The sequence below is a fragment of the Ixodes scapularis genome, unplaced genomic scaffold (assembly GCF_016920785.2).
Source record: "Ixodes scapularis isolate PalLabHiFi unplaced genomic scaffold, ASM1692078v2 ptg001708l_1___fragment_3__unscaffolded, whole genome shotgun sequence".
NCBI lineage: Eukaryota > Metazoa > Arthropoda > Arachnida > Ixodida > Ixodidae > Ixodes > Ixodes scapularis.
In genome coordinates this window covers 88,033-196,492 of record NW_024610188.1, presented here as the reverse complement: position 1 = coordinate 196,492, position 108,460 = coordinate 88,033, and the positions used below count along the sequence as shown (strand labels likewise).

Below are 108,460 nucleotides of genomic sequence, written 5' to 3'. Positions count from 1 at the left end.
CAGAAAGGGGCTGAAATGGGGTAGAGAAACAAGGATGCTGGAAGTTAATTTCAATATTCAAGCAATCCTAGCCTCCACATGGAACAGATCAACTTTGCAACAGGACAAGGTCAGTGTTGGATAAAGTACAATCGGCCTCAAATGAAATGCGAACAGCGGAGCGCGTGGCCGTCGGTACATGCTGCGCCTCCTGGATACCCCTTGAAACTAATAAAACTTTAGGTTGGAGACTAGAGCGCTGCGAGGGTGTGCCTCCTATTCCGACGTGTTTGACCCTCGCCCAGCATAACGCAAGCTTCGACGCTGCGCCGGTGGTCCGCTGGAAGTTCCGCCGCAGTCACTCTCGTTGGCTTGGCATGAGCCATGCGAAGAAGCTCGCCGTTCGCAGTAGGGCCAGGCTGCTTGCCCACGGACGCGCGTAACTTGCGCGCGCGTCCGGGGGGGCATTACCGCAGCGTCACGCTCACTTTTTTAGCTGTTGTCTTTTTTTTTTTTTTGTTGCTTAATACCCGTTGTAATGTTTTGTGAACAGTATAGCAAAAAATGTGCGAAATTCGAAACAAAATAACAAGGAGGGTCCAGGACGTCTGCTCACGCCTAAGTGAAGTCCATTCCCTAACAAACTTATGTATCGGCTCCCGGCGCTCGCCCTGTCTCCTCTAGTTATCGTGTCTCGTCTGCGGCGCTAGGATTGCCAAAATTCAGGTCTGCCAGCTTCCGCATTCACCAAACATTTTAAGGAAATGCAGTAACTTTATCATTGAAATTTTGCAGGCAGGCAGAATATCGTTCAGCGAGCTGAATAAATTGTCAGCTATGTGTCAGAAGTGAAATAGAAGTTAAAGCGGTTCATTAGTGCACGAAAGATTTGTGAAGCTTGATTGACGCCATTTATTAAAAACCACGCAGACGTCATGGTGAAGTACCTAGAGCGCATGACTCCTGCAAAATAGTGAAACAGCGTGGACGGGAAATAGCCTAGTCATTGCTAGGGAGAATTTGTCCAAACATAAAGAATGAAAAACAAGGGAACACGAATGCTACAACGAGCAAAGGCTGACGCGATAGGCAGCAGTAGCTGCCTGTCACAAGCCGGTAGTCTCGCTGACTTGCTGTTTCACGCCGCAATAAGGCGCTGATATACTGGCCGGTCGACGTTCGCGCGATATTGTTAAAAAATCCGGAAGCTGTACTTCAAGCAAAGTAGCAAGTACACGGGGTACATTGTACTTGAAGTAAAGTACTATATATACGATGCACAGCTGCAACGGAAAAGTAGTAGCACAACTGACCGACGACCGGAGCGGCGAAATCGCGAGACGCGGCGCTATTGTTCCCGAACGCGCCGATAACGAGAATGACAGTCACGTTCCATATCTCATCACAGGGGTGGCCGACAGAAAGCAGCCCATCCAAAAGCCCGCATTTTAAATGCGAACTTCTCCCTCAATTTTGTTCCGGCCACCCCCACGTTGAGACATGCAACGTGACTTGCACTCTCGCTATCGGCGCGCTCGGGAACAATAGCGCCGCGTGTCGCGATTTTGCCGCTTCGGTCATCAGTCCCATGTGCTCTTTTTTCATTGCAGCTGTACAGTCTCCTGCAATTTGAAAGACCTTTTGGGGAGCGCGTCGCCAAGCCAATGGCGCAGCCACGCGCGCGGGCGCGTAGCGCTATTTTACCCTGAGGGAAGAACTCACTCGAGGCTCAGCTAAAGCACAACGCGAACTTATCAGTTTTTTATTTCGTTTTCGCGGCGGAGAGCAGCTCGTCAGTCATATCACAGCCATGTCCTACTAAGGCCACACTGGGCCTGAGCGAAAAAGATTCTGCAATTAAAGCGCGAGATCTGTGCCAACCTTTTTACGAATGAATGCGCTCTTGAACGCATTTCATCTTATAAATAGGACTCGGGTATAACCTTAATATTTGTTTATTTGGCGGTGTCTGTTCTGACATTTTACACCAGATGAAACTGATAAAAACAAGTGATTATGCTTGTTTCGAGACTTCGTGACCATAGCTCTTCACATGACGCTGCTGAAGCGCGCTGTTCCGCTAAACCCCGGCATGACCGGTTGAGCCCCGAGTGAATGTCCTCCCCTCGAAACCGAATGGAACCGCCCGGAATGCACGCCGCGCCCCCGCTAGCCACATGCTCTGAGGGGGTTTTTCATATTGCAGGAAACTGAACTTTGAAAGTAAACGTAAGTGGAGAATATTAAAGTCAAGTGGCTTCAGAGTTGAAAGCACCCTGATAAGAGGTTTTCAGACGCTCGTTTTCGAGTGCATTTCGGCGCCGAAGTTTTTTTGAGGCCGCGTTTGCTCTTGGAAACTGCTTATGAAGTACCCAGCACACTTAGCTGCTGTGTTTCCGTGAAGTTGTTTGCAGCACAATTTTATAACAGACAAGCAGGTCTTTCTGTACGCAGACGGCAGCGACATGGTTACGGTGTTCGCAAACACGCACAGGCTCTGAAAACTATTCGAAGCTATAGGTAAGGAGCCTTCGTCATTACGTTTACTTGTTGGTACCAGAAGAAAGAGAAACTGCATCTTCCACACCGCAAACCAACAATTCACAGAACGTAGCTCAAGGGAAAAATGTCGACAAGGTTACGAAGCAAACTAAAGGGCAGCTATTAAGCGCAAGAAAAAAAAAAAAAGGAAATGGGAATTCACAGTACTTACTTTGCTCTGGGTGCTCGGAGTAAGTCTAGGCGGACCGCTTGAGCTGCCAGCTACAAGATGAAACATGTCTGCGTCAGTTACGCCCGAAACGCAAGCGCTCCCAGCCTTTTTGTAGCAGTTTTGAAACGATGTTTTGTTAGCTTGTCCCACTCGAACATGTGAGGCGTTTGACACAATGCTAAAAGCCGAATTCAGGGAAGCGGGGGGGCTTGCGTCTCGAAGAAAAATGGTGGCATATCTCGAGACATGTGAAGCCGCAATACTTACAGGCACTCATCCTGCTCAGCGCAGAATACGCAGATGAAAGTGTGTACGGTGCAGAACGGCGACCTGCAGGGCACGCGGCACAGCTGAGGCTAACCAGAGGTTGACCAGCACTGAAGAACGCCTTTGGGAATTTGGGAATGCGAAATCGTTTGAATACGCGGACAAGCGCCTTATGAGAGTTTTGATTGGCTGAATGTTTTGAGCGGTTTCGAGAGTATGTCTGAACCTATCTTTTTTTTTAACATTTTTTTATCTATTAATGCGATAGCGTTCTTTATCTACTTCACCCGGTTTTCGCGACACGGTATCTGGCTTCGAATGCGCCGGGCGTATGCGCGGCGTATGCATATGCGGACGTCGTGCATGCTCGACGTCGCCATAGAGGTCGTCCTTGAGGTCGCCCTAGACGTCGCCATAGAGGTCGTCCTTGAGGTCGCCCTAGTCGTCGCCATAGAGGTCGTCCTTGAGGTCGCCCTAGACGTCGCCATAGAGGTCGTCCTTGAGGTCGCCCTAGACGTCGCCATAAAGGTCATCCTTGAGGTCGCCCTAGACGTCGCCATAGAGGTCGTCCTTAAGGTCGCCCTAGACGTCGCCATAGAGGTCGTCCTTGAGGTCGCTCTAGACGTCGCCGTAGAGGTCGTCCTTGAGGTCGCCCGTCTTCGCCATAGAGGTCGTCCTTGAGGTCGCCCTAGTCGTCGCCATAGAGGTCGTCCTTGAGGTCGCCCTAGACGTCGCCATAGAGGTCGTCCTTGAGGTCGCCCTAGACGTCGCCATAGAGGTCGTCCTTGAGGTCGCCCTAGTCGTCGCCATAGAGGTCGTCCTTGAGGTCGCCCTAGACGTCGCCATAGAGGTCGTCCTTGAGGTCGCCCTAGACGTCGCCATAAAGGTCGTCCTTGAGGTCGCCCTAGACGTCGCCATAGAGGTCGTCCTTAAGGTCGCCCTAGACGTCGCCATAGAGGTCGTCCTTGAGGTCGCCCTAGACGTCGCCGTAAAGGTCGTCCTTGAGGTCGCCCTAGTCGTCGCCATAAAGGTCGTCCTTGAGGTCGCCCTATACGTCGCCATAGAGGTCGTCTTTGAGGTCGCCCTAGACGTCGCCATAGAGGTCGTCCTTGAGGTCGCCCTAGTCGTCGCCATAGAGGTCGTCCTTGAGGTCGCCCTAGACGTCGCCATAGAGGTCGTCCTTGAGGTCGCCCTAGACGTCGCCATAAAGGTCGTCCTTGAGGTCGCCCTAGACGTCGCCATAGAGGTCGTCCTTGAGGTCGCCCTAGACGTCGCCATAGAGGTCGTCCTTGAGGTCGCCCTAGACGTCACCGTAGAGGTCGTCCTTGAGGTCGCCCTAGAGGTCGTCCTTGAGGTCGCCCTAGACCTCGTCTTTGTCGTCGTTCTTGAAGTCGTCCTAGAGGTCGTCCTAGATATCGGCCTGGACGTCGTCTTTGACGTTGTCCTCAAGAACGTCGTCCTCGGCGTCGCCCTAGGAACAGATAAGCCCGCACCACGCATGCGCGGAGCGGCAGTACGCACAGATTTACATTTACGCCTAGAGCCACTAAATGAGCTACGCTTAGAGTATCGGAACTCTGTTTCCCGATATTGTTGTGGGCGCCGTCATCCTGGTGTTTGTGCAAAGCAGACGCAACTGCCGATTCTCATGATTCAAAAGTGCGACTTCCTCAGTGTTATGTTCGGTGTTAGAAAGCTCATGTAATATTGCTCTGCTCTGTCGCGAACTGTTTAAACATTTGTGGAGGACGGACAAGCGTATTCTGTGATTGTAGATAAAGCTTCAGATAACTGGCAACCATGATTTTAACCCACAAAATGAGTAAGGGTTGTTATTTTGAAGCTTAGCTGGTTTAGCCCAAGCTATGAAGCAATTATCAGTTTGAGTTGAGCTTATTGGTACAGGTCAAATTATTATGGAGAAACAACTCGAACATCAAACGATTACACAGAGATAGGACAAAACACACACACAAAGCTGCAATGATGGTGGGGAAACAACTTGAACATTAAACGATTACAGAGACGAAGCAATCACTCACTTTCAAAGTGGCACGCTGTAGTCGCGCTGACGTCAATGATTGCGTCGTAAATCATTAATAAAATACAGTGTTTACTCAAAAAGGGCATCGTCCTATTCACAGTGAGCTGCGTAGTGAGTCTCATGACGAATGCTCTCGCAATAATAGTGGTTTGTGCAGCCAATCTTCTGTACGAAAATTATGTTTATAATACCCTAAACAAATTAAAAATTGTTTCATGCAATTTTTTTTTACGTTATGATTAAATGCTTAGCTTCAATCTTTGTATTAATTTAAGTTACATAAAATCAAACGGCTGAGAGGCTAGTGCGCAGGTCACTTATCGACCGGCAGCGGCGTGGGGGTCGTTTTCGGTTGGCGGCTGCGGCGGCGGTGGCGGGCCGGATATTTATCGGCGGCGTCCAATTAAGGGGGAAACTATTAGTTGTTTAGATAGCACCAGGACGACCTCAAGGACGACGCCTAGGACGACCTCAGGGACGACGTCTAGGACAACCTCAAGAACGACTTCTGGGAAGACCTCGAGGCTGACGTCTAGGACGACCTCAAGAATGACTTCTAGGACAACCTCTAGGACGACGTCTAGGTCGATCTCAAGGACAGCTTCTAGGACAGCTTCTAAGACGACCTCAAGGACGACGTTTAGGACCACCTTGAGGACGACATCTAGGACGACACCTAGAGAAATTCAGCCTTTCCACTCTGCTGAAAACCACAGTGGAAAGGCTGGAAAGGTTGTCGCCATCTATGAGCAAGGCAGGCAAACCGATTGTCTGGTTGCCGCCGTCGTTCATAGATGGCGGTAGCTGTCTAGAGTTTTGTGTCGACATTTCTTTGCGGGAAACACTATCCTGGAGAAATTAGCCCTTAACGGCTCTGCTGTAAAAACTCAAGTTTCATTTCGTCGGTGTTAAGAGTGTAGATTTAGGAGAGGGAGCAACTGCTCGGTCAGGGTCACATGGCTTGTGGGCCGCGTTTGCATAGCGAGCCGCAGCCTGCAAAGAGTCAAAAGCTTTCACAGTCCGCAAATGCCGATGTCACCAAGCGAACTGCGCAGGCGCGCGCATTCCGGAAGTGGTGCCGCCGCCATGCTACTTGTAGTCATCCCTTCCCGGCTTCCCGACTACATACGGCTGCGCGTACGTACATGATCATAGATTATCATTTGGCACGCCCCGGTATCACCTTGATTCTCTTGCATGTTTTTACTTCATAAGATTGTGTTGTTTGTGATGCCTTACTTTCCTCACCAAGTGCAGAAAAGCAGTTTCAGTCGTCTTATCGCTTTATAATCGCTTTGTCGTCTGCTTCGTCGTCGTCTGCTTGTTCGTATTCGTGAACGCGTAAGCCCACTGCCGTTCACGGGGTAATCCCACTGCGGCCGCGGAAAAAACAAAACAAAAAAACAACGGCGCCACTACTCGAGCATTCCGACTTCTCGGACGTCTCAATTACCTTGCAAACAAGTGAACATCTAGTGCAATAGCATAGAACAAGAAAATTTGAGGGACCATCGGCTCGCTGTAGCACCACGGAACAGCCTCAAATGAGATGACAAACTGAGCTTGGTGGTGCTCAGTCTTGTGCATAACGTTTAATCAGCCGTCAAGTAAGAGGAGCTAAATAGACTTTCTCGGTCAGCGATAGTTTTCTAAAAGTTGTTTCATTCTGGTTGACAGCCTGTGCGACAGAGTACAGATGAGCAGCGGGAGAAGCCTGCACACAAAGAACTGATCTACAGAAAGGTCATGCCTGACGCGCCGTAATAATTGGCATCTATCAAAAAGAAGCAACCACGCCAGATACCTGAAAGCTTGGGGAGGAGATGATTTTTCGTGCACAGTGTCTATTCAGTTTTATTTTGTTTGCGCAAGATCCGAACGCTAACAGTCGCCCGACGGGGGAAGCTTTTTTCTACGGCCTCGACTGGTGCTAGTGCAGAATGTATCAGAAACACCAGCCTAATAGACCACCACAAAATGGATGAGGTTCGTTTGTTACATTTTTGGCGGTAATTACTGTAATTACGTGTTGCACTTCTAAATTGCATTATGTAATCTTTTCGCGTTGGTTTGGAAAAAAAATGAAGGCTGCTTCCGAAAAAAAAGTTGTTTTATATCAAGTGGTGCATATCGGAAATCGCTGCTCTTTTTTAGTGATTGTCATGATCTTTTGAAGCACATGTAGTTGTGCTTGAAACATGTCGTCGCAATACCAGTTGTAACCACCAAAATACACCAAGTTAGAAGTGTATTAAAAACGGCCTCCGCAAAGCAGTGCGGAGGTCCTATTTGAGATAGACCAACGAACAGGCCGCTACGGAGCAAATGGTCAGAGAGATGCTGCAGCTTACGGAACACTTCGGCACGCTGTATGTCTTGTGCCCTGCGATCTTACATATTTAGCTTACGTGCAATAGTTGGATATAAACTATGAAGAAAATCGCGAAACAAATCGTAAAACGCTATTTTTCCTGCCGCTCTGTCCGGCTCTGTCGACCTTTCTTTGCCATGCTTCTTTCTTGCGGGAAGACATAATATCTGAGGCCTTTTTGCCTGGTGCTGTTATTATAGCTCCGTGGCATACGACATGTGAAGCCACCGATTGAAAACCACGAGTCAACACCTGGCTAAAAGTCTCGTGCTAACCCGAAAATTTCCAAACACCGGGCGTACGATGCGCGCCGATGCGGCCGGAAAACTGGGGAGAACTACAGGTACCAGAATGCACTGCGGCAGCGGTGGCGTCGCGCAACTCCTCGTGAGATCGGTCTATTTCCTTGCCACGCTGGCCACGCGACAACCCAACGCAGGCGCACTTGTGCCAATCTGCCCAGGAGGAGTCTGCCATTAAATTGCAAATGCTCCCCATGATTGGAGTAGCTCCCTCTCTTAAATCTAGGCTTTTTTCGTCGGTACATTCTCGTTAGCACTCTGAGCAGACGGCGATGCCCTAGTAGCACGAGATGTTGCAGGAACGTTACTGCAACGTGGCTAATGTTGTGCAACGTTATGCAACGTGTAACAATGTAACGACAATATTACTAAAACCATATTGCAAAAACATTATTTCAAAACATCAACACAATGTTACACAAGTGAGATGCAACGTTACACTACTTTTACGTATGTTACTGAAATGTTGCTGCAGAAATGTTACGGCAATATAATCCAGAAACAAAGAGCCTATGTTTCAAAGGTAACATTAAGGAGATGCATCTGTGATAACTTATAAAATGTTACAAAAACATCCCGCCACTTGAGAGGACAACACGCCTTTCTGCCTGCAGAAACATATCTCGCCTGTATTTATTTCATAAGATCCACCACCACAATGACATCCCCCTTTGTCACACCTCCACCTATTGTCAGTCATTCCCGCCTATGTCATCACTAGGCAAGAATCATCCCCCCTACTTATCGCTGGCATAGCTGATTGCACCGAATTTAAAGATGCAGTGTGATAATGAATTCGGGGTCTTGTTAACAATGTTTTGATTTAGTTTTTAATGTGTTTGTTTGCAATTAGATATTTCTGTCCACTCCACTCTGTAATGTCTCAATGCCCTAAGGAAATAAACCGCTACAATATTTCTTCGTCCGCACCCGGCGTGAAGCCCACAAGGGTTAATTTTGGCTCGAAAAAAGTGTTTTTCTTATACAGTCCCCACTCGGTGTATAGTCCACAGGGGCAAATTCAAACTGAATATCTGTTTCCTTAGACGGTCCACATTATAGGGAGAGGTCCTTTTGAGCCCGCTTGTCGTGGTGAATCACAGAGCTCATGAGGATTAAGCTTGACAAACAAAGATTGCCTGGAGGGACTTAAGCTAACAGCCTGTCAACCCCAAGACATCAAAGGCCTGGACGACACACTGACAGTATGACTTGTTTCTCACTTCAGCAAAGCAAAACATATTGTAAATATTGTATTGTAAAATATCTAGAACGAAAGACACAAAATGTATTGTATCCTCTGCACCTGCAGATAGTCTGCAGAGTGAAATATTAACTTTTAGGCATGTATAGTCTGCAGACTATGGTCTGGGAACTATTGTACTTTTTGTGTGTAAAGGGCTCCATTTAATGGATGTAGCAGTTTGGTTTTACTGAAGTAATTTCTGAATTAACTAATGAATATTTAATTAAAATGGACGGAGCATGGCCTCCCAGTAATCAGAAATAGTAAACGGAATGCACAGTCTCCCCAATTGCCACTTCAGTTTTGGTGGAGCTACACCTGCATGCAGCATGAGCAAGCTCAAAAGCTTTCGAATGGCCCCAGTGAGCAAGCGCCCACGAAGCAGGATGCATGCACCAAGTGCCCTTTCGCTCACTCATGTCCAAAGGGCCGTCTCACGCTGCAAAGCTGCGGTCTAGTGGCTGTAGCCTTCGCTGCGCCTTATTTAAGGGTCAATGCAGTGTATAGTGCTGCAGGAATATTTGTCACCATTGTTTTTGTTTCTGTAATTGTAACTGCGATTGTAATTTATTTGCACACGGATTTGACGTGTATGCGACGACGTGCAAAGCTAGACAAGAAGGTGATAACCCTTATGCATATGCGCCTACTAGCAGGCCGCCCCCTACAGTGCAGGAGACAGGAGAAAGGGGACTCAGTAGGGTAAAACAAAACAAGCACACACAGCAACAAGAAAAATAATGGTGCAAGTCACTGGTCGTCACGAGCTCAAAGCCAGTTGGCGAGAGAAGAGGTAGCAGTGGCGGGTGGTCCTCCCACGGAGAGGCTCAGGCTGCCCAGTTCTTTTGCTTGTCCGCACTGCGGAGTACAACGAGATCCCGGAAAGCGGTCCATCGAGCATCCGGCACAGTGCGCGCATCCGTGAGGCCCGTCGCCTCTCGTGGGGGGTCGCCGACCAAGGGCACCCACACCAGGCGTGCATCGTACGAGCCGTCCGCTGTGCCACAGATGATCCGTGTCGCACGGCGCTGCACACTTTCGAGCCGTTCCCAGAGGTGCTGCTGGGGCGGGGACCAGGTCGCCGAGCAATACTCCAGTCCAAAATGGGAAGTACGAGGGCCGTGTAGAGCGCTCGTAGAGCTTCCGTTCAACAGTTTCGTCACCCGCGATATGAACTCACACATCTGAAGCGCCTATCAAAGAGTATGCACAGATGTAGCACTCGTAAACCATAGTTTTTAAACTTCTGATGATGAAAAGCTTGTACGCGGATCACTTCGTCTGCTCTCAATCGGTGTCATCGGAAAAACGCTTGGAAAAACGCTTAGGAAGAACGGGAAAACACGGCTGCCATTTTGAGTACGCTGCCTGGATGGATAGATAAATACCCTTTGTAACGAGTAGTAACGAGCGGTAGCTTGCGTCACCTAGCGACGTCGACCAATGTTCACCAACACAACCAAACTTTATTATCGACTAAAGTGCTAAAGTGATTAAAAACAATTTTATAATTAAAAAAATTATACGTGTTATTTGGTACTATATACAATAAAATTATTTATTTTTTTCATTCATAAAATGATCGAAAGCGGGGCCATTCTGGACTCTATCGGGCTCATAGAGATCATATACTAAATATCGGGCTCTAGGCCTTTCGTCTCTAGCCATAGCCAGAAGTAGCACTTCTCTTTCGTTTGCGCAGCCGTTAGTGTTCCCGCGCAAGGCCGAGGCTTTTGAAAGCGCTATCGTTCAATCGCCGTTCTCCCTGCAAATAACACAAAACAAGGTACGTGGTATTTTGTTACTTGTTATTGTGTAGAATGGAGCGCGTTAAGCGTTCGCTGTCGGAGTTGTCCGATCGCCAGAAAAGAAGAATCGCGCAAAACGCTCAGAAGGAACTAGAAAGGTACCGCAAAGAAGATCCCGTGGACTCCAGCACCGATGAAGACGTTTGCGCTCCTCCGGTGACGACAGAAGGTGAGGCAACCGAAAGCTTGATTGAGGTCAGAAGTCAACAAGGCTCCGAAGTTACTTCAAACGAAGACGATGACGTTTCCCTGATAGATCCTGTGGACTCTAGCACAGATGAAGATGTTTGCGCTCTTCCGGTGGCGGCAGAAGCCGAGGCAACAGAAAGTTTGATTGAAGTCCAAAGTCAACGAGGCTCCGAATTTACTTCCGAAGGAGACGATGATATTTCCTTGAATGACCCAGACTACCAGTTGTACTGCACTGGCTAAATATCTCATCCATAGCGTAGACGTATGCGCATCATTTGAATTGCTGATCAACATCACGCTGTCTAAATATCCACAACCCATTTTTTTTTTTTTTTTGCAAGCTTTTAAGATTTGAGCATACAGAATGTTTTTTCTTATTTTTTTACAAAATCTTTTAAAAATAAGAGCTGATAGCTACGTGAATGCCGCTTCACTGTATGTTTCTGGGGCTCGGCGTACATTAGGTGAGGAGATAAATGTCAAAGTATGTTCACTAATTAACAAAAACTGATAATTAACTTTTTATTTGATGGCTTAATTGGCCATGTTGCAATTGCAGTTTTAAAGGAAGCAATCAATAAAGCCCATCCCAATGGAGGTAATTTGCGAAAAGACAATGAGCTTTGTGATGCTCGTCGTTAAAATTATGCCGTTCTTCGCTTGATTCAAAACGCGCACCTGATTATGCTTGGTAGAAGAGTGACATAGCCACTTCTGCCCATCTGTCACAATCTCAGAAGAGTGACGCCGGCGCGTCTATGAAAGGCACGTTGTAGAGATAGTGACGATGAACCAGAAACAAATCCCCCACTATTCTACGAATCCTAACCAGGCGCGGTTTTCAGCACGCGGTTTTTAATCAAGCGAAGAAAGGCAAAATTTCAACAATAAATATCTTAATGTTTTTTTTTTTTTTTTTTGCCAATTGTATAAATTGGGTTAGCCTTTACTAATGGCTCCCTTTAAAACTGCAATTGCAACGTGGCCCATTAAACCGTTTATGAAAAAGTTAATTAACAGAATTTTGTTAGCCAACATACTGTGACATTTATCCCTTCATAGAATGCCCTCCAAGCCCCACAAACATACACTGAAGGCGAATCCACGTAGCTATCAGCTTTTTTTTTTTTTTTTTTTTTTCAATTTTGTAAAGAATTAAAGAAACGCCCTGTATAGCTTTACTCTTTAATATGCTTTTTGCAGGAGGGCACTGCTTTTGCCTAGAGGTGACTTTGTAGAAAGAGGCAAGCACTTTTTTTACTCTTATTATGTTTATAGTCAGCTTCTTTCACTCTAAATTTCCCTTTTATAACTACTTTCCAAACATTGAGTAACCTTTGATGTGGAAATTATGTTCCTTAATATGTCAGTTTGTTTCGCTGACTTTGACTGCACTTTAGAAACAGTACTGAGAAAAGTGAGTGTTTATCTCGTTAATGTCATTACCAAGCAACATGAAGCCTGCCATGTGCACAGCTTTTTTTAGGTTAGGGGGTGGGGACCCATGTAATTTATTGATCACAATAATTATGACGTTTATGTTATTGACAGAGGACAAGCAGGACATTTGCCTGTCTCATTGAGGTTTCCGAAAATAAGTTTTTGACTTCTGGGAGTAATCTACAGCTAATAATGACACTTGGTGTAGAGAAAGGGTGACACTGCGCTCAAGATGGCGATAAGGGACTGTGTGCCCTCTAGTTTTATGTAACTGTTCCTCCTCCTTCTCTGTTCATTAATATGACATATGTTTGTTTTATGATAACTTTGAGCAGCAACAGATATGGTAACATCAGTGGCAGGTTACTCTAGTGGTTTTTTTTATTGAACTTATTTACCACTATTTTCACAATCTAATATCTGTGTATATAGAACTAAGCGAGTAGCTGTCACACCTATTCCTGGTAAACGTCGATACTGCCTATGAATAGGATGTAAACATTTTTGTTATAATTTTCGTCTGTGTAATTACTTTTTTTTTTCCTCTTGCAGTTGCCCTACGGATGCAAGAATGATCCGTTTGTAACACACCTTTGCTTATATATCTAGTCAATTTTATTTAACTCAAAGTTACTTTCAAACTACATGTTTCTTCTGCTAACTTAAGCTTGGTTGTTACCACTCATTATACTTTTTGAGAAGTTGAGTATGTTTCTTAGTGAATCTGCAAATGTTTCCGCAGTATATGTCTGGTCCTGTTGCTGCAACCTTTTTCGTGATGTTTTCTCACAGTTTATTTTAATCAAGTTGGCTGAGCTTACAGCTTCTACTGAGTGCAATGTAAAACTTGGAAGATTTATGAAAATAAACCCTATCTCAACAAATCTTTTGGATTCCTCTAAGCGTCCTACTTTATGGTCAGTGACAGGTGCCTCTTAGAGGGCCACTAAAAAAGTTAGAACAAGGTAGAATGACATGGATAGGACACCCATGTCATAAAATGCATTTTCCTTGAAAAAAAAAAATAAAGTATAACTATTTAGGGTGCAAGACTCATTTTGGCAAGACTGATTTTACATGGTTGCCTGAAAAGTGGTTGCTATTTCAAGGAGATAGCTTTCTTTTTGTAACTTCCTATTGGCTGGAAGGAAGTGATGGAGACGGATGTGCATACTTTTCCCAGCAACCCCTGCTTCCTTCTCTGCTTGCCACGAGCAGATGCGAGAGAGAAAAGTAGAGTGGAGGACTGCTTTAAATTGTGTTACAAAGTGAAAATATTGCTGAAATTATACTGTCTGGGGGGGGGGGGGGGGGGGATGCATCTTGTGATATGCATGTTCTATTAGTCAGTCTTCTGCTGTAGAGAGTACATAATCCACTCCAAAATAATTCAAAATCTTGCAGTTGGAGAAAAAATTGTAGAAGTTATCATGCAAATCAATTGCCCAATGGTTGGGGATACTGGTAATCCATGAAACCTTTTACTTTTGTGGGTTGTGAAAGTTTAAAAGAAATGAAAATCAACACTAATTAATTTCGAAATATTGAGTCTGAATAGTTACAGTGCTGTCTCCACTATGCTCCGTTTCACTTTAAGTTAAAGCATAGTGAACGGTATGGGCCATCCCAGCTGATCCAGCGCCGGAAGAGTATCACATGACTTTCCAGTTGTGTGGAACGGGAGGCAGAGTTCAAAGTCGCATCAGACTTGACGCTAAATTGACTGGGATGGCTCGTAGTGTATGCTGCGCTTCAACTGAAGGTGAAACGGAGTATAGCTGCTAAATTTGGCTTTGGAGTTCCGTGAGGCATATATATTACAGGCTACATTTCTGGTAACCGACATGTTGTCAACAAGTGCTGTGCTCAACAGTTACTAAGGTGTCAACTTGGGTATTAAGGCAACTTGGGACAAACATTTTATCTTCAATATACCCATTCATTAGCTAAATGTGTCTAGCCTTTGTTGGTTATAAGTGCTAATTATTTTGGGAATTAAAATCAATGTTTGTCCTTTAAGATCATCAGAAGTTCTTTATTTCTCTGCCACGTAAGAAAGATTTTTTCTTTCCCTCACAAAGTTTACTTCACAATTAGGCTAAATGTCTTTTTTAGTGACTTCTCTGCTCAGAAAATTCTTGTGCAAAAACATTGGAGTGACAAACATCTGAAAGTTAAACATTTTGATTGGCTAAAAAAAGTTTTAAAAAAGTGGAGCTTTTTATAAAAGCTATTACCTCGAAATAAAACTGGGATAGATCGACATGATTGAAAGCAGATTACAGAAAAGAGTATTCACGTTTTCTCAAGTGAAGTGAATAACTTCTTAGAGCGGTTCAGCAGCAGTGCTATTTGATGAACGACTTTCACACAGGCGAAGGTGGGGTGAAATCGCCGAGAGAGCTAGTCTGCGACTAATTTGCCCGAGACGAGGAAAGATAGAAACGAAGCTAGCACACTGCGGCTATGTATATGTGCTTGTCCGTTTTTAGCTGTCCTTGTTGTGGGTAAATTGATTTTTTTATAATGTAGCTCATGTAGAAAAGTAGTGGTCAATTGGCAATATATTGGGTGTCTCAAATAGTGGCCAGTCTCTTTAAATCGACCACAAAATTCGGTTTCTTAACCTGTCGCGCTAGGATTTCGTGCACCGTTGCCCACAGGTGGTGTATTTTTTTCTATAAAAATTGCAAAGAGCGAACTAACTGAGGAAAAAACAAAGAAAGAAAAAGGCTTAACTGCTATGGAAATGCAGCGAAGCCAACGGTCTTCAAAAATAGGGCGCCCTATTGTTTGAAGACTGGTGCCTTCGCTGAATTTCCAAAGGAGTTAACCCTTTTTCTTTCTTTACTTTTTCCTCAGGTAAGTTCGCTCTTTGCAATTTTTATAATAAAAAAAAATGCACCGCCTGTGGGCAACGCTGCAAAAACTCCTAGCGCAATAGGTTAAGAAACCAAATTTCGCGGTTGATTTAAAGAGCCTGGCTGCTACTTGAGACACCAAGTTAATGTTACACGAATGTTGAGGACAAAACATACCACAAATGTTTGCTGTGTGGTCATTGGAAATATATAAACAATGTTAATAAATTATGTTCCACTAATGTTGAGGGCATAACATAGCACAAATGTTGAGGGCATAACATAGCACAAATGTTGAGGGCAAAACATAGCACAAATGTTGAGGGCATAACATAGCACAAATGTTGAGGGCATAACATAGCACAAATGTTTACTGTGATGTTACGGGAATGTTTTCAGATAACGTTCCAGCGACATGACATTTTGCGGACATTAGCCACGTATACACAACGTTGGCGGACCACATTCCAGTAACATTGTGGCAACATTCGGTGCTACTAGGGTGCAGAGGCCGCTGCCAGCGGCCTTTGCAGCATTGTCTGCTGCATGTGCTGGGTGGCTTCTCGGCCGCAGCAGCGGCGCGCAGTGGTCTGTAACTTGGTGAACCTTCCGAATTTGTTTATTGTATTTGCACGAATATAACGCGACCCCGAATATAACGCAAAAACAGGTTTGGATATGCTTAAAAAAAAATATTACTATTATAATGCGAGTTGAGGCCACATAAATCTTTCACACTTGGGGCATAGCAGAAGTGAAAAGACAATGGAAATAGAAGTAACATCAGTTCATGTTTTGACTGCACTCATCCTCACTGCTCAGGTCCTTCTGTTTGCAATCCACTTGGCTGCTTTGCAAATATGCAGCAGCACTGCGCCGCTTCTCTGGTAGTTCCTTTTTCTTTCACAGGAGCTCCTCGGCAGCCCAGAAGCAAAGCAAGGCACGAAGCAGAAGCACCAACACACAAACACCAAACCACTCTGGAGCAGAAACTAAAAAATGCGCAAATGCCCTCTCACACCTCCACTTCTTTTCCCACCCAATCCCCTGCATTGAGCCGGAGGGATGGTATTCTCCAGACTTGCGCACCTTGTGGCTGAACTCAATTCCGAATATAACACGAGGTGCGTTTTAAAACACGTAATCTTTAAAAAAATATATATATATTTCCTTTATATTTTTGCAAGTACAATAATTTTGAAATTATCACAAAATATTTTTTTCACTATATCCTCTCGAGCCGCTCAATTTCCTTCGCTAAAAACAGACACAAATACATTAAAAAAGTGCAAACAGGCTGGGGAAATCGTGATCACTTTATCTTGTCATAGCTAGGGCTCCGTGTTTTCGTATAAATCTGAAAAACTTTGAGAAACATCCACCGGTAAAATTTTTGTAAATTCAAATTTATCCGATAAACTCCAAATTGTTATGTGCCCATGCCTCCAATTTTCCAAAAAAAAAAGAAAAGGTTTTTTTTTTCTTTGAGCAGTGCAAGATCAGTGGTCCTGGGAAAAAGACACCATAATTAGCAGTTCTGACGAATGGTACTTACCTGAAGTTAGAGCGGGAATTATACGAAGCCTATGGAAGCACTTACTATCAAGTTCACAACTGCTTTCCCTTCTATACCGGAACTGACGTCAACGTTTCAAAGCTATTTTGAAAATAAAAAATAGGTGGCGCCCTAGGTGCTCCCCCTTAGGGAAGTATTCTCCCCTTCCGTCTTCATCTTTCCGAGTTAATGGTTACAGCACAGCTTGCGGCTGCATTGAGATGGTGGGGCCCCCACAAGAAAGATAGAGTATAGGCACTTGTGCACTCAGAACACTTTTATTTCCTGTTCTGGTGATGGCACCTGGTTGGAGCTCTCGCTATGCGTTACCTCTGGTGCCATGTTGAACCACCTCGACCTGCGACAGGGAAGAGAATGTGATAATTTACCCCGAAAATGGGCAGGGATGTGGTGGGAGTGTGAACTTGATAGTAAGTGCTTCCATAGGCTTCGTATAATTCCCGCTCTAACTTCAGGTAAGTACCATTCGTCAGAACTGGTAATTATACTTCAGCCTCTGTCGCACTTACTATCAAGTTCACAACTGCTTGTTCAAAGCTTTCGCATGTGTTCTCAGCACCTGGGTTCCAAAGTGAGCCCGGGTATATGATTGCCGTCGGTAAAAGCGGTTAAACGTCGCCTCGGAGGACCAGTCGGCTGCTGCTAAGATGTCGGCAAGTGGTAATCCGACCTCCACAGCTTTGGAGGTGGCCGCTCCTCGCGTTGAGTGCGCTTTGAAAACCGACGTGTCAATGCCCGCAAGCGTTAGTGTGTGTTTTATCCAGTGAGCTACTGTGTCCCGTGCTGCTGGGCGGAAAGGCTTCTGCGTAGTGAGCAGAAGCTGCGTGTGGGCGCCTCGGAGTCCTGCAGTTCGTTCGAGGTACACCTGCAAGCATTCCACTGGACACAATTCCCAAACCTCTTCGAATGCTGGGAAGAAGAGGGTGGGAAGGGGTTTAGATGCCCCAGAAGTCTTTCTGAGGCCACTGAGCCCAAGCTCCCAACCCGCGGATTGTTTACGGATGTGGCATGTTGAAAGCAGGCACAAGTCTGACGTCCTGCCTGCTGAGGCAAGGGCTAATAGCATAGCTAGCTTGCTAGTGAGCATCTTGAGGCTAAGATCCTTGTTAGGACCCCACGACTGCAGGAGGTTTGTCACCGTTTCAACCCTCCAAGTTGTGGGGTATCGGGGTTTGGGGGGGTTAGAATTAAACACTCCCTTCATAAGGCGCACAACTGATGGGTGTTCCCCTAGAGGGCAACCGTCAAAGTTATGCAAGATCTGCGACAAGGCAGAACGGTAACACCCTATAGTGCGATACGCCAGGCCCTCCTTAAAGAGGCTAGCGAGGAAGTTGAGCACCTGTGTTAGAGTGGGAGAAAAGGGATCAACAGTCCTTGAATGGCACCAGCGTTCCCACCTGCGCCAGCAAGAGGTGTAGGTGAGCTGTGTTCCCCGCCTCCATGATGCCTCAATGAGGTGTGCAGCCTGCTCCGAAAGTTGGCTATGAGTTTGCTGGAGTTGGTCAGTCTCCATGCTGCTAGTGTCAGGCTCCCCGTGCTGAGCATTGGATGTACCTGCCCGTCGTGGCTGCGCAGTAGGTCGTGTGATTGGGGAAGAAGACGCGGTTCCTCGTATGAGTGGTGCAGCAGCGAGGCATACCATGGCTGAGATGGCCAAACTGGAGCTACTAGAATGAGCGGACTGTTGGAGCTCTGCAACTTGGCAATGCATCTGCTCACAAGGCTGAACGGTGGGAAGGCATAGAGGCCCTGACCCGTCCAGTCCTGGCTGAGAGCATCCACTGCTGCCGCCTGAGGATCCGGCTTCCAGCTGTAGTAGTGCCTCACCTGGTGGTTGGAGAAGTCTGCAAAAAGGTCCGTGTGCACAGGGCCCCACAGACAGTTGATCCTGCTGAATGTGAACGGGCACAGCTTCCAACTGCTGGCATCCATCACTCTCCTGGATGCTTGGTCTGCATCCGTGTTCATGTGCCCCGGAATATGTTGCGCCCTGACTGATATTCCCCTCGCCCAACACCACGACCATAGCTCGTGGGCTATCCTGGTGAGTTGTGGAGAGCAGGTGCTGCCCCTCCTGTTGATGGCCGCTACAGCTGCTGTGTTGTCTAGCTTGAGGAGGATGGAGCCCCGAGACACATTCTTTGCCAGCGCCTGAAGGGCCAGGAAGGCTGCCATCAGCTCCAGGGCATTGATGTGCCAAGTGGATTGGAGTGGTGTCCAGTGATGCCCGATCGTCCACCCCTCCGAGCATGCTCCCCACCCCTTCAACGAGCTGTCCGACTGTATCGTCTGTACTACTGGGGGTGTCTTGATCTGGCCCCTTGGGGTCTTCCTCAGTGCTCGGATCCACCACGCTAAGTCCTGTTGCGTGTCCCTGGATAGTGTAAGAGTGGTCGTGTATGTACCTCTCTGTAGGGCCCGTCTCAAATCTGTTTGAAGGTTCCTGATATAAAAGGAACCCTCCGGCAGTACCATTAGGCATGCATTCAGTTGTCCCGCCAAGCTTGCGACTTGGCGGGCCGAGATTACCGGTTGCTCTAGCCTCTGCTGTAGGTGGTCTAACAGGTTGGCGAGTTTCTCTCCAGGGAGCTCGAGCGTCAATCGTCTCGAGTCTATCGATAGTCCCAGAAACAACAAGTCCTGGGCTGGTGTCAGTACCGACTTCTCCAAGTTTACGGCAAAACCCAGGTTTTGTAGGAGGTTCACGATTAGATGTCCCTGGTTTGCGAGTAGGGAGGGGGATTGGTCCATGACAAGGATATCGTCCAAGAACATGACAATGCGAAGTCCCTTGGACCGGAGATAGGCCGCGACTGGTTTCAGTAGTTTTGTGAAAACTCTCGGTGCCGATCTGAGGCCAAATGGCAGCACGTTCCAACGGTAGACCCTGTCCCCCTCTCGGAAGCCGAGCCAGGGGCGGTCCTGGTGGCAGATTGGGACAGACAGGTATGCGTCCTTCAGGTCGATATGTATCATGGAGTCGCCCTGCTGGATAAGATCCCTCACAGAGTGCCACCCCTCCATCTTGAAGTGGTTGTGTTGCATCGACTCGTTTAGTTGTCGGAGATCTAGAATTGGGCGCACCTTGTTGTCCTTCTTTGGTACTATGAAGAAGGGGGAGAGGAACTTCACTTCGGAGGGATGTACCCGAGAGACCGCTCCCTTTCTGACCAGCTCGGACACTGCCTCCCGGACCTGATTTGACTGCCCTCGGGTCGGCACGTTGTGCAACCCTTGAATCGCTGGTACCTGTGCAAACTCCAGCTTGTACCCCTGTGTTGTCTGAAGGACCCAAGCATCGTGGGTGAGTAACCTCCACGCTTCGCGGCAATATGCCAGTCGGCCCGCGGGCGGCAGTGCTAAGAGGTGCGGGCTTACCGTTGCCTCGATGTCCCTGGCGGAGGTAGGCCCCCCTCGTGTAGCCTCGGGAAGGGGGCCCCCCGTGAAAGGGCTGCCGGCCCACACTCCGGCTCTGGGCACTGGTCCCTGGGGCAGCCGAGCTGCGGGACCTCTTGGCTGCTGGCTCCGCGGCGGGAGGGGGCGGTTGGCGGGCTTTCCGGAGGACCTTGATGGTCTCGTTCCGCGTTCGCAGCTGCCCCAGGAAGCCCTCTCCAAACAGCAGTGGGGATCCCTCGTCCCCACTGTCATGGGCCACCATCTGGCGGAGGTCTGGGGCCACTCGTGCAATCACCCCCTCCCGGCGCTCGCGGGAGAGCGACGCGAAGAGCCGCCCGAGATGGGCGGTAGCTGCCCCCACGTGGTCAGCCACCGTCTTTCTGTCAATGGCCTCCTCCGTGAGGCCGATCTCTAATAGGCCAACCAGTGGCCCCATAGCAGCAGCCACTCCGTCTTGGCTTTCTCGGAGTGCCTGGTCCCGGGCAGCGACGTTGGCGGGCCCTTCCGAGCCACCCTCTGGACGGCGGCTCCTCTCCTTCGCCAGGGCCTTCATTTCCGGAACTCCGGCACTGTGGCGAAGGGGAGCCGCGGTCGCGGGAAGCTCGTCAGGGCCGCCCTGCACCGCTCCGCGCGCCCTTCGGGGCCCCAGTGCTCTTTGAGGAAGTCGAGGAGAGCAGGGTCCACCTCCCGGGGACGGCCCTCCGTCGGTCTCCCCAACCAGGCATGGGGCTCGTCAGCGGGACCCAAAGGGTCCAGGTCTGGCGAGTTGCTCCGCTCACTATGTCGGAGTTCGACATCCTCCGTGGCTAACGGAGGGAGGCGGTTGGTGAGCACCGCTACCGAAGTAGCGATGTTCGCCACCGTTCGTTGGAGCTCCACGATCTCGGCGGTTGACATCTGAGAAGCCCGAGAAAGTCACATATCGGTTAGAAACGATTACCGCCGCACTGATCTCCGTTGTCGAACGAAAGGGATAAAGGTGCTAAGTGTGGCCCTTGAGGCTGTTCAAGAACGCGCCACGTCGTCCGGAGCCGGAGCTCCCAAGACGCGAGTGGGGGCACCGGATGTAGCTTGAGATCGCCGCCTCTGCTCGGGGCCGGGGCCCATAGAACATCAAGGGGGATCGGACAGTTTGGCTTATTGAATAGCCCTTGTGGCTGTCTAAGACCGCGCCGCGTCGTTTGGAGTCGCAGCTCCCAAGACGCGAGCGGGGACGCCGGAAGTAGCTTAAGATCGCCGCCTCTGCTCAGGGCCGGAGCCCATAGAACAACAAGGGGGATCGGGCCCTATTGCAAACCGAAAATAGTCCTGCTCTGTCCGGGGCCGGAGCCCATAGGACGTGAGCGCGGACGCCTGAAGTAGCTTAAGATCGCCGCCTCTGCTCGGGGCCGGGGCCCACAGAACAACAAGGGGAATCGGGCCCTATTGTAAACCGAAAATAGTCCTGTTCTGTCCGGAGCCGGAGCCCATAGGACGCGAGCGAGGACGCCGGAAGTACAGGGTGTCACAAAAGAAAATTTACACGGTCTTTTTTACCGCAAAAATAAACTAGGCATCGCCGAACGCTCATTCTCCGCCCAAAGGTAGAGCTAGAGGTCACAACCAGATGCCAAAGTTTCAGCCCGATCCGATAACTTAATCAAAAGTTATAAGTGATTTTCTGAAAAGTTCAAGGGGAAAATGGAGCCCATTTTTGCCCGTTTTCGGTTTCTGGTGCCATAGAGCCCCATCTGTTTGAAAACTTCGTCGGCCGCCATTTTCCCATTGAAATTTTCAGACAATCACTTATAACTTAAGTTATCGGATCGGGCTGAAACTTTGGCATCTGGTTGTGACCTCTAGCTCTACCTTTGGGCGGAGAATGAGCGTTCGGCGATGCCTAGTTTATTTTTGCGGTAAAAAAGACCGTGTAAATTTTCTTTTGTGACACCCTGTAGTTTAAGATCGCCGCCTCTGTTCGGGGCCGGGGCCCATAGAACAACAAGGGGGATCGGACCCTATTGTAAACCGAAAATAGTCCTGCTTTGTCCGGAGCCGGAGCCCATAGGACGTGAGCGGGAACGGGTCCTTCAAGCCACTAAAACTCCGCTGCTTGAAACTCCACTGCCTTTGTTCGAGGCCGGGCCCGAGAACTTAGGCCTAGCACCGATAGCGGACGTGCGACAAATAGGTTCAAAATTGTTTACTCAGCGGTCGGATAAAGTTTCTTCTAAAACCTCGCAGAAGGCGAAGTCAATCTCTTGACGAGAGTGAGCCTCTCCGAGTTCTATCGGTTGAAATCTCCGGAGAACAAAGAAAAGGCTCGAAGAGCGATGAAACTTACGACTCGTCGCTCCGATCAACGAAGGAAAGATGAAGACGGAAGGGGAGAATACTTCCCTAAGGGGGAGCACGGGGAGCACCTAGGGCGCCACCTATTTTTTATTTTCAAAATAGCTTTGAAACGTTGACGTCAGTTCCGGTATAGAAGGGAAAGCAGTTGTGAACTTGATAGTAAGTGCGACAGAGGCTGAAGTATAATTATCCTCAAGCCTCGGACCGTTGTCAAAAGGGGGTCTTACGGCTTGTCTTGCAAAATTGGTTCAGGGAAACAGGTCATCGCACCATTCGTGTCACGACAAAAGCCACTCTTTTGGCTTCCAGTTTGGGCCATTGGATTTGGGATTTAGAGAAAGGAGAGGGTATGTTTCTGGGGATAGCAGTGAAAACTATGGACCATAGAGATTGTATAAAATAAGGAAGAGGGGCAGTTGAAACTTCTCTATTACATCCTTAACCACTCCACCTCGCTCGGCCGCGGGACAGATTGATGGGATGACTACGAGCTTCTTTGTGGCTACCTCCGGCAGTTTATTGATTTTAAGGTATCGACGTTCATCGAAGCCACACTTGTGTGCGACTTTTGTCGTGGGATAAATTAATATTGCCAATGACACCAACGCCAAATTCAACTGAAGAAATCTTAATTGATACAAGCGCGTTTTATTTTTTATCTGGCATACGTTTACATCCGGTTATTATTTAATTTTTTTAATAAGAAACACTGCGAAATTAATGTCAGAATTTCAGAGAATTGGGGATTTACAAAAAATAAACTCCGATAAACACCAACTTTTTGCTAAAAAAAATAAACTTCGAAAAACACCCTCCGAATTTCACGAAAAATAAGCTCCGAAAACACGAAGCCCTAGTTATAGCCGATTTTGTTATAAGTGGGTGCAACAGTACCGCATTAAATCAATGTCTACTGTGTCTATGCCTCCATCATAGAAATATTGTAGTTTTGCTTTGCTTTTGTTTTGAGGCTGACAGGTGCATTCCACCCTGTTAATTTTGTGCCACCAAATTTGTTGTCACTCTTGGCAGTCAATAAGTCACTCTAGCTTGTAAAGTGCAGTTTGGGTTTTGTAATAATTTGTTTTATGTTCTTTCATTTGTGAAAATATTTAAAACTTCAAACATGGTTCTAATATGCAACATACCATTCAGTAGTGCCATAGAAGAGACTTGGTTTTGAACCAAATCAGATATGGGATAGCCAGTTTTGAAATTAAGTTTTCCAAGCCTGTCTATTCAATTCTTGTTTGGTTCTATCCCACCCAGAAGTCAGTCCTCGCTCCTGTCTATAAGTTACCGATTGTCCTTCCCGTCCGCAGGCAGCTGCTGTGTGAGGAAGGCCTCATTGGAGAGCTCGTGGAGCACAACCTCCGCCAGGGCTGGGTCCAGGTGGGCCACCTAGTGTGCCTGCTCACCAGGGACAACCTGGTTGCCACAAACCACCTGAACGCCCTGCTGATGGAGCGCATCTCTCTGGCGCTGCTGAGGGGTTCCTCCTCTCGACGCTCACCACGGCAGCAACAGCTTCCCTCCATCGCATCCACGTCAGCGTCCACCTCTTCCACAACCGCCCCGCCAAAGAGGCCCGAGCCACTAGCCATTGTGGGTAGCCCGGACCTACCTTCTGCAGTGCGCCACGAGGTGGCTCTTTTGGCACTCTCCCTTCAGAAAGAGGACTCCTGCTGGGAGCAGCGACTACGGTCAGTACCTGCTACGGGGTTCAAATTGCTTTAGAGCTGATTGCTATGTTGAAGGGTCTAGCTGACAGGTCTGGTAAAGAGGTCCGGTCAACTTGATGGGTCTGGTTGACAGGTCTGGTTGAGTGTGGCTGGGGGTTCACTTGATGGGTCGATTGATGGATCTAGTTGGAGGGGGTTCACTTGATGGGTCGGGTGGACGAGTCCTATTGACGGGTCTGCTTGGCGGGTACAGTTTATGGTCCAGTTCAGGGGTACAGTTGGCGGGTTCAGTTGATGGGTTCAGTAGATGGGTTCAGTTGACGAGTTCAGTTGGGGGGTTTAGTTGACAGGTATGATTGACACCAGTAGGTCAAGATGAGATGATGGATTCAGTTGACTGGTCTGGTTGACAGGTCCACTTGGCAGGATAGATGGTGGGTCTAGTGTGGTAAACAACATCTGTATGAAGGAATTTCAGGAATTGATTGAATGTTACGTTTGGGGACAGCTCCGGAGGAAAAAATTTAATGAGAGGGTAATTTGGGGATGAGGGCAAAGAACAGCATGAGGAAATGTTTGGTGTCTATCGGTCCCTCAAGATGAATTTTCAGAAAGGATTCAGTCTAATATACACTTAATATTTTCACTTCGTATAGGTCATATTTTTTTTATTGTCTAAAACGATGCATGGTTGTAGTCATAGACACGCAAAAAAAATTGCATCGCAAAAAAAAAATATTTTTCTGCGTGCAAGCGCCTTTTTATTCTTGTCGCTTTTCTCTCCCGCTTTTCGCCTCCTCGCTTCTTTTGATTGGTGACGTCAAAAATCATGAAATTTAGAAGCTTTGTAGGCAACATTTCTATAACTTTTAATAACGGCAATCGTAAAACATGTTTTTTACGCAATTGCAAACACACTACAGCCCCTCTTTTTGAAATACCAAAAATCAGCCCGGTGTGATGTTGCTTCCTGGATTTGCATCCTCTCTCGGAAAACTTTGCGGCGCTCAAGCAGAGGATGATCGGTGAGTCGGGGAATCGGATGAAGAAACCAGTTTTTTCCCAGTCCGCCGGCGCTTCAGGTCGCGGTGTCAACGGCGCTTTGCTTTGTAGCATGGAGCGGAGGTCCGAGAGAAAGTCGACTCACAGGAGACCGCAATATTTGACGTCGCTGCACTGGCGCGGATCGTGCGAGAACTTCGAATTCGGCATTCGGACATTGTTTTTTTTACTTCACAAATACGGAATTCCCAAGTTTCAAGTTTTGAGGGTAATGTCCCGGCATCGTTTTCAATCGTTTTGTATAATAAAACAAAATATGATTTTGATATGTCAGTGCCTCTTTAACTCACGAAAGTGAAAAAACTGGCAAACTAACTTATCCATTTTTTTTATCTGTTTTTGTCTATTTCTTAATGCAAAAGTATTACTGTCCCATGGAGCGAGCTGACGTCATCGGTTTGAAGCTCGAAAACGGCAGGTGGTTTCCGCGATTTCGCCTTCGATTCCATTGGCCGCTGCGCTTGTCAGTTTCCACGACCGCTCGCCCCATGGCGCTGCGTTTCCATCAGCGCTCGCATCCAAGGTCACCAGGGGAGCACGCGCACTGACTGGCGACGAAAAGTATGCAGCAGACGACAAAGGGAGCGGAAGAGTGGCTTGCATGCTTTCACATTCACGACTCGTAAGAAGTGCTTAGGTGTACCTTGAGCTTTTTAGAGCGCAGCTCTTAGGCACCCGTTTCCGACTTGAGCGGCGTTGGCGTCGCCGTCGGCGTAACCGCACGTAACCCTCGTGAGGGTTACAGGAATTATGAGGGTTACTCTTACGAGGGTTGCCCTCACGAGGATCACGAGGGTTGCCCTCGTAACCCTCGTGAGAGTAACCCTGGTAACTTTCGTAACCCTCACGAGGGCTACGAGGGTTAATTACCCTCAAAAGGGTTACTCTCACAAGGGTTTTGAGAGTTACCCTCACGAGGGTTATGAGAGTTGCCCTCATGAGGATGAGAGTTACCCTCACAAGGGTTACTAAGGTTATCCTCACGGGGGTTACCCTCATGAAGGTCATGAGGGTTACCCTCACAAGGGCCATGAGGGTTACCTCCTGATGTCACGCGACCACTGGTGTCACCTGACCCCCCTCAGGTCACGGGACCCCCTCAGGTCACGTGACTCCCTCAGGTCACGTGTAGATATAAAAGTAAACTAAATGTGCATGTGATTTCAGAATGCTGCCTTGAAAGCTAGGGAAAGTTATGAGGTTCTGTTCTTATTATGTTTTTCAAAATTTTATGTTTAACATCTGTTGGACAGTAATGTCGGCAAGTAACAGATCGATGATTTGGATCGACATGAGGACACTTGGGTATTGGGATCTAGACAGGAGAAAAAGGTATGGAGTATAAACATTAGTTTAACATGACTGCTAATGTGGTAAGAGATTTTCTACATTCATCAAGGTAATGGAACCCACCCAAAACTTCCACACATCTGTTGCAGATGCGTGATGCGGCTCTTCCTGATGGGCGTCACTTCTCAGAGCCCCGTGGTGTTGGAGAGCATCACGCTGCCCTGCCTCAAGATCCTGCAGGCTGTGATCAAACCAGAGTCCCCGGTCACCAAACGTAACAAGGACAAATCCATCGAAGAACTCGCAAGCGTCCGCCCTTCAGGTAATCTCGGATAGCGGAGGCATTGTGTGCCAGTTCCATTCTCGACTTCCCTCGGGAAAACATAGTTCTCCTCAAAGGAAGTGCAAAATTCTTTGAACTGCCACCAGGAATGTATGAACCTTTTAAAAATATATGAAGCTTGGGTTCCAGAATATGTCATGGATGTTATCAGTAGGCTCCCAGTAGATCTACCATTCACCAAATTACCCAAGCACCAAGGAGCATGCTGGGAATGTAGGTATTTGCGCTGCACAGGCTTGCCTTCTTTGCTTAAAAGATTCAAAGTAAGTAACCTAAATAAAGCATTACATTCAAAGTGCCATTTGTTTTAGATTGTTTTTTCGAACAGCTACTGCTGCAGATGCCAGCATGTGCGGTGCACATAACCACTCGCTGCACACTCTTTGGTGCTCATGTAATTTAGCAAAAGGTCTAAGTGCTTTGACCACGGTGCTAGGATGCTCTGAGTAGTTTCTACAGCAGTGATCAAATGAAACTCGTGCTTTGTTATGGGCATAACATTTTCTACTCGCCATGCAAAAGACGTTTCACACGGTTAATCTCTGGCATCCTTGCTAGAGATTGGCCGTACGACACACTTTCTTCAGATAATCTGAAAGCCAATGAAGTATTTTGTACTTCACCGGTTCCCACCAGTCTTCGTTCCCTCCCTGTCAGGGATGTCGGTGAGCGTGGACCTGCGCGGCTGGCTGGCGGAAGACGCGAGCCAAAGCTACGCGGCGTGGAAGGGGCGCTGTTTGGGACGCCCCGCTGACACGCTGTCTCTCGGGGGTGGCAAGCGGCTGCGGCGGGAGGACGTGCGAGCCCGCTTCCTGATGGAGAAGTACGGCTTACGCTGGCGGCAGCGGGTGCGGGGCCAGCCCCTGCGGCCCCTGCTGCTGCTGCACGACCAGCAGCAGGCCCCCGGCTGGCTACGGCAGGTGCTCTTCAACCCGTCCTGCAGGCAGGCACGCACCGTCGCCTGCTCCCTCGTCGAGGCCCTCTGCCAGGTGGGTGTTGTCGGTGCCACCCGACGAGCTGCGCTTCGGAGTCACGGCCCTCGAGCCTGGCTCGACGCTTCTTGAAATTGTAGCCGGTCATGGGGGCGGGAAGCTTTTTGAGGCGACATGAGGCCATTGGAGGTGAAGCTAGAAGTCTGGAGGGACACGCCCCTAACGATAACCAAAACCAAGAGATGTTATTGGACGAAAAGAAGAGCCGACTTGGTGTCAACAGCTGTTTTGGACACCCTCGGGCGTGCCTGAGTGTGACCAAAACAGTTGAAGGTGCCAAGTGGACCCGAAACGGTACCCTAAATAGAAGTCCTCTTGAATCATATCCGATATCCAAGATGTGACTGTCGTCGACACTAGTGCTGTTTATTTGAGATCTTTTCTAGTAAATCCTTTTCGGATAGCGTTACATCGTGCGGTACATACAATATATTGTTTAAATGTTAACACCCGCTAAATTGTACATCCGAGTCCCGTATATCGGTACACACATTATTTGTGCGTGTGAAATATGCGTGCCTTTCGGCTATCTTTTGTTGTAAATTATTTGCGTCAGCTAAGCCAGGGGTGGGATGGGATGGCTGCGCCAATTGTGCCATTTTGATACACACGGAATATTCTGCACCTGGTTGCACCAAAAGTGTTAAATCATTTAAAATTGCTCCAAACTGTGTCAAGATACCTCAAAACCTACTGAAATGCGCAAAACCACTAAATTTAGCGAAAAATAAAAATTTTGTTGGTGACCCTTAGTGACTGTTTCGTCTTAGACTAGTTGGCGCAAGTTACCGCCTGTTAAAAAAAAAAGGTTAGAGTTGCTATTATCTATTTATCACATTCATCGAGGACCATTGATAACACAGCCATTGTTTCTCTTTTTTTCCAATTGCCTGTTGCATGCCCATTCGTCTTGAGCGAATTTCCAGACTTCTGTTCTCTGCAACTACTTTCAGACTGAAGCTATGGATCTTGGCAGTCTTGGCATACTTACGATGAGCAAACATAAGTCTTTATTTAATCCAGAATGTAAGACTCGTAAAACTGCCGTTAAATACCGCTGTTTGCCAAAATAACGGCGCCATTGTTATTGAGAACTTTATTATGAAAATATGCTACAATCTTTCACAGCAAGTGAAGCGTTCGAGTTCACTGCAGCGTGCGTGGGCTGCTCGTAACTTTTTTGCTAATACAATATTTGTTTTCCTATTTCACCCATCCAACGAGTTTTCATAGCATGCGTGTTCTACTTTGGTTTTTGTAGTGACACGTGTTTTTGTCGGGTCTACTACAGTTAATTGAACGCCATCTCATCGAAACACGTATAAGAGAATGGGCACATGTTAACGAAGTTTTCTTTATAGAAAGCAGAGCCTTAATTTACAGAAAGGACAATTATTGAAAAGGTGACTTGCTGCTTAGAAAAAGGTGACTTGCTGCTTGTATCACCGGGGCGCGCGTTGGCTCACTTGGCCGCCCCATTTATGCCACTTCGCGGTGACAGTCTGCGGCGGCTCATTACAAAAATGGTAAATTCGCTAAACGCAGGCTCATCGTCATTTCCTCTAAACTGAGCGTCTATATGAGGCAAATCAATAAACTGGAGTGAAAAAAAATCAAAAATGTGTTTGCTAAGTTGAGGTTCTCTAAACCGCACGCCTCCGGTTTTTACCTAGGACTTGTGCTCCAATTTTTTTTTTTTTTCTCTAGGTTGCTTTGAAATGTGAATTTTTCTGCTCCTAAGCTGCTCAAAAATGTGGACTTTCAGCTGCTAAGCTGCTCCAAATCACCAATTTTTCTGTTCCAAGAAATGCTACAGGACCCGTTTTAGCTGTTCCTTTTCTGCTAAGTGCTTTGTCGTTTGACATGCAGCTGAGCGGGTGGCACCAACAGGGCTTATTGTGAAATAAAACAAACATTCCAGTTGCATTCGTCCTGTCGCGCATACCCAACAAAAATATAGTTTTGTTTGTTTCAAATGTGCTACAATGCTCTCTCAGTGTCTTCGGAAAAATACATAGACAATGAAAGGCAAAAGACTGTGGGAAAAGACAAGAATTTAGCTGCTAGCAGTGTTTGAAATTGCACTTCAAACCCAGGTTCTGGGCTCGAAAAAGGTTCTCTTGTTTTGTGGGCCGAGCTTTTCTTAAAAAGGTGTATATTTTTTAATTTTCATACCGAAAAGCAGGTTTTTGGCTTTCTACCACCTCCTTTTGCCCACTAAACAAAATGCAGCCATTTTCTGTCTTCTTATCTGAACAGGACCTTTTATACCTAAAGAGTAGAACCCCGTTAACATATCTTTCACGACACGGCCGTAAAAAAACAGCAAAAAAAAACAGTTATCCGGGAAGGCATTGAAATTGTGTTACAATATGACGTTGAACGAGGACGTTGAAATCGTTTCGCAGATAGTTGAAATTCTACCCTGTCAGAGAATGTACATGAAAGTACAAGAAAAAAGAGTGTTCCTAAGAAGGTGCGCAGCACCCATACTTTTACTTACGCTGCTCGTTTCGCTTCCTAACAGTGCTGTCCCATGTCGCGTGCAGGTTCCATCGCGCTGCAGGGAAGTGCTCGACCTCCTGACGACGTACCTGGACGACCTAGGCACTGCCGGGGAGAGCGGGGCCAAGTTCCTTTCTCTGTACCAGAGCCTGATCGGTCCCGACCACTGGAAGCACTACCTGGCCCTGAAGGGGCTACTGCCCCACCTGGGAGAGCTCATCACGGCCGAGATCCAGCAGCTCAGCCTGCTCGAAGAGACCACACTCAATGCAGACCTCTCGCAGGGTAGGCTAGTCTTGTCTATAGCCTACTCGTGCTCCCCCTTAGTCGCAACATTGATTGTGTGCTTTTAGAGCGATGGCTGCTATGGGCTCTTCCCACCACTGGAAATGACGTTTGTTGTCGATGTAATAGTTGTTGTTGCTGGTGTCGTATTTGTCATTTTTGATGTTGTAGTTAGCAATGTAGGGCGTCCGTCGTCGATGTCGTCAAGTCCTTGAAAAAAATTGCCTGCTGCCCGCGGGATATTGAACCTGGTTCTGCTGCGTGCGAAGTGGAGGCGTTACCACTGCGCTACGCTACGGCCTTGAGAACCCGCTTATACTTAGGGTTTTTGTGGCACCCGATGCCCACTGCATGCACTCTCTGGAAAAAAAAATAGGAATAACAAAATGCTTTTGTAGCATTGTCAATGCTAAGAGCTCGCGCCGGGAGACACGCTTTTACATGCTTTGGTACAAAAGAGAAAAGTGTTCGGAACAAAACGGTCAGATGTTTATTTTGGACCGAACGCTTTTTTTCATGCATCCCACAATGCGTGAACGCTACGCCAGTGCCTAACAACTTTGCTGTGAATTGTTGCAGCTTTCGCTGTGACTGCTCAATTTTTTAGTTCTGCCATTCCTTGGTTTTGCGCATTGCTATAGTCCACTGCAACTCAAGAAGGTAGGGTGAGGGAAAGGAAGGCCAGGGAGGGCAAAGCAGACGTAATGCTGGAGAGAGGAGGAGGTTTCCCCCTCACCTCTCCAGCGTTCTGTCAGCTTCCTCCTCCCTGGCCTTCCTTTCCCTCGCCCTGCCTTCTTGAGTTGCAACGGACTATACGCAGGGGTTCTCAAACTTTTTGGTCTCACGGAACCCCAGGAAGCCTCAAAAACTGCCGTGGAACCCCTATCCCCCCCACCCCCCTCCATATTTGCCGACTGAGATGCAACAGATGCACAATTGTAGGCAATTTCACTTGTGTTGCTTCCTATATATCCCCACCATATCAATCGCGATGTCAGGAACAGTGAGATGAAGGCGCTTTGCGTAGTCCTTCCGCGCAGCCTGCGGCATGGGGGTGGAGGAGGTGGTTTGCAATTTGGGTGTTTCGTGGAACCCGTGAGACCAGCTCGTGGAACCCCTGTGTTCCCCGGAACCCAGTTTGAGAACCCCTGGACTGTAGCCTTATTAAGTTATTACTGTTCGGTGTATTACAAGTCTATATTTTGATTCATCTTCAAACAGGCAGGTGCTCCTTGTTTGTTTTGCACCTTTATCTGTACATTTCTAGTGTTGGGCATGTTTGTTACTTGCACTTGCATCACACCCTAGACACGGGTCTCCCGAGCTGGTCTCATGGGTTCTGCAAGCACCCAAATTGCGGTTCCCCCCCCCCCCCCCCCCCCCTTAACTTAGTTTAACCATCCACAGACTGAGCCATAGATTGAGTTTGTGTTGCGGACAAACAGCCTCACCGTTCACACTAATATGTGTACAGTTGAACCTCGATTTAGTGAAGTCACCGGGACCCCCTAATTATTTCGTTAAATCGGGAACTTCGTAAAGTCGAGAAAGACATTCTTCGGGATAGGCTGCGCGGGGAATCCGAATTTGTTCGTTAAATCAGGAAACTCGTAAAATCGGGTTTCGTTAAATTGAGGTTCAACTGTATATATTTTACATTGTGCCTCAGGTTAACCCCTCTGCCTTCTTATTCTGTCTGTAGTCCTCCATTTTGTCTTATTTTGTCAGTGCGATAAACTCTTGTTCACTATCTAAATGGCATTATTGCCTAGTATTATCAGTTGGCAACAAGGGGGAGGGAGGGTTCCTTGTGTCTTTTTGAGGCTTGCTGGGGTTTTCTGGGACGAAAAAGTTTGAGAACCCCTGGCCTAGATGATCACTCACTGTATTTTTATAAGCGTCACAAACAATAACAGCCATGCGCTCCTTTGAGCGCACACTTTGGCCAATCACGGCTTTGCAATTGCGAGGCGAGAAAATGCCGATCGTGCCAAAACTACGCTGTGAGCAGCATTTTGAAGGGCGGCTAAAAGAAGAAAAAGACATTTAAGATGGCGGCCGTCCGCCAGCTTGAACGGGAGTGGCGATGGCTCAAAGTCCGGTTCGATTTTGCGGCTTGAAACCGATTTAAAAGCCGCCGAGAACTCGTAAATATTTTTCTGTTAATCACAAAGGTGGTTTATGAAATATACAACCCAAAAAGTGGTTTTCCAAAAATTGACTTGTTCACAATTGGTTGGTTGGTTGTGCAGAGGTTGGTTGGTTGTGCAGAGGACAAAGCTGGTCGACGAAACACAGGAGAAGCTGCTCAACCTGCTTGAAGAGATGACCACAGGTGAGGTTTCTGGTCTGGTTTTCTAGGTTCATTGTGGGCCAGCAAATGCAAGCTGTTCTGAGACCATAAACCTCAAAATCATCTACAAACTTTTGGTACGGCGCATGTTTGCCAAAGAGACTGAACGCCTGAGCTTGGAATGGCTGAATATTTATTAAGCTGGTATGTAATCGCGTGACATCAAAAGAGTAATGATAGGCATGCAAGTCAATTTAATAACAGGCCATTTGAACCTGTCAACGAGTCAGATGGATTTTATGAAACAGCATTTGCCTGGTGATCTTGTAGCACTTCAGAGCAAGTGAGTTATTGAAGGCAGTATTAAATGTTTATCTATTTAGCTACTAGGCATTATACTTATAGCTCCTAATACAGTCGACTCTCGTTAATTCAAAATCTCTTAATTCAAACTAACGTGCAGGTCCCATCCTATGCGTCTCTATGGGAAGAAACTCCTGATAATTCAAACTTTGCTTTATTCAAACAAATTTTTGGCCCCCCTCGAGTTTGAATTAATGAGAGTCGACTGTAATATAGGACATGTGTTCATATGTTCTTCTAGATGCTAACTGTCACAGAAAGTCAAGGAGAGGAGAGTTAACTTCCCCAGCTCATCAGAACAAGCTTTTGACTGTTTTTTTTTAGCTTGCTGGTGCCCAGTAATCATTATACCACGTGCCAATGTCGACAATTTTTACAGAGCGTGATGTGCTCTGGGCATTGTTAGAGTTTGGCAGATTCTTTCAGCACACTGATTGACCATGAACATATGTTTGTTAATGGACAACTGTTTCTCTTTGCAGGGACAGAATCCGAGACAGAATCTTTTATGGCCGTATGTGTGGAGACGGTGGAGAAGTATGGCCTCGAGGACTTCAGGACACCAGTCTTCATTTTTGAAAGGCTGTGTTCTTTGATCTACCCTGTAAGTGCTCATCTTTCCTTACTGGGCATTGATCTCTAGTGTACCTCTCCTGGTCATACACTGCTGCACTCTGCTCTCACACTTGCATTGTAATACTTGTCAACTAGAGCATGTAACTTTTTTACAAAATTTGTCCTTTCTGCTTTATGTAGCTTTGTCAGTGAATCGCACCATCACAGCTTTATTATTTTGTATCTTATTACTGCAGTTATGTCCTGCCTAGCTGCTTAAAGTAACTATCAAAATATCCCGAGTCATCGCCCACACCCACGCCACCTGAAATTCATAAAAAAAGGGGGGTGGCCCATGTTTCAGTGCATGAGCACAAAACATTTTAAAAAGCCAAAAATAAAAACACCAATATTTTTGTGCATATTTAGTGCGGCTGCAGAAGAGATGCATTAAACTCAAAACTCAAATTAGTTTTATTGTTTTATACAAAAAATGCTCACGAAAGAAAGTTTCACTGTTGCGACGTCCGTAGCTTGCATACGTGCCTGGAACACCGCCGATCGGCATACAGCGCGAGCGTTTGTTCAGTGTAAGCACGTTACACCGCTGTGTTCTCTTGTTAGATTAAAAAGAAAAAGAAAAATTAACCAGGTGCAACGAGCGAGCGAGCGAGCAGACCAAAGAAGCGACGAAGAGCGTTGCTGGGAAAGAGCTTCGCCTCAATCACCAGAGCTTCGCCCCAGTCAACATCATTCACGACGTAGGGATGCGGTAATCTTTTTACCCGTTGGCTTTGTCTTAAACATTGGCAAACCGCTGTCGTGATATGCCGGGAGAAGAAGCGGGTTCGCGGTGACTTTACTTCGGCGGAGACAGACTGTGACCTTACACTTTGCGGTTACATTCCAGAATATGGGGCGTTCGCTTACCTCGCATTCCCTGAATGGGTTACTGCTTGTGTTACCTTTCCGACTTTCTTTTTTTTGGGGGGGGTCGATTTTTTTTGTAAGCAAAACAAACTTTTCTTATCTCCGTTTTCTTTTCGCGCGGATACACCACGACTTCGAGGTTGCTCGCGGAGGAAATACGTAAACAAAGGGAAGGGTCTTTCTGTCCTTTGTTTTACTTTGTCACAGACGTCCTCCAACTATGAGGTCCGCGGCCGCGTCATTCAGGTAGGATGAATGTTCGCGGATCGCAGAGTCAGCTTTGGGGTATTTGAAGGGTAACCAATCAGAAACTCGTTGCTGATTGGTTAATGGGGGAGGTCACGCGACCAGAATGGCAGGCGAGGAGGAGTGAGGTAGGCAGGGAGGAGCTCCACCTGTACGCATTGATGGAGGGGAACTCAAGAGTATGGAAGGCTCTGGAAAATTGCAAGGTTTATCAGCGCGATTAGTGCTAGCATTACTTCATTCTAGGAACAACTATCAATGTAAAACTAAAATGTAAAACTCGGGAGTATCGCTAAACGTCTCTGATGCTAGAACGTTTCACGTATGCAACACAATTGCCTCGCAATTCGCCACGCATTTTCTTTTACCAAACTGTCCTGCATTAGAATGAAGGTGCTTATGACACTGAGTGATATTCTATTGTGTTGTCTCGACATTTTAAGTAAGGAACAAATTTGTTTCGATAAACTGAACAGAAGGGCATGCAAGAGCTTACTGTTGACAATTTCTGCAGTGTCAGTTTGGCAATGCACAGATTCTACATGTTACAGTTTTTCCTTTCCACATCTTACTACCACTACTTTGTAAGATGGGAGGAAAGAGCTCATTGTCATGAATTGTTTTGTGCTCATGTTGTTGTTGAAGAATCAGTGTGGAGTCAAGTGACCTGACCCTTCCTCGTGGTATCCTGTTGCAGGAGGAGAATGACCTCGGGGAGTTCTTTGTGACCCTGGAGAAGGACCCACAGCAGGAGGACTTCCTGCAGGGTCGGATGCTCGGCAACCCATACAGCTCACACGAACCCGGCATGGGGCCCCTGATGCGGGACCTCAAGAACAAAGTCTGCCAGGACTGTGAGCTCGTGGCTCTGCTCGAGGACGACAACGGCATGGAGCTGCTTGTCTGCAACAAGATCATGAGCCTAAACCTCCCTGTCAAGGCGAGTGATCTCCTCTCACCTCTCAAGAATTGTGGAAATGCAGAACATGAATTTATGTTGATCATAGTCCAGAGAGGGTCCTCTGAGCACACCGCTCCGTCATTTACAGTCGCCAATCGATTTTTCGCAAGCCGATAATCCAGACTTGTTTGATATTTCGGTCCTAAAGGAGGAACTGTGACCTACCCGATAGAAATAGTGCATATTCACGACCAATGTTTCGGACAGCTTGAAGTCCGAAAGTTTGATTATTCGGACAAGATTGTCCGAATAATCACGCAATAATCGGTGGTGTTTCCCGCTAGCGATCAGCGGGAAACACCACCGAGAACATCACCAGCCGTTTTAGATTCTGTGTTGGCTGCGCATGGATTGGCTTGGTTTGGCAGCGCTACTTAAATACCGCCAAGTCCTACTGCTAGGTAACGTTGTACGGCTTTTTTACAGCGGAGCTGTTAAGGTCTAGTGTCCCCAGTTTCATGTCCGTCACTAAATAAATGTTGACACAAAACTCTGAATAGCTACTGCCATCTATGAGCAACGGTGGTAACCAGACAGCCGGCTTGCCGGTTGACTGGTCGCCGTCACTGCTCATAAATGGCAGCAATCTTTGGAGCCTTTCCAGTCTGGTTTTCACCAGAGTGGAAACGTTGAATTTCTCCGGGCGTTGCCCTGGAAGTCGTTTGCGAGGTCGTCCTAGACGTCTTCCTCGAGGTCGTCCTTGAGGTTGTCCTAAATGTCGTCCTAGACGTCGTCCTAGGCGTCGTCCTTGAGGTCATCCTAGACGTCGTCCCTGGTCATCCTAGGCGTCGTCCTCGAGGTCGTCCTAGGAATCGTCCTTGAGGTCGTCCCACCATAGTACAGCTTGGCTGTTCTTCCTTCTTCACAAGGTTGGAAAGACTGAAAGTGTTTTAGGGGCGAAGCTCCTTAGGGTCCAGCCTTGTCCGTCCGGCGTCCGTGCTCACATCGATCTTGCTGGTGCTCATGCTCGTGATCGTGCTCGTGAGCTCACATGCTCGTGTAGGGCAAAAAAAAAAAAGAATTATGGTGAAAAAAAGAAAATATGTTTGCGCAGTCGACAGGATTCGAACCTGTGCGGGGAGAACCCAATGGATTTCTAGTCCATCGCCTTAACCACTCGGCCACGACTGCGGGACGAGTAGGGGGCTCTGAGATGTAGTAGTAACTCAAGAGCTGGGGTTACTATATAATCGCGTTAAACTTTGCGCGCATTTGCTCAACGTTTATAGACGAGAGGGCACTGCGGTCAAATGCTCAAATGCGTATATAACCACGTTCCATACTACACATTCTCTTTCTGTCATGGATGAAAACGAACGAAAGCCTCGGCATGCTGCGGGTCAGTATCTACGCAGACAAGCACCACCAGAGCTTCGCCCCAATCAACATCATTCACCACGTGGAGACGCGGTTAATTTTTTTCTCCAGCTGCACGTAATTGTCATGATCATTCTCGTTTCCATTTTGCTTTGTTCATTCACCACTGCAGTCATGGACTTGCGCCTTTCATCTTGATCTCGTCTCGGTGAATTTTTTTTTAAACTACGCTGGCTTGCACGTCATTGCCTCATCTGTTCTTCAGCCGCTGGATGTGTCACTAAGAAGCGCAGAAAGTACTCGACCATAACAAAAAAAAGGCAGCGATTCTCAAGCTAATAGAAAGTTGCCGAATGCAAACGGAGGTGTAACCTAAATCAAGGTGCGCAGGCGTAACCTGAAGCAAGGCACTATTTATGGCTCTTTTAAAGGGATGCAGAACCGAAATCCGGATTCCCCAAAACACGCGGCAAAAGCTTGCAACGGGATGCTACAAAGACCAAAACGTCGCTCATACACCGATATCTTGAACGGATGACCGTATTTTTCAAAAAAGGAGGCGCATTTGGGAGAGATGTTGACACGCCATGTTTCTCCAAGAAGGGGAGGGAACGGCCTCGCGTCTTCTCCGCCTTACCGCCTTGAGGGAGCGAAGCGAAGAGAGGAGGAAACAAGGTGTCTTGACGTTACGCACCTCGTCGGCCTGGTTCAATCTCAACCTCTTTTTCCAAAAATACGGCCGTCCATTTGAGATATTGCCTTACGAGTCGTGTTGTAGGGATCGTAGCGTCCCGCCTACATCTCCCGCATTGTTTTTTTGAAATCTAAATTTCGGTTCACCATCCCTTTAAGCCCGCTTAGACGTAATAAAGGCAAGTTTTTTAATCTGCTCATTTTTCAGACTGCTCTGTTATTCGGACGTTTTTTCGGTCAGCAACTGTAGTCAACGAATTTTATTTGCGATCAGTGAAGTAAAAAAAAAAATAGCTGTGGGCACCTTACCTACATTTCATCTGTTGATGGATCCGATTGATGCGTGGAGTTGGTGGGATCAGCCTGACGGGTCGGTTGCCAAGTCCAGTTAACGGGCTCAAGTGACTGCTTGATTTGATGGGTCTGGTTAACGGGTATAGTTTATGTGTTCAGGTGATGGGTCTGATTGAGTGTCCGGATGCTGGGTCTGGTGATGGGCCCAATCAATGGGTCTAGTTGATGGATCCAGTTGATGGGCTCGGGTGACGGGTCCATTTGACGGGTTGATGTTTGAGTGATGGCTTCGGGTCTGGTTGGTGGATCCACTTTACGAGTTTGTTTGGTAGACTCAGGTTATAGGGAAGTTGACGGGTGTCAGGGTTTTTGTCCAACGAGTTGTTACAGTCCCGTGTCCCATGCAGGATGTCTACCGTAAGGTGTGGTGCCCCGAGAACGGAGAGGCAGAGGCAATGCGGGTGGTGTACCGGATGCGGGGCCTTCTAGGCGATGCCACCGAGGAGTTTGTGGAGTCCCTTGAGGCCAAGGACAGCCAGCAGGTGGACGAGGAGGAGATGTACCGGCTGGCCAACGTCATGGGTTCCTGCGGGGGCCTGGAGGCCATGCTGAGACGCCTGGCCTCCGTCGAGGACCTTGTGCGCGCCAGGCCGTTGCTCGCCGTTCTGCTCAAGCTCTTTGGCCTCTGTGTCAAGATATGGCACGTCTTGTTTTGTCTTGGGCTACTATTACGCTCTTAATTTCTGGGAAATTTGGCTTCTCGTTTTGAACCGTTCATGTAGTCAAATATTGAGCACATGACAGTAGGGTTAAAATCTGCAGTTGCCAGTTTAGTGTGATCCTGATGGGAATGTTTTTGAAGTGCCTATGTGCAGTCATGTTGCAGAGGCACCTTTAACAGAGTGCCCCGTCTCATTTCTGGGACAAAGCACTAGCAGAAATGGGGGAACCAAGAACAAGAGATGCTATTACGTGCACTGGAGAACAAGATGGAAAAAATTACTTTCTAGCCTTGTTCAAGGTCACTCTTGCCCTGGCAAGAATCAGTGCAGGAAGGTAAAAAGGTGAAAAAGAGGAATTGCGGGGCAAAAAAGGGAGAGCGGCCTCGGTCGGACAGGTCTCCGAGTCGCGTTGGCTGCCAGTTTTTGGACGCAACAGCCAGGAAAGCAAACACAGCGAACAGTAATCGATACACATACCCCTACAAAAATTTATAAGGACCAACATTTGTGAATGGCCGGGAGATTGTGTATGAGCAGGATTCTACCGCATTTCATTCTATCTTTTATTTTAACGAGCCTCTCGCTTCGAAACGTGGACCGTGTGAGCCGTCAATAACATAGTCACCGGTGGAATGAAAATGGCAGGAAGGAGTCTCTGACCCGCCTCCGACGCACGCTTTCTGCCTTCGATAATGTTTCGACGATTCCGTAAGCCTCGTAGCTACGAACAGTTTGCTCATAGCTTTAGTTTCATCGTTTTGCCCGAAACGTGGAGCGCGGCTCATTCAAGTCGCGGCGCACGCTTCCTCAGGTGAAGAGCAACCGTCGGCGCCTGCTGGAGCCCTCGCTGGAGGCCATGGCCTGCCTGCTGGGGGCCCTGCGGCTGACGCTGGAGGCGGAGGAGCCCCTGCTGGCGGAGCAGCTGCTGAGCACGCTGGAGGCGGTGCTGGCTGAGGGGGCGGCCCGCACACCGCCCATTGCCCCCTCGGGGGTCACCCAGGGGGACGTGACCTTCCTGCTGGCCCAGGTGGCCTCCCCCGTGGTCAAGAGCTGTCCCCGGCTGCTCCAGCTGCTCATGCGCGTCGTGCCTTTCCTCACCCTCACCGACGAGGTGGGTGCCCGACCCTCGCTGCACTGCCCCTCGATTCGTGCGGCTAGTTGAATGGGTGGAAGATGGCGTGCACAAACTTGTGGCTTGTGTGCGCTTGCTCCATCTTTGTTCTCTTGTGTGCCGCTTGTTCGCCGTGCCCCTCTAACAGTCCCACGTTCGGCTTTCTTTAGACAGCTCTGACTCGCTAGATGCGGTAAAGTGCCAAGTTGGGCAAGTTGGCAGACATTGAAGACAGTGAACAAACGGCCAGGACGAAGAAAGGGTGCGAGAAAAAATGAAGAGAACACTAGGAAAGAGTTTTCTGCTAGGCAGAAAATGATTCTCTAGGTTGGTCTTTAGGCAAGGTGCCTCATGTGGGATTTTTCTTTATCTTCTCCAAGTTTGTAGGGAACTGGCTTGACAGCAATTGAATGTCCTGATGTCAGTTAATTACCATTCCTCATTTAGCTTTTTACTGTACAGTGTGGAGAAGTCATTTTGAGGCCTCAATTGCGAGTACAGAGATAAACTTGAGGAAGTCACGGAGGCTCATATGTTTATCTGTAAGTGACTTTTGTTTAGCTGCAGCACTCAAATATTTCGCATAACAACAAAGGATGTTGACAGACACAAAAATATGTTTGGATCACATGGGACAGAACAGAGCACTAACTGCTATCTCCATGTTCGTTATTATGTTCAGCTCTGCATTTTGTACAGCTTTTTATTTTTAATTCTTCGTTTATCTTGGCATATTCTTTGCGAGGGCTAGGAAGCGTAAGGACACAATGAAAGAATAAGAAGCACTTTAGGGACCATCGGGCTAGGGAAACAAGTAATAGGGAACAAACACCAGGGGGAGAGCGGGGTGCAAGAATGTGTGGACGGCGGGACATGCGCGGAGGTGAATGTTGGAACTGGAACAATAAGGAGAGGAGTTAAGCCTACGACTTGTTTGGGGTGTGTGGGCTTGGGATTGCACGTCAGTGCAGTAGTCTGCAAATCCAGGTCCGGATCAGACCTTGAGGAAAATGGCAAGACCGGTAAGAGGGCGAGGGTCTTTTTGCACATGTGCAGGCCAAGATGGAGGTCCTGATCGGGCACTTCAAGCGGCAGCTCAACTTCAGCCGCTTCGACCTGGAGCACTCGGCAGACGACGACGTGCAGCTGGAGTGCTTCTGCAACCTGAGTGCGGGCATCGAGCGCAACGACAACGGCAACCGGCTCAAACAGCTCTTGGTGTCGCGGGGCATCGTGCAGTCCGCCACTCGCTACCTGCTCGTCTATGTGCCTCCGGCCAAGTGAGACTGCCGCCTTCCCTCCACCGGTGCTGGCCGTTCATGCCATGCTGTTGCCATGGCTATACTTTGCTTCCCCGTAATTTGGCAAGGAGCTTGTGCTACGACCCCTTCGAGCCAATCAGAGTGACGGAGGCGAAGCACGTGACAGCTTTTAAGACATAGTAATTACAGGGGTAAGAGAGTCGCCCATGCAGTTGGAGAAAAGGGGAAGAAGGAGCTCCCCTCTTACCCAGACCTTCTTTTGTTTGTTCCACACATCCTTCTTGTCCCTCTACAAGATTAGCCCCACTCAAAATTTGTACAAAAGCGGCTTTCGTCTTTATCTCTCTTTCTCGCTCGTGATTTTGACAGCACTGCACACAACTAGGAAGGTAGAGAATAGTCGCGTGCCTCCCTCCGATACGCTGGTTGGCTCTTTTGTATCGTAGCCTTTGCCGTGTGTCTAGTTACAGTGAGACGGAGTGTAGCAGCTTTACCGCGATGTGGTCAAACTCGGAGTTCAGTTATTTCATTGGTGTGTGCATATTTTCAGATATGTCACAGAAATGTCTTATAATTGGTGCAAGGCTTAGGTTCGTGGGGCCAATGGACCAACAAACGGCTCAAGCATATTAGTAACATTTTGTTGAGTAGGCAACCTCATAATAGATAAGTTTTGCTGTGTATGCCTTGCGTTATAAACAATTAGAACAGAGAACACAAAGGACAATGAAAGAATGAAGTATGGATGCCGCACTGTGTGTGCTTGTCTTTTCTTTTGTGGTTGCCTTTTGTGCGTGTTTTTCTCTTCGTTTGAAGGCATGTTCCACCAACTGTGGTCATGTCTCGCTTATATGGACCCCGGTAATATGGATACCATGTAATGTGAACACCACTTTCGAGGACAAACTGGGAAAATTCGTGCATTTGTGTCTCGTTATCGTGGACAACTCACATTATGGACAATTTTTGGGGAAACGGAGGTGTTCATATCAATGAGACATCACTGTATACTCTGTTCACCCCTAAGTTGAGACCGCAGTGGTAGCTACATGCCCCCCGGACCAATAGCCACCTCTCTCTCATCACCTGACTCGGCCCTCTGTGCCGAGTCAGGTGATGAGGGGCAGGAGAGTGATCATCGTGGCTAAAGAGAGACATAGGACTGGTACAACAAGGACGCTGCCTCCTCCGCAGTCTCAGCTTAAGGGTGATAGCCCATGCTTGTCTTAAATTTGTGTTTTACATCAGTGTTTTATAAACTGCAATCTATGCCCCTCTTTCCCTCTCCCACTTGAGGCCACTTATCATCTGCCAAGGTAAACATTGGGAAAGCATTACTCGTTTTGCATACGAGATGATTTGATTGCAAATTCTGCGCGATTTCAACTGTCTGCTAACTATAGAGTGTGGATTTTTTTGGCAGGAGTTCGTTGCTCTCTGCCTCTGAGAACTGGAAGGAGTTCACCTCTAAGCCTGCCCTGAAGTATGTCCTGAGGATCCTGACGGGCCTCAGCAGGGGCCACGAGACCACCCAGCTTCTAGTCAGTGCCGAGTGCATCCCCATCATCCACAGGTGCTGCTGCTGCTCCCACAGCTTGTTTTGAGCGCTGTTTTGTTCTGCCCATGTCTGAGTTCAAAATCATGCACCTTTTGTATTGTACAGTTGCCTAGCTAATAGTGTTTGCAAGTATTCAAATCTTCAAATTATAGTTTTGAATAACACGCTATAACTCGCAATAACACGCTATAACAATAACACGCTATAACACGCAAGATGAACTGGGATATTAATATTTTTCAATGTGTCGATTGCGGCGGGTTAGCCCTTTTGAACGCTCTTCTTACCTAGCACGGGTGCAAGAGCAAGCTCCTTGTGTGTTGCTTTTTCACAGTGCACCGGTGTTTGGTAAGACGCACGCTCAACAGAGCCAATCTGCTGCAAGCAACATTAACAAATATTGCAGTCACATGCATGGAAGAATAGCACACTTTCAAGGCGGGATGGTGCACAGACGCACTGGTTTATTTAAAAATAAACGGAAACTGGAAATGTTGATACCTGCATTGTACTAAAATTTTCTAAATAAAACTGTGGCTATTATACAAGAGTATACATTAGGCACAGATGCCCCAACAATATGCACTCATCGTTTGGGATTTTTTTTTTTTTATTCGAGATTAAAGAATAAATATTTACATATAGCAAGATTAGGGATAGCAAGGCATCTCTACAGCATTATTTTTATGTCAAATCCATCGTTTCCTTGCCATCACTATCTAGCATTGGACTTCCCGAGTCTAAAAGAACTAAGGAAAAAAAAACAAAAAAACTGACACCTTGTAGTGGGATTGGAATTAGCTTAGAAATGGGTAAGTGGAAGCTTGGGAACAACTTTCAAGAATTCAGCTGGGTTTTCGTTTAAGCATGGTGCAACAGTAGTGAAAGGCTCAGAGAAACTAGTCAATATTTGATTCGAAAATATTCGGACAAAACCACCGTTCACTTCAAATTTGCTTCTATCTCGAAATTCACTATTCACACATGAGAACTTACCAAATAATCTGCGATTCTGTGGTCCCCAGACAGAGCCACATTTGTGTTCTTTTTCGTGCACTCTTAGTTTGGAAGCAAAGTCAAACGCACAGAGTGCTGCTGCTAGCTGAGAATCACCGTGTGTCAAAATTTACCGTTTCAATCCAGCGCATTCCAAAATCGACTCATGTCCAGCATTGTTCTCTATGTTATCACACGATGCGGCCTGCCGCAGTAACTCCGACCTGCCCGAGTAGGATTCGAAATGCAGTCAATCAATGATGATCACCAGTCTATCCGGCTGGTCGTCGTGCATCCAGATTGGGGCGAAAATGCTAGAAGTCACATACTCCGTTTCACTTCAAACAAACCCCAAGTTGTAGGAAGTTTGAAATTGGACAAGTGTGCAAAGTATTCTGTTTCTAGAATCTTTTGTGGCACGGGGGAGCAAAGGGACGCTTTTCGTTGCTTGTTGTGCCGCCTCTAGTTGCTTTGGCACGCGAGTTGTTGAGATGCGCTTGGCGGCATATGTTGGGGTGCAGGCTGGAGCAGGTGTCGAGCGATGAGCACGTGGGCTCTTTGGCTGAGAACCTGATGGAGGCGCTCAAGGAGAACCCCAACGTGGCCCAGAAGATCGAGGAGGTGCGCAAGCAGACCCGGGACGAGAAGAAGCGCCTTGCCATGGCTATGCGGGAGAAGCAGCTCGGCGAACTGGGGATGCGCACCAACGAGAAAGGACAGGTGCTCTCCCCCTCTTTCTTTCCTTCCCTCGGCCTGGCAGCCGTCGTTCTACTCTGCAATTTCGGCGTTTGAATTCGAGGTGCAGCCTCTTCGCTGTGCAAGATCGCAACTGGAAGAAGAATAAGGGCGCGGGCCAGCCGGTCAGACGTGGTAATAGTTCAGCACTTTTTTTGGGGATACTAAGTCGTTCGCATGAAGTTGTGTTGCGTTATCACTTGCCTACTCAAAAGAAATATTTCTGGTAGGATGAAGAGACGAAGGAAGGTGTACATGGCAGTATTCACTGTACAAGCATCACATTCTAAAGCGTGCGGTGTCATAGGTGGGTCAACGGTCAAATGGTGCACAGGTTACCATCGTCGCTAACTCGGTCATGAACCCTGGCAAGTTTCTCGGTCTCGTTTTTCACAGTAAGGCAGCTATGCCTTGAATTTTCACCGGGTGAAATGCTCCACTTAAATGCACATTCGGTGAAAGTTTTATAACCTTTTGTGTGCAGGCGGCGATTTTTTCGGCTAGTGTTGCGGCGTTGGGATCCACTGTAAAAACCCTATAGTGATCCCTCGTTATAACGAAGTGAACGGGACGGCCAAGAAATTCGATATAATGGTAATTTGATAAAAGCAATAGAGCAAAAAAAAAAAAGAAAACAGTGCCAGCAGCCTTGAAGGTGGACAAGAACATTGTGGAACACTCTGACCGTATATTTAATCAAATTAAATTTTATGCGGGCATAAGTTCTCCTTGAACTTATGCCCGCAAGAACACTGTCACCGCTGCTGCACTCCACTTTGTTTCGAAGCAGCTGTAGGATGTTTTGCGTCTCCACAGTCATTGGCGTTTCCCGAGGTGCCTCTCGCACGTCGCTTCATGTTTACCCTGGCCGCACGCAAGGTCTATGATCGCAGCATCTGTGACCAGAGCAACAACAGGAATGTCCGCATTGACAAGCACGAACGAATCCTCGGTGGCTTTGCCAACATGTTTTCACACACTCCTGTAGAGATTGTTGCAGCTATGGAAATCGTGTGCCGGCTCTACAAGCACGCTCGCTAGAGAAAATCTGGCGTGCACGAAGCAGTTGGTTATCTTTCATCTTCGGGTTGTGGGAGCGCTTTCTCCGGCATGAGAAATTTCTCGACCCCATCCAGTATGCCTTGCTTGTTCTGCAAAGTGGTGGAGTGTCGAGCAGTTGATGCCGGATTGTCAAACTTTTTGGCGATTTCGGACTTGGGCCGGCCACTTTTCTCAACCTCGCATATCTACCGTAAAATACTGGGAAAGTGCCCACTCAAACTTTAGAGATACCGTATTTACCCGAAAATAGGTTGACCACGAAAATAGGTCGACCTCTATTTATTGAGCCCACCGAGAATAAAAAAAAATAATTCAAATATAGGTCGACCTTTCTTTTTTTTTTTTTTTAAGGAACAGGGGAAAGTTAGGGCAACAGAAACAAACCTTTATTTACAGCACTCTCAGCTAAATCACAGGGCGATGTCAAAAAAGCTCCGTCAGCTTGGTAGACATCCTCGCAAATCGGCAACAATACCTCACTGACACCGTTGTAAAATGGATGACGACAAGAAGAAACGAAAGAAGGTGGAGACGGGCGAGCGACCAAAGATCAAACACAAAGACACGAGCAACGCTGCGAGCCCCGTGAGTAACACACGACCGGCGGAGAAAAGCAAAATAAAATAGCTCCTTTTTTTTTTTTTGCGCGTTTGCGAGGGAGGGAGGAATGGAGCGCATAGGAGGGCAAAGTACAAAGTGCATGGCACATCGCGTTCCTCTCCCTCCCCTTCCCCCTTGCCCAGCGAGGGGAACCCTACAGGCGTGATGGCGAAACTCGACGCCCAAAAAAATGTGCGCGAGGGGGGCTGTCGGCTGCTGCTGTTCGGTTGTTTTTGTGCATCGAAAGCTTTTTGAAACAAGAAGCCGGGCAGCTCTACCGCGACGCCGGCTAGGTGATAGATAGCTCCATACCCTCGGTAGGGTTTCAAATTTTGGTTGCGAATTAGGTCGAAATTCTTTGGTCACGATTATAGGTCGACCCTTAATTTTTGACAACATTTCCGAAAAAAAAAAAAGGTCGACCTATATTCGAATAAATATGGTAATTGCGAAAAAATGGGGGATGGGTGCTTGTCCGGTCAATCAATTTTACGTATAAATGTACTGTGCATATTCTCTCAGATCTTGCAAATTTGGGTATGGGCACTCAATGTGGAATGGGCAGATACGCGATATTCTACGGTAAGCAACCTTTGGTAAACACTCCCAGGGGGGATCGGTGGCCGAGTGGGCTAGCGTACGTACACCAGCTCGGAGCTTGGGAGCGAAAGCTCGCGCTGCAGAACTCGGTGATCCTTGGTTCAATCCCCACCCTTGCTCGTTTTGATCTGGATGAGCATCGTATTGGCGCGCGGTCGTGTATCACTACTGCGTGATGCATGTTAAAAACCCCAGGCTAGCGGTTGTACTGTACTAGCTAAATTGCTCATCTACAGCTGGGAGACTCGTTGCCCGTCGAGGCAGACCAAGTTCTAGGCTGTACCCAGGTAGCACAAAACATTATAATAACATTATTTTTTTGTTGTGTAAGTTGAAATAACGTTTTGTGTTAGGTGTAAATGTTACGGCAACGTTCAAATAAAACACTCAACGTTTTAGGTATGTTATCAATGTTGGTGTAACATTCAAATTAAACATATAACGATAATGTTGTGTACGACACATTATAACAACATTCAATACATAACTGTAAAGCAATGTTGTGAGCACTAACATTAATGTAACATTTAGTAACATTATGCTCCTAACATTATTCTGAAGTTTACAATGAAACATAGTAACAGTGAATGGAGAACCATGAAATAATGTTGCAAGTAACACTGAAATAACATTTTAACATATATTTCCAATGTCATTTTGAAGCTTACAAGGAAACATAACATTCAATGCAAAATAGTAAATAAATGTTAAATAGTAATACTGAAATAATGTATTGGTTTGATCACATATCTGTTTTTCAAACTTCAAATAATTGTTGCAAATACTTATATTCAAGAAATTGTTTGACAATATTGTTTTTAACATTATTTTGAAGTTCACAATGAAACACAACATGCAGTAACAAGTTATTTATTGGTGTAACATTTTGAAAAGAGTAACATTTTTGCAAATGTTGTAAGAAAATGTAGTACACTATTTTAGTTTCCGATTTTATTGAAATGTAGCGTGAAGGTACAAAAAAATGGCAAGCGAAATGAAAATATATGCTATGATACTTTTTTGCATTTCTTGTCTTTTGCCCTATAAGGATGGAAGCATTTTGATTAAGCTTTTCTGTAGCAGCTGCTAACTCCAAACAATGGAAAATCTTGGATACCTATATGTAGAGCCCTGCATATCCGCGGATTACCTGTGGATATCTGCAGTAAACGGGCGGATGCGGATGAAAATTAAACAAATTTTGGCAGATTGCAGATTGGATGGCAGAGGCTGCGAATATCAGCGGATACGGATTTAAATTTTTGCCCAGCGGCATTCAGTTCGTCGACTGACGTCTCATCTACAAATCGTTTCGTCGAGATGAAACGTTTGATCGAAAGGCTTCTCCTGTTCGTTTCATCGAAAAACCTGAGATGTTTTGTTGCACACAACCTTGCTATTTTTGTAACAAACTTGTTGAGTCTCGCCTGGATTACAGGGGAGAGGGGGGCATGGTTTGGTTAAGCTCGCTAGCTTTTAGCAGCTTGGTGAAGAAATGCGTTGTCGACAAAACATTGCAGCGGCATGTGCCCACAAAACGTACAGCGTCGATGAACCGTTTGTCCATGAAAAGTTGTCCACCGATACATATTTCCACAAAAACGCGTTTCGAAGAAACAATAGGGATCCTAAGAAAGATCTGATTCTCACTGAAGATCGCTTCAGTTAGTGTGTTTCCTCTCGTCAAAAATGCTACCTTTAAAAAAAGTAAAGATTGCAGGGCATCAATTGTCCCAAGAAAGCTAGCACATTGGCAGGGAAAGAGCTGTAACTTTTTCTGGGCAAAGAAAACTTCAAACGTACAAGTCACAAGGAAGTAAAGAAACGTCCCCCTCTTCGCAAAGAGTAGTGTGGTCATGATTAAAAACAAAAAGTGCCTCGACAGCGAGTGCGACCCTGTGGCACCACGGTTTGTAAAGTTTCAGAGTCAACAGCGAACTTGCATAGGCAGACGGTAAACTGCCTCTGTGTTTCTTTTTTGTATGCTTAGAGCCCTAGCCAAAACGCCTGGTAGTTCATGTTCGTCCAATTACGACGCCAGTGCGTCGTAGCCGGACTAATATGAACCTCTATTACTTTTTAATTGTTTAACAGAACTGTAATGTCATATTTAGTATGCCCTTTTTTAACTTTTATCCTTCAAAAGTATGCGTCCGCATAAAATAGGTGTTACAAAGCAAAAAAAAAAAAAAAACATATATAACCTTTTTGTGCGCTCCTTCTGGGCAGAGTGTCGCGGATTCCTAGGATGATCACATAACTGAGATGATTTTTCCTAATCGCTTTTAATATAAATCCGATGAAACTGATAATGATAAAATGACACTTCCTTTGAATGGCGAGCCAGATTTCTTTGGTACAAAGATAAGCAAACAGCTTAAAAAGTGTCATTTCTATTTTACAATGAATGCCTGGATTGTGAGTCGGATCTGGTTCCACATTTTGCGGATGCGGTTCGGATACGGATACAATAATGTAAAAAGTATGCGGATACAGTTTGGATACAAAGTATGCAGATGCAGATCGGATACGGATACAATAATGTAAAAAGTTTGCGGATACGGTTCGAATACAAAGTCTGCAGATAATTAAACTGTTATCCACGCAGGGCTCTACCTATATGTAAGATCTAAATGAAATGCAGCGTAAAGATACAAAAAAATGGCAAGGAAAATTAAAATATGTGCTATGCTACTTTTTTGAAAGAAAGACAGCCACAAATAGTATGTGCTTGTTTCACTTGTTTTATGTTTCACATTAATAGATTCACTTCCCTTTACCAGGAAGGCCTGAGGGAAGAGGAGGTGATTATATAGACTACGGAGCTTGTGGATAAGTGAAGTGATGATGTGTATCACGAAAGCGCTTTCATCCCTTCTTCATAAACAGTCAGTCTCTCCGCTTGCCAGCTTGATCCTGCTAACGTTTCCCTTGCCCTCTTGAAGTGACCTGCATCACCCTACGATTTACTCCAGAGGTGCCCGAAGGTGGTGGATTAATTACTGAAGTATAGAAACATGTGCCTCTTTAAATAAAAGATTTTTTTTCCTATGAAAATTTTTTTGTCATGCTTTGTTTTTCTAAATGATCAAAAATGAATCTGGGCATTTCTGGTGTTTATTACGACTAAATAAAGAGTGGGATGGGAAGGGAATGAAATTGGCAAACATAATACTTGTTTCATTTGGCCAGAATGAATGTCTGTCCCAAAATAATTAGTTTTTTTTCTTTTCCCTTATTTGAATTAGATAGAAGTATGATATATTTACTGCACTATGTAGGGAATGTACACATGTGTGCTGGTACTGTGGGGAGGCTGGCATCCATGCAACTATGTGTTTGAGGTTCCTTCGCCGTTCACATGTGAACTGAGACAGTACAATCAGGGCAACTCCTGCCCCTCTCGATGAGATCCTGTCTTTCCGGAAGATGCTAAACTTTTGGGTGTCAGCAATTTGTCCTTCGAATATTGTATCATCCAACCAGGTTTCTGAGACCCCAAAGATTGTGTTCGGCGAAGTTTCAAACAAGACAACGAGGTCCGAGTTTGTTCTTGATGGATAGAGCGTTTGTATACCGGATGCCGATGTGTCGCCGCTTCCTCGGTGCGGGAGGAGTACGTCGGTTACTAGCGTCACTCCGTTTTGTGTCCCGGGCGATGGGCCTGGCAGTTTCGTGGGGGGAAGGGGGGGGGGGGGGGGGGGGGGGGGGCACGACACCGGTGGATATGGGTGCGGGGTGCGAGTCATCGGAGGGAGGAAGCTGGCATGAGCCACAAAACCAGTGCCCGGCGAGGAGGCCAAGCATCGGTAGGCGAGTAGCGACAGCCCTTCACACTTCCCATGGAGCCACCAATCACACAGGTCACATTTTAGGGCGGCCACGTTGTTGTAAACCGCTTTCTCGCAGCTCGGGGAGGTTGGCGACGGCCTGGGATTTCGATAGATGTTCCCGGCAATCAGCATGAGTCATGCAATCGGCGCAGTCGTCCAGGCAGGCCTAACCGCGATGAAGCGGATGTCCGCACTTTCAGAAGTGAGAGAAGCCGCCGCGCGGAGTTGAGAAGCATTGTGCACCTCATCGGAGTGTTCCCGGAGCTCGACTCTCTGTAGAGAGGCGACCAGCAGAAGTTGCAACCATGTCCGCAAGCACGTCATCCCTGAAGACTATAATTTTGCTGAAAGGTTCCACCACCGTATTACACATATGTGCGAAATCCCGTCAAATATGCTGAGAAACTGTTTGATGCGGTCTCTCTAAAGAGCCAACGAAACGTTGTAAATCTCTTAGTACAAACACAAAACACGGCAGAGACGAAAAGGGTACCTTTGAACTTGAAGCAAGCCCATGGTCAACACACGCACTGCACCGCACAAAAAGACCATCCGTGTGCGCTACTTTTAGAGCGTTAACAAGCAAAGCAAGGCGTAAATGAGTAAGAATCGTTCCGTAGAACCCGTAGAACCAGATCACAACAGCCGCCATCACAACCCTAAATATACAAACACAGTGCTGCTAGACTTCTTTTCTTTGGTTTTGTGAGTTTGTCGGGTGTGTAAATAAGTAAAGTCTGATGAGTAAATTTATTAATACTATACACTACAGATATTTTCTTCTTGATGTGTTCTACTTTTAAGTCACAAAATAAAATATAATATAATTTATTAACTACAAAATGCATACACGGTTGGTTTAGCCTATTTTAGACCAATGGCTTAGGTTGGCAACATACGTTCCCGCCGGGGTGCAGTGCAGTGGATGATGGAAATAAATAAAAAAGATAAGAATGCGGCAAAAAGGTTTTGGGAGCACATTAAAGCACAGGGGAGAAAAACAAAGGATTTCCAACACTCGCTGACCACACAGGAGGGGAGAAGAGTGCAGGGGGAAGAGGCACAGGAATATATTAGACAGACAATCGAAAAGGCTTTCTCCCAGCTTGAGCAGAGGGGGACGGTGGATAGCACTGTCAGCAGCACTGTAGAGGAGGAGCAGAATTGTATAACAATGGAGACAAACACAAGAGAATGGGATAAGGCAGAAAGTAAGGTTCCAGCAGGTACAGCAACAGGCCCCGACAACATACCCATGGAACTCATAAAGACACTAGGAAAAACAAGCAAATTGAAGTTACGGCAGGTGATTAATCAAGCAATTATGAAAGGAGAAGTACCCAATGATTGGAAACTAAGTAGAATGAGACTAATATATAAAGGCAAAGGAAACAAAGACAGCATTAAGTCATATCGCCCGATAACGGTAACCTCAGTTCTTTACAGATTAGCTATGCAGATTGTAAAGCAGAAAATGCAGGAATGGGCAGAAGATACGCAAATACTGGGTGAGCTTCAAAATGGATTCCGAAGAGATAGAAGACTGGAAGATAACTTATTCGTCACCACTCAATGTATAGAAATAGCAATCAAGAACCAAACTCCGTTGTGGTTAGCTTATTTGGACATCAAGGGAGCATACGATAATGTGAGCCAGGAAATACTTTGGGGTCGGCTGAAAGAGTATAATTTGGATGCAAATTTGGTTAGGTTTCTGCAGCAGGTGTACACAGACAATAAGGTAGTTGTAACATGGGAAGCAGAAATTACACAACCCGCAGCAATAAAAAGAGGGCTCCGGCAGGGTTGTCCACTGTCGCCTCTGCTCTTCATGATATATCTCAGGGAAATGGAAAAGAAATTAGAGCAGAGCAACTTAGGTTTTGATGTGAGTTATATGGAAGGAGGGAGAAAGGTAAGACAGGTAATACCAGGACTGATGTATGCGGACGACATATTACTTATGGCAGACAACCAGGATATGTTACAGGAACTAGCCGGCATGTGTGGAGAGGAAGGGGACATCTTGGGCATGAGCTTTAGTAGCGACAAATCTGGAGTAATGGTGTTTAATGATGAAAAGAGGGGACCCCTGCGGATACAAGACATTTTAATAGACCATGTAGAAAAATACAAATATCTGGGAGTCTGGTTCAATGAGGGAAAGAAATATCTAGAAGAACATGAGGAGAATATAATTAGAAAAGGGAAAAGAAATTCATCTATTATGAAGCTCAAGGCACTATGGAACTATAACAGATATGAAGTGGTCAGGGGTATATGGAAAGGAGTGATGGTACCTGGATTGTCTTTTGGCAATGGGGTGCTCTGCATGAAATCAGAGGTTCAATCAGGATTAGAAATTCGGCAAAGAAGCGTAGGCAGATTGGCACTGGGAGCACATGGAAACACACCAAATGAGGGAGTGCAGGGGGACATGGGCTGGTCGTCTTTTGAGAGCAGGGAAGCAATCAGTAAGTTGAAATTTGAACAAAGGTTGACTGAAATGGATGATACGAGATGGGCACGTAAGGTGTACAAGTATTTATACATGAAAAGCATAAACACAAAATGGACAAACCGAACCCGAAAGCTTACATTTAAATACCTACTCACTAATGATGGGGCTGAGCAGACTACTTCAGTGAAAAAGGGAGTGAAAGAGGCAGAGAGGAAAATGTGGGAGGGAAGAATGCAGGAAAAATCGACTCTAATGGTTTACAGGTCACAAAAAAAGGACATACGAAAGGAAAATGTGTTTGACAACTCGCTGGGAAGTTCTTTACTTTTCGAGGCGAGAACGGGAGTTTTGAGGACGAAGACGTATAGGGCTAAATTTCAGGAGATAGACACATTATGCGCTGCATGCCGTGATGAGAGTGAGACACTTGAGCACCTAGTTTTAAGGTGCACGAGGCTTCGTCCTGCCCCTCCTGAGGGTGTAACGGGTTTGGCCGGGGCCCTGGGCTTTGCTGGCGACGATGGAGGGACGGAGGAGAAGAGGATCACAATAACAAAGAGGCGGTTAGAAGATTGGTGGAAATTATTTAGGGAAAATTGAATGATGCACAACTAACTAGCACAGCTGGGGACAGGCGGGACAGAGGAAAATTGGGACTCCCTCCCGCGTGGCTCAGGCCCAAAGTCTCAACCCTGTCCCCCAGTGGGTTGGGTGCAGGGGTAACGCCGACAAGGTTTGACCAGAGGAAAATTGGCGACTCCCTCGCCGGGGGGAAGAGGCGGGGGGTGATGTTTTTAGTTTTTTTGCCCGATCCCCCAAAGGTCAGCCTGGCGATATCCCGCACTACCTGGTGATAGTTAGGAGGGGGGGGGGAGAGAAAATTGGCTTAGAAGGGCGGGGGAATCAAATGTTTGTCTTTATTAGACGTAGGCTAGGTGGCGCAAGCTACCGCCCGATACAAAGGGTATAGCCAGTAGCATCCATCCATCCATCCATCCATCCAAGTGGTTCAAGTATGGTTTAAGTTTGGTTTAAGCGGTCTAAGTTTAAGTTTGTATCGCGGCTCGCACAATTGTGGCTCGCACGGTTCTGACCTGACAACCGTGGCTCTGAAACATCGTGAAGACAAGTTCTAGTAGTTACGGTTCGAAGTGCCTAACGGTCAGGCTGCGTAATCCCACTGTGGCACCGACGCACCTGCGTACCCTGCGTGAAACGTAAGTAGCGGTACCTCATTTCCTTTAGTGATGCTGCTCACTTGCTTAACCGACGGGATCTCGCATATTACGTTTGTGGGTATTCCTGTCTCGGGTACCCGAAATCGGGACGGCTCCTTTGGAGCCTTTGGATCCTTTGGAGGTCGATATCTGACCTCAACAATTCCGTCTAGGACCGGAATTCGGTGCCGGTCCTAGACGGAATTCAAGGCGGTGCGTTGTAAGTGGCAGAGCTTCGCTTTAGGGTGCCCATTATTACCTAAACCTCGCACATGCTCGTGAATGTGCGAGGCTGGTTAGGTAATAATAGACAAGAGTAATTATTTGAGGGCTCTACAGTGATTATTATTTTGAAGAGCGAAGCGCTGCCACTATGACCCGGACGAAATCCGGACAAAATTTTCTAGCGCAACCAATGACTATGATAAGTGGGCAACCATGTTCGCCGATTGCGCGCGATTTCGGTTACGCCAGACTGCGCGACTCGCGATGCATGATATCCCTTTGTGATTGAACGGTGCTAAGAGGAAACGATCTCCTGGTTCGTAAAATGAAGCGACAGAGGCGAGCATTTGATGACGTGTGCGACCGACAGAAGAAAAGAATTATTGCCGAAAACGTGCGCGACCATCTTGCGGACATTTTTTCTAAGTCTGCTCCGGACGAGAGCGATGGAAATTCTGCGGTTGACGGATCAGACGACAGCAGTGACGGAGCCAGGGAGGGTCTGAGCGCACCGCAAGTCGACGATCCCAGAGATCCTTGCGCGAGCACATCAGCTTCCGAAGAAACTGAAACTCATTTGCCAATCTCAAGTGCAGATGAGTTTACTTTGGCAAGCGAGCTGGCCACCTGGGCACGTGAGACCAAAGCCTGCGCATCCCATCTTAGCAAGCTTTTAAAGATATTGAAGAAGTATCACCCGGAGCTGCCTAGTGACGCAAGAAGCCTAATGGGGACACCAAGATCTTGCAATGTGAAAAACATGGGAGCGTCCGGCCTCTACCACTATTTCGGAATCGAATCGTCACTAAAACGAATGATGAGCTCAGGCAGCATCACTGGAGACACCATTTCGTTGCTCATCAATGTTGATGGCCTGCCTATAGCGAAAAGTTCCAGCAAGCAGTTCTGGCCCATTCTTGCATCTGTCGTCGAAAGCTGCGATCCTGAACCTTTCGTCATAGCTCTGTTTGTTGGAGACAAGAAGCCGGAGAACTTGGATGACTACCTTACCGATTTCATTTCGGAGTTAAGCACATTGCTGGAAGAACACGTGACCGAGGGCGGAAAGGAGTGCGTAGTTCGAGTGCATGCGTTCATTTGCGATGCGCCCGCAAGGGCATTTCTGAAGTGCATCAAGGGCCATGGGGGATACTTCAGTTGTGAAAAGTGCACCCAAGAAGGCACCTTCTCTGAAAGCTGCCGGAAAGTAATTCTTCCAGAAGTCAGCAGCCCCCTACGAACAGACGAGTCGTTTCGAAAGCAGGATCAGGAAGGGCACCATCATCGACAGTCCCCATTGGTCGAGCTACAGATTGGCATGGTAAGCCAATTTCCCCTCGACTATATGCATTTAGTCTGCCTAGGCGTTATGCGGAGGCTTCTACTTCACTATTGGGTGCGGGGACGACCTCATCGATCAAAGCTCCCACCACGTGCACAGACTAGCATCTCAACAATGCTCATGAAACTCCAGAGACACACCCCTCGGGAGATGGCTCGGAAGCCCCGGAGTCTTCATGAATTAGAGAGATGGAAGGCCACTGAGCTACGAAACTTCCTCTTGTACTTCGGTCCTGCGGTTCTAAAAGACCACATGGAGAAGCGCTACTACCAGCACTTTCTCAAACTGAGCATTGCAGTGTCAATCCTGTCAAGCCCACGACTCTGCCATGAGGAGATTGATTCTGCAGAGAAGCTGCTTGAAGAGTTTGTTTCTGATGCTGGGGACCTGTACGGTGAAGGCATTTACGTGTACAACATACATTCTCTGCTGCATCTTACTGCTGATGTGCGGAGGTTCGGTCACCTTGACTCCTTCTCTGCGTTCCGGTTTGAGAACTTTCTGGGTCAACTGAAGCGAGATTTGAAGTCACCAAATCGACCATTACAACAGATTGTAAAACGCTTAGAAGAGCGCAGTCATGCTGACTTGCATCCTAGAATACCACCGAAGCAGCAGGCATTGTTGCAAAAGCCGCATAATGCCGGACCAGCACCTCCAGGATTTAAGGGAGAGCAGTATCACAAGCTAGTTCTTCAAGGCATGGTTCTGGAAGTGAACCTACCAGACTCATGTTTTCTGATGGAAGATGGAAATGTAGTCGTCGCAACAAATGTTGTGTCCCGTGATGGAGAGATCAAGATCTGTGGCCAGTTTTTCAAGAGATTAACAAACTTCTATGCCGGCATTGTTGACACAACTGGACTGTGTACTTTCAGGGCTTCTCAGGTTTCGTCTGCAAATGCTTTGTGGACTGTTGAACAGGTCAAATCAAAGTGCTGCTGGCTTCCTTGTGGGGGTGAATTTTTGGTTAAGCCACTCTTGCACACAGGATAGCTCAGATAAGCAATATCTGCCGTAAATGTGCTCTCACTTATAGTGTTGTTTTAATGAGTATATAATCATCACGAATAAAAATAAAGTGTGTGTGCTAATGTCTTTGGCATAAATTATGTCTTTATGCTAATAACTGCTAGGGGATTTTTAAGGACATTTCTTCTGATTATAAGGCATCTGTAGGTTGAAAATTGAGGGATTAGAAAAAAGCTGCTATAAATAGAACTGTTTATATGATGGAAAGACCAAAATAGAAAAGCTGTAAGGTGAATGTCTAATAAAAGGTTAGTTTTCTTTTGCTCATGATGTGTGCTCACTACTTTAGCTCTTTAAATGAATGATAATGTGATTATCCTTTGACTTGGTGATTACACGTAACTATTGTCCCAACTGATAGATATCCCAGCTAAGATGCCGCAAGTATAAAAAGACTGAACACTCTACGCCAGAGGTACACAACCTTTTCGGGACTGCGAACCCCCAAAGCTTCTGAGTGCCCTCCGGCGACCCCCGCCTTAACTATTTTTGGAGCTCTCCGAGGCTCTGTAGCCGCCAGACATTTCCCCACAACCTCCAGTCTGTGCACCTCTGCTCTACACAAGTGAAAACCACTATGTTGTTAGCAGGTGTCTTGCGAAACGCAAGAAAGACTTGGCAAACTTTTAAATATCAATTTTAAGACCAGCAGGATCAAGGTGTCAACTGGCAGGCTTTAGAAGTCTTGAGAAACAGCCAACTGGGGTGTTTTGAACACAATACACTTTGTTTGCTTCCTTTTCTAGCAAAGAAAGAAAGCCCATGAAATATAGGGTGGTTCAAGCCACCAGGCTCGATCTGAAATGGACCGTAAAAATCAATGCCTGCACGTAACAATCTAAACTTTTCGTCAGCGGTGTATTTCACAGGTCGGTTTTTTCTTGTAAAATTATAAAGCGTAGTTCTCGTTCTGTAAAAAATAAGGCCAAGAAACTTGCCAGGGTCTACGGCGGGCAGCGACGTAAACGAGAGGGGTTCATTAGCGGGATGTGTTTGGCATTCGTATCGATAGATGGCGTCGGGAGCAGCCTCCGAAGTTGCAGCCGACCAGTGAAAGAAAGCAGACGACACGCAGACGAAATCCGTTGACAGCAAAAGCGCCACCGTTATACAGACACGTTTTTTTTACTCTAAGTTTTGCTTTTATTGTCCGCATTTATTTTTTAACCGAAGGTACATTTCAAAAAGATTATGCCCATTTTAACAAACCACGGTGGTCACGAGCCGTTGCGATAAGGAGGGAGCGCCATCTATCAATACAAATGCCAAACACATCATGAGTTTTCTTTTGTTTTAGTTTTAGTAATTTTCACCTTCATAAACCATGTACACAGCATTCATATTTTATTTGGTTTCATCAATATTCGATTCATGTTTGATTTGGTTACATCACTATTTGCACACCCCTAATCTTGTTACTTCATAAAACTTGTAGGTATGCTCTTTACTGACGGTCTCAAATTGAATTTTCTAGATGTTCTCGGTCGCCCATTTTATGAAGACTGATGACGTGGCCGTGGTTCCAACACGCTGGATTAAGAACGGGACAGCTCCCTGGCCACCGTTTAAAAATACTGCAAAAGTGAACAGTGCAGTGAGGGACAGAACGGAGCCAGGCAAAGACTGGCCAAAATTTGCCTGCAGGGTCATGTCATATACAGGTAAGCTCCGCCCTGAACGCCATTAGTTTTTTTTTTTCATTCTGAAGAGAGCACTGCTCTATTGAAAGTTATTACAATCCACACTTTCGCAGAATCTACAAAAGAGAAGGGGGTTTGGTTGTGAAATAATTCTTAAAGTACATATCATATCTGACTCCCTTTTTTTAGTTACTATGGTAACGGTACTATAGACCTCCCACTGCCTATGTTAATAGGACACATTGGTAACAGCTTGATAGCTACAAAAAGGCAGCATATGCTTCATTAGCAGAAGCTACGTACAGCTTAGACAAAACTCAGCAAAATATAATGCCTCACATTCAACGCACATTTTTTATTAATTCATTATCTACATAACATCTGACTTGCAGACAGTTACGAAGTTGCCCGCAAGAGGTCCATAAAGGCGGAGGAAGAGTCCGACCTTACATCGGAAGCAGAGACATCGCAAAAAAGAATACGGCGACCTCCGACATTTTTCGATGACTACCTCACTGACAGCAGCGATGAGGAGGGAGTAACTGAAGAACCACCTCCAGAAGGTGACATTGAATTTCTCGCTGAGCCCCCACCGCCACCACCTCTTCAAAGAAAAAGTGGAGCACATTGTGGAGGAGCAGGCCAAACTGATGGTGGCAAGTCCTTTTTTCTTACACGTGTTTTGAAGGAAATGGTTTACATGAACAAATACTAGTGATAAAGTGAAATGCACAAGGTAATCAAAACAAAACTACAGATCATGTATTTCACACTTCGAATGTTTGTAATCTAGAGTTGAGAAAAGGCCTTCCTAGACCCACGTGCAGGCTGTTATGTACACAGTGCGACACTTTTAGCATGAACATGACATCGGCGCTTTTTTGTGCTTTGCTCAAGCTGTGAAACCCTTATGGGCCCTTTTCACCGCATTAGTAATTTTGGTGATATCACCTGATTTGTGTAAGTAAAGCGAGTAAACCCGACGATGTTGTGTTTGTGCTAACAGCGTCGCATAGTGTACAGTATGGGCATGGTATAGATCAGGGGTGGGCAAACCGCGGCTCGCGAGCCGCATGCGGCTCTTTGCTGGTCCAAGTGCGGCTCGCGGATCCCTCGTAAGAGGACTCCCCCCCCCCCCTTCGCCCCTTTCCGCGTTTCCCCAAGAAAAAAAAGAAGAAAGGATTCCAGAATAAAGCACACTGCAGCTTGCAGTTTGACAGCCTTGTACTCCCATCCAAGGAAATACGCAACTGTGACATAGCAGTTCAACTGCTCATCCTTGTTATTACTTATGCATTGCTTGTGGTTTTTCAGATGACTTGGTGTTGCCCAAAGGAAGACCAAAAAGTGCATCTTCTTTGAACTGCTCTGCTGAACCTTCAAGCAAAGGCAAGTATATTTTGTGACTGACAGAAGAGTTAGGATGTATGTGCACTTTTGACACATGAACCTGTAAAAAGTAACTTCACTTAGTTACAAGTTTCTGGAAAATGTACCTAAAATACAGCAGGGGTGGAATAGCTGTACCATTTGCGCCAGACGCATATGTCTGCGCCATCCTGAAACATGTTGTGGAAACTGCGCCACAGCCAATACCTCGTGCCATTATGCACCAAAAGAATTGTATTTTGTCTTGGTTCCGGTTTTTATCGACCCGATTCGCAACAATGAGCGCATTTAGCTTGGTCGGCCTTGCACTCCTTTGCTCTGTTTATTCTCCCTGTGTATCTCGAGTCAGAAGCGCACGAAAAAAATTGGGGGTCAGACTCCAAGCGCTACACCACCTGCTTCTGGATTGTTATCCTTCAACCATAAGCGGTTAAAGGGCAACTCCGCTCAATTCCGAAGATTTCGGGATAATGAGTGATTTCGAATTAAAAAGCCCTAGTAAAACACACTACGTTGTTAGCTTTGCGAAAAGTGGGCTATATATTTTTAAATCTAATTTTAAACACGAGCTGAAATCGAAACCGAAACTTCGGCTCTGCCCGGCAACATTGGCCTCGGGCCGCCAAGTACATGGCCATCACGTGGTACGAGATGTCACGTGATCCTCGGCCCAACGACGGGCGGGATTGGGGCGGGCGTGTGGCAGGCGCGAGTGTCGTCTGCACCGCACTCTTCGCCACGTTTTGGTGTCTACGGCATTCGACGACGTCTGCACAACTGCGGCATAAGTCTGCGCACATGGTGTCCGTGGTGTGGATGAAACTCCGAGAGACAATAATCACAATCGGTGAGACGACGACGGCGGTTGTGACGCGGAAGACGGCGGTAACGGCGGGCGGCCGGACGGCTCCCAAGAAACGCGCTGCGCGGGCGCGTTACACCAATCATGTGGACACCGCTGAGCGCCGAGAGGCAACGTTGCTGACGTCATGCGCTACGCTCGCGCGGAGAAGTGAAAACAAGCAAAAGGGGGCCATGATAATGACGTTTAGCTCAATGTTGGCTCCGCCCATGCCATAGCCTTGACTGCGCTGTTGGTTGCGCCTGATCGCCCGCTCAAGTCAGCCGATTTCGACAACTTGGCGAGTTGCGAAGTTTGCCGGACCGTTTAAGAAACATTTAGACAGAACTGCGTCGTAACATTTCACTCGTGGTCTTCCTAGGCGATACTGAAGAGGACTGCATTGTTTTTTCAAAACCAAAAATGAAGCGGAGTTGCCCTTTAAGCACGTCAGCAGAAGTGAGGTCGAGTCGTTAAGAGTCAGATTGCCTGAGGCTCTGCGGCCCGGGATCCAGACTTCAGCCAGTTGAAGACAGGAGCAAAAGATTCCTGTTAGTACTTCATCGTTAAAAGTTGGAACCGCATTCCCACAAGATAAATCGTGATTTGATAGAACTGAAATGCGGTCCAATCCGAAACCTTGCCGGCCAGCAGCTCTCATGCAAGCGGTAGATCTGCTTGGCATACTTTAACCTTGCTCCTGCTTATCGCCTCGAATATGATAACTACGCTTAATCATAGTCTGCTGCTTCGTTATTGAGTTACACAATAGGATAAATTCGAAATTTATTGCCCTGTTCCTTCGCGCAACTGCACGTTCGTTGCTTGCGCACGTCACGTGATTCGCGCATGTAATTACTAAGACATAAACTGAAGTGCAGTGAAAACTTATCTGAGCTGCTCCTAGCCTGCTCCAGAATGTAGGTTCAGCTGCTCCCGTGGCTCCTCCCAAGTACATTTCATGAGTTCCAACCCTGTACAGATACAGATACCGAAAAATGAAAGTACCTAGGTTTTTATGTCAGGTACAACAAAGGTACCTAGATACCGATTTCGAGTTACTTGTACCTAGGTGCTTTACAACCCTGGCTGAGGCATGTCCTGTTTAAAAAAAAAAAAACTTTAGCCTTGTTGCTTTGCAGCATTGATGCATGCTGCACGTTGTAAGAATGGATAATTTGTTTGTGTAATTAAGCTAAGTGCTTCGGTAACGTGAGCAACAAGAGAAAAGTTTCTGTATCTTTAATGCTCTTACAGCTTTAAGCGATTAAAGTATTAACTCCTTGTCACCTTGAAAATGAATAAAGGCTTGTTTTTTTATCATCTTTATCGGAACACTCAATATTGATAAGGTTCTAACGTATTGCTCTTTTTTTTTTTTTTTTTTAGCTTTGGTCACAGTTCTTAGGGAACTTGAGTGTATTAAGGCACAGTTGACAAGCATGGCTACAATGTTGGCCAGAATACAGATGCATGTGAATGCTGATGACCCTACTGCCATGGCTGGTCCAGTCCATCCAGAAGACCTTCCAGTCTATCCAGTGAAGACAAGAGAGGAATTTGCCTTCCTGGAGGCTAGCTTAAAAAATGAAGCCATTTTTGCAAAGCTAGTAAGTTTCAAGTTGTTGTGCGTTACAGCCAAAGGTTATTATCCAGAACATACATGTACTGAAATAGTCATTGTTTTTCATCTTTCTTCTGTTCTTTGAGCAAGAGAAGCTTTTATGTGTGGCTTATTGTGGATAACTTTTGATTTCTAGGTGAAAGAGCTTGGCCAAATTGGAGGTAGAGATGTAGCCTCTACAACAAAAACGGTGTTTAAGAAACTTGTCGGAGATGAAGTTGCCGTCTTCTACAACAGAACCGGGCGAAACGGAAAGCAAGAAGCCGGGAAACTGAAGATCTTTAGCCTGATCTATGGTAAGAGTAATGTTTTTGTATCACTGTCTACACTATGGAGAGTAATGTGCTTGCATGCACCCGTCTTTTTTTTTTTTTTATTATTAAGTATTACTTTACAGTGATCGTTATAAAACTTCTGATAGCTGTGCATATTTTTTTCAGCTGCTGTACGTGTAACCCGCAAAACTGCAACAGACGACGAGATGGGCCGCGCCATTGGTGATTGGCTGCGCTTCGCCAACGTCCGGCTCCGTGCTCAAGGCAAGCAACAACCTAATCTTTGCAGGAAGGATACAAATACATTGAAGCTGATGATTAATCTAAAAATCTCCTGAGGCTTACAAAATGAAGAATGTAAACCATGCATGAGATCTGTAACACAGCGAAGAGTTCTATTGTACTATCGCTATACATTGAAATACAAAGAAGAGAGCTTGTGGCTTTCTACAAATGCTGCACAAACTGGCCACGAGCCAGCGAAGCTTGCACATGTGTAGTTCGACCAAGGACACTAGATTAATCTCCAACTCTTGAATGCCTTGACTGGTGCCTGGTGTGTAAGCAGTGTACTGAAAGTTATGCGCTTTGTGTTCATATTGCAATGTATTGCAATAGTACATGCTCACTTGTATCATTGCCCCTCCCAATCAAATGCACCAGCAGAAGCAGTGAGCACAACTACAAAATAACGAAGGAAGCTTTGTTTACAATAATTTCTTATTGGAAAAAAGTAAAAATTGGTTTTCTAACATACAGAATGTAGCAGCCGAATAAGAAAGTTCTGCACTCAGCTTGATTTTCTTTGTCTTGCTTTCCTAGAAAATAGGGCAGTAAAAGTATTTCTGACAGCCGTTTGTGGGACTGATTGTGTGTTGCTATTGGGTGAGGCCAGCTGAACATACAAGATGACAACACAGAGAAAATTAGACAAACACGATGCTGGACTAAACTGTTTAATGGAGTGCATTTTTATTCATTTACACAGGAGCAGGTTGGCCCCAGACGGGGCCAACTGGTTCTTTTGTAAATAAAGTATGTGGATGAAGTTAGTCCGGCATTGTGTTTGTCTCATTTTCTCTCTTCCTGTTTTTGTGCTGTAGGTTCATTTGGCCCCATCGACAAGCGCTGCACCAACAAGCTCAGCTCCGGGTCGTCACAAGGTGTATTTTGTCGCGTGTTTCAATGTTGGTTTGCTTGAGCAGGAGGACTGACAACTACTAGGTACAAGTGACTCAACAACAAATTAAAGGATTTGATAGCATGTTGGTGGGAGTTAAGAAACAAACAAAAGAGAGACACTTATGACAAGAGATGCCACGGGTGTACAGTTCAACTAGCAACATCAATAAACTACCACAAGGCATTATTTTATTTTTGCTAGTTGAGAGATGTACCTGTGTTGTCTCTTGTCATAAGTGTTTGCTACTTTGTTTGTTTTTTGCAATCAATTCACTGTTTTAAGCACTTGAACAAGATTGTCATTTTCTTTTAGTTCGTAGTTATGTGGGAAATCAGGTCAGCCTTTTTGCGGCTCTATATGAACTCTCTTTCCCACTAGGATATTTCTAGTACACCCTAATTTCTTGAGGGGTTTCCAAACCTGCAAACCATTGTCACAAAGCTAAATTTCGAATTAAGCTACACTGTTATGTTTTCCACGTATTATGATCATTTGCCACCTCAAATTTAGTTTCCGGCACTCTGTATTAATTATTTTCTTGTTTTGTTTGCAGCCAGAAAAGTCGAAAACATCCCATCGACAGAAACTGTGGTTTGACTTGGGAAGATGAAAATCAGTTTGTTTCAATTTTTTTTTTTTCTGTCTAGTCCTGTTCTAGACTTTCTTCAGCCTATTTCATATTCTATTGTCATATTTTACTTTTTAAAGTGGCAATAAGGCTATTTAATGTCTCGACTTCTGTTCTAGTCTAGTGACAGGCTTTACTGTGCTTTGACTTGGGAAGATGAAAGTCTGTTTGTTTTAATTTTTTTTTTCTGTCTAGTCCTGTTCTAGAGTTTCTTCAGCCTATTTCATATTCTATTGTCATATTTTACTTTTTAAAGCGGCAATAGGCCTATTTAATGTCTCGACTTCTGTTCTAGTCTAGTGACAGGCTTTAGTCAGTCCTTTCCGGCTTTTCTTTAATACGATACCGTTTTAGTAATCAAGTTTTTCTAACTGCTTCTACACATGGCAATTGTATATAGTGCCAGCTGGACATAAAAGGATTAGAGAGAGATAAGAAAGACACACCGTTGGACTAGCAACTGTTTAATCAGATCATCTTTTTCTTCATCTACGTTGAGTTTCTCTTCTTTTTTATCTACACTGCATTTGATTTAATTGAGGAGTTCCTTTTCTTCTAGTCTTATACTCGAGCGTCTCCTCGTCTTCCATTTGTCCACCATGGGTGCGGCCCCTCTAAGATACTCACCTTCCTTGTGGTGTAGTGCGATGGAAGGTATACCCACACACTTGTCCGCTTTTGCGTCAATAGCAAAGGCCTCCAGGATTTCTCGAGTGAACTTGTGGCGGTTTCTTGCCAGGATGTTTAGGCTAGAAAAGTCTGGTACACACAGGCACATATGACAATGGGCAGGTAGGTGCTCTGCACGCTGTGGTGGCCTTCACCGAAGCTGCATGTTCTCTCGTCTAGTCACTGATGCACCTTCCCTTCTGTCCAATGTAACATTGACTACATGACATGGGATTTGGTGCACAACCTCCTTCTCACATTTGGTGTACTTGGCAGTTCATTTTCTCCTTGTTGGCCCTCTTGTTTACATGATGAAAAATTGCACACAAAGAGACAAGGGAAAAACACAGAAGTCAGAGAGGCGCATACTCGCAACTCTGGTATATTAAGTGAAGAAAGAAAAGATGAAGCACGATTCATGACTGGGGACATCAACACCAGGGGGTAAACAGTTCAGTCATAGTGAGGTGTTCGCAAAAAGGCAACTTCTTTTTCGCTCAAAGCAACCGACGGCTGACTAACGCAGAGATCGGTCAGACTCAAGATGGTGAACGCATCGAGCACCTCGCGCGTTTGTTTATCATTAAAGTGCCCAATGATTGAGATTTTTTTCTAAAGATGGTGTGCAGATAGAGGTCTTACAATGCACCAAAAGGTTGACCTCATACAGTTTATGATCGTGCTCTCGCAGCCAGTCATTCAAACACTTTCTAGTCTGTCCGACATAGCATCTTCCACAGGGAAGAGGAATGCTGTACACTACGCTCAATGAACGAGGAGTGAAAGGCTGCACATGTTTTTTGTGGCGCGTGTCTTTTTCGCTTTGGCGCAAACCTTAGAACAAATTTGTCACATCTTTTTAGAGGCTGATAATACTACGGGCACACCATACCTACTTACCACTTGTTTTAGATTATGCGATATCTTGTGTAGATACAATCTAAAACAAGTGGCAAGTAGGTGTGCTGTGCCCACAGTAATATCAGCCCCTAAAAAAATATGACAAATTTGTTTAAGGTCTGCGCCAAAGAGAACAAATTATAAAAAACACGTGCCACAAAAAACATGTGCAGCCTTTTTTTTCCTGTTCATCGAGCGTTGTATACAGCATTCCTCTTTCCTGTGGAAGATGCTATGTCGGACAGACTAGACAGTGTTCGAATGACTGGCTGCGAGAGCACAATCATAAACTGTATGAGGTCAACCTTTTGGTGCATTGTAAGACCTCTATCTGCACACCATCTTTAGAAAAAACCTCAATCATTGGGCGCTTTAATGAAAAACAAACGCGCGAGGTGCTCAGGGCGTTCACCATCTTGAGTCTGGCCGATCGCTGCGTTAGTCAGCCGTCGGTTGCATGAGCGAAAGAGAACTTGCCTTTTTGCGAATATTCCTCTGCGACTGAACTCTTAACCCCCTGGTGTCGATGTCCCCTGTCATGAATCGTGCTGTCTGTCTTCTGTGTTCCTTCCTCGTCTCTTTGTGTGCAACTTTCCATCATGTAAACAAAGGGACCAACAAGGAGAAGACAAACTGCAAGGTATCTCACGAGACCAAGCACACCGAATGTGAGAAGGAGGTTGTGTACCAAATCCCACTGTCATGTGGTCAATGTTACATTGGACAGACGGGAAGGTGCATCGGTGACCAGACTAGGGAACATGCAGCTTCGGTGAAGGCCACCACTGCAGCAGGGGACCTACCCGCCCATTGTCACATGTGCCGGTGTGTACCAGAGTTTTCTAGCCTAACCATCCTAGCAAGAAACCGCCACAAGTTCACTCGAGAAATCCTGGAGGCCCTTGCTATTGACGCAAAGGCAGACGAGTGTGTGTGTGTGCCTTCCATCGCACTACACAACAAGGAAGTTGAGTACCTTAGAGGGCCGCACTTATGGCGGACAGATGGAAGATGAGAAGATGCTTGGGTATAAGATTAGAAGAAGAACTCCTCAATTAAATCAAATGCAATGTAGATAAGAAAAAAAGAGGAAGTGAAACTCAATGTAGATGAAGAGAAAGATGATCTGATGAAACAGTTCCTAGTCCAGCGGTGTATGCCTTTCTTATCTCTCTCTCTAACCCTTCTTTTATGTTCAGCTGGCACTATATAGAGCAATGAGCCAACTAGCTCAGCTTCAAGCTTCACCCGCTCTAGTCACCACTTCTACTCAGTTTCAAGCTTGTTTCTGTAGTACATACAGATTTGTCTTAAGTTATTGGCTTGTCATTTTAACAGCTGAGTCTAGCAGCATCCTTACTCGTATGTATATGCTTTTGGTTTAATTTGAAACAATAAATGTTTTAGTACATGTACCTGACTGATTTCATCTTTGCAAGGGTAGTAAATTGCAATTATTTCGTCTCAATATGTGCTGTGATGAAAAGGAGCTTGTTAATTCTAGCGTTTTTGTTAATAGTGTGCAATATTGTGCCTTTCACAAACATTCTTTTCCTCAGTTAACGGACATGCTACGATCAAGCTTCTTCAAAAGGTGCATACAGTCAATTCTCTCCCGTTATGTGTATTGCGCACTGGAGTCCGGTGGTTCATCTTCTGGAAAACATTGCTATGTATGTGAAAAAGGACCTCCTCGAAGACCCAGGACGCAATATTTTGTTGCAAGTCTTAGCTTTTTCAGCCCTCAGAAAAGCCATGTCTGTAGTGAAACACTGCCTGTCGTTGGGTTTCAAGGAGGTTCCTTTCCAACACCCTTCTTTCAGCTTTGACTACCTGCAGTTTTGTTGGTATGCAAGTTTATAAAACATTAGATTCACATCAAAGAAAATGGTACTGCTACACTAGCAGAATATCCACAAAATGTTAGAAAGAACTTTTCAGTTGAAGACAAAAGTATTGTAATCAGACGCAGTTGCTACCCATGCAGTTCGCCTTGTTCACAGCAGAGGCGTAACTGCATGGGTAGCGGTTGCGTCTGATTTATAATATTTTTGTCTTCGTCAACTGAAAAGATCTTTCTAACATTTTGTGGATATTCTGCTAGTGTAGCAGTACCATTTTCTTTGATGTGAATTTAATGTTTTACAAACGTTGCATACCGGTTGTAAAAGTGTTTCTCGAATGTTCCTTCAATGTTAATTTAACGTTTTGCAAACATTAAATTTATGTTGAAGGAATGTTTCCTGTGTGTTCAAATAACGTATGGAAAAACATTAATCTAACGAACAGATAAACATTGTGGAAATATTAAATAAAATGACATTAAGGACATATTTCAAACATTTGGGCCAAACAAAAAAATAACATTATTATAATGTTTTGGTGCTACCTGGGCGTATAAACATAAACCCAACCTAATTTTTTTTTTAAACACTCCCAATCTCCCATATGACACACGTGTTCGCGTAGTACGCTGCAGGTGAGCACGTCGGGGGCTCTTAAAGGGATAGTCTCCTCTGTGCTCCATCTCCCCCTTGACCCGATTCTGACAGGAGTCTGGCAGCGTCGGTCGCGGCCACCATAAGTACCTTCAGAACGCTAACACTGCTCCTGGTGCTCCCTGCTTACGTCTCCGCTTCGGTGCATCGGCATCGGAAGCGGTGCTTTGCCAGCTCTGTGTGCTCTGCCCTTCATCATCCATTTGCTCCGTTTTCTCAGTTTGCCGTTAGCATTACTGGAGAAGGGGGAGGAAACGTGAGGGTCTGCTTGCTTCCGTGTAGGCTTCCATGCTATCGGCACCGTGGCCTTTGTAACAAGCATGGTCGGCCGCCGATAAACTTAGAATAATCTGGTTAAAAATGCGTCCATTTCGGTCAGGACCACGTTGAACTTCGGTAAAAGCAATAGCTCTAAAAAAGTGGTTTCGTTATAACGGGGGATTACTGTGTACCTTTTTACAGCTGGCTCGAAGAACCACAGGATTGCATTGGGAACACATACGAAAGTGATGTCACTGGTCGTTGCCTGCTACGTCCAGGACGCTTGCACTGACTGCAGGGGCCGCAGTGCAAATGATGTCGTCTCTTGCCCCCCCCCTATGCAGGTCACGGCCAAGAGCTCAATCCTTCAGCAGATGGAGGACCTGGGGGAGGAGGCCGGCCTGGTGTGCATCATCTGCCGGGAGGGCTACAAGTTCCAGCCGGCCAAGGTGCTGGGCATCTACACCTTCACCAAGCGCTGCCACCTGGACGACTTTGAGGCCAAGCCACGCAAGAGCCCCGGCTACACCACCGTCACGCACTTCAACGTTGTCCACGTAGACTGCCACATGGCTGCCGTCAGGTGAGCGGTCGGACCAGCCGTCTGGCAAAAACAGTAGAACCGACCGACGTTTTACAGCGGAGCCGTTAAGGTCTACCGAAATATCCCGAGTAATCACCCATTCCCGAGTCATCGCCCACCCCATTTTTTGGGCCAATATTGATTTCCGAAAAGCACCGAGTCATTGCCCACCCCTTAAATACCCCAACGGGGACTCCGCGATCCTGAACACTCATCCTACCCAAATGACGCGCCCACAGACCTTACAGTTGGAGGACATCCGTAACAAAGTAAAATGAAGGAGGGAAAGACACTTCTTCGTGTTTACGCATTTCCTCCGTGAGCGACCCCGAAGTGGTAGTGTATCCATGCGAAAAGAAAACGATGGAGATAACAAAATAAAAGTTTGTTTTGCTTGCAAAAAAACTGACCCGACAAAACAAAAATTAAAAAAAAAATCTGAAAGATAACACAAGCAGTAACCCAGTCAGGGATCACGTGGTAAGCAAACGCCCCACATCCTGGCGTGGAGTGTAAGGTCAAAGTCTCTCTCTGCCAAAGTAAGATCGCTGCGAACCCTCTCCTCCTCGCTCATCGCGACCGCAGTAGTGCAATGTTTTAGACAATGCCAATGGGCAAATAGAGCTTTGCTGGAATGCCCTAGCTCTACACAGACGTTTGTAGAGCATCCCAAACCCCCATTGATAGCACGCCATGCACGGATGCATGCATGTACGCACCAAACAAGAAAGTTGCACAAGAGCTTGCGATTGACAAGGCGCCTGACTTGGCCCGATGCCAAAGTATTCGCCAACGCGGTCGCCGACTTTTCTGCTTTTCCAGGATCGCTCTTCGTCACTTCTTCGGTCCGCTCGCTCGTTGCGCTTGTTTGGTTTTTCTATTTTCTTGTGGACTTTTCTTTGAGCAGTGTGCTTTGATGGGCTAGTTGGTTCATGACTAAATGGAACAGCGCGGAACATAGGACAGAAGGAACAGGACAACACGAGCGCTGACTTACAGCTGACTGTTTAATGAGAAGCGAAGGAAGAAGAAGAAATAAGAAGCGAAGGAAGAAGAAGAAATAAACTGAAAATAAGGATTTCCCTCATCTTTTAGTTATTTCCTTTGCAAGTATTTTGTATTAATCCTTATTTTCAGTTTATTTCTTCTTCTTCCTTCGCTTCTTATTTCTTCTTCTTCCTTCGCTTCTCATTAAACAGTCAGTTGTAAGTCAGCGCTCGTGTTGTCCTGTTCCTTCTGTCCTATGTTCCGCGCTGTTCCATTTAGACTTTTCTTTCTTTCTTTCTTTTTTTTTTACTAACTCGGAGAACATAGGGGTGACATGCTTTCACGGAAAAAACGTTTGCGCTGTGTGCAGATTGGCACTGTTCCTAGCGCGTATGCAAGCAACGAACTTCGCGATAGTAAAGTATACTTTCATGAGCATTTTTTCTATATAACAATAAAACTGAATTGAGTTTTGGGTTTAATGTATCTCTTGTGCAGCAGCGCTAGATACGCAGAGAAAAATGGGCAGTTTTTTCTGCTTTTTTCAACTTGCTGTACTCACTCGCCGTGACATGGCCCACCCCACTTTTTTTTATGGATTTCAGGCGGCGGGGGGGCGGGCGATGACTCGGAATATTATGGTAGTTTCCCTAGGATCATGTCCGCCAGCAAACAAATGTCGCCACAATACTCTGGGCAGCTACCACCATCTATAAAAGACGGCGGCAACCAGACAATTGGCTTACCGGTTGTCTGGTTGCCGCCATCGCTCATAGATGGCGGCAACCTTTCCAGCCTTTCCACTCCGGTTTTCACCAGAGTGGAAAGGCTGAATTTCTCTTGGCGACAATCAAGAAGTCTTCTTAGACGTCGTCCTTGAGGTCATCCTAGACGTCGTGCTTGAGGTCGTCTGAGAGATTGTCCTCAAGGTCATCCTAAAAGTCATCCTGTAGGTTGTCCTAGACGTCATCTTCGAGGTTGTCCTCAAGGTCGTCCTAGAAGTCGTCCTTGAGGTCGTCCTAGACGTTGTACTTGAGGTTGCCCTCGAGGTTGTTTTAGATGTCGTCCTTGAGGTTCTTCTTGATGTCCTCTAGACATCGTCCTCTAGGCATCGTCCTTGAGGTCGTCCGAGAAGTCGTCCTTGAGATTGTCCTAAACGTCGTCCTCTAGGAATCGTCCTAGACGTCGTCAAGATAACAGCTTCACTAGTCTTCCTTTTTCACCAAAGAGGAAAGGCTGAAAGTTTTTTTTTTTTGAGTCCTAGATGGAAACGGAACTCAAGGTCTATTCCTGCTGCAACTGCTGTCGAGATTCCTTATGGTACTGCCGGGACTCGGTTATGGTTAATGGTGCAGAAATTGTGAGGACTACCGAGAGACGAGGGGCACCGACGGGCAGCACAGTCCATCTGTTGGTGACTTCCGTACCGATGGTTATGCTTGTGGCATATTTGGGTGGTGGCGTGTTTCCTCTGACCTTGATTCTGTAGAACGCTTCCTCCTCGCCCCGAGACATCGTTATAACGAGAGATTACTGTACCACACTACGGCAGAGGCGCACAGTGCTCTCTCTCCCCCTGTCGTTTCTCACACATACACGTCAATTGCGGCAAGGCTCTTTTTTGCTCTTCACCCCCTGTAGGCATAGGTGGCCGCTGTTCCCAGAAACCCACATGATCACGGGGAAAGCGCTATCTACCTCCCCACTGTTCATGCTACACTCATGTACCCTCAATGCTCCCCCTTCCTCTCTCCCTCCCCCCCCCCCCTGCCCCTCTGGCAGCCGCCAATGCGAAATATCCACATGGCCGCGTTCTCCTGTGCTCTCCGGTCCTCTATCGAGCAGCTCGCCTACATATTTTCGCTTTTTCCACTGCGGCCGCGGTAAGGGGGCCCCTCGCTCACTTTCTAACACAGATCGCCAAACCACACAAGCGCCACGCTGCGTGCAAGAGACAGGCATGGCGGGCGCGCCCTCTTCACCCCCTGTAGGCATAGGTGGCCGCTGTTCCCAGAAACCCACATGATCACGGGGAAAGCGCTATCTACCTCCCCACTGTTCATGCTACACTCATGTACCCTCAACGCTCCCCCTTCCTCTCTCCCTCCCCCCCCCCCTGCCCCTCTGGCGAAATATCCACATGGCCGCGTTCTCCTGTGCTCTCCGGTCCTCTATCGAGCAGCTCGCCTACATATTTTCGCTTTTTCCACTGCAGCCGCGGTAAGGGGGCCCCTCGCTCACTTTCCAACACAGATCGCCAAACCACACAAGCGCCACGCTGCGTGCAAGAGACAGGCATGGCGGGCGCGCCGCGTTGGAACGCAATAGACAAAGGTCCGCAACAACACAAGACATACAAAGAACACTGGACCCCGACTTTTACGCTCGATAGGGCCTTTTTACAATGCAGCTGCGACCGAATTATATCAAGCAAAGAGCAAGCTGCGCCACTGGCACCTTACTGAGCCAACAAGTTGTTGCTTCCTTCCCTTCTCTCCGAGGCATGCCAGGGGTCGTGACGAGTGGGAGAGTGCGGCCCTGCAGAACGCCAACACCAAGTGCAATGGTCTGCTGCCTCTGTGGGGGCCACAGGTGCCAGAGTCTGCCTTCGCCAGCTGTCTGGCCAGGTGAGTGATGAGTGCCATACCCACAAAACTGGAATTCCGCACTGCGGGCATGAGGGGTGTTCATGCAGTCTTGTAAACGGGGTTGCGGACATGCATTTTGGAGAGAGGATTACACGTACCATTTTAACTGTCGTCCTGTTAAGCGAGGGAATAACCTGGTCACGCGAAAAGGAGTATACTGGAAGCCTCAAACAGGTGACTGGCATTTCACTGAGACTTCCCTTGGCAAGCTAAAGGTGACACAGAGTGGATGACAGCGACCATAGATGTGATGTTTATAACAAACTGCTATGTATCTGATTTTGTCGAATTTCAAGTAACAGTTACCATGAATTAAACTCGTTTACTTCCATCAGAAGCTGGTGAAGCTGGAATTAAGATACGCATCTTAATTACTGCACTGTGCTTGCATCAATGGTTTTAATTGCAATTACAACAAATACTGCAGTATGTTTCAACATAGATGCCAGCAAAGCACAAATGCAAGCTCTGCATCTTGTGCATGTCTACAGTACAAGAATCGTTGACTCAAATCACACTTGCACTGGGTGTGTGCTTAGTGGAAATGTCATTTAAGCTAATGATTCTTATATTGAACAGTGAAATAGGTTTCTTAAAAGCATGTTCCTAAGAACACATCTCCTCTTTTTAATTAGCTTTTTTTTTTTCTGGTTTCTTTGATTTGTGTGGAAGTGGTGACCTTCCTTTCATTGTGATGTTTTCAACCCCCCGTTTCAGGCACAACACGTACATCCAGGACTGCACGGGTCATCTGGATGTGGGCTATGTTTCCACCCTGCACGACCTGAAGCTGCTGATCTCCCGCTTTGCTCAGGAGCGCTCCTTTAGCGAAGACAGCGGGGGAGGAGGCCCCCAGAGCAACATGCACCTCATCCCTTACATCCTTCACATGGTCGTCTACGTCATCAACACGTAAGTGCTCGGCCCCTTTTTTCTCTGTGCGGTGGCCGCCAGACAGACTGGTGCAACAGCTAGGATAGCACCTCTACCCACCACCTTGGTTATTGGTAAAATATTGAAACGTCCACTTAACTATTTTAATCAGTTGCTAATAAAAGCTGCCTCACAAAATTCAAGCGTTGTTATGATGCAGCTTTTCCCCTCCGGGAAAGTAAAGAAAGACCTAGAAAGTAGTGTTGTGCGAATATTCGAATTTTCGAATAGTAGTTTCGAATAGTACTCTATTCGATATTCGCTTCGAGAGCAGTTGTAATATTCGTGCTTTTCGAAGTGTTCGCAAAGTCGCGGTCGTAAGTTTTTTTACTGTCTAAAGACCAGAAAAAAACGATTTCGTTTTTTTCTGATCTTTAGACAGTAAAGATAAGAATATACTCACACGTTCGGCAAAACGGTATAAATACTATGGTGGGAACTTTGAAATATATTCATCGTAATTATTTCATCAACTTTTTTAATAACGGGCAAAAGAAACCGAGCAACGAACTCCAGAGACACCGGCGCCGTCTTCGCCAATCTTGGCGCCCTGGACTTTCTCTCACCACCGCCACGTCCAGATATAAATTTAGAAAAACAAGTTTAGGATAGAAATAAACACCTTGAGAAATTTCTCATAGCATGCATAATAGCTCAGAAACTTTTATTTCCGATAAAACTCATAAACACGGTTTCAAAACATTTAAATTATAATATTTCGAAGCAATACTATATTATTACAGCGACAAGGTGAGTGGATGACATCGACATCATCAAAATGATGGCAGCTAAGTCGGTTGGCAAGATGGACTAACGACAGCGTGAGAAGTCCAGTTTGGAAGTATTTCTGTAAACTTCCCTCTAAAAATGGCAAGGTTTCTTGAACGGTAAGTATTCGATATTCGATTCGAAAATATTCGACCAAAATCACTATTCGCTTCGAATTCGATTCAAACTCAAAATCCACTATTCGCACAACCCTACTAGAAAGATTAGAAAACCGTGGACAACTGGTGAACTGTGTAAAAGAATCGGGGGAAAAATCTGCAAGTATCATGCTTTTGAGTTCACAAAATTTAGAAACAAATTGAACTCTGACTTGAAAAAAAGCGAAGTGTGAATATTATCAAAATAAATTTTTGCATATTCATAACGACCACAAAAAAGTATTGGACATGATTAACTATCTAACGAGCAGCGTGAATGAAATCTTAATAAATAACATGCCTTATTTACTTGCATAGTGAAGACCCTTTTTTTCCCGAAAAATTTACACATATTTGGAGGCAAGGTACTGTGGCACGTCTCCACCGATGGAGGCGCCCCACGGCTGGGTGGGTGCGCGCCACAGTGACCATGTTTTGAAAATTGCGAATCTTTTTAGGGTGTTCCTTTTGCCAAAGGAAAAGCACCCTATGAAGCTCACTCAGCACGGAGAGCGACGCAACCATTCTTAGGCCTAACCACTTTTACGATTTTACTGCCGGAAAGCGGACCACAGACGACGGCGTGCCCCACTTTATAAACTGCATTTGTTTCTTTTCTCATCTAAAGTACTGAACAAAAACTACTTTTATAAATAATTGAAACTGTTCGCACCACTTATATTTTGTATTTCGACTAAAAAGAAGCTTTTAGCGGCTCTGACCAGTAGTAAGCCCGGGACCTAAGATGTCACATATCGCATGCTTTCAGCACCGCGGGTCGCCCCCGTAGGTGGAGGAGGTTTCCACGTCGTCCGGTTAAAATATGACGCACTGATATTTAGTTACTCTCTCCGTGCCCGCTGGCTTGCCCAAACCTAAATCTATTGTTACCCTGCAAGTTATGTTTCCAAAGCTGTATACTCGCACCGGTTCCTCTCGCAACACCAACCTCATCGCAGCTTCGTGAATAAATTGTCTGTCCATGGGAGGAAGTCAAGAACTGTTTCTGACTTTTCAGGACAAGATGTGTGGCCAGAGAAGAGAAAAACCTGTCCAACTTTCTCGAGATGTCACCAGAGCGGCAAATTGAAAACTGCTTCGAGGTAAGGCCATCTCTGGATCCTCCATCCGAGACACGAGCAAGGTATAGCACTGCTTCGTTTGTGAGACAAATATGGAGAAGATTAGGGCAGAGCAGAGAGTTTTCACTTAACCGTACAGGTGTTACTGATGTCAGGATGGTTTTAACTCCAAAGAGGTGAACTGACTGAACTGAGAGGTTCTACTGCACTAAGGATATTATCATATGAACATTGAACACTTGAAGAATATAAGCATGTCTTGATCATATCTTATAAACTCGGAGACACACAGAATGTGTTGTCTCCGACAACGCAGTGTTTGGTTTGCTTGGCATGCACTATTTCTGTGTGTTGTAACATGGTGTCAAAGGGTCACAGGAGCGACGTCACATGACATACATTACATCCGAACCTGATGTCAAGTTACATGACGTCTGGGTGTCACGTGTGATCATGTAAGATCATGTGTAAGTCGAGTGTAACGTGCCGCTTTTTCCCATGAGACCCAGCCCTACAACAGATTCTGCGTTAAAAGATCTTTGGCTCGTAGGAAAGGGTTACGAGCTACCATTCTTCGAATAATCAGTTTGTTTCATTGTAGAGTGAGGGCCCCTGCTACTGGGCCACCATGGCACTGGCAGTGTGGTCCCCTGCCAAGTGGCGCTCCCAGCAGGTGTCCCTGGTGCGCCGCATGCTGGTGCTGGCGCATGCGCGGCACCTGAGCCCCCAGGGCTGCTCCGCCCTGGCCGACCAGGAGCCCAAGGAGTTTGCAGTGTACAAGCCCTACCTCCTGTACCTGGCCATGGTGGACGGCCTGTACACCATCATGTTCAAGGCAGGTGGCACCGGGTATCCGGTGATACCGAAAGTGCCGGATGTTCTGACTAACCCAAGTATCGCCATTGATTGATCATGCCGCGGGTGCTTCTACTGGTTGCCGGCAAAGCCTCGCTATTTCTGGCTCATGGTGCGTCCGAAATGCAAATGCGCACATTCCTATTGGACAACTGTTACTGCAAGTGATGCATCACTGTTTGCAAAAGCACACCTATTGATCTGTTGTGGCCACTGGCAGCACTAAAACACTCTGTCATTTTCGGCTTGACCGTCATGCACCACCCTGACGGTACTACCATATAGAATTTCATCCAGCACTTTAATGACGCCCGCTATTGAGCGGCCAGAATTCCTTTGACAGCAGTTTCCTTCAATTGTGCCTTCACTGTTCGCTCTTCCAATGATTTTCTTTTCATGTCGAAATTTTGTTGCAATCGAACCAGAATGAAAAAAGACGTTCACAATCTCCTGTAATGCCGAATTAGAGCGTAGCTTTTGAGGAAGAGGAGGAGGGAAGGGTACTGAGGGGAGAAGGTGGAAAGTCCCCCACTACTAACATGGATGTGGATCAACGTGTGCTTAACACAAGTCACAGCAAATGCACATCTTTGGTGAGAGCATTGCATGTAAATTTGACGGGAATTTAGCAGGGCAATTTTTTCCCCTAACTTTAGCGGGGAATTTTTTCCGCTAAATTTAGCGGGGAATGTTTTCCTCTAGATTTTGCGGGGAATTTTTCCGCTAGTGACGTCACTGATGACATCATCAGTGACTAGTGTTCCCTGAAAAAAGGAAGGTTTCTGGATTCTTGAGCACTCATTTTATGGAAACTATTTCGTGTTTCCTAAGAAACAAAACTTCAAAAAACTAAACATTTAAAAAAAAAAAAACACTGGATGAGGTTTTTTTTTTTTTTGATAAACTAAAGTAAAATTGTATCGCCTCATATTTTTATCTTTTAAAATATTTAGAGAATATATGAGCACCTTTAGCACTTCCTTTAGTAATTTCTTCAGGCAGAAAAAAAACCCGTGAGCTGTCATTCTTTCGTATGGTTAACAGTTATCCTTGCACACGAAGGATACCACAGTTGGGCAGTTTTGTTGACGCCAGGCGAATCTTTGTTTGCAGAAGGTGTCGTGCACGAACGAGGACGGCTGGTCTGTTGCCCTGGCCGAGTACATCCGCCACAGCGACCAGCCCATGCTGGAGTTGGGAGACAAGCTGCTCAGGAACTTCGAGGAGCAACTGCTGCTGTGCCAGTCGTTCGCAGAGTAGTGCGATGTCATGGGTGGGTGTCTTGATTTTTTTGTGGACAATCGCTTGTTCGGATGGATGCATGGTATTAGCTGCACCCGCTGTAATGGGTAGTAGTTTGTGCCACCTAGCTTTGCTTGTGAAAGCTTTGCTTTCACAGGTGATAATTGTTTCTATAATTTGTTGAGGACACATTGGGACGGTGACACGCTGCAAAACGTAAAAATTTATCTTTGAGAATTTGTAGTTTCTTTGCAAGATGTTTTTGTGCGAAAAGATTTTCTTCATGGCCAAATTCTGAAGTGCAGCTCTTATAGCAAAGGACAGTAAACTACAGACTACTTTGTAAACTACTATTGTTGCATACATGGCAGCTTTTCGAGTGCAGCTCTTAGGCGCCCGTTCCCAGGTTTGTCGGCATCGGCGTAATTACGCTACATTCAGCGCAAGTCCTCAACTCAAATTTAATTCCCTACTAAATCTAGTGGGGAATTGAATTGGTGTTGAGGTCACGTGGCATAAATTTTTCAGCTAAATTTAGCGGGGAAACTGGGGGGGAGGGGAAAATGAGGAGGAGGAGGAGGAGGAGGGGCATACTTTCCCCTCCTCCTCCTCAAGAGCTGCACTTTAATTTTGCATTACAGAGCAACATCTAACATCTAACATGTAAACATCTAATTTTTTAATGGTTGTTTTAATTGGTTTTTAGACTGTATTGCAATTCTAAATCTTGTTAAAGGCAACTTTTTTTCTTTATATAATAAAGTTATGATTACTCCGGTACATGCTTTTAGTAGTGCAGAAAGTTTCAAACCTTTGTTTCAAATTGTTGCGTAAAATGTGACAAGTGTTTTTTCTCACTTTCAGGTCTGCTTTGTGAAATTTCAAACCCAGATGCCTTCCTGTCAGAGTCTCTTCAGCTAAGGGTTTAATCTTAATTTTAATATTGAAGGTTTATTTAATAAACACATTGTTTGAACTTTTCTTGACATCTGTGTGTGTGTGTGCCATTTCATTCTGCAAGCATGAAGTGTCCCGACATATTTGAGACTTTTTGTAGTGCTCTGTTTTTTTGTTTTTGTTTAGAATGCCTTTTGTTTGTCTTTTGATTAGCGTGCCTCCACGACTGCATGCCTCGTGCAGTGAAGCCAAGCTGGTGTTGAAGGGAACTTCCACGCAAAAACTTAGTATTGTGTCTTTATCATGATTTGCAGCTTCTAACACAATATGTTAAAGAGCTGGGATGCCGAAGGATAGCGAGCGTTACACATACCGCCTTGAAAAGCTGTCAGTTCCGACTCGAAATCAACCGGAATTCATGCCAATCCCTTTCGTTTTACATCCTATGCACAGATTGCTCGAATTCTTTGATCAACGGCATCTGTCAGAGTGGTCGGGAACAGCAAGTAGCATCGGCTGGAACTCTGAGTTTTACACATACCGGTCTTATTTACGTTGCCTGTCGTGGAAGGGAAAATCCACCGTAATTGGTAGTATGTGTTATTTGGGCATTCGAATAAAGTGATTTTGGCAAGCACTACAATATTAGGTCTTTATACAGTCGAGTTCGGTTATATCACACCCGGGTATTTCAAATTATTGATATCGAACAGTCCAAACAACCCCTTGAAAATCACATGTAATTGTATAGGAGCATTGTTTTTCTGTACCAAACTCCAATGGCAGTGACACTCGATATAGCGATCAAAGCACAGTGCCCAAACCAGCATATGCACATGGGGGTATGCAGCGAAAAAGCAGTTGTTAAAAAGAAGAGCAACCGTAGAAAAAAAAAAATGGAGGATGGCAAAAGCAAGGGGAAGGGCATGCACCGTGCACGTAGGGAGGGAGGGAGTGCCCGCTGTTGGAATGGTAGTGTGCTCTCTTTCCCCGAACTCACACTGTCGCTGCGCGACCCCTTATCCCCAAAATAAAAGTACGCGGAAAAAAGAAAAAAAAAAGTCTTGTCAAGTTGAGTGCGTCAACAACGGTTGAGCAATAGCACTTTGAACGCCTTATATATTTGTTTACCTTTTTCTCTAACCGTTTTTGCTTTGAGAGTTTTTTTGTTTTTTTTGCTGCTTGAATTTAGTAAGGCTTTTTTTTCGTTACTTGCTTAACTTTATTCTATGGATCATTTTCTGCCTGCCTGCTTTTTCTGTTTTGTTGTTTTAATTATTTTTGTGTTTTGTTGTCGGCACTGTGTGGAGGTTGTAGCCAGGCGTAAACGATTGCAAACACAGTCGTGTGTAAACGCCGCAATGTTTGTGATCTTCACCAACTAAGCTCTAGTACTGTATTTAGCGGCTCTTAGAGGCTCTATTTGGTAAGGTCCCGTTTGTCGCAACCTTCGGTATTGGCAGACACGCGCGGAAATTTCAACTGGAGCTCAAGTTAACATATTTTTGTTTATCAAATTTTCAATATATCGAACCCTTTGAATTCGATATATCCGGGTTCAACTGTATACGCAAGCATCGGGTTCGACTGTGTACGTAAACATTAATTCATCCATTCTAGCCCCTTCTGCCAGTACCAGGGTCGACTTGAGGTCACGATGAACGAGCTTCCAGAGTGGTTGAGATAGTTTTTCTTTTCAGATTTTGCACTGCACAAAAAATATTTTCCTACAGTGGCTAACCGTCACTTAAAGACAGCAAATGAAAGACCAATATTAAATCCTCTTTAATCGACTCAATTAAACACCCAAATAAAATGTCTTTAGTAAACACCGAGTTATATTTGAGTTTTTAACTAGATAGCTTTAAGGGCGACACTTTGCGGAGATATCAAGGCTGTAGTCACCCCTATGGGAATACCCTTCTTTCCCCTCTTGGCACAAGGCCAGGAAAATCTGGTCTTCCTGTGGGCCGTGCCGCACTAAGAGAAAAGAGGGGAGCCCCGGTATCTCCCCAGTAAATGCACAATGAAGGGAGAGCATTCTTGTTTTCTGCTTTAAACAGTTGTTTTCAAACAGTACTCACATTATACCAAGCCACACTATGGCAGTATCCAGTTGTTATGGGTAATGTTAAATGGTTTTCAAAACTTCCACCGCCATTTGATTTCACTAACATCTCTACTTCTCAAACCAAGCTCTAAACGTAAAACTGTTCTGCTAGAACCCGTCACCTTACAGCTGCCTTTCTCGCAGAGATCCGCCTAGTTTTTCTCTGCTTGCGTTCCCCACTCACCTCTCAACTTCAACATTACCCACTTATACCTCCCTTCACCGCTCAACATCACAGGGAAAACATACGCCTTCTCCGACATCGCCACAGCTGTATACTCTTCCTAATGGTGCTGGCAGTTTGAGGCTTTCGTTCGCCAAGCGAGTGCTAATCCGTCCTAGTTCACCGCTGCCACCGCCACGAGTTGGCACGTGCATGCACTGCCTTGCCTTACGGATCACCGAGCACTTGTGGCGATCGTCAGTGGCATCCATGACGCCAACCACGATGACAATGAGTAGGTTGTTAAAATCTGAAGAAAGCCCAAAAGAGAGGAATAAGCTTGGTGCAGTCGGCTGGATATGGAACATGTGAGTACAATTTTTTGTTGCTCGGGCCCTTGACCAAGTAGTTTCCAACCGCTACCCAAGTTCAAAATGAATCGACCAAGGAGCTACCAGGGCATGTCACATCTCCGGAGCTTATTGAAGTAGTCCTCCAGAAAGGTAACGTTCCATCGGAGAAGCTGATGGAAAAGGGGCTTGTAAAGGATGAATATACAGATGGCTGTATTTTACATACAAGCTTGTGTTGCAGCGAGTTTACGGCTATGACCTGGGAGTTCAGGCTCCATCTTCCGACGTTGCGGTCGCACTCTAAGCGATTGATGTACAACAGCAGCAACTTTCGCCACAAAACAAATATATTCAAGCCTTGATGTCAACACTTGTTGAAAACAAAAGGCCCAGATTTGAGATTAAAAATCACGAGCCATTTCACTCTGTGGAGCTGGAAGACCAGCGAAGCTGTTTTGCACACAACACAGATGAGACAGAACTTTGAACAAAGGTACAAACACATTTATTGTCTTGATCGGTGGTCATCATGACGAAAGGTACGCACACACGTCTTGATCGGTGGTCATTATTTCGTGGCCAACTATTGCTGCCCAGAGGAGCCGGAGGAAACTAGACGTGCGACGGGACCACCACCCCAGGAGAGCAGAAGGAAAGGAAACTATAGGCACACAAGCGTTTGTACCGACGACAAAGAGAAGGTGGTGCGAGCTTAGACATGGCCGGCTTGGGTCGTACAGCGGCAAATCTGAGAAACCCTTAATATCTACCCCAAGCATGAATGGTGATCCATGTGCCGGCATCTGCAGCATTAACTGTTCTGAAGCAAAAGCCTAAAACAAATGGTATCTTGCACACGCATTTGTCAACGCTTTACTTTGGTTATTTACTTTGAATCTTTTATACAGGGAAGGCATGTGCGTGTAGCAGTGTGAGCGTAGAGTTTTTGTTGACGCACATGAAAAACTCACAAGAGGCCTAGCCATAAACAGCTTCGCTGTAATAAAGCCAGACATCTTTGAGGTACAATGAACTAATCCAAAAGTTGGGATTGCTTTCTACAAGTACACCTACTAGAAAAACACCTGGACCTCCGATTGAGATCATGGGCCAAACGTGCACCTTTTTTCTTGGAGGTGCAGCAAATCAATGATACGAGTTACACTTAGCTGACAATGTGGACGAATCCTGAACGAAGTGGAAATCAGCCTTTTGAATGTTCCAACGAAATACCGTAGAAATGTAGGATCAAGCCATCCACTTATGCTCCAGGGCTGTACCAAACATGAAGCAGATTTTTTTGAAGAGAGTATTGCAACTTGTTGAGCCTAAATTACCACGAAATGAAAATTAGTGCACCCAAGACTATCAAGGACTTTCTGCAGGCCTTGCAAGATTTTTCTACCCATTTTGATGACAGAACAGCAGCAAAGCCTAAATACTACGATCCGCTACCATTGCACTCATTACCCATGGGTTAATAGGAGAATTGCAAGAACAAGTGAAAATTAGAGCACTCAAGACTACCATAGACTTGCTGCAGGCCTTGCAAGATTTTTCTACCCATTTTGATGACAGAACAGCAGCAAAACCAGGTAAGGAAGATGCTAAAAGTGTAATCTCTTTGCTCAGTAGAGATGTGTTTAGAAATGTCAAGGTTGCCGTTTTGTAGCTGCAAACTGAAAGGTGCAGTAGACCATGGATAACCCCCCCCCCCCCCCCCCCCCCCCCCCCCCCCCCCCCCGATTCACATCACCATAGTATCTTTCTGCAAATGGCCGAGCAGAGCGTGCCATTCGAGGCAAACAATATATGAGCTTGTGCTCCAACTTCCCAGGTGGCAGGAAATGTTCACTCGAGGCTGTTGTAGCACATCATAATCGGTCCTACACAGCAGGGTTAGGATGCAGCCTGTCCTTTCTTCATGATCTTGGGAAAAGCTATGTTGCTGAAGGCTGACAGCCCGCTCGGGATTCCGGGACAGGTGCAGGACTGAAGCTTAACAAGAGAAACATTGAATGAAAAAGCATTTTGATATGCCACACTGAGCTTCCAATGCTACGATGAGTGGGCGACTTCGTCTTGGTATGAAGAGGCCTGCCAAGATCTGCGCAAAACGGCTGTGCAACAAGGGCTTTTCAAAACTGTAGGGTACAATGGACCCCACAAATCAGTAGAAGTGACACCCACTGGTGACACCCATCACCAACGTCTAAATATCATTCCAGGAGGAATGAATATGCAAATGAAGTTAAGTAAAAAAAATACCCGAGAACAAAAATAAATAAATGAAGTAGCATGAAACCTAGGAAGCATAAAGGAGATTAAAATGGCAATGGACTCATTTTGACTATTTTGGAATGTTACAAAATTGACAACCAGTTTTGAAAATTGACACCAGTTTCTGCAACAATTGGCAGTGTAACAGCATTTAGTAAAAGTGTGTTCAAAAGGTACTATAGGTAATTTACCCTTCGCCAAAATATTGCTGCAAATTCCACACATTTTAGTGTACAGCATTGTGAAAGAGTACCATGGTGGGGAGTGGCCCTATCTAATGGTTCACTATTGCCTTTGGTGGAAGTCTGAAGACTTGAAAAAAAACTGCAACTGGGTGACGAGCTATGTTTTGTCAGTAACCCTTTACTTTGTTGCCTTCACTGTTTTTTTATTAGGTCTGTATACTAACTAACCCAAACTTTTATGTTACTCAACTTTGAAAAAGTTTGTCAAAGTAGTAAAGACCCTTAAACTTGAAGGTAACGAAGGCAAGGTTTATCTGACATTGAACCAAGTGCTACAGTCGAGCCCGGTTATATCGCACCCTAGCGTTTCTAATTATTGTTCATATCAACCAGTCCAAACATCCCCTTGAAAATCGCATATAGTTGTATAGGAGCATTGTTTTTCTGTATCGAACTCCCATGGCAGGGACACTCAACATAGCGAATGAAGCACAGCCTCCCGTTGCTTCTCCCACAATCTGATTGTACCCGCTGCGAACGTATAGCTCGCGTTGCAGGGCTGGCAGACCACCAAGTCAGCAGCATATGTGCACGGGGGGGGGGCTATATATCACATGAGCGAACAACGTTTTAGTGAACATAGACATATAAATTTTTTTTTTTTAATTTTTAATTTGTGTTTTGTCACTAATGCTGTGTGGAGGTCGTGCGCGTGGAAACGATCGCAAACACAGTCTCGTAAACACTGCAATGTTTGCGATCTTCACAACTAAGCAAAACTATTTAGGGGCTCCATTTGGTAAGGTCCCGTTTGTCGCGGCTTTCAGTATTAGCAGAGACTCGCGGAAATTTCAACTGGAGCTTAAGTTAACATATTTTTGTATATCGAATTATTGATATATAGAAATATTTTATGATCTCCGAATTCAATATATCTGGGTTTGAGTGTAATCTACAGGTTCACCGTCAGAAATCAAGTAAACTGGGCGATGCTGCAATGGCAGCAGACTAGGAAATGCTTGGCCTACATGTTGGCAGTTGCTGTCAGTTTCGAGATCCTGCGAGAGTAATACCCCTGGCCCAGACAACTGTCTTAATGGTTGAGAGTTACATAGTGTCAGCATACAGAGCCCTAGGAAGCAACAGCTGCTAGTTCCACAAGCTGGGTGCATCGCAAACAAAGAGGAGATGATGCATTGTTTATTAAATGCCATGAAAACAGAGAAACAAAAGTAAAATCTTAACTTCGGTCACACAGAATGTGGGGGAAACACATCTACATACGTATGCTGACAGTGTCAGTAGGCTAAAGTTTTATCAAGGTCATAATATCTTGGGATAGTCTTTCTGGACAGAATATCCCATGGCAATGCAGCAAGCGATTTTGCACATGTCTACAGGTCTCACTAAACAAAAAGCACTGCCATCTGTCCAACATGGATGTGTCTGCAAGAACATAGATCTAGTAGACACATCCATCTTGAAGTGTCTGCCCAACATTGCAAAAATGAGAATCTCGGGAAGTCAAATAAAATCGGTACTTCATAAAATCGCGACACAATGAGTATGTACATGAGGTTACAGTACGTAACACTTCATAAAATCCATAAAAATATACTATACATAAAAACTGCCAGTATGTACATGCACTAGACTAAAAGAAGATTGAAACGCTAGTTAAAAGATGATCCATTGGGCATTACCCGGCTGTTTACAAAAATAGATAAAAAGGTGAAAGGGCAGCAGGCCATTAATAATGGGATGAGGCCAGCATTGTCCGATGTGCTGTCCCGATGTCGCACTGGTTCACCTACAAACAGAAGAGGAAGACTAAGAACACATGGAACAATCTTCTACAAGGCTTGCAGATTTACCCATTTTTACTTTCCAGTGCCCCAGCTATAATAAACACCAATACCTACATCTTTCAAGCTGTAGGCATAAACCTTAAACACTGGTGCCTAAACTCTTCAAAGTGTAGAGGCTAACTAATGCAATACACATTTAATAAAATATGCCATGTCATAGCTAGGGACATGAAAGATTAGGAGGGCAAGGGGTACAAAGAATAGAGAACATTTTTCAATCTGTGCAGCACAATCAAGCACGTGCGGCTTTAAGGGCGAAAACTGAATGATCCATTGCAATGTGACACATCTTGCCTGAAAATCTTTGAAAGGGCTAGGACACTAAAATTAAATGGATAGATTATTCTTCAAATGCTTATTGGTTACTTATTATATGCACCAAGTTTTCTGATTTTCAGAGGTTTAGTAACTGCAATAATCAATTTACAAATTTTTATAATTTTCATCTGGCGACCAGACAACACTGCCCAAGTTAGTCACCATACTGCCCACAGACCACGTGATCAAAAACGCTCATTGCTTAAGCTCGCCTCGCCGCGATAAGATACGATCAAAACCGCTTGCGCTCTTCTGCTACCCCAACGATACTCTCGCTCTTGCCCCCGGCCTATGACCTTCCCCAATCCACCCTGCATGATCCTGAGAGATTTTCACGGACACCGACCACGGCGAGTTCGTCCGCAACTCGCCGTCGCTGGTCGCCAGCGGGTCATAGTCAAATGAGCAGCTTCCAACATCGCTTTCATCGCTGCTGCGGTCAGTGTCGAAGACTTTGATGAAGCGAGCGATGCTGTGGACAATTGTCGCAGACCACAAGCTCAAAACGCGGACGGTAAATTAGGAAACAAGCTTGAGACGCCAAGTGACTTAAGCCTGCGAATGCACGCAAAAAAACGCCGTGCAGTTGGCTGGCGACGTCACCAGCCCACCAGTCACGGCGGCCTTTTCAAATGGGGCGGATAACTATACTGCTTTATTATCCACGAAACTATTTCACCATTTTCAAAACAAATTTAGCAGGATTACTGGAGCTTGCAATAAGTCTGAGCAGTACCAGTTTTATTTTTGGCATGTCTTGGCCCCTGACTAGGACTTGTTTTGCCACTTTTTAGCTTGGCACAACCATGGCACCTGCATCTTGAAGGACATGGCACACAACACGCCATGCCTTTACGAGACCATAGAGCAGTGGTTCTCAACCATTGATGTTTCGCGGACCCCCGTGGATAGGCAGGAATGATGGAGGACCCCATTCGTGGTGAAGAGTAGGGAAAGGTATATGTTAATAAGGATAATGATTTTATAAATGGATATAACTAAGGACTAATGTGAAGTGGACTTCTCTCACTGATATACACATTAGAAAACTTACCCAAAAATTGGAATGTCTCTTCTCAACCTGATAAAAAAACTTATTGCCAGGCTTTACTGATAAGGCAGGGTTTCGTGGCCCCTAGAATGCTTCGCAGACCCCCATTTGAGAACCACTGCCCTAGAGGGACGTAACCGCAAAGTATGTACCGTTGTGGCAAAGCGCAGCGAGTTGATCGTCTCTGCCAGGTTCTTCTCACGGGGAGAGACGTTGAGCAGCATGAGGGTCTTGCTGTTCCCTCCCAGGCTGTCCATCAGGAGGAAGGTCAACTTGGAGTTGCGGTATGGCACATGCTCCGCCTGTAGTTGCCAAAGAAGGGGAACGACCATTGCTCAAAATAGTGATTCTACCACCACACTTACATTCCAGTTCAATTGAAAGAATAAGTGACAGTCCGGAGCAACCCGTCACTAAGTGCGAGTCCATGCCCCGGAGTGCACAGGCTTTGCGCTTTAGTCACTAAACGGACAGGAGCATCTAGAAGGCTGCTGCTCAACTACACTCCAAGCACCCACGTCTACTTAAAGAATTTGCTTCCCCCTGGTGCTCCCTCGATGCCACTTCCATTTCAATTTAGTAATAGTTTGTTTCACAATACAGTAACCAAATGAAAGTAGTCTTTCCACATTAGCAGAGCGAATACCGAGATGAGAAAACTGCCAATCCTGGGGAAGAGCCTGGCGGGAGAGGCTCCCACTAACCTTACATTGCAACAAACTAACTTATAGCAGCATGTTCCTATGTGCGATGTTCGCATCCCAACTGCACTGAGAGCACGGGAAAACCCTTGAGAGAAGCAGACTGAATGTGCCCATTTTCTTGTAGATATTTTCTCGAAGGCGTTGCCTTTCTGCAGACAACTCATATTCGGAAAGGAGGTTGCTTATAGAAGACAAATTGCAGACCTTCTGGGAGAGTGCCAGGATGACGTTGCCCAGGTTCGAGAGGGAGCGGTTGATGTGCTGAGTCTCCCGGAGCCTGGCACCCTCCGCCTTGGACTCGTCTAGTCGCTCGCTGCCACACAGGTCCACCAGGTTCAGCAGGCCTGCAAACACACATACCAGCATTGGAGATTATTGCTATATGGCAGCGGACATCAGCAGGCCCCAAACTTCAGCAACTATTTCACCTAATCTGTGGCACTTTATTGGAAAACAATTGAATTGCAGCGCAAGGAAGTATACTGCACAATGAAAAAGAGGTCGTCAGGAACTGGTTAGATGGGTGCCACAAACAGAACGGACGTGTACAGTAGGCAAAGAGAATAAAAGTCTCAAGAAGCAATAATGGTTGCAAGATGGAGATTGTATAATAGAAAGGAAACTGTTAAACTCTGTTTAACAGTTTATTTCTAGGGCAGTTTGAACTTTGTTTAACTGCCTTAAAAGAAATTCTGCTCTGCCAAGAATGAATTACTTTTGTATTCCAGTAAACTAATGAAGTTTGTGCAACCTTGTAGAAAACATGTGTTACTGTCTCGTGCGTTAGGAGAACCAGTCAGCTAACCAGGAGCGAAGCTGCAGCAAAAAATACTGAACCGTGGCCACACTGGGGACCACCCACCTCGGCTGCCCACACCGGTCCGGCGGTTAGTCCCCGTGATGCGGAGCTGGAAGACCGAGTGCGAGCGGGAGGAGTGCTCGTTGCACTGGGTGGCCCCGACAGCCCGATGCTTGCGAGCCCGCCGGAGCAGCTCGTAGATCTACGCAGACATTGCACAAGCTCAATCAAACAATCGGCCATAGAGTTCATACAGTAAATCTCTTGCACATTTCAACGCTATGCTTAACAAGGAATTGACATGTATGGAACTACCTGCTTACCTCTCTTGTAAAGCAGTAAGCACAACTTTTGAAGCCTAGGTGAGCTATGCATGACTAAGCCAAACACTTCCAGTCGTCTCCCTCGTTTGTGGAACTGCTCCATGCCAAGAGACGTTGTCAAGCCGCAGCCGCATTGCTAATACATTGTATGAAATACTGTCTGCAGACATGTTGAAGCATACATATGTACGAGAAACATGCTTCGAACATGCTTGAGGCATGTCTGCACGGTCATAATTCTGTCATTGTGTCTGCAGTGATCACCGTCTTTTGCATGGTGCATGAGCAGCGCAACTTTGACTTTAAGCTTCACAGGAAATAACAAAACTAGAGCCTACATCAAAATTAAATTCGCCAAGTTTCCCTCAAGACCACCAAGAAATTGAGCAGTCCCGCGTTAATCCAAAGTACAGTCACAGCGACAGGTGAGACGCGTCACGGCAAAGTCAGTGGGCATCGGCATCGCGTTCGAACAAAAGCATTCGAAACAGAATAGAAGTGACCATTTTGTTCCGAACGCTCGTTTATTTTTTTGTTCAGGAGCATGCGAAACCCCATCTCCCGGCACAAGCTCTTGGCGCTGACAGTGATAAGACATTCTGTTATAGGCCATTTCTTCGCATTTTTTCCAGAGAGCGCGAGCAGTGGACATTGGGTACCGTAACAGCTCTGGGGTTATCCTTGTCGGGTTTTGGTGGAGCCAAGTGCGACCAGGGCATCGGGCAGAAGGAGCTCCCAAGCAGGGCCGCTTTTGACAACAGGTTTACATTTGTAGAGGACAGAAATACAGAATCTGAAGACGAAAAGTCCCGAAGAAATCCGCTTCTTTTAACAGGACCCTTCCCTACATTCCCCACAGAGGAATTTCGGGTAGCTAAGTTGGCTCCTCCCCCCACACACGCCACCAACCCCATGCAGACCAGCCGTCTCAAGGACGTCTCCTCTTGTACCCCGAGGGGTCGGCGCGAAGCCCACAACACTAGTGCCACTGCCTCCTCTTCCGACGGGAAGGTAATTGGGTGCGGGGCACTTGGCATGAGGGGGTCAGCCTAGGAACTACGGGAAAAGGTATGTCGACCACCTCCAATGTCTGTTGGCTTCGAGGGAAGCCGCTTGTTTGCCCTCTCGTCTCGCCGCAGACTGTCGTCCATCGGCACCTTGGAGCCCTATGGGTTTCAATGTCGAAATACCTGGACATCTTCTCACGTCTGCTTGCTTTTTGGAAAGTCGCTCATTAGCCCCTTTGCTCTGCCGCGGATGCTTGTCTATGGGCTTGGACACCTGAGGGTCTCGAGGACGGCCGTTCATTACAGTACAACATAAACCACAAGTATAAAGCGGGTTGTTAATGCTACGACGTAGCTCAATGGTAATGCCTAAGCTTTGCACACAGCGAACCTAGGTTCGATTCCTGCATGCGGCGGGCAAACTTTTAAGAATTTGGCAGGATCGACGGACACCCTACTACGCCAACTACTACATTAACTACAACATAACAGATGTCATTCCCAGTGGCGGGAAGAGTCCATAACAGCTATCGCTGTCAAACCCAAATTTCATCGGTGACCTTGGTCAAACAAGGGCCACACTTGCCTGCTCGGGAGAAGTGACAGTTGTTTTGGTGGCGTTGGTCACCATCATCGAGCCGTCCTTCTCCTGCTTGATCTGGCAAGCGGTCTGCTTGCTCCGGGGGCGCGTCGACAGGAGGTCTCGCACATTCTCGTTGTAGATCTCCAGGTATGACGCCACCATTGTGAACTAGAAGACACACGCGAGGAACCCTTGTCAGATTTGATGCTCAGAACAGTGCAGCTTATTGCGGACAGTATGGATGTAAAGAGTAAACGATTGTTTGGCTGTGCTTTGATTTTCAGTGGAGAGTTACACTCACTGCCCCAGGTTTAAGATGCTTAATTATGGCACATGGGCTTTACCACACCCTGATCGGCAGCTATTGGATCCAAGTGCACTACTGCCCCGTCAAAGCTTCTCTTGGTACTCTTGATAGCTACAGCAACATGGTCAGACACCAGCTGTTACAAACATCGTGAAGTCAATGTAGAGGTTATGTGCCACGAACACGAAAACCCTGAAGAACCGGCCCTACAAATGCTACGCACGTAGAAGTAATCACCTCCCACTGATGGGTGTTCTGGAGCTCCTGTGCCGACATGAACACCTGCTGGAGGGCCCTGGGGATCAGCCCCAGCTGCGAGTCGTTTGGGCAGCCCAGGTCCAGGTCTGGCGGACCCTCCATCGTGAAGGTCTTCCCGGATCCGGTCTGGCCGTAGGCGAAGATGCACACGTTGTAGCCGTCCAGCGCAGACTGTACGACGTGTGCCACCTCCTCGTAGACCTCCGCTTGGGTCGCGGAGCCCGGGAAGACCCGGTCGAAGGGGAACGCCATCACCTTCTGCTTGGAGAAAGGGAACGCAACTGGTCGGTCACGCAAATATGGTACTCTGCGATTTTATGAAAAAACTGGCTTTGTTTTATCAGAGACGAGCACAGAGGAAAGTTAACAAGGTGCAGGAGCTCAACATTGAGATGTAATTTAGCTGAGAGTTGGAAAAAACCTGTAAAAATTCTAATTGAGATAAGGGAGTCTTGTCAGTAGCAGACACTGCCACCGATGGCATAAAACTATCGCATCTTACAACCTCTAGTGGCAACTTCAAGGAGAAGCAGCTTATTGCAAGTGGTACAAGAAGAACTAAAGGAATTAAATACTGTCTCGGCATACTGTTAAATCTACCCATGCCAGCACAGTTGAGTCTGTTCAAATTTAAAATGCTTTTTCTTCTAGAGATTCCTCTTTGCAGTTTTGATTCTGGCATTTTATAACTTCATTACCAAGCTCTGCCATCTTTATTGGCGTATTACAACCAGTGCAAGCTCCCTCTTCCCCTCAATGTTCACTGGTAGACTGACCACAATAACAATTCTGTATTCCAAAGACTGCACTAGAACACACCAGTGGTGCCCTCACCTCCGTGTCGGGCTTGACCAGCTCCACAGTCTTCTCGTCTGGGAACGAGATGCGGCTTGGGCGTTCGCCCTCCCCCTCCTCCGACGGAAGCATTGGCCGCACCCGGCAGAAGACTCGGATGTTCCCCTGAGGGGGAAACACAAGACTCCCATATGATACAATGGTCAGTGTATGCCACGACGAATGCCAGTGATCTGGCAGTTTGTTTAATGTTTCCAGGATTATTCAATCTTTTTTTTGTTTGTTGCGTACATATATTATCCACCCGTTTTGTACTTTCGCATGAAGTAGCATTTTTTTTTCCCTGTACTTCTGCTGTTGTGCCTATGTGCGGGGTCGAGGGTCTTGTCAAGCTGTATTTCACAGCCTTTTCCCTCGAGCTCCACCATCAATGTAGATGGAAGTAAACAAATTATTAGACATATTGCTAATTCTTAGATTGTGCAAAAGGCTATGCTTCTTTCTTTTACAAGAAACAGCCCTGGCACACAAACTGCGCAACAGGTTAGCAGACAGACATTCATGAGGCAGCAGCTCTCCGACGCGCTGCGACAATGACGGCGTAATCTGCAACGTTTTTGAAACAAAGATTCTCAAGTTCTCAAGCAACGTGCAATAGTGAGCACTCTTCATTACGGGTTACCTGAAAGCATAATCTATGGCGAGGCACGAACGCTTCCCAGCGGAGAACCACCCGATTAAGGAAGTCACTTCTTCGGTTAACTTTCACTACATCAGCACCTCAAATGACAATACCAGTATAAGCATCACCCAAGAGCCGAAGAACCTCTTTTTGAGAGCCCAAGAATCCCTTTTATGTATAAGGTCGGTTTCTGCAAACCTTGGACATAAAATAGGGCATGTTTCATTTTGCATCCATGAATGGCTCAGAATTTCCGATATAGCGCTGAAACTTTACTTGTGGCCAAGGAAATTTTGGAACCTGTGAAACCCTGGGCTCCTAGAAAACCACTGTGAGAATCCTCGCAATAGTGGTTTCATCCTATCCAGTTTGCTTGCCTCATCGATGTGCGCCCACTGTTCTTAGGAAGGCACGTCATAGTGGATGCAAAATTTATGGTGCTTAATGCAGTGGATCCGTTGTGACAATCAACATCTGCAGAATCGAGCACGAACCAGGAAGCTTCCTCTCGGCGAAAAACCCTAACTGCATAGCGCAGGAGGTTATCAAGCCGTAGAGCAACCCACCTTCAACTCTTGAAGCATGTTATGCAGGTCACGACGCATCATCTCTGCATCCTGCAGCTGCTGGTCCTTTTCTGCCTCCCGTTGCTGGCTCTGACTGAGGGACTCTGCAAGCCGCAAACACTTCTCTTGCTCGTTTTGAAGCAGCAGCTGCAAGCAGATGAATCTCATCAGCACAGAAGCTGCAGCACCGCAAAGCTACAGTACGCACAGAAGGAATTAAACAAATCTATAGCACCCGTGGAGGTAGCGAACGTAGAGAAGCATCAACAAAAGCGTGCCGAGGGCATCATAAGCATCCAATCCTTGATTGCGACAATGATATGAGGGCCTTGCAAATTAAACCGAGGCTACTTAAAACAGCGTAAACGAAAAGTATTGCAAGTGAGTCCGATGGCAATGTTATGTATGTTGCACCTAAAGGTGCACCTTTGGTGTCCCTTTTTCACGAAGAAAAAATCTTTTGTACATCTTTAATGTGCAGCAAAGTCAAGGCAAAACCGAAGCTCTAGTCACATAATTAACATTTGCCCTAGACAAGGAATGAGATTCATTGCAAGATTCAGATAACACACACCTTTGAGATGTCCTAGAACAGGAGATTCGAAAAACCTATCCTAGTGAGGAAGCTCCAAATGATTTGGAGTAACATAACCTAGCAGCACAGATCCTATACACATCCACAGGACATCCCTGGAAGGGACAACCTGAGGACGATGTGTGATGCTTGGGTACACACAAAGAAATGTACTCTCCCACCTTAATATTCTTACAATTACAATTCAGAACCTCGCAAATATTGGTTAATGAAAATAAATCCACTAGGAAGACGACAGCTCAGTCATGCTAAATTAATTGCCCTTAAAAATGAACACTGGCCTTGGAGCTTTCATCCTTTTTGTTTGATGGAACTGAATGAAAGTGCACAAGCTTGTTCAGTTTTTCTTGCCGATTGCAGACATCTGGTCAGTTTCTCGGTCAGCAGTACAGTCCACAAATAACTCTCGTTTGCTTTCAGAAACAGAAAAACATTCACTGAAGAAAAAATTATGTTTGGTGCAAGGCTAGACACTACAAAGTATAAAGAATACAATGTTAGAATTACTTTAGAGATTTAACCATTATTAGCAATTTTTAAACATATTGAAGGTCAGTGTTCAGTGTGTTGCAACTAAGAAATAAAACAATGAGGTGAAAAATTTCCTAGGCTTGTAGTAATAAATCTGCTCTCAACATTGTATGCCTCACATACTTAGCAACATATTGCAAAAATATATTTTATTTCTATCTGTCCTAGATGCTGAGATATACCTCCTGCAAATCTGCAAAGAGCCCAAAATTTGTACTTTGAGAAAATGGCATATAAACTTCAGTGCAAGTTCAGCCTGCATAGATGTTAAAAATTATTATAGCACTAATATTGATCCACAAAAATAGAAACTTGCTAAAACTGCAGTAAACTTTAAAAACACCATTTACAAAAAACAATTTTTAAGAAACCTGCCATTCAATTTGACCCATAATCCCCCTTAGCTAGAATCGGTGAAGCAAAGAAGGGCATTTGGGTGCGTGATGAATCCCCTTTGTCGAGTAGGCTATTGCAGAAATGAAACCTCCAGGGGCATTTCTCTGCACCCTGCAACAAAACCAGCAGGCAGAAAATGGAGATCTCAAACCTGCATCGCCGAGTGTTCCGCTCGTAGCCCTGCATAGTTCCCGGTGAGTTGAGACACCGTCTCCTGTAGGGACTGCTTCTCTCTCTGGCAGCACCCGAGCTTGGTCATGGTGCTCTCAAGTTCGGCTGTCACCTTTGCCACCTCGTTGGTCTTGTGCCTGTTAGGATAAAAAGGACCGACACATGGGACGTTGTACAACATAACCATAGTGTTGCACATCCCTTCACAATATGCGTATGAAGGTTACATTATATATTAATTGCACTGTTGCACCTAGTTATTTTTGAAAATGTCACCGGCTCCGAGGCAGAGAATCAGGACAAGGTGAAAGCTGACACATTAGCTTACAACTTTATTCTTAGCATGCCTTCAGGCAACTAAGTGCATTGTGTAGAGTATCTGAGAAGATGAGTATTCTTTTATTGTAAAGTTTGCTTGGACTTCATCCCTCTCAATAAAAACGGCGACAAATTGCTGCGGTTTGACTAAATGAAACTAACTCTGCCGATATTGCGGCAGCATAAAAAAAACATGACAGGAACTGGTCTTCCCAAGTGCACTTTCTAATTCTTACCTGAGCTGTTCCTTCAGAGAGTCATTCTCCAGTGTCAGCCTCTTGACATGCTCTAGCTGCACTTGCAGCTCCGAGTTGTCCTTTATCAGCACCTCCACCTGAAGTCAGAATGAAGACAATACTTGCAAAACAGCACACAGAAAATTGATGTAAAAGTTTCGTTTTAATGGGCAAAGAAATACAGACAAGCAAGGTGTACAAGAGCAAGTACTGAAAGATGAGCCCTTTAATCTTCCGGAAAAGACTCATCCATCGGGTCAATAAAGAAAGGCGTTGCCCAAGTTGGGTAATAATGGCTAAAGGTCAGATGTCCAGTGAAAATGCTGCCATTATGCATTCTAGATTTAGGCAAGTTTGGAGCTTGAGCCTTTACGGGAACAAGGCAAAAAGAAAATCCCTCCCAATGAAAAATACTAAGAGATGACAGCAAAAGAATGCATCACTAAAAGTCATGCAACAAATTAAGTGTTGTCATACTAGACGAATATTGCTTTAACAACGAGCCTGCTTTATCCAGTTGGCATCATTCCCGATTTGAAGGGATCAATTACTAAAGAAAAAGGTATAGAATGCACTGAAAGGTATATCCAAGTGCTCAGAGGTTTTGCAAGTTAAAGTACAACTTCAGCAAAAGTCAAATTTGGGGGTTTTACGTGCCAAACCGACAACGGGCATCTGGCTGAGGATTAATCTCGACCACCCGGGGATCCTTTGGCGTGCATCCGAAAGCTGTTACACGGCACCTTCTCCGCAGCACAACTTCAGCAAACTGGAGTCAACTGCAGGTTCAACTATGTGACAAAAACACTACCTATACTGCATTCGCCCAGGGTTACTAACACTCCCAAACAATATTTTTTAAATTTTTTGCCAGGTGATTTTTTATGGTGACAGAAGACTACCCAATCAAAATTTTGCTACAGCGTCGCATATTTTTAATAAAGTAAAAAAAAACTGCTCGAAACCGAAACTGGACTGGGGTGGAAGAAGAAATATAGAGAAGACAGTTACCAGAAGTCACTTGGCTGTGCAATATTTTTTTAATTAACGTATTTGCAGCATTTTAGAAGCCACAAAAAAATGGATATCATATTTTCTGTCTATTTTTTAGCACTGAGTGTGCCTTCGATGACCCACGGCTTTGATTATGTTTGGAGGTTGTGTCTAAACCACAGGGAACAGCACGTGACCACGGAGAAGAAAGCGAGCACCGACTCAAACCGGCCGGTTCTCTATTGACGGTTCTCGGGCAGAAAGAAAATGAATTGTTCTGGGCAGTTTGGGTCACGTCATGTACAAATAAATATCTTGGCGAGCTTAAAGGACACATGCAAAGAAAAAAAATCATTTTTTTTAAACAACTTAGATGGGAAAGGGATATCATAAAACGATTTTACAACAAAGAAAAACATTTTTAGAGATATATTTATGGTGTTATACAAATTTGTAGTTGGCGCCCGCGGGAGCCGTCGCTGGTCACGTGGTAGGCCTGTGCGCCGCCGCACGCCGAGCATTGCATGACGCCACTTCAATGCATTTCTTCACGCCACCGTCGCCGCCGCACAAGTTTGTCTGCTTCGGGGCGCTGCCGCCGTCATCTGACCAGCGCACAGGTCTATCACGTCTGCTTGTGCTTTTTCAGGAGTTTCCTTTGGGCTCTAAAAGTTACTTATTCATCTTAGTTTTTTTGTTATATTTCAAACAAAGATGAATAAGTTACTTTTAGAGGCCATAGGAAGCTTCTGAAAGAGCGCAAGCACCACGTGACAAATATGGGCCCGTCACGTGATAAATAAGGGCCACTTTTCCGCGGCGCCAACCGGCGCCAACTACAAATTCGTATACAGTCAAACACCTGTGTAACGAAGCGCGTGGGACAGCGATAATTCTTCATTATACACGCCACTTCGTTATACCCGTCGCACACTTTAATGACCCCAATAAAGCAGATAAGCAACGAAATAGCCCGTTGTATGGGCTATTTCGTAGTAGAAGCGGTCGTTGTAACGGCGTTTGACTGTAGCGCCGTATATATAGCTCTAAAAAATTTTTTCTTTGTTGTAAAATTGTTTTATGATATTTTTTTTCCATCTAAGCTGTTTAAAAAAAATGTCTTTTTCCTTTGCACGTGTCTTTTAAGGGAAGACACTACAGAGAAAAAAGAATTTCTGCAAAAAAGCTTATTTTAAAGAATGCCATATTGACATCCATCTACATCCTAGAGAGTATTCTAAAACAGTTTCACTTGTTTACACAGCATGGTTATTTTTTATAAATTATTTTTGGTCCATTGACGCTAAAGAAAAGGTAGAGGTTAGAGCGCCTTGAACATGTTTTTCTCCGTTCCACTTTTTGGCATGAATTTCAGTTTAGGAAAACTATTGTTTAGTAACGGGACAAAAGGAAAGGCTCACTCATTGTTTTTCTTACTTTGTTGATGTCTTTTATAAATTATGTTTAAGATTTTGTCAACGAGATAAAAGGCAAGAAATTGATTTGATTTTTCAGCACGATGTTAGCATAAAATAATTTACATTTTGGAAACTTTTTACAGCTGCCCTCTTTAGGCATTCCGATGCATATCTAGTAAAGAAAAAAGTTTGTTATCATCCAAGTTTTCTAAAAATAGCTTTCCTAAACAATATCTGTGTTCCCGATTGAAACCACTAATTTTTATCACAATTCTTGTACACAGATGAAACTTTGCACTGCATTCTGCCTCGCAACCCAGTATGCACTGTAAATTTCATTCATATTAAGCCGAAGCTTCTCAAGTTCACTCTTTTGGGTACTGCCCTCCCTTAAATACCCTTCAGTGTCCGTTTAAAAGGCCACTGAAAAGAAAAATATTTTTTTTTAAGCAGCCTAGTTGGGACACGCGTGTCAAAAAATAAATTTTATGTGAAAAAGTTTTTTCAGAGCAATGTTGACGGCACAAGGTGTGATTGAGTTGGTAGTTTCCTCCTCCCCACTTGTTTTCTCGCTTGGCATTTCGAGCGTGTGGAGGAGGGGTGGATCGGCTTGACAGTCACGTTGAGGTGGAGAATTCAGGTGGAAAGAGTATGACCATTCTGAGACGTCATAAACTTAAATCCCGCGCCGTCAATATTGCTGTAAAAATTTTTTGCGTAAAATCTATTTTTTAATTTGAGTCTCCCTCCCAACCAGACTGTTTAAAAAATTTATTTTCTTTTCAGTGGCCCTTTCAGCAGAGATTGCAGCCAAGCATCATGTGTGAGCTAGCATCCATGCCACTTGCTTTCAGGAATGCCTTTCTAGCACAAGCGCTCATCCTGTGGAAGAATGTCTGAAAGCCGAGATCTTGCGCTCTGACTCTTGTAGCCTTGGCTGCAGTCAAGGCTCAAGGGTAAACGAAACATAGTAGGTGCATGATTGTTCATATGGTCTGTAGGCTTCCACACTCTTTGCAGGTATGGGTTCCCGAAGATAGAAAAGCTTGAGTACAAACTGGACCAGTCCAGTGTAACGGAACGTCAGCAAAGTGCTACCAACCTGCTGTTCCTTCTCCTTGTGAAGGATCTGCAGCTCCTTCTTGTCCCCGGCCAGGGAGCTTACCAGCTCCTCCAGGTCCTTGACCCTCCCCTGCAGGTCCCACGGCTTGCGTTTGCCCGCTGCAGACGGTACCAGGGCAGCAGAGCTGCCGGAGCCCTTGCTCTTAGGGGCAGAGGGGGCCACGGACATGGTAGACCCTTGGTGCTTGGAGGCCAAGGAACCAAGGGTGAAGGTGGAACCACTGGCCTTGAGGGCTGAAAAAAAAGCAACAAGGGTTGCTGTTCAATGTCTTGCAGCTCAAGACACTACAGCTTTCAGCAATCAACCAATTTAAAAGATGGCTGGTTTAGGGGATTTCCGTGTGAAGATGCAAGCATGGGCACTCCCTCTATCAAAGAAGCTAGATCCTGCCAACTCCATTGTGATGCAGTGATTTAGAAAGAGCCCCCAATATCCCTTTGTGCACGTTGTGGCTCATCTTTGGTCCCCAAGTTCGCAAGCACAGAAGGCGATTAATCCCAAGTTACAGCTGTTGCAGCAGGTCCTGCATTTCCAGCAAATTCAGGGTGCAATGTTGGTCATGATTAGGTATGTACTAGCATGAAAGGTAACTGACCATTTTTCATTTGAGAAGGAAGCAGGATTCTTTGCAAGCAAAACAATTTGCTGCATGGAAATGTTGCATTCCAGATATCCTTACACACAGCATTTTTCCTGTTTACAGAGTGGATATTTATTAGTCTGTTAGACGTACAGACATGCATTATCCTCCAATGACATTTGTACTTTATTGCAGTCAACATGCCAGCTCAGAAAAACAGAAAAGGTTATTGCATTGAAATGCCTGCTGCAACTACCCCGGGTGCTACTGCACTAGAGAGCACTTAAACTCAAGGATACACTTAATTTCTGTGAACGAGACTCAACATATGCCAAGCCGATCAGAAATGGTTAGTGATCTTCAAGTATCACAGGTGCAAGCGTGACTTAGCCCACACTTCAAGGGCTACAGCAGCAAAGATGTGCACCGACCGTTCCTGGATGCTGCCGATGTCAATGGTGCTCTGCCGACGTCGCAGGTTGACCTCGATCGCCGGAGGCGCTTCTTGAGATCCACGATTTGTTTTGCCGCAGTGGCGGCTGAGGTGGGAGCAGCAGCCCTCTGTCGTTTTGGGTGGTGGTCCTAAAAGGAAATATGTTATATATTCGCCCATCTTTCCTGGCATCACTCTGCTACAGTTGAGAATGCTACAGTTGTGTGTTACAGATTTAAAACAGCACAACAAGCCCTTCCCACAAAGCTCGCTCTGTGCCATCATTGGTGGTTTTCTCCTACCCAGAACTTGCTCTGCTAAAGTGGAATGAGTAGAGGGCTTTGTGGAAGAAGCTTGTCCCAGATTATTCCAAACCTTGAAAAACATTGTAGAGTGGTGATGAAGATAAAAGTAAGCCCCTTCCAGCAAACATTAAAAAAAAAAATGCATGTTTGATTATGTTGACAAAAATTTGTAAGCACAGAATGTGTGATGGCCTTACAATTATTGGCGATAGTCTGCGGGTTGGGGCTCCTTGTAAAGGCTCTTTCTGCTGCTTCTGCCACCTCTTACATTCTCGGCAAGCTCACCTCTTTTCTTCCACCATGGCTTCACAGCCCTGGCCATGATGGAAGGGAGGCGTCTGAATGGCACTGCCTTGCTACAAAGCAGGTGTTGTATTGAAGATCCGCTCCCATTTCTGACAAACACCATGAGATGGTGCAGCATAACACTGCCCACGCACCTTCAAGGCCGCGAGGAGCACAGACTTCGAATGTTGCACGAAAAGTCCTCTCTTCGTGTTGAGAGCAAACGCTGTCCCTCACTAGCTCAGTCGGTAAAGCACTTGGCTCACAATCAATGTGGAAAGTTGAAATCCTGCCGGGGGGCAGGATTTCAACTTTATATGGTTCCCTATGAACATAACGCTTTCGGTTTTTTGTAACCGCCAAACGTTACAGATCACCGTGAGAACTGGCTGATAGAACACACCGTTTTAAAGTCGAATTTGGGGGCTTTACACGGCAAACCAACGAAGGGCATTTGACATGCCCAAGTGGAGTACCGAGAATTAACTACAACCATCTGGGGCTCTTGATTATTCGTGAAAGGTGAAATCCCAGTTACAGTGCCTTCTCCACAACAGGCCTCCATCAGATTGTGGAACCCGCCACCAGCTTATTCATAAGCTGGCACCTGGCCTAGGAGCCATCAAGACGGCTCACATTCCACCGACACCTATACGAGTGGCATATAATGGAGACTGGATTGTTTCTAACAGTCCTTCTCAAAATGATCAAATCAGCCATTCGCTTTAATTGGCATTTTAAGCAACTAGACACTTTTTGAGCAGGGCCGATGTTTAGTGAAGGCAGAACCCAGAGAGCAAGTTGATCCAAGATAACTAGACTGCCCTCTAACATTTTTCAACAAACGGCACCGTCTTACCAGGTTTTCCTTGAGGCTTTCCGAACGCTTCAGGATAGGATTGCCCAGACGATTGGTGGGGGTTGGTGCCCTCAAAGTCCTTTTCGGGACTGCTCCAGAGAGGGGCTGAAACAGGCAGGGGGAACAAGGATGCTGGAAGTTAATTTCAATACACAGCTTGCAATGATGTCACATCAGCCACCATTGCTTCATAACATGTTCCTGTGCACATACCTTCTGCAGCACACATTTCACACTGTTAATATTTTTCTTCCCGTCAAGGCTTGCCGAGAAGAACACATTTCATGCCAAATATTTGCTACAGAAGGTATGGGCACAGGAGCACGGTATGGACACATGGCGGCTGGTTCGATGCCACAAGGCGTCACGTGAGAGGCATGTATAGTCTAGCCATCCTAGCATAAGCATAAAACAGCTGATCCTTGCATCAGCACAAATGTCAGTGTTGGGTAATGTACTTCTAAAAGGTACTCGAAGTAAAGTACAAGACCAATTAGAGGTTATGTACTTGAAGTAAAGTAGCAAGTACACCGGGTCCAAAGCACTTGAAGGAAACTACTGTAAATACAATGTACTTTCAAAGTACAAGTAAATGGCGGCAAATATTAAAGTCAAGTGGCTTCAGAGTTGGCAAAGCATCCTAATACGAAGTTTTCAGTCGCTCGTTTTCAAGCGCCTTTCGGCGTCCAAGCTTTTCGGAGGCCGCGTTTGCCCTTGGAAACTACTCATTGTGAGGTACTACATACACCACACACTTCGCTGCTGCGCTTCCGTGAAGTTGTTTGCAGCACCATTTTATTACAGGTAAGGTCTCTCTGCACGCACACGGCTGCAACATGGCTCCGGTGTCAGCCAACACCTACAAGCTCTGAAAACCAACCGAAGTTACAAGAAGGGAGCCTTCGTTATTAGGTGTACAGTACTTGCTGCTACTACCAGCCGAAAGACAGACTACAATTCCATAACCGCAGGTGACCGCCCACCAACAATCACAGAACGTAGTAGCTCAAGGGAACGTCAACAAGGTTACAAAGCAACTTAAAAAGCAACTATTAAGCGCAGGAAAAAAAAAAATTACAGTACTTACTTTGCTCTGGGTGCTTGGAGTAGTCCCCAGCGGACCGCTCGAGCTCCCAGCTACAAGTTGAAACACGACAGGGTGAGTTGCGCCCGGCAAATACAAGCGCCGTCATTTTGTAGCAGTTCCAGGACGAGGTTTGAAAGGAAGTTTCGTCAACTTTTTTCGCGCGAACGTATGAGACGCTTGGGAAAATGCTAAAAGTCAAAACCAGGAAAGCGAGGGGCGTGAGTCTCGAAGAAAAATGATGGCATATCTCGGGGCATTTGAAGCCTCAATACTTACAGGCACTCATCCTGCTGAGGACGCAGTGGAGGGAAGTGACCACGGCGTAAAGGGACACCTAGAAGGCACACGGCACGACTGAGACTAAACGACTAAACTGACTAAACGACTGAACCGAGGTTCCCGTTCCCGTGCACTGGAGAATGCCGCACGCCGCCTTTAGGAACAACGGCGAAATTGTTTGAATATGCGGACAAACCTTATGAGAGTTTGGATTGGTCGAGCGGTTTCGAGCTTGGGTTTCGAGAGTATGACTGAACCTATCTGCTTCTTGTTTTGTTTTTCGAGTACAAATTGGGTTATGTTTATACAAATAACTTAACTAATATAAGAATTATTTTATACAATGTTTATTGCGTTATGATTGATTTACTTAGCTCCGATCATTGCATTAATTTTAAAATAAAACTGGTGAGGCTGCTGAGCATAGAGTTATTACAATAAACGCTAGAGGCTCAGCTGGCGCTAGTGTCTATGGGACTTCCGGTTACAAATTGAAGCAGACAGCATGCCCAGCAGGCAGTCTACTTTTTCAGTCTTCCTGTGTATTCGCGCGTGAATTTTGTCTCGTCGCCGGAAAATAACATTAATAACTTTTGTTATTTCGGTTGTACCGGGTAGTATGTACCTTTATTAATATTGTTAAAGAGTAATTGCTTTAGTTACAGCATTTTTTCCTTTACCACTGAACGATGCTAAACTTCGCTATATTTCAGGCCCAAACCTCTGTTCCATGGCAGGTATGTAGAAACGAGCGACGATTCTAAGCAAAATAACGATCGAAAGGAATGTAGAGTGGGTTCAAAGTTCGCCAGCATTCCGCAGGTGTTTATCTGTACGAGCGGTTAAAAAAAACGTTCGAAACGTAAATAATAAAGTACGTGGGCTACGAAAGTACGTGTGTTTTCTTATTATTTCCTATGTTGGGCAGTTTTTATCGCGCACCTGTCCTCTGGCTTCTCCCTATTTGCAATGATTTGGAGCGAGCCGGTGATGATTTGAACACAGAACAAGCATCTTCGCACATATTCATGAGCAGAAAGAATAAAGCAGTACTTATTTATTGCAAATCGGACTATATTACGTGACTTTCAACTTATTTTGATCGTCTGCAAGCACAAGGAGTTACTTACCCAGTGTTACTGCGTAGTTCTTGCCGTCTCTCTTGGTGTTCCACATGTCGTTCGTTCGTATGGCACGTATATCCCCCGTGCTGGAAAGCGTCGACGCCGTGTTCGCGCTAATAGTGTCCGACAGTGCACATAAATACACGTACGAAGCGGTTTTAACACCGTTTTTAATGCCGCGAATTTCAAATAAAAATGCTGTAACTGACCAATTATTACGTCTGCGTGACTGAGAAATGTTCCAATGTGCCTAGTGTGTACAAATTATTCGTGATATTTGCTCTTATAATCGAGCGCAGAGAGAAAATGCATTCGCTTTTTCCCATAAAAATGCATTACCGGAAGTCAATTTCTGACTGCATGCTGTCTGCTTCATTTTGCAACAGCACACTAGCGCCAGCTGAGCCTCTAGCGTTTATTGTAATAACTCCATAGAGATCATACCAGACCTGTGCGCCGCCGCGCCGCGCCGCCGCCGCCGCCTGTTTTGCTCTCGCCGCCCTGCGCCGCCGCCGGAATCCCCAGAGCCAGCACGCCGCCGCCGCCGCCGCCGCCGCCGCACAGTAAATCCGGCGCGCCGCCAACGCCGCCATCTTTTTTTTTTTCTTTTGGAAGGGGGGGGGGGGGGGGGGGGGGTATTGGTTTGTGTCTGTATGCTTTTTCCCTTTCATTTTTGCTCCTGTAAATATATCAATAAATGTAGAAGTTCCATAGAAAACGGAGACACGGAACGATAAAAAAAACGAACAAAACAACGAGTCTCAAACACAGTTTCTAGTTTATTTGAACAACGAACGTTGTTACATATACCTCAAGATCCTCACCACCAAAAAAGAAACACCTCCTCTTCCCTAGGTCACCGAGAGCCGGACACTCAGACAGAACCGATATGATTCGTGATCCAGACATATCTAAATGATTCACACAAACCAACCACCCTGATGACCTCGCTTGAGGGCTGACCAGCCACATATGCGATAACAGGCAACTCTAGCTCCGGCACAGCCCTTACAATTCTTAGAAAACCCACAAAACAAGACCTTATAGAGACACAAAAAACGCTTCATATCACTGTCTAATGCCAAGGACGGTGTGCTTACAGAATTACTAGAGGTCAAAATACGCATGGGCTCCCTTAGAACTCTCCTACCATTGCTGATTGTTGGGCGAGTTGGTATTGTGCGTGAAAAACATGATTGCGCTCTAAGACATAGACAGAGGAAGAACACCACAGAGCGCTTACTTTCAACTGATATAATCGAAGAGCCTCAGCGTAGATACACACTGCGTCACCGCACCACATCTCAACCAATACGTGGCCCCGCCGCGGACCGCAAATACACTATCTCTTTTTCTGCAAAGTCAATTGAAACCACGCATGACTGCAGGTGCAAACCATTATTTGCTTCTTCCACTGTTCTCGCTAGGCACAAAGATAAGACTGTTAGATAATTGAGGCGGACGCCATCAATAGTTCCGGCACGTGTTGTACACATATATTTTTTTTTTTTTTTGCACCCCTGAAGATTACCCGAAAAGGAGGTTAACCTTTCTAATTTGTGCTGAGCTTTGGAAACTAAATTTACACCGAACCTCTCTGCCACTGATATAAAGTTATGAGAGATTCCAAGGTAGTAAGGCACACACATAACATTCTTTACAACCGTTTTTTTCCACAGGAGCCGGATTAAACGTACGTTCCTTACACCTTGAGCACAACGGCAACAATCCCATCCTGGTGTAATTGTTAAAATGGTTGTGAACGAAAAATGAGCTTGGCAGAAGGTGTCGTCGGTTTTTATCCAGAAATGCCTGACAGGAGTGGGGCAACAGTCCATTGTCACTCAAAAACTCTGAGCAATTGATTAAATATTGAATCCGCATCATGGGAGAAGGTGCGATATGACAATTCTGTAGACATCAAGGACTTATATTACTCTATAGACAAGTTGGAGCTGTTAATAAGGGTCAGGAGGTGGTGTGATGATAATCTAGTGAAGTTGCAGTCTGGCACTGGGATTGATGTAGATAATTTTATTAGCATTCTGGAGTTTCACTTAGAGTCCACTGCCGTAGACTTTGATGATTCTCTTTTTATTCAAAAACAGGGTGTGTGTATCGGGTCGTGAATTGCTCCAGTGTCGTCCGAGATTTTTTTTTAAAACGAGACTTATGTTCACGTTGACACGGTTGTGCGGTCCTTGTCGATTGGACCGCACAACACTGCCATCGCAACAGTCGAATTAAGTACTTATAGACCTACTGTTGCACACGGAAAAGGGCCTCTGGTGGAGGTACGGCAAGGAATCAGCCAAGCCTCTGTTGGCTGCTGACAGCTGTCACTTGAAAATAGTTAAGAGTGGTGTAATTGCGTCAGCGATGGATAACGCCTGTAAAGAATCCCATATGTTTTGGGTTGGTGAGGCAGTTGAGTTGCAAAAGATGCGTCGTTTGGAAGCGGGCCATCACCACGATGTAATTGTTAGAGTTGTACTGCTCAAGGTGCTGAAGGCTTAATCCGGCTCCTGTGGAAAAATCGGTTGTAAAGCATGTTGTGCATGAGCCTTACTAGTACTACCATAGAATCTCTCATAACTTTATATCAGTTGAAAATAGGTTCGGTGTAAATTTAGTTTTCAAACCTCATCACAAATTAGAAAGGTCAACGCTCTTTCTGGTGGTCCTCAGAGGCGCCAGAAAAAAAAAAAAAAAAAACATAAGAACTCAGATGTAACTTTTCAGGCAGGAGTGGTGTACGGGACCCTCTCATTTCGTCGAAACTCGTTTCGTGGAATTACGTATCGCAGACAACTTTTCATGGGCACACGTTTCACGGACACACGTTTTGTCGACACGATCGTTTCATCGACACTCGTTAAACGAATTGCACGCTGTAGGGACATCTCGTCACGTCTGTATCATATTAGTAAGGGTTCTGATGGAGTTGCCTGTTATCGCATGTGGCTGCAGTCATCAAGAGGGGTCGTCTGCATGGCAGGTTGGTGTGACCATGAATCATTTGGATCTGTCCGAGTGTCCGGCTTTCAGTGACCTACACTCTAAAAAAAGGGTGTATTCTTACACCCTTTGTCCCATATAAGACACCCCAAAACTTCAGACGTCGATTTGACAGTACTAACTTTCACGAAAGGCTTGATAGCGTGTGGTACAACATATTAAAATAGCTAATGTACGCTTTACTGACAAAAAAAAAAAAAAAAATCGGGGTTTTCTTGGCTTTACTGCAAAACTTCAGTCCTCAATGTTTTCTTTCTGTGGTCTTTGATACGTACTTCAGCTATTTAATAAGTTATATCGCTCCGTTATCAAGCCCCTCGTAAAATGTATGGCCGTCTGTGCGTCGAACTAAAGTTTTGGGGTGCGTTATATGGGACAAAAGGGTGTATGATGACACATTTTTTTTTTTTTTTTTTTTTTAAGTTCTTTTTTGGTGGTGAGGGTCTTGGCGTATATGTAAGAGCGTTCGTTGTTCAAATAAATTATACCCGTTTTTTCAAGAAAAAATGAAGTTTAGCATTTACTTATTTATTAAAGAACCCTCAGGGCCCGAAGGCATTACAGAGGGGGAGAGAGAGAGAGAGAAAACATCTTTATTGACCCTCAGTTCAGGGTGTCAAACAGAGGGAGAGAGCACATACATGAAAGATGTTCGTATATGCGACGCAAAGTCTCACGAGATTTGGTTGTCGGAGAAAAAAGCGATGATTTTGGCGCTGGAGCACGTACGTCTTGATAATATATATAGTAGAATCCAGCTACATATATCTTAATTCTCCACATAAAGGTGGAAATTAGTAATGGTTCGCGAGGAGTCGGACTCTTTTTACTAGAGTTCTTGTCGTGAAAACGGGTACAAAAGCTGTGTTTGAGACTTGTTGTCTCGTCCGTTAATTTTATCGTTCCGTGTGTCCCGTTACTATGGAAGTTCTTCACCAGCTCGCCTGTTTTTTAAAGTGTTATAACGGAATAAACGGTTTTGTAGGCTGCAAAACGATTTAATGAAAACTTTGTGAAAGAATTTGATACAAGAGCGCTAATTCGCGCCCGTTTTCAGGCTTCTTTCAAACGTATTTTATTTGGATCGTGCACACGCACGGCTTGTTCCTGTCACATCGTGTTTCTAGGGGTCCTCCTTTCTCGTTTCCACGCCGGGATCCTGCAGCATCGGGGGTCGAAGTCGAGCTCCCATCCGGT

General features: G+C 45.9%; 4 protein-coding genes and 1 pseudogene across 6 annotated transcripts; 3 read left to right on the top strand and 2 right to left on the bottom strand.

Annotated features, from left to right (window-relative positions):
- Nucleotides 1-17,040: 17,040 nt before the first annotated feature.
- LOC121045743 lies at nucleotides 17,041-20,751 on the bottom strand. The gene is made up of 2 exons (XM_042288312.1): nucleotides 20,181-20,751; nucleotides 17,041-17,136 (listed from the first exon to the last, which is right to left on the bottom strand). Exons 1-2 carry the CDS (start codon nucleotides 20,749-20,751, stop codon nucleotides 17,105-17,107), a joined length of 603 nt encoding a protein of 200 aa, XP_042144246.1. The 3' UTR covers nucleotides 17,041-17,104.
- Nucleotides 20,752-23,857: 3,106 nt separating this feature from the next.
- Nucleotides 23,858-78,497, top strand: LOC120851105 (annotated as a pseudogene).
- On the top strand, nucleotides 54,291-65,404 carry LOC115317149. 3 transcript variants are annotated; one of them, XM_029976728.4, is made up of 9 exons: nucleotides 54,291-54,500; nucleotides 58,574-58,760; nucleotides 59,132-59,395; nucleotides 60,054-60,128; nucleotides 62,359-62,579; nucleotides 62,730-62,889; nucleotides 63,034-63,132; nucleotides 63,972-64,092; nucleotides 64,605-65,404. In XM_029976728.4, the coding sequence occupies exons 2-8, from the start codon at nucleotides 58,574-58,576 to the stop codon at nucleotides 64,067-64,069; spliced, it is 1,104 nt and encodes a 367-aa protein (XP_029832588.1). In that variant the 5' UTR covers nucleotides 54,291-54,500; the 3' UTR covers nucleotides 64,070-64,092; nucleotides 64,605-65,404. The 3 variants fall into 3 exon arrangements, with proteins under 3 accessions (XP_029832588.1, XP_029832587.1, XP_029832589.1); XM_029976727.4 differs by having other exon boundaries at nucleotides 63,972-64,031; nucleotides 64,605-65,403; XM_029976729.4 differs by lacking the exon at nucleotides 63,972-64,092 and having other exon boundaries at nucleotides 64,605-65,401.
- On the top strand, nucleotides 54,943-57,722 carry LOC121045742. Its single transcript, XM_040498916.2, has one exon. It carries the CDS (start codon nucleotides 55,051-55,053, stop codon nucleotides 57,061-57,063), a length of 2,013 nt encoding a protein of 670 aa, XP_040354850.1. The 5' UTR covers nucleotides 54,943-55,050; the 3' UTR covers nucleotides 57,064-57,722.
- A 6,907-nt stretch (nucleotides 78,498-85,404) lies between the features above and the next one.
- LOC115330154 (carboxy-terminal kinesin 2) lies at nucleotides 85,405-103,365 on the bottom strand. Its single transcript, XM_029991846.4, has 15 exons — nucleotides 103,119-103,365; nucleotides 102,843-102,892; nucleotides 101,756-101,860; nucleotides 100,305-100,455; nucleotides 99,273-99,526; nucleotides 95,760-95,857; nucleotides 95,186-95,342; nucleotides 93,513-93,659; nucleotides 92,304-92,429; nucleotides 91,449-91,727; nucleotides 90,908-91,072; nucleotides 89,055-89,193; nucleotides 88,397-88,536; nucleotides 87,641-87,790; nucleotides 85,405-86,061 (listed from the first exon to the last, which is right to left on the bottom strand). Exons 1-15 carry the CDS (start codon nucleotides 103,126-103,128, stop codon nucleotides 86,002-86,004), a joined length of 2,031 nt encoding a protein of 676 aa, XP_029847706.4. The 5' UTR covers nucleotides 103,129-103,365; the 3' UTR covers nucleotides 85,405-86,001.
- Between the last annotated feature and the right edge of the window lie 5,095 nt (nucleotides 103,366-108,460).

Coding starts and splice junctions, on each gene's coding strand:
- LOC121045742 (XM_040498916.2), top strand. CDS start 55,051: ATGAAGCGACAGAGGCGAGCATTTGATGACGTGTGCGACCGACAGAAG.
- LOC115317149 (XM_029976727.4), top strand. CDS start 58,574: ATGTTCTCGGTCGCCCATTTTATGAAGACTGATGACGTGGCCGTGGTT. Junction 60,129..62,358: donor TGCTGAACCTTCAAGCAAAG/GCAAGTATATTT, acceptor TTTTTTTTTTAG/CTTTGGTCACAGTTCTTAGG. Junction 62,580..62,729: donor AAGCCATTTTTGCAAAGCTA/GTAAGTTTCAAG, acceptor TTTGATTTCTAG/GTGAAAGAGCTTGGCCAAAT.
- LOC115330154 (XM_029991846.4), bottom strand. Junction 93,660..95,185: donor CGGAACACTCGGCGATGCAG/GTTTGAGATCTC, acceptor ATCTGCTTGCAG/CTGCTGCTTCAAAACGAGCA. Junction 86,062..87,640: donor CGCTGCGCTTTGCCACAACG/GTACATACTTTG, acceptor TTCTGTTTGTAG/GTGAACCAGTGCGACATCGG.
- LOC121045743 (XM_042288312.1), bottom strand. CDS start 20,751: ATGAAGGCCCTGGCGAAGGAGAGGAGCCGCCGTCCAGAGGGTGGCTCG. Junction 17,137..20,180: donor CCAGGGACATCGAGGCAACG/GTAAGCCCGCAC, acceptor TCCCTGTCGCAG/GTCGAGGTGGTTCAACATGG.